Source organism: Dama dama, chromosome 22, assembly GCF_033118175.1.
Source record: "Dama dama isolate Ldn47 chromosome 22, ASM3311817v1, whole genome shotgun sequence".
NCBI classification, from domain to species: domain Eukaryota; kingdom Metazoa; phylum Chordata; class Mammalia; order Artiodactyla; family Cervidae; genus Dama; species Dama dama.
This window is the reverse complement of record NC_083702.1, coordinates 53,121,029-53,255,912: the sequence shown is the minus strand read 5'-3', so window position 1 is coordinate 53,255,912 and position 134,884 is coordinate 53,121,029. Positions and strand designations below refer to the sequence as shown.

General features: G+C 43.0%; 2 protein-coding genes across 7 annotated transcripts; both read left to right on the top strand.

Annotated features, from left to right (window-relative positions):
* Positions 1 to 23,161: 23,161 nt before the first annotated feature.
* DRAM1 (DNA damage regulated autophagy modulator 1) lies at positions 23,162 to 57,026 on the top strand. Of its 2 annotated transcripts, none has more exons than XM_061125531.1 (7): positions 23,162 to 23,264; positions 40,102 to 40,169; positions 42,662 to 42,804; positions 47,368 to 47,545; positions 51,429 to 51,487; positions 54,433 to 54,525; positions 55,119 to 57,026. In XM_061125531.1, the coding sequence occupies exons 2-7, from the start codon at positions 40,145 to 40,147 to the stop codon at positions 55,161 to 55,163; spliced, it is 543 nt and encodes a 180-aa protein (XP_060981514.1). In that variant the 5' UTR covers positions 23,162 to 23,264; positions 40,102 to 40,144; the 3' UTR covers positions 55,164 to 57,026. The 2 variants fall into 2 exon arrangements, with proteins under 2 accessions (XP_060981514.1, XP_060981513.1); XM_061125530.1 differs by lacking the exon at positions 23,162 to 23,264 and adding an exon at positions 23,883 to 24,082.
* Positions 57,027 to 58,705: 1,679 nt separating this feature from the next.
* Positions 58,706 to 86,286, top strand: LOC133043994 (endogenous retrovirus group K member 18 Env polyprotein-like). Of its 5 annotated transcripts, XM_061125523.1 has the most exons (5): positions 58,706 to 59,163; positions 61,824 to 62,119; positions 66,330 to 66,405; positions 68,532 to 68,683; positions 80,769 to 86,286. In XM_061125523.1, the coding sequence occupies exon 5, from the start codon at positions 81,269 to 81,271 to the stop codon at positions 82,196 to 82,198; it is 930 nt and encodes a 309-aa protein (XP_060981506.1). In that variant the 5' UTR covers positions 58,706 to 59,163; positions 61,824 to 62,119; positions 66,330 to 66,405; positions 68,532 to 68,683; positions 80,769 to 81,268; the 3' UTR covers positions 82,199 to 86,286. The 5 variants fall into 5 exon arrangements, with proteins under 5 accessions (XP_060981506.1, XP_060981508.1, XP_060981509.1 ...); XM_061125525.1 differs by lacking the exon at positions 68,532 to 68,683; XM_061125526.1 differs by lacking the exons at positions 66,330 to 66,405; positions 68,532 to 68,683 and having other exon boundaries at positions 61,834 to 62,119.
* Positions 86,287 to 134,884: the final 48,598 nt, after the last annotated feature.

Genomic DNA, 134,884 nt, shown 5'->3' with positions numbered 1-134,884 from the left:
CCCATTGCTGTTTTGTTCTTTTCAGTATAGAGTAAATGGCTAGGCAAGTTCTGGCAGCCCTAAAGTGGGGGCTGATATAATTGCCAACCTTAGTTCATCAAAAGCTTTTTGTTATTTTTCAGTCCAGTTTAGTGGATTTTCCTCAGGCTCTGTCAGGAGTTCATATAAAGGCTGGGACATTTGGGAATATCCTGGAATCCAAATTCTGCAAAACCCAGTAGCTCCTGAAAACTCCCGGACCTGCCGATGAGTCTTAGGTGTTGGGATTCTCAGGATCACCTCTTTTCTGGACTAGTCTAATAACGTTGTGCCCTTCTTCAAAACAAACCCCAGACACCTTACCTCCTCTTTGTAGATCTGTGCCTTCTACTTTGACACCCAGTAACCTGCTTCCATCAGCAGTTGCAGGACTGCTTTCATCCTTTCCCAGCAATTTTCCTTGGTCTCAGCAGCCAGTAGCAGGTCATCCACGTATTGTAGGAGCCAACATCCATACTCTTCTGAATGGAATGAGTCCAGATCAGAAGCCAAGGCTTCCCCAAAGATGGTTGGGGAGTTCTTAAACCCTTGTGGGGGGGTCCAGGTGAGCTGTTGTTTGGTGCCCTGACTGGATCTTCCCATTCAAAGGCAAAGATGGGCTGTGACGCTGGGGCAAAGAAGGCATGCAGAAGAAGGCATCCTTGAGATCTAGGCAAGTATAAACTTTAGTTCTTGGTGGGAGGAGACTAAGTAAGGTGTAGGGGTTTGGAACAGTGGGGTGTAAAGTCACAGTTGCCTGCTGACTAGCCTGAGATCTTGTACAGGCCTATAGTCCTGTCCGCCTTCCTTTTTGACTGGCAGGATCGGCGTATTCCAAGCTGACTGGCACTCTACTAGAATGCCCGCTTGTTTCAACCTATTGATGTGGGGCAGTATGCCAACCCGGGCCTCTGTTGGTTGCGGGTACTGGCGTTCTCTTATCGGAATGGCGCCTGGCTTGGGTTCTATTATCACTGGGGCTTGATGTTTAGCCAGCCTGGGGGGGTTGTCTTCCGCCCAGATCTCGGGGAATAATTGAGTTAGCTCTCTTTCAAGTTCTTCTGGCCCACCTGGTTTTCCCTCCGGAGCCTCATGAAACCTCCACTCATTTTGGGGGGATATTGAGAGAGAGAGCACATAAGTCATAGTGCACACCCAGAAGGTGGGCCTCTCCTCAGTACTGAAGAGAGATGTCAATAATTGCATGACATCATCCCATGCTGGTTGATGGTGCGAAAGATGGCTTCCATCAATCTAGTCACAACTCGTGGCTCTTCTGAGTAAGGGGGCTATGCTTTTGCCAGTTTAGTATGTCAGTTGATGAGAAAGGCTGGTAGTAATAAGCTCCAGGAGCTTGATGGTAATTACCGTCCTCCGCTTGCCCCGGAGGTTGTCGGACTTCTCTAAGAGGCATCCGTAATGGTGCCTTTCCCTCCAGCTCTCTGGCAGAGTGCAGTCTCTGCTTAATTCCAAAGTCTCCCTCCCCTCCTACCGTAGTACTTACAGGAGCGGAGGCTAGAGCTTGGGGCGTATGACGTCAGCAGTGGTTGCATCCAGCGGGTTGTAGCCTGTTGCCCATTCAGCTAATGTTGGAGGTTGCCGGAATGGCGGCTCTGCAACCTGTGGGGCTGTCTGGAGGACCAGTGGAAGTGGAGGCTCTGGGAGGCTTACTAGCCTCTGGTCAATTCCCTGTGGGGAAGCTTTCCGAACCGCAGGAATGTTGGTTGGTGGGATCATCAGCCAGTATGGTGGCCGGGAAGTTCTTCCCCCTCTGGATCCTGTGAGATTTCCTTCTCGCTGATGTTGTTTTTTTTTTTTTTTTTTTTTCCGCTGATGTTTTAAATGTCTTTCTTGTCCTGGTGGGCTTAATTGGATGAGGATAAAAACACAGATGAATTAGATATCCCACGTCCCAGGCTTCTCCTGGAAAGGCCAATTTGTACTCACTGATATACTTTTTATCTTTCTTTCTACCCCACCTAATTTGAGGGATTGGGGGTTTGGAAGCAGATAGGGCACCTCCTGGGGAAAGGTAGAATACGGGCACACAAAGACCAAGTTTCTGCTCCTAAAAATCCCCTGGCGATCACTTGGTAATAATTTTCCCCAAGACAGCGTGGACACACCTCCTAAATGACCTTCACAAATTTCTTTCCTAAACCCTAACACGCTCGTCAACCTGTGTACCAAGCAATCCCTGCCGCCTGCCTATTCCAGGCTCCTGTGGGTCTGTGCTCCTTCTAATCCCTCCCAGGGGGGTGATCAGGCCCCCTCTTCCACCCTGCCGAGTGGGTTCCTCCTCACCTGAGCGCTCAGTTCCCCTGCTGCCATCTACTACCTGCTAATGTGAAAGGTCCAGGCGTTGAGAAGCAGAATCCTTCCAGAAGGGCGAGGCGCCTTCCCCCCTCTAGAAGATTCAAGCTGCAAGGCCTTGGAGTGGTCCCAAATGGGACTTGTCTTCTCAAAGTGAGGCGTTTCCCAGCCAACCCACCAAATATTGTAGCCACGCGTTCTGGGAAACAAACTCACTCAGAAGGACAATGCAGATAGTGGAGTGCAGTTTATTACAACGTCGAGCCCAAGGCAGAGTCTCCTCTTAGCCAAGGACCATGAGCAGTTTTTGTGAAAGCCTTATATACCCTAAGTGTACTTGCTCAAATCCACCTCCCCAAATTCCTTGAAACTAGTCTGGACAAGGTAAAAGAGAGATACGATCAAAGTTAACCCATGATTCATGTGTCACAAGACTAGATAAACACTGGACATTTATCAATAGGCCTGTGGTCATATCCCGATAAACATAATGGAATTTCCGACTTTGTTCTGTTACAGAGATAATTAGCATATTCTTTTAGGCAACGGAGAGTCCAAGCACAAATCCTGAGGCTCTTTTATTGGGGGTGGGGGTGGGGGTCTGGTTTTCCATTGGTATGCCATTTCTATAGACACTGGGCACAAAGTTCAGAGTCCATTGGGAGGGTGACCATGTGTGTAGCCTAATGTTTGCAGCCTGGCCTAAGAGGGAGTCCAGCTCTGTCTGTTTCCTCCTTCAAGGACACACGAAAACTGGTTAGAACCACTACAGCCCAAGATGGTGGCAGATTCGAATTCCAGTAGACTTTGAGCCTCCTTATATGCCTGTGCATGCTAAGTCACTTCAGTCATGTCCAACTCTTTGCAACCCGATGGACTGTAGCCCACCAGGCTCCTCTGTCCATGAGATTCTCCAGGCAACAATACCGGAGTGAGCTGCCGTGCTCTCTCTGACCTTCCTGACCCAGGGATCGAACCCGCGTATCTTTTCCATCTCTTGAATTGGCAGGCAGATTCTTTACCACCAGTGCCACCTAGGAAGCCCATTATATGCTCATTGTAATGCATTGGTGTATACTAAATGCCACACCCGCAGATCCCAAGAGAGTCCAACCATCAGTTCAGTTTAGTTCAATTGCTCAGTCGTGTCTAACTCTTAACCATAAACGTCCAAAAAATGAGCAGTGAATTTCTAATTTCCTGGAAATCCCCACCTATTCCCCCAAATAGTTGGAATAATCCTCCCATTCGCTAGCCTATTAAATTACTCAGCCCATAAAACCTAACCACCCACACTTCAGGGTCTCTCAGCTTCTGAAATGACCCACACTGTCTATGGAATGTGTATCTCTCTCAATAAATCTACTTCCTACTTATCACTCTGCCTTTTGAGACACGAAGAACCTAAGCTTCATTAACTCCTGAGACTTATGTGAGATTTTAATTAAAAGACGATGGGTTCATGGGAATTCCCTGGCAGTCCAGTGGTGAGGACCAAGTCTTGGATTCAAGTCCCAATCTGAGTTTTGGCTGAGATCCAGTCCCATCTGAGATGAGGTGTGTGGTTTCAGTAGGTCCAATCTAAGCACAGGCTCAGAAATTACATGACTGAAACTGAGAAACTCAAAGAATTTCTGGAAATGAGATACACTTTTGCTCCTATTCATTTTCTCCTCCTCCACCAAGACCTTGTTTCATCACTTACTTCCTCTCCTAATTAGTCTTCAAATTCTCCCTCAGACTGAATTCTGTCCTAACCTATCAATGTGAACATCTTCCCATTTTGTATTCATGTACTTCTCGCTCTCTATCATCTGGGAATCTGAAACTTAAACCTACTACTTTCAGTTCAATGCAGTCAAACTTCTGCTTGTAGCACACTTCTGAAATTTCTCTCATAGAGACAGATGTTCATTGACAGTTTATCTGCCCAAATCCATCTTTTCTCTTCCTGTGCCTGGTGTCACAGGGTCACTTACTCCCTTGGTGGTCTCACCTATTTTAATAGTGTACTGCTCCCGCCCCCCCACCCTCAGTCCACTGATGTCACCTAAGCCAGTTTCCAACTACCTACCTAGAAGTCCTAGGTTTCCTAGAAGCATCTTTGAAAAAAAAATTATTTACTTAATTTCAGCTGCACAGGATCTTCATTGCTGCATGTAGGCTTTCTCTGGTTACGGCTGCTCTTCATTGCAGCGCATGGGCTTCTGATTGCGGCGGCTTCTCCTGATGTGGGGGACAGTCTCTAGGGCAGGAGGGCTTCAGTAGTTGTAGCACATGGGCTTAGTTGCCCCAAGGCATGTGGGATCTTAGTTTCTGAACCAGGGATGGAACCCATGTTCCCTGCATTGGCAGGTGGATTCTTAAGCATGGAACCACTAGGGAAATCCTCCTAGAGCATCTTAAACTAATCATTAAACTGTTGTTGTATCTAAAACCAAACTCAAAATTATACTGCTGTTTCCTGGCTCAATTCATGATTCATAGGCACTGAGCCACTTAAGCAGGAAATCAACTCCTTTTCACCTTCAGTTCTTTTCTCTTATTCCATTCATTCAATTGGCCACCAAATCCTCTTGTCCATCTACAATCCTCTACTTTAGGTTGTCGTTCAGTCACTAGGTCGTGTTCAATTCTGTCACCCCATGGACATACCAGCCCCTCTGTCCTGCACTATCTCCTGGAGTTTGTTCAAATTCATGTCCTTTGAGTCAGCGATGCTATCTAACCATCTTATCTTCTACTGCCCTCTTCTTTTGCCTTCAATCTTTCCCAGCATCAGAGTATTTTCCAATGAGTCAGCTCTTCACATCAGCTGGCCAAAGTATTGGAGCTTCAGCTTCAGCAACAGTCCTTCCAATGAATTTTAAGGGTTGATTTCTTTTAGGATTGACTGGTTTGATCTCCTTGTAGTCCAAAAGACTCTCAAGAGTTTACTTGAGCAACACAATTCAAAAGCATCAGTTCTTCAGTGCTCAGCCTTCATTATGTCCAACTCTTACATCCATAAATGACTACTAGAAAAACTATAGCTTTGACTATATGGACCTTTGTTGGCAAAGTTATGTTTCTGCTTTTCAATATGCTGTCTAGGTTTGTCATAGTTTTCCTTTCAATGAGCAAGCTTCTTTTAATTTCATGGCTGCAGTCACCATCTGCAGTGATTTTGGAGCCCAAGAAAATGACATCTATCACTGCTTCTGCTTTTTCCCCATCTACTTGCCATGAAGTGATGGGACTGGATGCCATGATCTTGGTTTTTAAAATTTTGAGTCTCAAGCCAGCTTTTTCACTCTCCTCTTTCACCCTCATCAAGAGGCTCTTTGGGAAAAAAAAAAAAAGAGGCTCTTTGGTTCCTCTTCACTTTTTGCCATAAAAGTGGTATCAGCAAATCTGAAGCTATTGATATTTCTCCTAGCAACCTTGATTTCAGCTTGTGCTTCATTCAGCCTGGCATTTCACATGCTGAACTCTGCACCAGTTCAGTTTAGTTCAGTTCAGTTCAGTCGCTCAGTCATGTCCGACTCTTTGCGACCCCATGGACTGCAGCATGCCAGGCCTCCTTGTCCGTCACCAACTCCTAGAGTTTACTCAGACTCATGTCCATTGAGTCACTGATGCCATCCAACCATCTCATCCTCTATCATACCCTTCTCCTTCTGCCTTCAATCATTCCCAGGATCAGGGTCTTTTCAAATGAGTCAGTTCTTCACATCAGGTGGCCAGAATACTGGAGTTTCAGCTTCAGCATCAGTTCTTCCAATGAATATTCAAGACTGATTTCCTTTAGGATGGACTGGTTGGATCTCCTTGCAGTCCAAGTGATTCTCAAGAGTCTTCTCCAACACCACAGTTCAAAAGCATCAATTCTTCAGCGCTCAGCTTTCTTTACAGTCCAACACTCACATTCATACATGGCTACTGGAAAAACCATAGCTTTGACTAGATAGATGTTTGTTGGCAATGTAATGTCTCTGCTTTTTAATATGCTGTCTAGGTTTGTCATAACTTTTCTTCCAAGGAGCAAGCATCTTTGAATTTCATGGCTGCAGTCACCATCTGCAGTGATTTTGGAGCCCAAGAAAATAAAGTCTGTCACTGTTTCCATTGATTCCCCATCTATTTGCCATGAAGTCATGGCAGATATCATGATCTTCCTTTTTTGAAGGTTGAGTTTTAAGCCACCCTTTTCACTCTCCTCTTTCACTTTCATCAAGAGGCTCTTTAGTTCTTCTTTGCTTTCTGCCGTAAGAGTGGTGTCATCTGCATATCTGAGGTTAGTGATATTTCTCCTGGCTATCTTGATTCCAGAATGTGCTTCATCCAGCATAGCCTTTCACATGATGTACTCTGCATATAAGTTAAATAAGCAGGGTGACAATATACAGCCTTGACATACTCCTTTCCCAATTTGGAACCAGTCTGTTGTTTCATGTCCAGTTCTAACTGTTGCTTTCTGACCTGCATACAGATTTTACAAGAGGCAGGTCAGGTGCTCTGGTATTCCCATCTCTTGAAGAATTTTCCACAGTTTGTTGTGATCCACACAGTCAAAGGCTTTGGCATAATCAATAAAACAGAAGTAGATATTTTTCTGGAACTCTCTCACTTTTTCAATGATCCAATAAGTGTTGGCAATTTGATCTCTGGCTCCTCTGTCTTTTCTAAAACCAGCCTGAACATCTGGAAGTTCATGGCTCACGTACTGTTGAAACCTGGCTTGGAGAATTTTGAGCATTACTTAATAACATGTGAGCTGAGTGCAATTGTGTGCAGTTTGAGCATTCTTTGGCATTGCCTTTCTTAGGGATTGGAATGAAAACTGACCTTTTCCAGTCTTGTGGCCACTACTGAGTTTTCCAAATTTGCTGGCATTATAAGTGCAGCATTCTCCATAGAGGTTAAATAAACAGGATTTATAATATAGTAAAAGTTGCTCAGTCGTGTCTGACTATTTGCGACCCCATTGACTACAGAGTCCATGGAATTTCTAGGCCAGAATACTGCAGTGGTAGCCTTTCCCTTCTTAGGGGATCTTCCCAACCCAGGGATCAAACCCAGGTCTCCCGCATCGTGGGCAGATTCTTTACCAGCTGAGCCACAAGGGAAGCCCAAGAATACTGGTTTGGGTAACCTATCCCTTCTCCAGTGGATCTTCCTGACCCAGGAATCGAACCGGGGTCTCCTGCATTGCAGGCAGATTCTTTACCAACTGAGCTATCAGAGAAGCCTTGACATACCCCTTTCACAATTTGGAACCAGTCCGTTATTTCATGTCTGGTTCTAACAGTTGCTTCTTGACCTGTATACGGGTTTCTTAGAAGATAGGTAAGGTGGTCTGGTACTCCCATCTCTTTAAGAATTTTCCACAAATTTGTTGTGATCCACACAGTCAAAGGCTTTAGTGTAGTCAGTGAGGCAGAAGTAAATGTTTTTCTGGAGCTTTATTCCTTTCTCCCCGATCCAATGAACGTTGGCAATTTGATCTCTAGTTCCTCTGTCATTTTGAAACCTAGCTTATATATCTGGAAGTTCTCAGTTCACATACTGCTGAAGCCTAGCTTGAAGGATTTTGAGCATAACCTTCCTAGTATGTGAAATGAGTGCAATGGTGTGGTAGTTTGAACATTTTTTGGCATTGCCTTTTTTAGGGATTGGAATGAAAACTGACCTTTTCCAGTCCTGTGGCCACTACTGAGTGTTCCAAATTTGCTGACATATTGAATGCAGCACTTTAACAGCACCAGTTATTAGGATTTTAAATAGCTCAGGTAGAATTTTGTCACCTCTTCTAGCTTTGTTTGAAGCAATGCTTCCTAAGGCCCACTTGACATCACACTCCAGGATTTCTGGCTCTAGGTGAGAGACCACACCAGCGTGGTTATCTGGGTCATTAAGACCTTTCTAGTATAGTTCTTCTGGTTAGCATTTCTTAAAAGAACCGACCTGTCCTTAATCCCCACTACTATCCGGAGTCCATTCACCCAAGGCCTGCAGGAGTTTCACCACAAAGAATAAACCATGCTACTGATGAACTTTCTCCTTTTTCTTAAAATTTTCTTCCATGTTGCATTCAATCACTTTACCATGTTGATGCAAATCCCTTCACAGTGTCATTCCAGGATCTCCCAGCCTTATCTTCTTGTGTTCCAGTCACACAGACCACTTTTCTTCCCCCTCAGCAAAGCAAGTTTATTTGAACACCAAATCATTAATTTCAGGCACTGAGTGTTCACTATATGTACCCTTAATCTCAAAACATGTCTGAAAACTTGTACACCTTCAGTCAATGTTTGTTGAATGAGTGAACCACAAATCTTGAGTGACTGGTTCTTTAATAAGACATTGAGTGAGTGAGTGAAAGTCGCTCAGTCGTGTCTGACTGTTTGCGACCCCATGGACTATACAGTCCATGGAATTCTCCAGGCCAGAATACTGGAGTGGGTAGCCTTTCCCTTCTCCAGGGGATCTTCCCAACCCAGGGATCGAACTCAGGTCTCCCACATTGCAGGTGGACTCTTTACCAGCTTAGTAAGTAAAATAATTGTTAAAGGACTGTCTTCTTCAAAAACTCACTTTTTGAGAATTTCCTGACAGTCCAGTCGTTTGGACTTGGTAATTTTCACTGCTGTGGGCCAAGATTCAATCCCAGGTCCGGGAGCTAAGATCCTAAAAGCCACATAGTATAGCCAAAAAAAGAGAAATTACTTTTTTTTTTTTTTTCAGATGAGTGGGAGGCACACAACTATCTGCTGTCCTAGTATTTCTTCTATTATCCTAGCCATTTTCAAATCCTGTCCAATTCATGTCATAGTATCAAAAGCAGAACAACTTTGACAAAATCTTTCCCCCCCCTTTCCGATAATATCTTTACTATGTACAAGAATAAATTCATGAGATCATGATAAACATGAACATATACCTTAGTTTTTCATAGATTAAGACAACTAAAGCATAAACTACACCTCCTAAGAAAAATCTGTGTAGGATTATTGAAGTAAATATTTAAGATTAGTTAACTTGAGAAAGTCAGATCATGTGAGTTCCTATATTTGTAAGTTAATCTAGAAACTATTCATAAGGGGAAGGAGAAAAAAAAAAAGAAACAGAGACTCTTAAAATTTTTAAGAAATTCTCACTCTCTTTGTTGCAATGGAAATCCCCAAATTTCTCAAATACTTTCTTTCTTCTGTATCTCTGGGAGCCTAAAAATATCTGTTAGGAAATATGTTGAAACTGAAGAAGTTTCTTTTTCCACTGCCCAAACCTGTAGTAACCTGTAATGAGCAGATATCACTCCCACAGAGGGCTCTGGCTTCTCTCTCTTTGAGTAACCAGAATTTCTAAACCTTTGCTGAGATTTTCCCATCTCTGCACTTAGTGATATGGGGTTAGTAATACCTCTTCATTTCACTTCAGTCAGTCAGACATGTCTGATTCTGCGACCCCATGAACTGCAGCACGCCAGGCCTCCCTGTCCATCACCAACTCCCAGAGTTTACTCAAACTCATGTCCATCGAGTCGGTGATGCCATTCAACCATCTCATCCTCTGTCATCCCCTTCTCCTCCTGCCTTTAATCTTTCCCAGCATCAGGGTCTTTTCCAAGGAGTCAGTTCTTCACATCAGGTGGCCAGAGTATTGGAGTTTTAGCTTCAGCATCAGTCCTTCCAATGAATATTCAGGACTGATTTCCTTTAGGATGGACTGGTTGGATCTCCTTGTAGTTCAAGGGACTCTCAAGAGTTTTCTCCAACATCACAGCTCAAAAGCATCAATCTTTCGGCACTCAGCTTTCTTTACAGTCCAACACTCACATTCATACATGGCTACTGGAAAAACCATAGCTTTGACTAGATGGACCTTTGTTGACAGAGTGATGTCTCTGCTCTTTAATATGCTGTTTAGGTTGGTCATAGCTTTTCTTCCAAGGAGCAAGCATCTTTGAATTTCATGGCTGCAATCACCATCTGCAGTGATTTTGGAGCCCAAGAAAATAAAGTCTGTCACTCTTTCCATTGATTCCCCATCTATTTGCCATGAAGTCATGGGACCAGATACCATGATCTTCGTTTTTTGAATGTTGAGTTTTAAGCCAACTTTTTTACTCTCTTCTTTCACTTTCATCAAGAGGCTTTTAAGTTCTTCTTCGCTTTCTGCCATAAGAGTGGTGTCATCTGCATGTCTGAGGTTAGTGATATTTCTCCTGGCTATCTTGATTCCAGAATGTGTTTCATCTAGCATGGCCTTTCACATGATGTACTCTGCATATAAGTTAAATAAGCAGGGTGACAATATACAGCCTTGACGTACTCCTTTCCCAATTTGGAACCAGTCTGTTGTTCCATGTCCAGTTCTAACTGTTGCTTCCTGACCTGCATACAGATTTTACAAGAGGCAGGTCAGGTGCTCTGGTATTCCCATCTCTTGAAGAATTTTCCACAGTTTGTTGTGATCCACACAGTCAATGGTTTTAGCATAATCAATAAGGCAGAAGTAGATGTTTTTCTGGTATTCTCTTCTTTTTCCGTGATCTCACAGATGTTGGCAATTTGATCTCTGGCTCCTCTGCCTTTTCTAAAACCAGCTTAAACATCTGGAAGTTCATGGCTCATGTATTGTTGAAGCCTGGCTTGGAGAATTTTGAGCATTACTTTGCTAGTGTGTGAGCTGAGTGCAATTGTGTGTGTATTTGAGCATTCTTTGGCATTGCCTTTCTTAGGGATTGGAATGGAAACTGACCTTTTCCAGTCCTGTGGCCACTGCTGAGTTTTCCAGATATGCTGACATATTGAGTGCAGCACTTTCACAGCATCATCTTTTAGGATTTGAAAGAGCTCAACTGGAATTCCATCACCTCCACTAGCTTTGTTCATAGTGAAGCTTCCCACGGCCCTTTGACTTCACATTCCAGGATGTCTGGCTCTAGGTGAGTGGTCACACCATTGTGAGTATCTGGGTCAAGAATATCTTTTTTGTACAGTTCTTCTGTGCATTCTTTGCACCTCTTCTTAATATCTTCTGCTTCTCTTAGGTCCATACCATTTCTGTCCTTTATTGTGCCCGTGTTTGCATGAAATGTTCCCTTGGTATCTCTAATTTTCTTGAAGAGATCTCTAGTCTTTCCTATTCAATTGTTTTCCTCTACTTCTTTGCACTGATCACTGAGGAAAGCTTTCTTATTTTTCCCTGCTATTCTTTGGAACTCTACATTCAAATGGGTATATCTTCCTTTTTCTCCTTTGCCTTTTGCCTCTCTTCTTTTTTCAGCTATTTGTAAGGCTCCTCAGACAACCATTCTGCCTTTTTGCATTTCTTTTTCTTAGAAATGGCCTTGAGCACTGCCTCCTGTATAGCCTCATGAACCTCTGTCCATAGTTCTTCAGGCACTCTGTATATCAGACCTAATCCCTTGAATCTATTTGTCACTTCCACTGCATAATCTAAGGGATTTGATTTAGGTCATACCTGAATAGTCTTGTGGTTTTCCCTCCTTTCTTCAATTTAGGTCTGAATTTGGCAATAAGGAGTTCACAATCTGAGCCACAGTCAACTCCCAGTCTTTTTTTTTTTTTTTTTTTGCTGACTGTATAGAGCTTCTCCATCTTTGGCTTCAAAGAATATAATCAATCTGATTTTGGAACTGATCATCTGGTGATGTCCATGTGTGAGTCTGGTGAGTCTGTCTTCTCTTGTGTTGCTGGAAAAGGGTGTTTGCTATGACCAGCGTGTTCTCTTGCCAAGACTCTGTTAGTTTTCCCTGCTTCATTTTGTACTCCAAGGCCAAATTTGCCTGTTACTCCAGGTATCTCTTGACTTCCTACTTTTCTGTTCCAGTCCCCTATGATGAAAAGGACATCTATTTTTGGGCGTTAGTTCTAGGAGGTCTTGTATGTCTTCATAGAACCATTCAACTTCAGCTTCTTCAGCATTACTGGTTGGGGCATAGATTTGGATTACTTGCCTTGGAAACAAACAGAGGTCATTCTGTTGTTTTTGAGATTGCATCCAAGTACTGCATTTCAGACTCTTTTGTTGACTATGAGAACTACTCCATTTCTTCTAAGGGATTCTTGGCCACCGTAGTAGATAAAATGGTCATCTGAATTAAATTCACCCAGTCCAGTCTATTTTAATTCACTGATTCCTAAAATGTTAATGTTCACTCTTACCATATCCTGTTTGATCACTTTTAATTTACCTTGGTTCATGGACCTAACATTCCAGGTTCCTATGCAATAGTGTTCTTTACAGCATCAAACTTTTCTTCCATCACCAGTCACATCCACAACTGGGCATTGTTTTCACTTTGGCTCCATCTCTTCATTCTTTCTGGAGTTATTTCTCCACTCTTCTCCTGTAGCATATTGGACACCTACCAACCTTGGGAGTTCATCTTTCAATGTCATATCTTTTTGCCTTTTCATACTGTTCATGGGGTTCTCAAGGCAAGAATACAGAAGTGGTTTACCATTCCCTTCTCCAGTGGACCACGTTTTGTCAGAACTCTCCACCACGGCCCGACCATCTTGGGTGGCCCTACACGGCATGGCTTATAGTTTCATTGAGTTCGACAAGGCTGTGGTCCATGTGATCAGTTTGAATAGTTTCTGTGTTAGTGGTTTTCATTCTGTCTGCCCTCTGATGGATAAGGATAAGAGGCTTATGGAAGTAGTATCTCTTAGGAGTTGTTAAAGTCCTGATGGTACGTACGACTGTATAAAGGTTTTCTCGGTAACAGTATTAAATTAGTATCAAGCATTTATCGGTATACATTTTTTCAAAAACATTTATTAACCATTTATTTTATGCTGGTGTGTATTGTAAGCCCTGACCATTTTTTTTTTTTTTCTTTTTTGTGATACAAGAGCTTGATTCTTTTTTTTTTTTTTTTTTTTGCCCATCGCCACTCAGCATGCAGGATCTTAATTCTCCAACCAGGAGTTGAACCCACGCCCCTGCAGTGCAAGTGCAGAGTCTTAACCCCTGGACTGCCAGGGAAATCCCCTGACTTAAGATTTGGTCACCAAGGCATCCAAGGATCACCATCTCAGATAAACATATTACCAGCCACACACTAGATAAAGAGCCACGTTTCTTTGTTTTAGAGATCTTGATTGACTTCAATAACTGACCATGTGGACTATTTGTTTGTTTTTTTTTTTCCTTCCCTTGATTTAAATTCCTGCTCTGTGCTATCTTTGCAACTTTTCCATAATCTAAAATCATTCCAAAATATTTGTTAAAATTGCAGGAGTCTGTCCCACCCCAACAAAAGCAGAACCCAGGCTCATCTGGCCCGCCCCCCATCTCTGTCACAGGTGTGCCGACTCCACAGGTGTGCTGACTTCTCTCTCTGACTTCACAGGTGTGCTGGATGGTTTCCACGTCTTACAGGTAATAACCCCTTATCTTTTCAAAGTTTCCTGATGGTTATTGCTAAAGGGCCTCTTGCACTCACAATAACCACACAGGCTGGTCCAGCCACATGGGTTACTGATACAGCCTGAGACCAGCCCAAAACCTAGTGCTGGAGATACAAATATAGGGAGGTTTAGTTTCTGCCCACAGAATTTTGAGTCTAGTGGGTAGGCTGAGATGTTACCTTGCGAAGTATATAATAGAAGTAGCCCAGATGCTCCCAGACGCAGAAGAGCAGCACAGAGGGAAGACTTCCTGAAGAAGATCATTGTGAGGTGAATGGATTCAGCGAGTATTTATTAAGCACCTATGTCAAAGCACTGCTCCAAACCTGGGGGCAGAGCAGTGAACACAGCAGAAAGAACACTCTTTCTAGCTATTCTAGGGGAACGTATCGAAGAATATTTTCCAGAAGAACAATGTAAATAAAACAAACAATATATCTTCAAAGGTTAATTATGTATTGATAAAAGTGAGTAAGCTTAGGCACCAGAAAAATCTGGCTCACTGTAACATTTCCTGCCTTTGTGTACAGAGGTGACTTCTCTCCATACCTGGGAACAGGGCTCAGAATCTATTCACAGTTCAGGGATCTCTGCCAAATAAACACAGACACATACACATGCACGCACACACACAGTGTGGATCACTCAAACGGTGATCAACACCCCAGTGGTAACATCCCATTGGGAAAATGTCCCTTTGCTAGAGCAGGAATATAGGAAAGAGATTCTACTTAGCCCCTCCCTCTAAGAGCATATTTTAAGTTCTTCTGTATCATAAAAGGGACATTGGAAGTTATATACAGTGCTTCTTAAAGAGATGATAGACATTAGTATGAATATGAGTTGAACCATAAAGAGGGCTGAGCACTGAAGAATTGATGCTTTTGAATTGTGATGCTGGAGAAGACTTTTGAGAGTCCCTTGAACAGCAAGAAGATCAAAGCAGCCAATCCTAAAGGAAATCAACCCTGAATATTCACTGGAAGAACTGTTGCTGAAGCTGAAGCTCCAGTAATTTGGCCACGTGATGTGAAGAACTGACTCATTGGCAAAGACCTTGATGCTGGGAAAGACTAAGGACAGGACGATAAAGGGGTGGCAGAGGGTGAGATGGTTGGGTGACACCACCGACTCGATGGACATGAGTTTGAGCAAACTCCGGGAGATAGTGAAGGACAGGGAAGCCCGGCGTGCTGCAGTCCATGGGGTCACAATGAGTCAGACACCACGTAGCGACTGAACAACAACCACCTTTTGTTCAGATAAATTTCCTTGACTGTTTCAGAGACTCTTGGAAGAAGGATGGTGACATTCTCTTGGGTGGGATGATCCCTGAGGCCCTCCCATTCATTGAAAAATACACTATTTTGATTTGATTTTGAATGTATTGAATTATAATCATCTTTTATTCACTTTAGCTCTCCTATGTTTGTTGTTCATAGCAATGTTTGTTAACCTCTGCCTGACTTTCTCTGGGAATCTAGACATATCATGTGAATAGTTCAGATGAGTTAAAGAAGGTGGGAGAGTCAACTTAAGCGTATGTATATATTGAGAATATACGTTCTCAATGTATTATTATATACTTCAAACTATTATATACTTCGCAAGGTAACACAGGTGGCACAAGTGGTAAAGATCCTGCCTGTCAATGCAAGAGATGCGGGTTCAATCCTGGGTTGGGAACATCTGCTGGAGAAAGAAATGGCAACCCACTCCAGCATTCTTGCTGGGAGAATCCCATGGACAGAGGAGCCTGGTGGGCTACAGTCCATGGAGTGACAGAATCAAACACGACTGAGCATGCACACACACATACATTGAGAGATGTGAGCTGCTGTAGCAGATAAACCCAGAAGTCTCAAAGGCTTTAGTTTCTCATTTATGTAAAGACCCAAACCAGTGTTTCTGAATGGTTGGGCACTGGGGTTTGGACAGAGTTCTCTGCCTCACAGGGCTGTTCAGGGATCCAGGTTGGCAGTCTCTATTCATACAAGTGACTTCCAAGGTCACCCAGGGCACGGGTATCCACCAGCCAACGGGCAAAGAAAGAGAAAGAGGCATACCCACTGTTTCACCAGGAAGTGACTCACCACCTCCACCGGTAAGAACTAGAAAATAAAGTTCCTGCCTAAGGAACCTCTTCCCGGCAAATGCCAGGCAATGGAAAGGAAGCAGGAATCTTTCATTCTATTTTTTTTAACTTTTAATTTTATATTGGAGTATAACCGATTAACAGTGTTGTGATAGTTTCAGGAGACTCAGCCGTACACAGGTATGTATCCATTCTTCCCCAAACTCTCCTCCCATCCAGGCTGCCCCATGACATTGCACAGAATCCCCTGAGCTGTAGAGTAGGACCTTGTTGGTTATCCATTTTAAATGTAGTGATGTGTACATGTCCATCCCAAACTCCCTAACTATCCCTCCCCACCACCCTTCCCCCCGGCAACCATAAATTCATTCTCTAAGTCTGTGAGTTTCTTTCATTTGTATCAATTCTCTTTAGAGGAATCCTTCATTCTAGGTGAACATCTAGGCATACTGTATGTTCTCTACTTCTACAATACAAGTGAGAAAAGGAACATGATTGTCAAAAGGTGACTAATGAAGTATGAGATTTTAAGTACAAGATCTTATTGAATTTTGGTGAATACTTTACTGCAGCTTTTAAAAAATTTTATTTTCAGTTGCTCTGGGTCTTTGTTCTGGTGCACATGTTGTTGCGTGCAGGCCTTCTCTAGTTGCAGCAAGGATGGGCTACTCTAACCGACAGGGCTTCTCACTGTTGTGGCTTCTCTTGTTGCGGAGCACAGGCTCAAGGTGTACGGACTCAGTAGTTGTGGGTCACAGGCTCTAGAGTGTGGGTTCAATAGTTGAGGCACATGGAGTTAGTTGCTCTGAGACATGTGGAATCTTCCAAGACCAGGGATAGAACCCACGTCCCCTGCCTTGGCAGACGGATTCTTATCCACTGTACCACCAGGGAAGTCTGCAACTTTAAAAAATATTTGGGACTAATTGCAGATCTATAGACAAGTTGCAAAGATAGGACAGAGAATTCCCACATACCCTTGACCCAGTTTCCCCTAATATTAACGTGTACCATGGTACATTTATCAAAACTAAGAAATTAACATTGGCCCATTACCATTAACTAAGCTATAGGCTTGATTCTGATTTCACTAGTTTTTTTCACTAAGGTCATTTTTCTGTTCCAGGATCCATTGTGGGATACCATATTATGACTTTTTAGTTGTATTTATTTATTTTCTTTACAATATTGCATTGGTTTTGCCATACATTGATGTGAATCAGCCATTGGTGTACATGTGTTCCCCATCCTGAACGCCCCCATCACCTCCCTCCCCACGTATCACGTTTAGATGTCATGTTTCCTTTGTTCCTCTAGTCTGTGACAGTTTTTCAGTCTTTCCTTGTTTTTCATGACTTTGACACTTTTCAAAGTAGCAATCAGGTATTTTATAGAGTGGCCTTCAATTAGGGTTTGTCTTTTTTTCTCATGATTAGATGAAACGGGGAGGAGGTAATAGGCTTTGGGGAAAATACCACAGAGGTGAAATACTTTCTCATCACATCAGGATATCTTATTATATCAATATTAGAATATATTATTATTATTATATCAGTGGGGCTTCCCCAATGGCTCAGCAGATAAAGAATCCACCTGAAATGCAGGAGAAGCAGGAGACCTGGGTTCAGATCCCTGGGTCAGGAAGATCCACTGGAGGAGGAAATGGATTCTTGCCAAAACAAATCCCATGGACAAAGGAGCCTGGCAGGAGTCCAGAGGGTTGCAAAGAGTCAGACAAAACTAAGTGACTGAGCATGAACACACGCACATATTAATCTGTAGAATATAGAACATTAATTTACTACTGGTGATGTTAGCTTTGATCATCTAGTTAAGGTGATGTTAAGATTTCTCTCTGTAAAGATACCTTATTTCTCCTTCCATATCTTCATCTTCAGAAGTCAGTAAGTTCAGTCCATATTCATGGAGAGGGGACACTGCAGCTTTTAGAAGAGAGAAATACTTGAGGCTTTTCAGTTCAGCTCAGTTCAGTCACTCAGTCGTGTCCACCTCTTTGCGACCCTATGGACTGCATCATGCCAGGCCTCCCTGTCCATCATCAACTCCCAGAGTTTACTCAAACTCATGTCCATTGAGTCAGTGATGCCATCCAGCCATCTCATCCTCTGTCATCCCCTTCTCCTCCTGCCTTTAATCTTTCCCAGCATCAGGGTCTTTTCAAATGAGTCAGTTCTTCGCATCAGGTGGCCAAAGTATTGGAGTTTCAGCTTCAGTAGTCCTTCCAGTGAATATTCAGGACTGATTTCCCTTAGTATGGACTGGTTGGATCTCCTTACTGTCCAAGGGACTCTCAAGAGTCTTCTCCAACACCACAGTTCAAAAGCATCAATTTTTCAGTGCTCAGCTTTCTTCACAGTCCAACTCTCACATCCATACATGACTACTGGAAAAACCATAGCTTTGATTAGATGGACCTTTGTTGGCAAAGTAATGTCTCTGCTTTTTAATTTGCTGTTTAGGTTGGTCATAGCTTTTCTTCCAAGGAGCAAGTATCTTTGAATTTCAAGGCTTCAGTCACCATCTGCAGTGATTTTGGAGCCCCCCCAAATAACGTCTGTCACTGTTTCCACTGATTCCCCATCTATTTGCCATGATGTCATGGGACCAAATGCCATGATCTTCGTTTTCTGAATGTTGAGTTTTAAGCCAACTTTTTCACATTCTTCTTTCACTTTCATCAAGAGGCTCTTTATTTCTTCTTCACTTTCTGCCATAAGGGTGGTGCCATCTGCATATCTGAGGTTATTGATGTTTCTCCCAGCAATCTTGATTCCAGCTTGCCTGTGAATAAACACAGAGATTAGGTAAAGGATGGTGAGGGAAATGGAATGAGCAGTGCTAATTTTCGTACTCTCTTTTCTGATAATTTCAGAGCTGCGTAATGATAAATGACCAAGATATTGAACTGTGAATTCTAAAAAGCTGCTTTTGCAAAAAAAAAGAAAGAAAGAAAGACAAGGACCTAATGACCTAATGCAGTGCCTCAACTGCTGCTTACAAAAATGCTGGGCTAGGAAATTCAGACAACTGAAAAATCTGGGGAAATATAAAACCATCTTAAAAGCATCAGATTTAACTAAAGGCTAAGGAGTTACTGGGACAAGACGTCCAAAAAGAATAGAAATCCAGAGGTGTGGGCCCAGCTCTGGGACTGTATTTGGTCAGGGGCATCTACTCTGAGTAAGTGCAACTGAAATTTTAGGCTTTCAGCCACCTTCTAAGTAAGGAATTTAAGCCTTAGAGACCAGGGTTGTGGGGCCAAAGTAAGGGTGAGCAAGAAATAACCAGCCCCCAGGACTTCCCAGGTGGTCCAGTGGCTAAAACTCTATGTTCCCAATGCAGGGGGCCTGGGTTTGATCCCTGGTCAGGAAACTGGATCCCTCATGCCACAGCTATGACCTGCTGCAGCCAAATAAATAAATGTTAAAAAATATATATAAATAGAGGTGGTATATGATGAAACTGCAATAGGTTATTAAAGCAATGAAATTGGTACTACAGTTTCAAATAATTTAGAATGTTAACATGGATTTTTAAAAAGTTTATATTGTCCTTTGACAGAGCAATCCCATGCATGGAAATTTACCTAAAGTGAAAAGAAAAGCAGAAATCTGAAATGTTTGTAGAATGTCATTTAAACGTCATTTAAATGCTATCTGGATGTGCATAATTTATTTCACTGCCTCCAGTGTTTAACAATTTGGGGCATGAAATAAACTATAGCTCATTAATTCAGTGGATAAATACCTAGTAAAAGTGGTAACTCGAAGAGTGTGACAACATGGAACAGATGTTTCATACATAAAAATAATCAAACTACACACTTGTAACTACAATTTGATTTTAACTATTCCTATGTAAAAGAACAGAATAAAAGCTAGGAAATTGAGAAAGTTGACATATTACCAGGCAATTATGAATGCTTCTCAATTGTTTATGTTGTTATTATACATTGTGTAAATTTTTCAAAATGCATAAGTATATCCATACAAAAGTTTAAAAATAAGATAACTGTATATATTTTAAGGATTTCCTTCAGTAATTCTGGAGTTTGGGGAATTAGAATGGTGAGGCAGTTCCTCACAATTGTTAGGGTTACAGTTTTTTGAGTCAGATAAACCTGAATTCAAATTCTGCACTTCAATTCAATAACTTAATGGCCTTGAACTTCAGTTTCCTCACCCATAAAAAGAGGATGACACTTGAGCTTTGGTGTGAGGTTTGTTTGGATCAGAACAACACTACCTGTCAGTAAATGATGGTCATCAAGGAAGAATGACTTCATCCTCAAAAGGACAGCCCACTGAGATCCTTACTTTGAGACAGAATAACTTCCTTTGACAGAAAGTCAGAATCAAATCCAGGGGAGAAGCAAAACATTTATTACGCATCTTAAAGGTAAATAATAAGAAGTTTATTAATATATACAGCTCATAAATGCATGGGAGAAACTCAAGTATGAGTAACAAAGGGCGAGCTAGAACTTGGGTGTACACAGCATCTTAACAAAGAAACAATAAGTTTGTACAGAAATGACAGGACAAAGGAAAATGTTTGTAGGCTTCCAAGGGCAGGAAACTGTGGGAATGTAATATATTGGGGGAAGTGAGTGGAGTGAGACTTGTTTGCAGATTCCTGTGGTGTCATCTCTGGGCTAAGAATCTAGAACTCTCTTCAACAAAGGAAATTTATATTCTGCCTTTAGACAGAAAGGGGCTTCCCAGGTGGCACAGTGATAAAGAATCTGCCTGCCAATGCAGGAGATGCAACAGATGCAGGTTTGATCCCTGGGTCAGGAAGATCCCCTAGAGTAGGAAATGGCAGCCCACTCCAGTATTCTTGCCTGAAAAATCCCATGGACAGAGGAGCCTGGCGGGCTACAGTCCATGGGATCACAAAGAGTCGGACACAACTGACAGCAGAAGAGCTTTAGACAGAAAGGAAGAGGGTAGAGAGAACTTTTTCTGCTTTTGCTCCTTCTTAACTGGATTCAGCTCAAGCCAATATGTTAAAGAGACATATTTGGGGGTGACCTATTCTGGTTTCCTTCACCAGTAAGGATGGTTTTCAGTATTTTTGCATTTCATACCATATAAACTTTATTATTCTAAGGAGTGGGTGTCATAAGGCATCATAAGGATGTCATATGGCATCAAAAACTTTTGGAAGGGAAAGCAGCCCTGGGCTCCTTAGGACTGGTAGACACCATATATATGCGTGTACAGTTAGTTACACTTATGAATCCATTTTAAATATATACGTGTGTACATACTTATGTTAAACAACAAAATTCGTACTACCTTTATAGTCAGACAACTCTTGTATGTTTGGGTTAAAAGTGGTTAGCCGGGGGAAAGGGATGGTGAGGAAGTCTGGGATGGACATGTACACACTGCTATATTTAAAATGAATAACCAACAAGGACCTACTGTGTAGCACAGGGAACTCTGCTCAATGTTACGTGGCAGCCTGGATAGGAGGGGAGCTTGTGGGAGAGTGGATACATGCATATATACGGCTGAGTCCCTTTGCTGTCCGCCTGAAACCATCACAACACTGTTATTCAGCTCTACTCCAAAGTAAAAAGTTTAATAAAAACAGACAAACAAACAAAGTGATTAACCAATTGGATTGTTTAAGGGACTTAAGGAACAGAGAGAGAAAATGATCAAGTGAATTCCATTTGATATCCTAATTCCCCTGCCTCGGGGAGGGTTTTTTAAATCAGATCAGTTGTAGAGTGGGCTTCCCTGGTGGCTGAGATGGTAAAGGATCCATCTGCAATGTGGGGGACCTGGGTTCGGCCCCTGGGTTGGAAAGATCCCTTGGAGGAGGGCATGACGACCCACTCTAGTATTCTTGCCTGGAGAAGCCCCACGGACAGAGAAGCATGGTGGGCTATGGTCCGTGGGGTTGAGAAGAGTCGGACGTAACTGAGCGACTAGGCACAGCACAGCACAGCGTGTTTGCAGAGGAGGAGAGAAACAGGAGGTGACAGGGAAGGGAAGGAAGGCCAGGGAAGGGAGTGGGTTTTCAGAGCAGAGAAACCTAAGGAGAGACCTACAACGGATCACTAAGGCTGGCGGCTTTTGTAGCGTTTTCTTAAAAAGCGTAATTAAAAGCTTCTGCTTGATTGAGTTTGTGGTCACTGCTCCCACAGCCTCAACGATCTCCTGAAACACAAGTCTGTCCCTGTTCCTACTCCCCTCGCTACCAAACCAAAACCACACAAGTAAGCTTCTTAGCAGAGCTCAGGTGCTGCAGCCTCTTTGCTCACCCCTCCATTGTCCACCTTACAGGAGCATGTTTTCTTGTCTGTCTGTATTTTAATGGTTCGTTTATTCATTTGGTAGTTCTGCTTCCCAGGTGGCACAGTGGTAAAGAATCACCTGCCAATGCAGGAGAGGTAGGTTCGATCCCTGGGGAAGATCCCAGGAAGAGGAAATGACAACCTCCTCCAGTAATTTTTGCCTGGAAAATTCCATGGACAGAGGAGCCTGGCGGGCTACAGTCCAAAGGGCTGAAAAGACTGGGAGATGACTGAACGCTAAACACACACACTGCATGTGAAATCTCAGTCCCTCCACCAGGGATTGAACCCAGTGACTTCTGCAGCGGAAGAGTGTAGTCCTAACCACTGGATTACCACGGAGTTCCTCTTGCATGCCTTTCCAGTTCCAGAAAACCAGGTAGTTCGCAATCTATGCATTTTCTCCTGCTGTCTCCTTGAATTACACATGCTAGTCTCCCCTTGCTTTGCCTGAAGAGCAATCGTTTACTTTAAAAAACTGTAATATCGGTCGGGAAAAGGTCCTTGGTTCTCCATCTGAGCAGCAGCACCTGCCTCTCAACTCTATGCATTTCTCTTATTTATTTTTTAAAAAAGATTATCATGTTTGTTTGATATTCCATACAATGTATTTTATTTTGATGTGTCAGTTGCCTAAACCCCATGAAACGATTTAAATCTTCGTATCCTGTCCCCTAGCAAGGTGTGACACCCAAGAAATGTTCATGTGGCTTAAAGGAACTCACGTTTGGTTACCAGTGACCCCGTGACGTCACATTCCTTGAGCTCAGAACTCCTAAACTGTATTTCAAAATCTCCGTGCTTGCAAGCGCCTCCAGAGCACGAATCCCTTTCGCAGGGTTTGAAATGTACCAAGTCACTATTACCAGTCTTACCAGAGCTCCAAGCCTGGGCTAACCCTGATCCGTGAGAGAAACAGAAACTTAATTTCTAGGAAAGAGAAGTCCGCCCGGGGGTGGGAGGGACGAGGGAGGAACCGTGGGCCGCACAGGCTCGGCCAGGGCTCAGCCGGGCCCCGCACCCTCACCCCCGCAGCCCCGGGCCTCCACACGCCCCGGGCTTCCAGGTGGACACCGCCCAGGTGGGTGCCGCATCCACGTGCCATGGCCGGGAGCACGTCCCCCAACAGTTCTGCCCGGAGCCGTGCAGCCGGGCGGGGCGCGGAAGATGTCGCCACGCGGCGGTCACGCTCTCCCTGGCGACGCGCGGGCGGCGGGACCACGCAGAGGAAGCCGTCGGGGTTCGGGGCCCGGTACCCCGGAAACCCCGAGGGGAGGAGGAGGGGCGGGGACGAGTCGATCCGTTTCTCCGGAGTTGCGCAAGGGGCACGACGGCGCGGGTAGACTGGGACCGTCCGGGCGGGCATCCCCGCCGCGTCCCGCGCCGGGAGGCCGAACCAAAAGCGAAAGGAGCCGGGTCCCCCGCAGCCCCGGCGTCGCGTCCGCGGGGAGGTCGCCGCGCCGCGGGCAAGTCAGCGAGGGCCGCCGCTTTGTGACTTCACCGGTTTCGCAACAAGCCCGGGCCGCCCGCGCCCCACCCACCCCGGGCCGCTGCCTCGCCGCCAGCCGCCTCGCTCCGCTCTCCGCGCGTCCCCTCCCTCCGGAGCCGGGCCTGCCCGGCCGTCGCGGAGCCTCGGGTCCGCCCGGCCGCCCGCGGCTGTTGGCCGCACGTGCGCCGCGCCCGCCTCCCGGCAGCGCGGAGCAGCCCAGCGACCTGCCCCGCGGCCCGGCCCCGCAGGGCGCAGCGCCCTCCCGGCGGTGGCGGCGCGATGCTGTGCTTTCTCCGGGGGATGGCCTTCGTCCCCTTCCTGCTGGTGACCTGGTCGTCCGCCGCCTTCATCATCTCCTACGTGGTCGCCGTGCTCTCCGGGCACGTCAACCCCTTTCTGCCCTACATCAGGTGAGGAGCCGGCAGACGGAGGCGGGACGCGGGGCACCGCGCAGGGAGCGCTGCTGCTGCGGAAGGGAGGTGTCCAGACCCTACTGGGCGTCCTGCCGAAAGATCGGGTACCCACGTATAGAAGAGGGTGCCCCAGGTGGTCCTGGGATGGACTGGGAGACAGGGCGTGGGAGCTGAGCAGTTCCGATTTTACCCCGACACTGAACAGAGTGGCATCCGGAGAGGCTCAGGATAGACAGGGGAACTCACGGACTGGGTACCGGGCAGACGCCTCTTGGGCGGTATTGAGACCAGAGTGGGTCCTGACGGATGGCACTTGCTGAGTGTGTAAGAGGTAAATCTAGTCGCCCAGTCGCGTCTGACTCTTTGCGACCCCACGGACTGTAGCCCTCCTGGCTTCTCTGTCCACGAGATTCTCCAGGCAAGAATACTGGAGTGGGTTGCCAGTTTTCAGTATTCCTGACCCAGGGATGGAACCCGCATCTCCCATATTGCAGGCAGATTCATTTGCCATCTGGGAAGCCCTATGTTAAAGCAGCTCCTGGATTTCACTTCCACTTTCCAACATCCTTGAAAAGCGGCTGTCTGGCTCCTCTTTCTTGCAAGGAAACTAAGTTTAAGCAGATGTTGAAATATCATCATTGTGACACTGATGTCACAGCGGGGAAATTGGAAGCAGAACTCACACCCAGATTAATCCCTATGCCAGAAGCACCACCGCGCTACCCTCAGGTCTTTGAGAGTCGCTCTAAGTTCTTTTGTATGGAGCTGCCCAAGATCCCTCTGGGTACTGAGTCTTCAGATTGTCAGTGATTGGTGACATCTCAGATGTTGTCGCCATACGGTTTCATTTTTCAGACATTTTTGCCTCTACCTTTTTTTGGGGGTGGGGGCACACTGCTAGGATCTTAATTGCCTCACCAGGGATTGACTTATGCCCCATACATTAGAAGTCACAGTCTGAACCACTGGGCCACAGGGAAAGTTTGGCCTCTACCTTTATTGAGAGTCACTTTGTCAGTGCCCAGAACACATGTCTGGATTTCCTGTGGCTCCCAGCTCTGTGCCTTTCTCGTGGTAATGGCATTCCTTAAACGTCAGAAAGATCCATCCTTATCCTAGTGGTGTATCCATCCTGTCTTACCCCTCTGGATCTATATTGATTGGTGAGGGGATTAGAAAGTTGGTGAGGCCTAAGGTTATTGCTTTGGGCTTTCCTGGTGGCTCAGAGGTTAAAGCGTCTGCCTGCAATGCGGGATACCTGGGTTCGTTCCCTGGGTCGGGAAGATCCCCTGGAGAAGAAAATGGCAACCCACTCCAGTATTCTTGCCTGGAGAATCCCATGGATGGAGGAGCCTGGTGGGCCACAGTCCATGGGGCTGCAAAGAGTTGGACACGACTGAGCGACTTAACTAACTAAGGTTACTTCTTAATTTGTAGGGATTGTAGAGATTACAGAAATTGCAGGGCCTCTTGCAGCCGTTCTGCCTGGAGAGCAATCCTCTACATAGTCTTTTTAGTAGGCGACGAAGGGGAAATGAAGGTGGAGCAAGTTGGGACTAGAGTTTAAAGGTGCAAGGATGCAAGCACAGAAGGATGCACAGAAGCCAGTCTGGAGTAGCGATGGTTTTGCCCATGCAAGATGACTTTCCCATCAGGCCAGCTGCCCCTGCAGAAACCTCGGCTTGGTTTCTCCTCGCTAGTCTCTGTCCTCGTCGTCTCGCTTCTCTTGATTCTGAAGTGGGATAGATCCTCTTAGACTGGTGTAAAAAGAAAGAGTTCTCACCCTGTAAAGCTTTTTATTGAGAAAGTAGTAGCTTGCTTTGTCACCAGATTGAAGGTCAGGGGCAGATAGTGAAAGTGAAGATCGCTCAGTTATATCTGACTCTTTGTGACCCCCCGGACTATATAGTCCATGGAATTCTCCAGGCCAGAATACTGGAGTGGGTAGTCTTTCCCTTTTCCAGGGCATCTTCCCAACCCAGGGATTGAACCCAGGTCTTCTACACTGCAGGCAGATTCTTTACCAGCTGAGCCACAAGGGAAGCCCTAGAATACCAGAGTGGGTAGCCTATCCCTTCTCCAGTGGATCTTCCTGACCCAGGAATCGAACTGGTGTCTCCTGCATTGCAGGTGGATTCTTTACCAACTGAGCTATCAGGGGAGCCGGGGCAGATAGTATTTGGTATGAATCGGGTAGGTGATCAGAGGCAGCGTTTGAGTCTTTGCAGGGGTTTCTGAGGGCTCCCCAGGTGGATCAGTGGTAAAGAATCCACCTGCCAACGCAGGAGACTTAGGAGACATGGGTTCAATCCCTGGGTTGGGCAGATCCCATGGAGAAGGAAATGGCAGCCCACTCCAGTATTCTTGCCTGGGAAATCCCATGGACAGAAAAGCCTGGCAGGCTGCAGTCTGTGGGGTCGCACAGAATCGGTCACGACTGAGCCTGCACAGCAACTTCACTGTCTAACTCATCTCTGCCCTCAAAGAAGCCTCCAATTCTTCCTTCCCCTCATTCCCTCCACTTTCCTCCAGCCTCCTTGGCCTCCTGCCTGGGTCTTGATCATGTTAGGCATATATCTTCCTTCTGGCCTTTGCACAGGCCGTTGTCTACCAGAATGCTCTACCTCCAGATTGTCACCGGCTTTCTTCCTTATCTCCTTCTTTGTTCGAATATTATCTCTGTGAGGCCTGCTCTGATGGCCCACAGGGCTCCTGATCCTCTGGCCTCAATCCAGTCTTGTTTAACATAGCACCTATTACCTTCTAACAAACGATATGATTTGCTTATTTATTATGTTGATCATGTAAGATCCATGAAGTAAATTTTGAATTTACTATTTCTTGGGCGTTCATCGGTGAGTCTTGTTTTTCTTCCCTCCAGGGTAGGGCAGAGCCCTCTAGGGCGCTTGATAGGCCCTTGGTGGTGGGTCAGTGATTTGGACATATTTAGGGTGAGCACCCAATACTTTGGCCACTTGAGGCAGAGCCAGCTTGTTGGAAAAGACCCTGATGCTGGGAAAGATTGAGGGCAGGAGAAGAAGGGGACGACAGAGGATGAGATGGTTGATAGCATCACAGACTCAATGAAGGTGAGTTTGAGCAAATTCCAGGAGATAATGAAGGACAGGGAAGCCTGGCGTACTGCAGTCCATGGGGTCGCAGAGTCGGACACAATTTAGGAACCAAACAACGACCCTTTGATGTGAGGTCGTTGTTCAGTCAATCTGATCTTCTGATGTTTTTAAGCAACACTGAACACTTTAAATAAAAGCCATTGCATTTTACAGTTTTATTTATCTTCCAGTTTTATTGAGATACAGTTAACATATAGTGGTGTATAAACTTAAGGTGTAGAGTATCATGATTTAACTTATGTACATCATGAAATGATCATCACAACAATTTTAGTGACTACCTGTCATCTCGTACAGATACAAAAGAAAAGAAAAAAATTTTTTTTGCATGTGATGAAAACCCTTAAGCTTTACTCTCTTAACATACAGCCGTGTTCATTATGTTACACGTGTTGTACTTTACTTCCCTAGCACGTCCTCCTCTTAAAGCTGAAGTGTGCGCCTTTTGCTTGTTCAGCCGCTCAGTCCTGTCTGACTCTTCGCGACCCCACAGACTGCAGCACGCCAGGCTTCCCTTTTGGCTACCTTCATGTTATCCTCCCCCCACCCCCGCCTCTGGGAACTTCAGATCTGATGCTTGTTTTGAAGCGTAATTGACCTACAGCAGTTCCTCAGTTCCTGGTGTGAAGCATAGCAATCTCTGTACACGATGAAATGATCCCCACTGGCCACTGCGTTTAATTTTATGTATTTCCTTTTGGCTGTGCTGGGTCTTTGTTGCTGCCCTGGCTTTTCTCTGGTTGACTTGAGCAGGGGCGACTTCTAATTGCAGTGTGCGGGCTTCTCCTTCAGCGGCTTCTTTTGTTGAGGAGCATAGGTTCTAGGGCGTGCTGACTTCAGTAATTTGCAGCACGTGGGCTCAGTGGCGCTCCCGGGCTCCAGAGCACGGGCTCCGTAGTTGTGGCCCCTGGGCTTAGTTGCTCTACGGCAGGTGGAATCCTCCCAGGTCAGGGATCAAACCCGAGTCTCCTTCATTGGCAGGCAGATTCTGTACCGCTGAGCCACCAAGGAAACCCTAGCCAATGCATTTTAAATAGGATTCAGAACTGTGGAAGGACCTCTTTCCAGTAAAAGGATCAAATTCAGCTTTCTTATCAGATATTTTCTGACAGCATTGTTATTCTTCATTATAATGGACAAATGGAAATATACTCAACCTCATGAATGGAATAAAAATTAAAATCTACTGGATTGGTAGTAACCCAGATGTTTGATAACACATTCTACTGTCGAGACTTTGGGACAACAGGTTCCCGTCCATCTCTGGTGGGAATGTAAAATGATTCAGTCTCTATGGAGGGACTTAGGCATTAGTTATCAAAATGACACAAATATAATATCTAAAGTATTAATAACGGCTTTTAATAACAAAAGGTTGGAAACAATACAAATGTCCATCAGTAGACGACTGGCTAAATAAGTATGATTTACCTAAGAATACCTCAAACTAAAGCTCTCTACACATAGAATACTCTCTTTAAAATTTCCATTACATTGTTACATGGAAAAAAGCAAGACTCAGAACCAAATAAGCTACCATGGTAAAGGGGGTAAGGGAGAAATAATATACGTTTGTATTAGCTTGCATAAAGAAACTAATAACAGTGGTTTATTTATGTATGATTGAAGAAGGTGGCCATGATCACATGGTCATTGAGACCTTAGCAGATGGAAATAAAAGGGTGGGAATAACACTTGCCTTGCCATCCTTAAAAACAAAAATTAATGTTTTAATTTTAAGATAACTGTCATTTTACATCCAGTTATAAAAAATATTAAAGATGCCATGTGTCTTTTTTTTTAATTGGAGGATAGTTGCTTACTATGTTGTGTTAGCTTCTGCGTACAATAATGTGATTCAGCCTTTAAGTATACATATATACCTTCCTTTGTGAGCCTGCCTCCCATTCACGCCCCCTACCCCCTGTAGGTCATCCTCATGTATCTTTTTACCCAGTTTCTCCCAAAGGTAACATCTTCTAAACTTGCCATACCTTTGTAGATGAATTTATTTTTTAGCCAAATGAATGTTTCCTATCAGAAAATTAAGTTAGAAGCATGGGGATTAAAACAGCCACCAAATTCAACAAGTAGTTTCTGTACTGTGTGCGTGCTAAGTCGCTTCGGTTGTGTCTGACTCTGTGACCCTATGGACTGTAGCCCGCCAGGCTCCTCTGTCCATGGGATTCTGGCAGGTGGAGAATTGGAGTGGGTTGCCATTTCCTCCTCCAGGGAATCTTCTCAACACAGGCATGCCTCTCCTGCATTGGCAGACAGGTTCTTTACCACTAGCGCCACCTGAGAAGCCCATTAATGCAGGGATGTGAAAACCAAAGACAAATAAAAACCAACCTCAAAGAATTCGTTTAGATTTTTACAAGGCCACACCCATATTCTTAAGTACAATCATGCTTAATTTGTTATAGTTTCTTATATTTCTTCTCCTACCAAATCCCTCAGGCTATTTTCAGTCACCTTTATCCTAGCTGATAAGCCTTTCTCTTTTTATACCGTCTGCTTTGGCCTGTGTCTCCTACTTCCAGAATATTCTGTGGCCCTTTAGTTTTAAATTTTTGCCAATTCTGCATCCTGATTGCATTTCATTAGCCTAGTCTCACTTTTTGTGCAAGTACGTTTTGCTGGGTGGCTTGTGCATATGTGTGTTAGTCACTCAGTTGTGTCCAACTCTTTGCAACCCCACAGACTATAGCCCACCAGGCTCCTCTGTCCATGGGATTCTCCAGGTAAGGATACTGGAGTGGGTTGCCATTCCTTTCTCCAGGGGATCTTCCCAACCCAGGGATGGAACCTGGGTCTCCCTCATTGCAGACAGATTCTTCACCACTACGCCACCTGGGTGGCTTGTGGTCTTTGGCTATTCCCATTGCTCCTCCTCATGACCACACACCCTGCCTAGTGAGAGATGGCAGAAAACTGGGATCACCAAGAATTAAGCCAAAAGGGAGGCCAAATCACATAGTGAACAAAGTAAAAGGTTGGGTCTTTTAACTCCAAAACTGGATCTAAAAATTATCCTTATTTATTTAGTTAATAATCACAAAATTTAGGTTATAATCATAACTATGTGCTAATGCTTATAAGGAACAAAATCCCTTTCTAATGGATCAACCAGAACGAAAAGATAAAGCTCCCGTAATGAACAAAAGAGAAAGTTCCTGTAATGAATAGATGGGGAAACAATGGAAACCGTGACAGACTTTATTATCTTGGGCTCCAAAATCATTGCAGATGGTGATTGCAGCCATAGAATTAAAAGGCGCTTGCTCCTTAGAAGAAAAGCTATGACAAACCTAGACAGCATATTAAAAAGCAGAGACATTACTTTGCCAACAAAGTCAACTGAAGCACGTAGTAGGTGATTAATATATTCTGTGTGATTGCTAAGATCATTTGCAGCACAAGGGTCCGTATTATTAGTTTTCTCAGCCTCTCTGAAACTGTTAGCTCATTCTGCCAGTGTTCATTGTTCATTAACTTTGACTGTGATTCCAGTTGTTCTCCAAAAGCGTTTCTGTTGACTTCCTGAAAGTTTCCATATTTTACACCCTCACTTTGTAGTGCTATTTGTGAATATTTACACTTGATAATCATACTGAGAGGGAACATAGTGTCGTAAGTAAGGGGACAACTTTGGAGTAGACACCTTTGATTTGAATACAACTCTGCCATGTACACCAGCTGTGGGGCTTTGGACAATTCATTTAACTTTCTTTGCATCTCTGTGGGTTAATAATAGCACCTGCCTGATGCATGAACATGTGAACTCACTTAGAACTCATCAACGCCCTGGTCAAGAACATAAGTTCTCTGTTAGTGTTTGCTATTAGTAATATCAAGGGACCAGTCCACTTCGGTCTGGATAGATGCCAGTGTCAAGTGGGAAAAGACATTTGGTTGAGGTGAGGGCTAATTTTATAACCACTCAGTTTGTGAATATAGTTGCAGCTTTCTTAACCAACCTCGACTTAATCAACTTGCTCTCTTAACTGATAGACTCATTCTCTGAAAAACACAGTGACGGAAGCGGGGGTGCCTGGAAACCCCTCCCAGCAGTGGCCTCTCAGGGCTGCTCGCTCTCTTCTTTCATCTGTTTCTTTGTCCACCTGTCAGATGCCAGCTCTGTTTGTTCCCAAGTGAGTTTATGCCAGTTGTGTTTTCTTCACTGTGACTGTGTGATTTAAACTCAGTGTAAAACAAAACAAAAAAATAAATAAAAATAAAATAAAATAAAATCAGTGTACAGGAACTGTTGGTCTGTGAATGCAAGAAGATGGTTGTCATTTCTAAGGGAACTCAGCTGAGTGCTTCGGAAAGATTCCAAAGAGACAAGTTGTCAAAAATTGCAGTCCATTTAGTAGTGTTTATGACAAGTGTAAAGATGTACAGAACCTGATGAAAAACTTAGAAGGATTTGATACTGAAACTGCTTCAAAAGTGTTTTTAAGATTTCCCTTCACTGTAAAGACACAAACTGGGAATGAGATGACCCACAGTACATGTGGTGTGTCTAGGAGGACACATGGTGGACTCATGGAGCACAAGTGACAGCCTGGGCCGGCGTCAGTACGCGGGCAAGTGAATGTGTGGAGAGTTGTATATTTGTGGTGTGTGCATATTCATGTAATTTTTACTTATTGTTTTTAGTTGAAATATAGTTGATTTACAATGTTTTGTTAGTTTCAGTTACATAGCAAAGTGATTCAGTTATGTATCTACCTATTCTTTTTCAATTTCTTTTCCATTATAGGTTATTATTACAAGATATTGAATATAGTTCCCTGGGCTGTACAATAGATCCTTGTTATTTATCTATTTTATATATATTAGTGTGTGTCTGTTCATTCCAAACTCCTGATTTACTCCCCACCCTACTCCTGCCATATCCACATAGTTTTTGATGGCTTCCTGCCTAAACCAGGTTTTTTGATTATTGCGGTTTAGTCGCTAAGTCGTGTCCGACTCTTGTGATCTCATGGACTGTGTGTAGCCTGCCAGGCTCCTCTATCCATGGGATTCTCCAGGCAAGAATACTGGAGTGGGTTGCCATTTCCTTCTCCAGGGGATCTTCCCGACCCAGGAATCGAACTCAGGTATCCTGCATTGCCGGTAGATTCTTTGCTGACTGAGCTACAAGGGAAATCCCGAGTTTTTTATTATTAACTACAGTGAATTTCAGGCACTCGTGACTTGTGCTTCCTCGTTCAGCTGCAACAATGGGACTTGAGATAAATACTAGGGTAATGAGGTCTCTGTCTATACAGTCACATATTCTGACATGACTTAATGACATTTCAGTCTTAACAGTGCCCTAAGGAAATCGAAGATCCTAAACTTCCGTAGCTCATAGTGTTGTTTGGCTTCTGAGTCAACTATAAATGTATATAATTTCTCTTAAGGTTTTCAACATCTTTTGATTACATAAAATTCTTTTTTTCCCCACTGACTTAAACCTGTGCATGTTTTTCTTCTGGTAGCCCTACTTTGTAAAAGGCAAGTAGAGGGTTGCTCAGAAGTCTTGACTGATGTAGGGTTGACAACTTTTCAACATTAATGCTCAATTTCAACTTAAAAAAGAGTGCTCCACTGAACAGTCCTCTTTCCGACAGTCATTGCATTTCAGTCCATCAGGAACATGAAGCGTAGAGTCACAGCATACTAAGGACAACCTACTAATGACTTCAGAAGGGAGCTGGTATGAACCCAGTTGTGAGATAGACAGTTCTTTAAATTCATGTGGAGATGACATGTTATAATGAAAAGAAATGTAACAGCACAGCATAGTAGAGCTCTAAACTGTATCCATCGAAGTCAGACAGCTCCAGATGCATGACTTGGCTTCCCCATTTACAGTTTCTTTGGCCTCGGGCAAGTTTCTTTTCTGTGACTCCGTTTTTCATCTTGAAGGTGACAGTAAGTACTTTCCTTAAAACATTCTAAACACCAAATAAGATGAACCTGGCCAAGTATAAGTGTTGAGGCAATGTTAACTTTTTTCCTTTTGTAATCTTAGCAGCTATAGTCCAAGCAGAGATGGTCTTTTAGAGACTCTTCTCAGAAAAATTTTCAGAGTCTGACCTCTTATGCCTCCCTGTTCATTACCATTCTGGTCCAAGCCACTGTCCTCTCTTGATAAACTACTGAAATTACTTCCTAAGTCTCCCTGGTCCATGCCTGCCTCTTCACAGTCTTTTTGCAACATCCTTTAACAACATCAGTCAACTTGATATCACTTCCCTGCTCTCAGCCCTCAGTGGCTTCCCTTCATGCTTAGAGTAACAGTCCTTGCCTTGCCTCACATGACCCATGGGCTCTCCATGATCCCCTTGCCCGCGTGCACTCAGGTCTTGGCTCTCTCCCCTCCAGCCATGCCTCTTTCCCTCCAGTTCCCCTGATATATTGCCACTTTCTGGCCTTTGACCTGGCTTTGCCCTCTGCTTGTAATTTTCCTGGCCCAAACATTCCGCTTCATTCAGATCTCTGTTTCAAGTACCCTTCCCGCATTACGCTGTCTCGGGTGGGTAGCTCATCTATCTCTCTCTGTCCTCTTATCCGGCTTGCCTCTTCTTCACAGCATGCATTACTCCTAGATGATTTTTATTGCCGCCCACAAGAATGTAATTCCACAAAAGAGGGACTTTTTCTGTTTTGCTTGCCACTGCATTCGTGTGTGCATGCTCAATTGCTTAGTCACGTCCGACTCTTTGTGGTCCCATGGACTGTAGCCCACCAGGCTCCTCTGTCCATGGAATTTTCCAGGCAAGAATACTGGAGTGGGGTGCCGTTTCCTTCTCCAGGGGATCTTCCTGACTCAGAGATGGAACCCGCAGCTCCTCCGTCTCCTGTATTGGCAGACAGATCCTTTACCACATGGGAAGCCCTTCTACAGAATTGCCTGCTGCATAAAAGGCTACCAGTAACTATAAGTTGAATCAATGAATCTGATTTTTTTTGTTGTTGTCAGATACTAAGCTTTTCCATGGGGTTGCAAAGAGTTGGACACGACTGAGCGACTGAACTGAACTGCCTGAAGCTTCTCAGAGTGAATTATCTGTTCACCTTTGTATCCTCATCACCAGGCACAATTCCCACCAAGTAGGAGATGCTTAGCAGTATTTTTAAAATGTTGTTGTATTTCATGTGGATAAAGTGAGAAGAGAGCAAGTCGTTTGAATTTATGACTAGGATATTCTTCTCAAGTTTAAAAGTAGTTGAAGATAGTATTTTATATCAACTACACCTCAAAAAAAAGTTTACATAGCTATAGGGTACCTCTTGCCCTAGAATAATCACTGAATGAAGCTGCCAAAAAATTAGCCCTAATAATTTAAAGTAATAAAATGGTATCTTCTTCTTCTTTTTTTTTTTTCACCAAGAGTCTTGTGGGATCTTAGTTCTCCGACCAGGGATTGAACCTGGGTCATGGCTGTGAAAGCATTGAGTCCTAACTACTGGATCACCAAAAGCATTCCCTGGAATGACTATTTATTATAATATTTACTTTGAATAATATATTTAAATGTGAAGAAAAAGGAAATGATAATCTCCTTTTACTGGTACATTAAGTGTTTTTCGGTTCTAAGTCCTGGCTAATCATCCAAACAATGGGCCTAGGATTTTAGGGGAATCTAATAAACCTCAGTCTGGGCACACAGATAATTTTGCATACTGTCAGCGTCTCAGTTCCCCCAATAAACCATGAGGCTAGGCTTTAAGGTAATAGAATGGAATCACATGTATCCAATGATTTAAAGAGCAGTATTCGACCAAACATGTTATCATGTGTGTCTTATTTGTATTGTTTTTCTTCCTCTGAGCATCAGGTAGATTATGAACCGGCTTAATGTTTACATTATTTTGGAGAATGATGTTAGATAAACCACTTGGAATTTTCCGTGATGAACTAAACTTGTAGAATGTAAATACAGTGAAGAAAGAAAGAAAGTGAAGTCACTTAGTCATGTCTGACTCTTTGCGACCCCATGGATTGTAGCCTACCAGGCTTCTCCGTCCATGGGATTTTCCAGGCAACAGTACTGGAGTGGGTTGCCATTTCCTTCTCCAAATACAGTAAATATAGGCATAAATTGATTTCCTAGGCAAAATTGGGTACACATAACAGCCTCCACAGCTTCTAAGCCCCAAGCGAGTGAACAGTAAGTTCCTATCCCCATATCATTTCCAGGAAGTGCCTCCTTTACCAGGAGGCAAGTGAGGGTGGATGGGACCCAGGCAGGGCTTAAGTCAGTGACAGAGAGTTCTGTGGTGGGAGTTGGGTAAGAGGACTCCTTCTGCCAAGCTGGGAGGCCGCTGGTTGGGCTTGGCATTCGTTCTCCACGTCCCTGAATCAGGTGCCCAGGCACAACTGCGCCAGCCAGGTCCCACTGCCTCTCCTCTTGCACAATGTGACCATTCACTGTGGGCGTAAAAAGCGTAAAATGCGGGACTTGCCTAAGACTCCACGCTCCCGATGCAGGGGGTGTGGGGTCGACCCCTGGCCAGGGAACTACACCCCACATGTGGCAACTAACACCCGGCACAGACAAACAAATAAATAAAAATTTTTTTTAAGTAAATAAGAAGAGTACCATAGGTTCCCTTGGTACTCCCTTGGGTGTTATGCTCTGGATTCTAGTGCAGGGCAGAAAATGTGACACAATATTTACTTATGTAAAATATTAGCGTGGAGACCAAAAGACTTCAAGAACATTTTAAGGTCAGAAAGTCTTTCATATAGATATAATATACATAAAATATATATGTGTATATGCACATAGCCTTACAGCTTCCGCCTGACACAGATATGTATATGAAAAATATATATGCATATAGTTTTAAAGAAAAGCACTTGTGAACATTTAATAGCCCTCCCACCTTGTGGCTTCAAGCAGCCAGGACACAACCACTCCCCCACCACCTCCGACACACACACCCCCTTGATATTCTCCTCAGCTCTTCTGCCGAAGAACTTAACCTTCCTGATGATGTTACCCCCAAAACTGACTTTATCTCTTGGTGGGTATCAAGTCAGGAGACACAGCCAAGCCAGAGAACAGAATAAAGAAGGGTTTATTGGCTGCAGCAAGCAAGGAAAACACTTGGGGATCTTTCCCAAAGCAGTATCTACCCCCAAAGTAAAATTAGGGAAGTTTTAGCTAAGGGCACAAGCCTACTCATGAAGGGGCTTGAGCGGAGGGGAATTCAGCACAGAATTGAGGCAGAGGCCAACAGTATCCAAGTTTGAGAACTACAAGGTCAGAAAAGGTCAACATTCTCATCCCTTAGGGTCCCGTTGATCTGGTGGGTGAGCCCTCGAGAGGGGTTTTGCTCGGTTGCTCAGTCCTGTCTGACTCCTTGCAGCTGCTGCTCTGTCCGTGGGATTTTCCAGGCAGGAATACTGGAAAGGTTGGCATTTCCTTCTCCAGGGGGTTTCCTCATCCAGGGATCCACCCAGGTCTCCTGCACTGCAGGGGGATTCTTTACCATCTGCACCCCAGGGAAACCGAATTCCACAAAACAGTTCCAGAAAGTGCTTCAGGCTAACTTTCCTATTGAAACAGAACTGAGAGTCTTTACAATTATTTGTTACCTTTGCTATTTTTATTCCTCTTGCCTGAAGGCAGTTGTTTGTTCTTTTGTTCCCTCAAGATCGTTATTGCTGAGACCTGTTCAAGGGCAAGCATTGTGGCCAGGCTTAGATCACAAAGCGGCTTAGGCCTAAAGTGGTTTCTCTTCTGTCAAATAGCTACATCTGGTTCACTTCCTCTAGGGTCCCCCACCCTATCTGATTACAAGGACAGGATGCTTTGGGAGCTCTTCCTCAGAGCTTGATAGTAGCCGGATCACACCACATTGGTGTTCAGAGCAGCTCCAGTCTTGTTTTTGACTGTATTTACCCCGAATTGGTCCACACTTTATCAAGGTTGACAGTCGGGCAGAAGTTCTGATTCCTCTCTTAGGTGGTGATGTCTCATTCCAATTTTCCCAAAGTGAGCTGGGTGATATTTGTCAAGGCTGATTGTGTGGTGATGAATGCCCTCCGTATTACCCAGAACTCCCAGTCCTTCTGGTGTTTGATGATGTACCATGGCCATGACTCACATGGACCCTGAGTTTCCGGGTCTTCTTCGTCAGGATCACATGTCAGTGGCTGAGATGAAAGAGGGAGCCTTCTGTTTGTATTAACAAGAGTAGGCAACCACTACTATCCTTAAAGGGTTTCCCAGGTGATACAGTGATAAAGAATCTGCCTGCCAATGCAGAAGACACCGGAGACTGGGCTCAATCTCTGGGTCGGGAAGATCTCCTGGAGGAGGAAATGGCAACCCACCCACTCCAGTATTCTTGCCTGGAAAATTCCATGGACAGAGGAGCCTGGCAGGCTACAGTCCATGGGGTTGCAGAGTTGGACATGACTGAGCACACTATCCTTAAAAGTTCTTAGAAGTGGCCACGTTTTTTTTTTTTTTTGGCCCCCCACCCCCGGGTGGCTTGCAGGATCTTAGTTCCCTGGCTATGGATTAAACACAGGCCCATAGCAGTGAAAGCTTGGAATCCTAACCACTGGACCACCAGGGAATTCCCAGATTCTGCCTGTATGGTTTAAAATGTACAGATAAGCAGGAATAAAATACCATTCTGAAATCCCGAGCTTTCGAATGGCATGTTTAATATCACCTGGACTGCACATCTGGGCCCTTGAAATATGTCCCCGTTTGCTCTCCCTGGATGGATGGTCCCCGAGTCTGGGCATCTTCTCATCTCCTGTTGGAGCACCCTTGTTCCCCCTTCTGCCTACTCCCTTACGTGGCAGATTCCTCTCAGACCTGTGACAACAAGTGCTCTTGCCTGAGTCACTGGGAAGCTGCTTTTTTATACCCTGAGGGCGAGAAAAGAAGGCTTCTTTCCCCGGTGTGAATTACTCTTCTGGCAAAGTGCTGCCCCGGGGCACACATGTGCTGTCTCCAGCTCTCCCCATCACTGGTTCCGTCCCCTCCTCACCCACTCAGAGGCTGGTCGTGCTCAGAAGGGCATCCTGCACATCGGCAGCCTTCTCCGTGTCAACATCGCTTTAGTGAGAAAGAGGATTATTGTAGGAAAAATGGTGATGTTAACTGTTACAGTTACAAGGGACACTGAGGGTTTTTTGTTTTTTTTTTTTAATATTTATTAGCTGTGCTGGGTTTTAGTTTGGCACGCAGGATCTTCTATCCATTGTGGCAGGCAGGATCTAGTTCCCTGACCGGAGCCGGAACCCAGGCCCCTGCATTGGGAGCACAGAGTCTTAGCCACTGGACCAGCAGGGAAGTCCGAGTGTCACTGAGGTTGAAGTAACTGGGACCAGGGGCGTTCGTGGGAAGGGAGAACATTAACCTCTTCATACTCGCCAAGTATTAAATGTCCACAAAGCTCAAAGGCTCCTGCTTCCTGCACATACAGGACACTTCACTTTGAAGTGCATCTTTTCAACTCGATCCATTTTTCAGTACTTAAATTTCAGAGCTGTTTTAAAATGTGGAAACATTCAAGACGGGTCTGAGCTGTTTTATGTTGGGAACGCTTTTGCTGTCACTTTGAAACGCTGCTTTATGTGAGCAGCTTGAGAGCATAAAAATGTAAACCTTGGCGTGAAAGAATAGAAACCAGGACATGCCAAATGCTGCTTTCCAGCTTTAATTCCTTGATAGACTATATTTGAAAACTGTCTCTTAGAAGCTATTTTTTTGTTAAAATAGTTTATCATCATGCGTATCCCCTTGATATCTTGTTATTTCCATAAAGCGCTGATAAGCATCAATAATATTTATTGTTCAGCCTTCCATCATCTTTTCAGCAATGTAAATTTTTATGCATAAATTGTCATGTTAAAAATTAAAATGATGTGTTTATATATATTTAATATTTAAATAGTAGATTTTTCAAATGTGACTTTTGGTCTTTTTTTTTTCTCCTCCCTGGAAGAGTCAGGACCTCACCAGGTATGAACACACACACACATATATACACACACACAAAATGAACACATACTCCTGAGTTTTCAGGTGGAATCACCTGCGAAACACCACCACCATTCACTTTAACCACCATTCACTTTAAGTATTTCCTCACATAGCATTGTCACTTATACTTCAAAACAAACAAATGTACAAACAAACTCATAGAAAAAGGGACCAGACTTGTGATTCTCAGATAAATGAGTACCAGAGATGTAATGTACAACATGGGTAATATAATTAACACTGTTTTATGTTACATGGGCTTCCCTTGTGGCTCAGCTGGTAAGGAATCTGCCTGCAGTGTGGGAGACCTGGGTTCAATCCCTGGGTTGGGAGGACCCTCTGGAGAAGGGAAAGGCTACCAGCTCCAGTATTCTGGCTTGGAGAATTCCATGGACCATATAGCCCATGGGGTCCAAAGAGTTGGACACGACTGAGTGACTTTCACTTTCACTTTCACTATGTTACATATGAAAGTTAGGAAAGTAGATCCTAAGAGTTCTCATCATAAGGAAAAAATTTTCTTTTCAAAAAAAATTGTATCTCTATGAGATGATAGATGTTCACAAAACTTACTGTGGTGATCGTTTCATGGTGTCTAAGTCAGATCATTATGCTATACACCTTAAATGTATACAGTGCTGTTTTAAAATTGTATCTCAATAAAACTGGGGAAGAAAAGTGGATTTTTTTAATTTTTCAGAGCCCACATGAAAATACTTTGGAACAAAATCAGATCAAATCTTTGGAATTCTAAGTGGCTGAACACGTGGAAGGAACACAATATAATACCTGCCAATTACGTGCCTGCCCAGGGGGCTGAACTGAATTCCTTTTTACTAATTTGGACATGTTTTCTCTTTCTCAGTGACACAGGAACAACACCTCCAGAGAGTGGCATTTTTGGATTTATGATAAACTTCTCTGCATTTCTTGGTAAGTACACAGTGAAGTGAAATGAAGTGAAGTCGCTCAGTCGTGTCCAACTTTTTGCAACCCCATGGACTGTAGCCTACCAGGCTGCTCCATCCATGGGATTTTCCAGGCAAGAACACTGGGTGGAGTCGTTTGCCATTTTCTTCCCCAGGAGATCTTCCTGACTCAGGGTGTGAACCCAGGTCTCCCGCAGTGTAGGCAGACACTTTACCCTCTGAGTCATTAAGTACACAATAATTATTATAAGTAAATTAAAAGCTCCCAATCTCATGTTAAGTAAAATGTTTTAGTTAATGTATCTATTTTTATTGTTATTTTTTAACAGGCATTATTTTTTTAAAAAATGTTTTATTTTGTATTAGGGTATAGCCAGTTAACAAACAGTGTTGTGATAGTTTCAAGTGAGCAGCAGACAGGCTCAGCCACACACATACATGTGTCCACTCTCCCCCAAACTCCCCTCGCATCCAGGCTGCCACCTAACATTGAGTGGAGTTCCCCATGCTAAGGAGGTCCTTGCTGGTTACCCATTTTAAATGTAGCAGTGTGTACATGCCCATTCCAAATCCCCTGTTATTCCTTCCCCATTCCTTCTCCCTGGCAACTATAACCTCTTCTGAAAGTCTGTGAGTCTGTTTCTAACAGACATTACTTTTTAGAACACTTGTAGATACATGGAAAAATTGAGCAAAATGTAGAGATTTCCCCTACGTGCCTTACTCCCTCACACTCTCCCTCGTTGCTTTCTCCATTATCAACATCTCCCCACCAGTGTGACTTTTTGCTTCGAGGCAAGGCAGAATCTGACATGAATATCTTTGTTTAAAATGCTCTCTGATAAATGATTAGCTTTAGTCTGCTTTTAAAAATTCAGTAAAAAATATGGCTATCATACACTATTGAATACATAGAAATCTACTTTATCCTGACACATGCATAGTATCCATCTCATGGACATATGATAATTTATAATTCAATCCCCTTTTGTTATATTTTAGGCTGTTTCTTATTTTGTAATTTACATTGCTAAAGAATGTATTTTAAATGTATCTGTGCATATCATGTGCAGCTTTTCTGTAAGCAAAATTTGCTGAGTTAAAAGGAATAGTACCCTCTCACACCATTCACAAAAGCCAGTGGCAATTAAAGAACTAAACATGAAGAACAAAACCATAAGAATATTTGGATGTAATTATAGGAAAATATTTTTAAAACCTTAAGATGGAAAAGCTTATCTAAGCTTACGCAAAACCCAGAAGCTAAATAAGAAAGAACTGACAGATTTGGGTAGATAAAAAATTAAAACTTATAAGTGATGAAAGATACACAAAGTTAAAGACAAACAACCAGAAGAAAATTTGTAATATTTATAGAAGACAATAGACTAATGTATTTAATGTATATAAAAACAACTCCAAATTAAAAATGAACATACTCAAGAGAAAAATAAAAAAAAGATAAGCATGCGATTTTCAGAAGAAATGCAAAGGACTAGTGAACATACTGGAGGTTTCTCAGTCTCATGGACAATCAAAGAAATGCAAATTAAACCAACAGGTTGCCATTTTTCATTTGTTGGACTGGCAGTAATTAAAAGGACAAGGGCATGCAATAATTGTGTACTCTGTGGGAGTATAAATTGCCTCAGTCTTGGAGCAATTTGGAGGTACTTCTTGGCATTTTAATTGAGCATAGTGTTTTTTGACCCAGGAATATTACTTCGAGGAATTCGTCTTTCAGAAACACTGAAAGTGTGCCAAAGAACAAGGATGTTCATTGAGCATTGCTTGTAATGGGAAAAGCACATAATGTAGAAATCTATCATTAGGAGAATGATGAGATAAGGGTGGCATTTCAGTGTACATCATGATGAGGTGTGTAGACCTATTTGTGCTGACATTGGCAGGATCCCCACGGTACTTTTTTTTTTTTAATTTGTTTATCTTTGACTACACTGGGACTTCATTACTTCACGCAGGATTTCTCTAGTTCCCAAGATTGGGGAGCTACACTCCAGTTGCAGTCCTCGGGTTCTTAATGTGGTGGCTTCTCTTATTGTGGAGCACGGGCTCCAGGGCTCATCATGGGCTTCAGCAGTTGCAGCGTGTGGGCTCAGAAGTTGTTGCTCATGGGCTTAGCTGCCCTGTGGCATATGGGATCTTCCCAGAGCAAGGATCAAACCCTCGTCCCCTGCATCAGCAGGTGGGTTCTTAATCACTGGGCCACCAGGGAAGTCAGGTGTGTGTGTGTGTGTGTGTGTGTGTGTGTGTGTGTGTTTGTGAAAGAAAGAGAGTCCAAGTCTGTGTCTGATGGCAGAAAGAAATAAGGTGAGCAAGGGCAGGGATGTGGGCATGGGAAGACTATTGCAATCAGGAGACCGATTACAATCTTGATTACAACCAATACAATCTTGGTAAAAGCCATACAAAACTGTTCATGTATTTTTCCTTCTAAAAGGTCACTAAAAATTCATCACAGTCTTTCTTTTTCAGGGGCAGCCACAATGTACACAAGATATAAAATAGTCGAGAAGCAAAATCAAACCACCTACTTCAGCACTCCTGTTTTTAACTTGGTGTCCTTGGTTCTTGGATTGGTGGGTTGCATCGGAATGGGTATTGTAGCCAATTTCCAGGTACGACCTGAAGTCTTTTCAGTTACTGGGGGTGATGGAGTATATGTATCAGGAAAGAAAAGTGAAAGTGTTAGTCACTCAGTCCTGTCCGACTCTTTGTAACCCCATGGACTGTAGCCCCCCAGGTTCCTCTGTCCATGGCAAGAATACTCCAGGCGAGAATACTGGAGTAGGTTGCCATTCCCTTCTCCAGGGATATGTAAGCGTGGGGGGAATACGTAGAGGGAAGAAGCAAGAACAGCAGAGGCACGCTTGTGCCAACAGATCTCTCAAACAGTTGATGAGTATATGAAAATTGGGATAGTTTGCTTTTTAGAAACAAATCTTGTTTTTTAGCTTTATGTATTTATTTTTTTTGGCTGTGCTGTCTTCGTTGCTTCATGGGCCTTTCTCTAGTTGAGGCAAGCGGGGGCTACTCTTCATTGCAGTGGCTTCTCTCTCTGTAGTTAGGGCACACAGGCTTAGTTGTTCCGTGGCATGTGGGATCTTCCTGAATCAGGGATCGAACCTGTGTCTCCTGTATTGGCAGGCAGATTCTTTTACCACTGAGCCAACGGGAGAACCCAGAAACAAATCTTTATCATTTGAAAGTCAGTCTTGGGAGAGATGGGGTGCATGTATGTATGGCTGTGAAAAGAAGCATGCTTCAGCCCCTGCTGTGGGCTCTGGATGGCTCTCTGCTCTTACTGAGGTGGTTTAATGTGCTGGGAGAGCTTCTGCAGTCACTGTAATGATTTCATTAACAGTGTGAACATATTTCTGCATGTGAGCATGTGTATATTTACTGATGCTACTGTTTGAACCTCTGTGTTCAAAGAGAAACATATGATCTCTTCCTTTCACAGATGAGGATCTAGGTACAGGGAGGTGAAAGAATCTGCTCAGGATTACTCAGCTAATCAGTTGCAGGGTCGACATACGGCCTTATTGGAGCATGTTAACTTATATGATGACTACTGAAGAGTCTGCTTGATCTATTCTTACTGTGTCAAGGGTTGGAAAAGTACTTTGTTTATTTGGCCACGCTGTGTGGCTTGAGGGATCTTAGTTCCCTCAGCAGGGATCGAACCCGTGCCCCCTGTAGTGGAAGCGCAGAGTTCTTACCACGAAACTGCCAGGAGATTCTGCCTACTTATTTTATTCTAACCTGTGGATTCCTCTGATTCCAAGGTCTCTTTCAGGGAAAGCGTGGGACCTCTTTGTCAATGGAGACAATATTTTATATCTTTAAAAAGTATTGAATTTCAAAGGAGTACTCAGTTACGAGTACTGGCCTCACAGGGTTATTGCTGGGATGCAATGAGACAATGCGCAGTACCTCGCTGTCTGTACTTGGCGGTCATCACTTGGTGATGGTCATTGGTCCATCACCAGAGGCCAGCGCCCTAGAGGGTCTGCTCTGCCATTACCATTGTCCCTTTGTGGCCACAGCGTGGAGGTTACTCCTAGAGGGCTTATAGTTCTGCCCAGGAAAACTCCTTCAACCATTGCCCCACCAGAAGTGAGTTGATCTTGTGTGATGCCTACTTTCTTAAGAAGGGGTCAGCCTTCAGTGCTGGCTGGCTGACCAAGTCCACTAAAGCCGCAGCAGGAGGGCGCCTCCCCCCAGCGTGGACCTGGGAGGCCCCCGCCTGCACCGTTTGCTGTCCCCCTGTTCTCTCATGTCTGCAGGCATTAGACCATCATCAGAGAGCCCGCTGCCTCACCTGCCCCTCGCGGGCCTCAGGGAATCACCTTGTCTGCCCTGCTCCTGGAGGAAGCCATCTGTCGCCCTCGTTGCTTAGTCGCTAAGTTGTGTCCGATTCTTTGTGACCCCGTGGACTGAAATCCTCCAGGCTCGTCTTTCCTCCACCGTCTCCCGGAGTTTGCTCACATTCACGCTGTCTGTGAGGGTAAACTATACTAACGTGCCCTGGGAAGCCCAGCGCTGGGTTGTGGGGGGTGAGGCACCCTCCCCGTATGACACAGAATCTTCCGGACAGCCCAGGGCAGGGATGTTCCTCCCAGGTCGACAGCCAGCGTGTTTTTGCTTGGGGTGTTACAAGTCCACAGCTTCCAGTGTTTCCCTCTTAACACTGGCCAAAGGGGACAGCCAGAACTGCAGCTCTCTGGAGCAAAGCCTATAAGGCTTTCGGGGGGGCATCTGCAAACTTGGTTTGCTTCTGGCTCTGTTGAATTTTCCTACTCTCGTTGTCTCATATGAGGAAATAAGGGCTTTCCAGGTGGCTCAATGGTAAAGAACTTGCCTGCCAATGGAAGAGACATAAGAGACATGGGTTTGATCCCTACGTCAGGAAGATCCCCTGGAGGAAGGCATGGCAACCCACTCCAGTATTCTTGCCTGGAGTATCCCATGGACAGGATCACAAGAACTTCAGGCTTCCTTAGTGGCTCAGAGAGTAAAAAATCTGCCCGCAATGTAGAAGACCTGGGTTCAATCCTTGGGTTGGGAAGATTCCCTGGAGAAGGGAGGTGGCAACCCACTGCAAAATTCTTGCCTGGAGAATCCCATGAACAGAGGAGGCTGGTAGACTCCAGTCCTTAGGGTTGCAAAGAGTTGGACACGATTGAGCCACTTAGCACACACGCATGAGGAAATAAACACCAATGTTGCCACATTGTCTTGTGGTAAAGCCCCTTGATGACATTTCCTTTTAATGATTGTGTGCATTTTACATTCCGTAACAAACAGCATTTAGTGAAGTTTTCTAGGTGATGGACATTTATGAAAACATTTCATGCTTTACTTGTATAATTCTAATAACGACCTCAGAAGACAGTTAGTAGTTTGTCAATGGAGACATGGAGACACAGAGAGGTTAACAGTCTCCCAAAATCTCATGGATCATGAAAGGCAGAGGTCACCTTTGAATTGAAGCAGTCTGCCCAGAACCTCTAGGGAAGAGTTAATGTCAAGGCCAGAATGAGGCAAAGTCTGTGAGAAAAAAAGCATGTATACAATTCACAGCTCTAGTGTCAGAAAGCACGATGGAAAAGACATTTTTTTAATGGAAAGGTGATGAACTGGAGAGTTATAATTTGTCTGGTGGAGTGTGGTGTGAATCGTTCAGTGGGGGACAGTTTGTCCTGTGTGATATCCCGCCAGGCCATTCTCACAGTAACGCAACATCACAAGTGATGCGGGTGTCTGTGTTTAAACCATAAAGGGCAGACTTTAGGAAGAAGACTTAGGTGGTTAGATAATTACACTTTTGGTTCCCTCTAAGGCTTCTGTGAAGTTATTATATCTTCATAAAGGCCAGAAATAGAATCTCTAACTTTTCCTGAGAGCAAAGTGTTTACTTAGTCATTGGGCCCATAAATATATCTTTACAACTTCCTTGTTTGATATCCTGTAATTCATTTTCGGCCTGCTGTGAGCAAACCAACATGAGCAGTTATCTCAAGATTTAGAGATGTGAGGGCAAGTGAGCGAGTTGAGTGGTGGTTTTTCCTGAGTGGGAGGAAACCTCATTTATCAGAATCTCACAGCCAGCTTTCTCTCCTGCGGATGGCTGTATTTTGGTGTGTTCTCACCAAGCAACCTCTGTCGATGCTTTTGTGTCCCTCACAAAGTCTCCTTTTTGGAAAAGTCGTTTCCCGAGGTTGAATCCTGTCCATAGTCCAGTTTTCTCTAGTGTTACTATTAGGTTGTCCAAAATGTTCATTTGGGTTTTTCCATACGGTCTTACGGAAGAAACTATGAATTTTTTGGTCAACTCAATATCTTTTAAATTAATAAGAGAGTTTCAAAAAAAAAAAAAAAAAAAGGTTTTCATCTTAACCTCTATGCAAAATTCATGTCTGATCTGAGTCATTTCCCTTCTGAAAGGCATCTTGGATGAGAGAATATGTATTCCACCATGAAAAAGGCGCACTGGAAATACAGCTCCTGCTAAATCGAGGGCCTTTGGACCTGACTTCATCAGGGTTAATGTGGGTCTCTTGGAGTTTGCAGAAGAAGATGCAAAAGGATGTGTTGAATTGGCCAGGGTTGAGGAAGCAAATTTCCTGATAGTGCTAGTTAGAGGGGTGGGGTGGCCGTGGAAAACAAAGTATGTAAATTCCGGATTTGATTTGCTTACCAGCATGAAAAGAAAATGGACAGTGGAAAGTACCAGGATTCTCAGAAGATGCTTCCTAAAATAACCTCAGGGCCTTCGCAGTAGATGCTTCATCTTTTATTTATCTTTCCTTTATCAGTTGTGCCTAAGATTCAAGGGGTGAAAAGAATATGTTTTTCTTATTTCTTTTATTTATGTTTTTTGTTTAATATGGGCTTTCACACCCCCCTGCCCAGTTTTATTAAGATACTGTTGCTGAACCAGGCCCATTTTGCCCAACTCGCAGCAAGCCAAGGGTATGCTGTGGAATAACCAAGTTGCTGGCATTTTACTTCAATGCTGGAAAGGCCTTGGTCATCTTCTGTAAGCCGCTGCCTTTTCCCAAGACGGGGCGGGTGCCTTTGTGATGCCTGGTGGGACGAGAAGCCCAGAGCCAGTGAGTGTGCGACTCTGGGTGTGCGTGGAGTTAGTAACAGCACGTGTGTGACGCTCTCTCTAGGAGCTGGCCGTCCCCGTGGTCCACGACGGCGGTGCCCTTCTGGCGTTTGTCTGCGGCGTCGTGTACACACTCCTGCAATCCGTCATCTCCTACAAGTCCTGTCCCCAGTGGAACAGCCTTTCCACGTGCCACGTGCGAATGGCCATCTCTGCTGTGTCCTGCGCGGCGGTCATCCCCAGTATCCTTTGAGCGTTTGTCACAGTCTGCGCGGCCCGACACCCCCTTCACCTCACTCCTGTTCCCCCAAAATGGAGACAGCGAAGGCTGACGGCCAGGTGTCAGCAGGCTTCAGAAGAACGACTGGGCAAATCACAAGGAAAATAGCTCAGCCTTGTCTGGTTAAATCAAAAGAATCTTTGGGGAAAAGAATGGTGTGAAACGAAAATGGAAAAAAAGTGTCAGAGCACTTCAGTCTCTGTTTACTTTCCTTCACCAGGGTCTGTTTCATGAGCCGTGTGAAAATATGTATTTTTCTTTGTAGTGGTTGGCTAAAGACATCAAATATTGATATTGTACTTAAAGTAATAGCCCAGTGGATTCCCAAGAAGCCAGACTGTGATTAGAGGGTTTGATTTACTTGTCTGCAATAAGAGGTTTTAAAAAGCTCTATACTATTTATTTCTAAGTCATTTAAAACACATTTAGCCTTTTCTTTTCACCACTGATTTCATTTTCAAAATGAACTTTTTTCTATGTCAACAATGTGAAAGGAAAATATAAATTTATCATACTTATGTATTCTGACTTAGAAGAAAAGAAAAACCAACCCTTCTTTTTTGTTGTTCTCTTTCTCATTCTTTCTTTTCCTTTTTTCTTTCCCCCAAGAGGTATTTGACAAAATAAAACTGGTCTTTCAGGGAAAAGAAGCAGGAAATTGAAAATTTCCCATTTCTCAAAATATCATCTGCAGTCATATTGAATACTGAAGAGTCATTAAAAACTGATGATTGCTGTCAGATTATTGGAAAGCAGCAGCTATTTTATTAGCACTGGTTTTGTTCATCTGGGTTGGGTTGTGGTATGTGGTGGACAAGCTTGAGTAAAAAAAGCATGGCGTCCTCATGTGCTTTTAAGTATTAAGCCTTGCATTTCTCTTTCAAAATGGAAGCTATACAAAATGTGAAGTCTAAGGATTGTTTGGGATTTTGTTTTTGTCATTTAGGGAAGGAAATATTTAATTATAAAAATTTCTAAGCACAGAGGAACGAAATCCTAGTATTGAGAAATTTAACAAATTATAACTTTGGTTCCTAAGTTAGTTCCTTCTCTGTTTCCTTATCCTATTTATGTATCGAAGACATTCATGCTTTCTCTTGACACCTATCTCCTCAAAACTTCTAAGTTGTATTAGTTGTCGGATTTATAAAACCATTTGTAAAGTTAAAAACAAAATTTCTCTATGCAGGAAAGCTTTCCTTGCTTCCAACTTTGGAGACAGATCTCTAGGTATTAAAATGAAAGAGTTTTAATAGAATTAGCATTTCAGGCCAGAGTTTTACATACTAATAGTTCCCATTTCTAGAAGTTCTTAGGAGCCATGCTGAGGGGTGGAATCCCCGAACAGAAGCAGGTTGATCCAATTAATTTGAACAAATGCACCCATATGAAAAAAGTCTGTCATCTTAAACATTAGCATCATGGATTTATATTTCCTTACAAAGCTTTTCAAGCATCTTTTAAATGTCCTGTATTAGTTCCATGAAACAGCCTCATTTGACCCCTGAAGAAACCGAGGCCTGGGGTCATGCTTCTAAGCCTGTCCCGGTAAATTGTCCATCTTGCATCCAGCTTCTGCAGCTTTCAGAAGGCTTCACAAAATCACTAATGATGCAAAGGCCAGGTTCCTTTTCTTGAGACATGCAATCTGAGGCTGCCTGTTTCTCCAACCTCAGTTTTACACTTTCTCCCCTGTGTGTGTGGCTCTTCGCTGTTGTCTGCGTTTGCTGATGCTCTTCTCTTACCTAGATAACCTTCTCCACCTTGTCTTTCTAGAACTGAGCTGTCCGGCCAGCACAGTCGCCGCTGGCCACACGGGGCTGGGGAGCACATGAAGCGTGGGTAGTCTGTCCAGTGGTGGGCCGTAAGTGGGAAACACCAGATGTCAGAGACTTAATGAGAAAAAATGTAAACCATCTCATTAATAATTCTTTGTAGTATCACATGTTGAAATGAGAACATGTTTGGTATATTGGGTTAAGTAAGCTATGTTAAGATTAATTTCATTAGGTCCTTGTTTGTTTTTGCCAGTGTGGTTGCTGTAATGGAAAACTTGCAGTTATAGGCCTGAGTTTCTGTGGGATAATGCTGTTTATTCTAGCTCACGTGCTGTGTGCTCAGTCCTGTCGGACTCTTGCGACCCTGTGGACTGTGGCCTGCCAGGCTCCTCTGTCCATAGGATTTCCCAGGCAAGAATACTGGAGTGAGTAGCCATTTCCTCCTCCAGGGTGTCTTCCCAACCCAGGGATCGAACCTGCGTCTCCTGTATTGGCAGGTGGGTTCTTTACCACTTGAGCCACCTGGGAAGCTGTCCTAGAGAGCTCCTCAAACCTCACAACTTATTATTGTTGCTTTTTTTTTAGCTGCGCTGCCTTCACCAACCAGATATCTAATCTTCCCTCTGAGTCATCACTGCACCCTATTCTTTTCTCTCTAAAGAGGCACATTCCTGGGATCCATCAAGGCTGGGAACTGAGACCAGCTCTGTTTTGCCAGAGTTTTCTCCACCTCTCCACCTTCTCCCCAGCATGGTACTTGATGGGACTAAAGGTGAGGTAAAGAATTAAGAGAAAGAATTAAGAGAATTAAGCTATTAGTAACAGAAGGATGGTCATGACATGATCAGGGGGCCTTCGACGCTCTCTACTTTTACTTTGAGAAACTGAGACGTGTTAAGAATGGCAAAACATGGGAGGTGGGGAAGGGCAGGGAGAGAGAGTGCTGACTCTAAATTCAGACGAGGGGCTCAACTTGGCGTTAATTGACGCAGCACTTGGAATTCTTAACTCTTTGCAAAAGCTTTTTCATTAAAGAGCATCCCCATTACTTCTCTAGCTTTCTTTTGTCTTCCAAGTTCAATCAAAATGGTTGCAACCATCTTTGTGCAGACAGTTTTGTCCACCTTGCTCTGTAGCCTCAGTTTCTGGGTTTATTAGACTGACCTCTCAGGGTTTGTCTTTCATCCCTAGGTCAGATGTAGGATGTCAGGTGTAGGACGTATCTCTTTGATTTGTAAACCCTTTGGGCCAAGGACTAGGGGCTTCCCAGGTGGCGCTTGTGGTAAAAAATCCACCTGCAAAGGAGGAGACTAGGGTTTGATCCCTGGGTCAGGAAGAACCCCTGGAGCGGGGGTTATGGCAACCCACTCCAGTATTCTTGCCTGGAGAATTCCATGAACAGAGAAGCCTGGCGAGCTCCAGTCTATAGGGTCACGCAGAGTCGGACACGACTGAATCGACTTAGCACACGTGCGTGCACGGGCAAAGGGTTAAGGGCTCTACTCATAGCCAGTTACTCAATGGATGAAGTCTGTTTTGTTTTGTTTTTTTTAAACAATAATACCTTAACTTGCTGAAGCTTGTTTTTGTATATGAGCCTTGGTACTTTGTAATGCTTTGGTACTTTGAAATGTTAATTTTTCCTTGAAGCTATTGCCTTGAACATAATATTTTAAGGAAGAATTTTAGTTGACATTTTAATTTAGGGAAAATAGTATTTTAGGGAAAGAGTACTCCAAAATCCCCCATATTAGACTGCCGTGTCAGTCATTTTGAGCAAATTTAAACAACAGGGTCAAGCAAAATGTAGCCACAGATTAAAAATCTCCTATACATAACTGCCAAAGTGTTGCTAAGGAAGGACTGTTTCCATGTTGTATTTAAACTTCTGTCCTAATCAGACTTAAGGTTTGAGATGGTAAGAAGCTGATATAACTGGTTTGATTGTAAATATGTTGGTACTAGCATTTGAACACTGTGTAATGGTTGTATTATTAGAAGAATAATCTAGTCTTTAACACTAAAGGACCTAGTCTGCAGTTGCCTTAACCAATTCCCCCTTTTTAGTGATTGCCTGCGCTTCACTAATTTCTATAACCAAGCTGGAGTGGAACCCGAAAGAAAAGGTAAAATTTAAGTTGTTTTAAATGTGACTGTCAAACCTGGTTCCTGCATTTTCAAAATTATTTTAAAAAATTTGAATTTCTAATTCTGTGTTAGACCTTTCAACCATTGAGGCTTAGTGAAAGAAGTGAGATGGAAGGGCAGGGAAATGATGTCAGTGAAGGTGTGTGGGGGTCAGAGGAAGCAGACATGCAAAGCAGACGGGGCATCTGCTTAGTAGTTTGTGCACGTCTTTAAGGGGTGGGCAGAGAAGGCTCACGCTTGATGTAGGTGATCAGAATAAGCCTTTGAAGGCTTTTGAACAGGAAAGTAAATGAAAAGAATATTATTGGATGAGTATCATTAGTCAGAAGCAACCCCTGGGATGGATTGAAGAGGAGAGAGCCCAGAGGTAGGATGGCAGGAAGAAGGTAGTTCCACTAGATTAGATTTCAAATCAAGATTCACCTACATTGGAATTAGTAGCAGGAGAATGGAAGGAAATGAAGTGAAATGACTTTGAAGCTTTTGTCTTGGGTGAACTGAAGAACGTGTTCTCATGAACAGATTCGGTTCCTAACAGGAATTAATGATTCCATGGGGGGAAATGGATGGGTTTGGTTTTAGAATAGCTGAATCTGAAGCTGCAGTGAAACAGCGAGGAGAAATGTCCAGTTAGTGGGGACAGAGCCGTCAGAGCATAGGGTGGAGTGACAGGTAATTTCCAGACCAAACGTGGGAACAGGAGAAATCAGATGTTTTGAACTGAGATCAGCTCATGCCCTTAGTTAACCTACAGAGAGATGGGAGTTACTGAGGAGAAGAAGTTTTTTCCCAAGACAGAGGTGGAGTTACTGCTGCTTCTCGAAAAGCAGTTTCAAGGACTTCTCCGGTGGTCTATTGGTTAGGACTCTATGCTTCCACTCCCAGGGGGCACGGGTTTGATCCCTGGTTGGGGTCTAAGGAAGGATTTTCCACCATTACAAAGGATTCTGGCAGGTGATGGATCCCGGCAGGAGGCAAGAGAGAGTGAAGATGGTGAGGACCAGCCAGGCAGAAATTAGGAGGAAGACGTCCTTCCTGAAAAGGAGAGGTCACAGCAGAGCAGCCTCGGGTGTATTTTACTTTTTAACCACTGGGGGGAGTCCTTCCACCACAAATCAAATGAAACAAGTCTGCTGCTGGGAAAGATTAAATAATCCCCCGACAGTTAAAAACCCCCTTTTTTCCCCCATTCATTTTCTGTCTTAAAAATGTGGAAAGTATCTGATTTTTCTGTTCACTCCAAAAATTGCTATCCCACTCATATTGCCTTCTGTTCCCAATATCCACAAATGCAAAGAAAATCCTTTACATCAATTCACGGAATAGAATGTAGTGCCCGAGTCTGGACCCCCGCTTCAGTGCCCTGTCATTAACGTCATGCAACAGATATCCTCCCCTCCCCCCAGATTCTGCTTCTGTTTGGATAAGCCATCTTCATTGTCCAGGGATGACGTGAGATGGGGTTGATGTTGTAGTGCCTATCACCTTCGAAAAGGACGTGGCCCTGGTTCTTGACCGCGGAATATAGCTGGTCACGTGCTCCCCGGGGTGGCCTGGGTGAGAACAGCGGGTGGATGCAACCCTCTGTGGGGAGGGGGGAGCAGTGGTATCAAGTTTGATGCACCTTGGTGAGATCTTTGTGGTGGAGCGAAGAAAAGAACCCACCTGTGATCTAGCACATTCGTTTGTTCACCTTTGTAACGGACAGCAGAGCAGACTGAAGCAGGAAGAAAATATGGGTTATGATCTGAAATCAGAGGGCTGCAACTGATGACAGTCCACAGGCTAGTTTGGCATGTGGGCTGAAATCAGAATGTGGACAAGCATTTTTGACTTGGACTCTAGAAGTATTTAAAAAGGTTTCTGTTTATCATTTTTTAAAAGATTTTTTTATGTGAACCATTTTTTATAGAGTCTCATTGAATTTGTTACACTATCACTTCTGGATTTTTTTTTTTTTTTTAATGTTTTGAGTGTTTTGGCCCTGAGACCTGTGGGATCTTAACACCCCCTGCATTGGGATTTTAACCACAGAACTACCAGGGAGGTCCCTAAAAATGCTTCTAAAGTGGTTTCCAGCACTTAACAAATCAGGGAAGATATCTTTCTCTCTGTCTCTGACACACGCCATGGACTTTTTTTTTTTTTATCTCAAAGTAACACTGGGGTCGTATTTTCACATCTGGCAAGAATGGAACAGAACGGATGAGGCATGGGCTCCCCATTGTCCCTGTCTTTTTGCAACCATCAGTTTCATTTCTTTTTCCTGGCCTCCAGAGGTAGCCAACTTTGGAACCCCGGTTGAAGCCCTTCTGATTCATGCCTTCCACCCTCTCATTCCTGTCCCCAAGAAGAGAAGTCTCAATGTTAGCCTTCGCTCTGTAGCTATGCTAACCTTATAACGCCAAGCAGACCTGTTGTCTGAACTGACGTTTTCTGTAGCAACAGAGAAACACAGAAGCCAGTCTCCTTTAGATGCACACTTCAGATCTTAGGAGTAACCACACAGATGCTAGATAGGTGTTTTTCAAGCCTGCCTTTCAACTTTGGGGTTCCCAGCGGTGGGAGAACCAGTCATGCTTTGTATGGAGAGTTCTTTCTTCTACTGAGTCCACATTTGCTCCCCACTCTGGGCCATTTTGTGGTCCTTCTGCCTGTTGAAATTCCACAGACAAGTTGTAAAGCCAGAGTGTGTAAGAACCAGGGAAAACGTTGGGGTTATGGTGTTCACGTTCCCGCTGGGCAGCTGCACCGATGCACAGCCATGCGGCCTTGCTCACCGTGTGTCCTCCGGGGGTTGGTTTATGCTCACTGGGCAGCTTCTTCCTCTGTCCCGCCCTGCCCATTGTTATGTCAGCATGTCCACCGAGGTGAATGCATGTGGGCTCAATTCTGTTTCTTTTGTTGTTGTTGTTGCTCTTAGGATTATGTATATCACGTAGTGAGTGCGATCTGTGAATGGACAGTGGCCTTTGGTTTTATTTTCTACTTTCTAACGTTCATCCACGATTTCCAGGTTGGTATTTATCCATTCACATGTTATAAGTTACTGGTGACGAGGGTTAGTAGGAAGTCACAGAACATTTCTTGCATTAAAGAAACATAAGAGTATTAGCTTTCTTTTTTACCCTTATGTGTTTGGGAAAAAAAAAATTTGCAAGTATTGTGCAACTTAGTGTATTCCCAAAGGAAAGCATCTTGAATAGTTCTCCCAAACAAGGAAATATTCATCTGTCCCCTGCCATTTGATGCTTATGGTCATAGATCCTGGCTATTTACTTTGTGAGGAGGTCTCACTTACAAGTTCCAAATAACAGGAAATATGTCTTTTCTTAAAAATAAAAGTGTGTTGTTGAAAAATGTTCTGAAGGCGGAGAGAAGGTGGGACCTTGTCAGATTTGGCAACAGGGAAAGTCCTGCATCTTGAAACAAGTGAATTATTAACTAAAAGGTTACAGAAAGCCAAGAAAATTCTTGAGGACCCAACTCAAGCTCACTACAAACCATAGTGAGATCATCTCTGAGGGGGTGCAAAGCCCTTAGGAGTTTCAGAGCTGGCAGTGGTGTTGTTTACCTTCTTTTAAACCTTTTTTTTTTTTTTTTTAATAGAGTGTCACCTTAAGAATATCCACAGAAATCAATGGTGATGTTTGAAGAAGGAAGAACTCTATTTCACTTGGTGGAAGTGGCAGACAATTCCTGGAAGTGGTACAGAGGACAGACAGGATTTTAACGCTGCCCTGTGTGGGATTCGTCTGCAGTACATCCAGGACTTGAATTTCTTTAAGAATTCCCAATAGTTGTACTATTTCCAAAGGTATGTTTTCCTAGAGAATGTAGACCATTTATGACATTGTAGCAATGTTTTTATAACTTTCCAAGTAGACACTATTTTGTATTAACAAATTTCTGACAGGCAAAATAAGGTGTTCCAGCAAATGGAGACCTCTTATTTTTATACAAATTCTGTTTTTGTTAATTTGTCTCTGTGTGACTGATTTGTGGAGATGCACTAACTGAGGAATTCATTCAAAAGTAAAATCAGGGGATGTTCTTTTTGAGATTTTATTTTTAGAGAATGCACTGTATAATTTTATATCTTATGAGCATTTCTAAATTTCAGTTTAAAATGATCATTAAGATTTAGTTAATAAACTAACACTAACTAAGAGACTGATTTTTAGATGAACCAAGCAAAAAGCTTCTATCGAAAGGCCTTAAGACCACTATGCACATTAACTCAGTGACCATGGAAGACCTCGGTTTTGAAATTCCGTCCCCCGCCCGCTGGGCCTCCCTGCTCACGGAGACCCAGCTTTTACCCTTGCTGCTAACCGATGGCAGTCTGTAGTGATGTGTTCCAGGTGGGATGGATTCAGCCAGGCAAGTTAGAAATCAAATCCTTCTAACAACCAGCGTGAAATGGAGGTGAGCAATGAACAAGAAGAACTCACTGGATTCCAGAGTGATGAGGGGAGGGTGGGGAGTGTGTCTCAGGGAACATCCGAGGAATGCGGGATTATGGGAAGGAGACTTGCTCAATCCTAAACCTCCGCAGAAACCAACCTGCGAAAAGCATTACACATTCCACTTACAGAGCTGCCCTTTATTGTTACTGGCATAACTCGACAGGCTGTCTGACTCAGAAGCCGCACCACACATCTCGCATTCCTTTCTCGCCAGTCCACGGCAGCCGGGAGTGCAGGTCTGAGAGGGGAGGGAGGGGAGCACGGTGCGGGATGGAGTTTCTTTGCTTCTCTTCTTCATCCTCACGGCTGGATGTCTGCACTTTATGAAATGTGAAGCCGCTCCTTTGCTCAGTAACAGCACATCATGAATGACGAGTGAAAAGCAAGTCTTTCCAGAGGAAGAAGTGGGTCTTGAGATGCGAAGGTTTAAAAGTGGAAGAGAAGGAACTCACCTTTAGGGACCCTCCAAACCAGAAACCCACATCTGGCCAAGAGGGTCCAGACGTTGAGGGCTCATGCCAAGGGCAGAGCAGCTCACTTGGCCAGCCATGGAAGAAGGAGGCTCAGTAGTGGTCAGCCCCCTCTGCAAGGACAGACTCTATCCCCGCTGAGGGTTCGGTGAGACTGAGACCCACCTCTGGGTCGGTGGTGACTTGGAACTGAAATGCTGGTTACATCTGTGTTCTGCAGAGGAGGAAAGCCACTTACCTTTGCTGTGGAACCGAATCCAGGGTTGGGTCTCCCTTGGAACAGACTGTTGCTATCAGCCCTTCTTGACACATTCATTGTCATCCTTCATTTCTGTGTCTCTCTGCATGATTTAGATTGGGCGCTCCTTGAGGGCAGAAGTCTGTGCCTTAATCTTTGTTACTCCAGCATTTACCAGGCTGGCTCCTGGTACACAGTAGGTACTTAATAAATAAAAACTCAATGAATGCATGAATGAGGGCGTGAGCAAGTGGAGATATGGCTGGGGTTTTTTTGTAGTACTGCATAATGAGATTTTCTCTGGTTTAATGAGGTAATAAATAGTCTGTGTCACCTTAAAGTATTGACTGGTTTGCTTTGTGTGCTGTAAATGTTTCAGTTGTTTGGGCGTCTCCATTCTATGACGACTCTCTTCATCCTGGACAGTTATCACAGAAATTGTTCCATGGGCTAGACCAAACGCTACACCTGGCTTAGCAAACTGAGAACGCCCAAACTCACTCCAGACAATCACGTTCTGCTGATTTCATGAAATCTCCAAAGCTGGCCTCCTCCATATTTTGGTATTATTTCTGATTTCCATGAACTTGCATTTCCTTGGACCTCATGGCTGAAAGAGTAAAAAAAAATGAAATATTTCTTTATTTTAGTAATCTATGTCTCTGTTAAATGATAATATGTCAACTTGGTACTATTATGAAGTATATTTATTCAGGAAAGTACTCTAGCTCCACTTGGATTCTATAGAGGTAGAGTTTAAATCTTATTATTTAAAAAAAATTTGGGCCATACCATGCGGCACGTGGGATCTTAGTTCCCTGACCTGGGATTGAATACTTACCCACTGCATTGGAAAGTTGAATCTTAAACACTGGACCTCTGAGGAAGTCCCAAACCTTATGTTTTCCTAATTCATGGAGTTTTGCATGTGGGCAGGATGGCTCATCTTTGTAGAGATTTTTGAATAGTAGTATCAGAAGTTTGCACATAAATCCAACTCAGTGTTGTTGAAAGAAAGAGAGGCATCTATTGATTGAAGTTAGGAGAGGTCCTGGGGTGGAGCTGACTATAGGGATGGCTGGGTCAGAAGGTCACCAGGACTCCATCTGTTCTCTCCTTCTCTCTGTTGACATCATTCTCAGGCAGGCTTTCCCCTTGATGGCCATGAGATGGCTTCTGGAAGCCCCAGGCTACAAACTGTCCAGTGGAATGAAGGCTTCCTAAAAGTGGTAACCAAAGCCCTCCAGTTGAAACTCACTTTCTCTGATTGGCTGCCTTGGGTCACATGCCCATCCTGTCGGGGAGTGCAGTGCTCTGATTGGTCAGAGCAGTGTCACGTGTCCACCCCTGGAGCACTGAGGGGTCCACACCACCCAAACGCTGATGGTGCTGGAAAGTCGTTTCTCGGAAGAAAGGGCTGGGAAACGGGTCTTGCACCGACGTAAAGCTCCAGATTCCACTACAGAATTCAGTCCTCCCTGACCCCAAAGGCCAGAAAAACCGGCCCAGCCCGATTCAGAGTAAACCAAATTCTACCGGCTGCCAATCTTTTCAGGTTAAAAAATAATAATAAATGTAAGGCATATAGGCAATCAGTTTGCCTTCAGTTGACTTCAAAAGTCATGTTTATATGTTTTCAAAGTTCTTGTGTTCTTATTTAATCTCTGTGAGGTTAGTCAGACAGTTAATTGTCACATGTTTCAAATGAAGAAGCTAAGGCAAAAAAAAAAAAAAAAGAGAAGTTCAGTGACCTGTAAGGGGTTCTACTGCCACAGATTCCAGTCTGGGTCTCTTGTTTTCCTGATTAATAATCAAGTGCATCTCCTCTGCCCCCTAAACACTAACAGAGGATTCCACAGAAATTGCATTTCATAAACCAAATTAAGTGCATCAGTGTTGTGCTGTGTCTGGATTTCCTAACATCCCTTACATGTGGCCTGGTCCCATGTTCCCATTTTTCACTCAGCTGGAGACGCCCTGGTCTGGTATTTGGGGCCTGGAATGAGGAAGGGGCAGTGGGAGGAAGATAAGTGGTCTTCACTCTCTCCCACTGCTTGATTCTGGCAAGCCTGTAAGCCCAGCCGTCTCCCCACACACATACTCTTGGTCTGGCTCTGAATGCCCCGCATTCTCCAGGCCAGAATGTCATACATCTGCATCCTGTCTGTTGCACAAGAGAGCAAGCAACCGCAGCCTCAAGCCCTGGAGGAGAAGTTTCTGATGCTCCTGGGTCACCCCCAGCAGATCCATCTTCTAAAATGAAGGGCAGCAGGATGCCAAAGTCGCGTTGGGGGTGGTGGCAACCTACAGAATCGATGCTTGGAAAATGCTGACGGGGCTACCAGCCATCTGCCTTGTGGTTTGGGCCAGGGTGCGGTGAGATGATGCCTGGGAAACCTGCAGCCTAGGCAGTCCCTCAGTGATGCGCAAAGCCCTCCATCCCCGGAGCCGGCTCCACCTCTGGACTCTCCAGTTACGTGAGTCTTTCTTTAACTTTGGTAGACGCGGGCTGGATTTCTCATGCTTATTCCTAGAAGAGCCCCGATTTATACAAACACTCAAGAGTTCTAATATGCAGATATAGCAAACTATTGTTTCCTGGACTTACTGTGCTGGGGTGGAAAGATAATTTCTAGATAAGCGGCCATTCAGCCGTTCCTCACTCGCAGTCCTTCAACTCTGAATCATGTTTTCTTATTTTTAAAATTTTGAATCAGTCATATATTGATGCGATTCAAACATCAAAACAGTATAAAAAGGTCCTCTGTGAAGAGCCTTTGTACTTGCCTCTTCCCACACTTAATTCACCCCTCTTCTGGCAGATAGCCCCTTTCAATGAAAATACAAGCAGAAACATACCTTTAAAATGATTTCCCTTTTAATTTCTTTCCCGAATGTAGCATACCTTGCAAACAGTTTTGAGCCTGCCTTTTTTGACTAGGCAGTGTGTCTCGGAGATACGTCCTTACTAATACATAGAGAGCTTCTTCGTGTTTCTTTGTTCTGTTTTTTACCCCTGTATAGTATTCCATGTGCCATCCTTTATCTGACAAGTCCCCTGTTTGATGATCAGTCATGTGGTTTCCACACTTTGCAATTACAAGTGAATGACCTAGTACATACAGCATTTCACACGGTTGCAAGGACATCTGCAGGAGAAATCCTGTACGTGGGAATGGTGGCACCCATGGGAACTGCATCTGTGATTTGACGAATGCTGTCATCTTGCCTTTGGAACCTCTTTACTTCAGCATTTTTGGTTGGAAAATCTTCCCAGCTATTTCGCCCTTTCATCCAAACTGGGGGTACTGATGGTAAATTCACCTTTTCTGGGCAACTCATTCATTCATCATGTGGATTCTGCAGTACAGGGTATGGGGCAGAGACCAGCTGACTGTGTCACTGCTCTTCTACAAACCCCTCTTCCTTCCCCTTTTTATCTAAGCTCCCAAGGCGGGGAGGGCGAGGCTGTTTGCTCCCCTCTCTGCAAACAGAACCCCATCCCTGTCTTCTACCACCTCCTCTCTGGTGCCCGCTCTCCTCCTGTCCATGGTCAAGAGCATCTCCATCTCAGTTCAGTTCAGTCACTCAGTCATGCCTGACTCTGTGACCCCATGGACTACAGCACGCCAGGCCTCCCTGTCCATTACCAACTCCTGCAGCTTTCTCAAACTCATGTCCATCGAGTCGGTGATGTCATCCAATCATCTCATCCTCTGTCATCCCCTTTTCCTCCTGCCTTCAATATTTCCCAGTATCAGGGTCTTTTCAAATGAGTCACTTCTTCACATCAGGTAGCCGAAGTATTGAAATTTCAGCTTCAGCATCAGTCCTTTCAATGAATATGCAGGACTGATTTCCTTTAGGATTGACTGGTTTGATCTCCTTGCTGTCCAAGGGACTCTCAAGAGTTTTCTCCAACACTACAGTTGAAAAGCATCAATTCTTCAGCACTCAGCTTTCTTTATGTTCCAACTCTCACATCCATACATGACTGCTGGAAAAACCATAGCTTTGACTAGATGGACCTTTGTTGGTAATGTCTCTGCTTTCTAATATGCTGTCTAGGTTGGTCATAGCTTTTCTCATTCTCTCTTGGGTTTTTCTTTGTGATCTTGCACTTCTGTCTCTGCCTCTTCTAATCTTGTCCGTTTTCTATCCACTTTCTCTTTTGGGATCTCTTTGAAGGCCTGCCACTTCACTTACACTTCCTTACGATCTGAGAACATTTTGCTTTTATAGACATCAGTCATCAATCACCATATTCCCTTTCCTCTTTCTGGCAAGCTGACTCATTACAGAACCCAGGGGAATTCACAGGCTTTTGGTCCTCCGTGACCTTACAGCTTGGTGGTCAGTGTGGAATGACCAGTGAGTGGGGAACAGGGGGCACAGAGAGAGAGAGATTCCAGCTTTGAGAAACATAACTTAGAAATAATGGGCTTAACCTATTATACAGAGTGAAGTAAGCCAGAAGGAAAAACACCGATACAGTATACTAACGCATATATATGGAATTTAGAAAGCTGGTAATGATAACCCCACATGCGAGACAGCAAGAGACACAGATGTATAGAACAGTCTTTTGGACTCTGTGGGAGAAGGCGAGGGTGGGATGATATGGGAGAATTGCACTGAAACATGTATATTACCATATGTGAAACAGATCGCCAGTCCAGGTTGGATGCATGAGACAGGGCCCTCAGGGCTGGTGCACTGGGACGACCCAGAGGGATGGGATGGGGAGGGAGGTGGGAGTGGGTTCAGGATGGGGAATACATGTACACCCGTGGCTGATTCATGTCAATGTATGGCAAAACCACTACAATATTGTAAAGTAACTAGTCTCCAATTAAAATAAATAAATTTATATTAAAAAAAGAGAAATAATAGGCTTTAAAGATGGCCTACCTTGATACAGGCCCTTGATCCATCATTACACCATAACCCACAGCATCCATGAGGGTTCACTCTGGGTGTGATGCATATTCCATGAGTTTTGACAAATGTGTACTGAAACGTATCCACTATTGTAGCATCGTATCAAATACTTTCACTGTCCACAAAATCCTTTTTTCATTTTGAAAAGGACAAAATTGGATTTACCTATGGGGAGACAGTGTTCACTTTTTTTCAGTATTTTTCAGGTATCCAGGGACTTTTGCTTAACCACCAAGAACATGTTTTTACTTGCTTGCATTATTACTCATGTCCTGTTAATACTGACTGAGCATCCAACCACGGCAAAGACGATGTGAGAAGGCGATCATCTCATAATTAGCCCCATTTTACCACCAAGGAAATGAAGGTGCATACTGTGAGGTTGTCACCCGGCAGGTACCACCCAAGTGATGACGCTTGGACCAAACCCAGGGATGTGACCCCGACAGTCAGCCTGCCCACCAGGACCATGTAGTTATCATCTGTTCCCACGTGAGTATGAGTTAACTTATCAGCGTCTGTAGGATCACACCACACAAGGCCTTGAGGGGGTGAAATCCCTAACCTAGCGAGTTTAGAAAATGCAGTGCCTGTTTTGCTGCTTCAAAAGAGTGAATCCTGGTAGTGCTCTGTGCTGCCGAGACTGGCGGCTGGGCGGGGTGGCAGGGAGGGGCAGTGGGGGCACTCGGAGGCAGGGCTGCGGTGCCCGCCGGTCTTCAGGGGGAGTTTGGGAGGAGCTATCCCATGCCATGCACGGCCGCCGGGTAGTGACGAAAATGGCTAAGGAGTCCATGGGGCAGCGGGGCTGCAGGCTAGGGGTAACTCTCCATATGCCCAAGGCTCCAGTGGCTCTGAGGGTGGTTTCCTAGGTCTCTGAGCTCTTGGTATCTCTTGCTTCTGGTTGGTGCAATAAGACAGGCTTGGGGCTCGAAACATCTGCTCTCTACTAGCCAAGGATGCAGTTATAGGAGGGAGAAGAGGAGAGACCACTTAGGCTGCCCCCAACTGGGTAACAGAAGTCCTCACACCTGGCAGACCAGTGGGCTTGGCATTCGACCTCCGGCAGGCGACGTGGATGTAGGATGTAGAGTTCTCAGAGCCTCTAGCAGCAGCAGAAGGGTCTCAGGGCTCGGAGTCGTGGGTTCCAGCTCTCTTACTCATCAGGCTAATATTAGCTCAAGGGATAGGAATGCCTGGAAGACAAAATTCACCTTCCAGAACAACCCTATTGCTCAGGGTCAGACCAGAGAAGCAAGTTTCGGGTACCACTCAAGATATCTGATTTAGGGCGAAGAGTGATGTAGTTAGGGTTGGCCAGCGATTTGACAGCTGCTAACATAACCTTTAACACGTGTATTAAAATGAATACTGAGCTTAGTTCAGTCTGTCATTTCCTCTTAATACTTGAAAAGCCACAGTTTTGTTTGAAAGTTCCCCCCAAAGGCTCTAGCTAGTGAATTTATTCTTCTGCTTGACTGCACTTGGAACTCTGAAGTCAGAGCCACCTTGAAACTGAAACCGGGAAAATCCCTGGTCTCTCTGGCCAGGAGAAGAAGCAAAGGTATATTCTGAAGTTTATTAAATAATTACCCAGTTGTTGACATGTTGTAGGAGGAAGAAAGAGCTGAGGTGCTGGCAAGTAGGAATAGAGATTAGTTAGGATTTTGGGTCACGGGGCTTATAAAGGTGGTAGAACATTCCGGTGTTCCCTGACCTTTGGCTCAAACCAGGGCACGTGTTCTTGTGAGTAGACTCGGTTCACCAGGCCGTGGCGTGCAATGCCGTTATTTTGACTGTCTGAACGACCATGGTCAGCTTGGATCCAGTTAATGCTGAAGATACTCAAAAGTCTTTAGCTGTTGGGAGCAGATGTGGCAGTGACTTGAAAGGAATAAAATAACTGAGAAACAAAAGTTGGAATTGGCCATTTCGAATTCCATCTGCAGTCAGTGTGAATGGCAGATGAGGGCAGGTTTCCTAATGAACGGTCCTGAGACTAATTAGCTTCCGAGGTTCAGAGTAGAAGGATAACCCTTTCCCTCAGAATTCCCCAGACTTCAGCCATTTCTGTGTCTCCTTTGTGATTTTTGTGATGCTCTTAGTGCAATTTACTGAATACTTGTCATTGACTTAACTATGTTTTATTTTTATTTTTTTGATTGAAGCACAGTTGTTTACAACTTGGTGCCAATCTCTGCTGTACAGAAAGTGACTTATTTTTACACATACATATATATTCTTTTTTAAAAATACTCTTTTCCATTATGGTTTAATCCCAGGAGACTCAATATTGCTATGCAGTGGTACCTTGTTGTTTATCCATTCAAAAATGTAATATTTTGCATCTACCACCCCCAAATTCCCAGTCTATCCCTTTCCCTTTATCCCTCTGCAACCATAAGTCTAATCTCTATGTTTGCGAGTCTGTTTTGTAACAGACCCTATGTTTTGTGAGTCATTTGTGTCATATAAGTGATTTCATATGGTGTTTGTCTTTCTCTTTCTGACTTACTTCACTTAATATGGTAATCTCTAGTTGCATACATGTTGCTGCAAATGGCGTTGTGTTAGTCACTCAGTCGTGTCCGACTCTTTGTGACCCCATGGACTGTAGCCCATCATGCTCCTCCATCCATGGGGATTCTCCAGGCAAGAATACTGGAGTGGGTTGCCATTTCCTTCTTCAGCAAATGGTATTATGTTGTTCTTTTTAATGGCTGAGTAGTATTCTATTGCATATATGTATCATATCTTTATCCATTCATCTGCTGATGAACATTTAGATTGCTTACATATCTTGGCTATTGTAAACAATGCTGCTACGAACATAGGGGTGCATATATCTTTTTTAATTATAACTTTGTGTGGGTATTTCCCAGGAGTGGGATTGCTAGATCTTCTGGTAATTCTATTTTTAGTTTTCTAAGGAACCTCCATACTGTTCCATAGAGACTTGAACTAATTTACATTCCCACCAACAGTGTAGGAGGGTTCCCTTTCCCCACACCCAGTTTAGCACTTGTTAACTTAACTATTTTTATTTTAAAGAGAAACTTCTTCTCCCACTGCTTTTTCTGGACTGCCTGCTTGGTAAATGGTATTACCATTCACTGGGTCGCTCAAGGTAGAAACACTCTGCTCCTCACCCCCACCTCATGTTCTGTTAACTTCATCTCCTATGTACAGGGTTAAAAGATAATTATCATCCAAACCAGGGCATTCTGTAAATAAAAGTGACATTATTAATAAGTGTGCCAGGAATAAACTGGGTCTGTGGGAAGCAAATGGGGACTGTGTCGTTAATCATCTCTATGGCCATGAATCCTCTTCCTCCTTCCCATTCCCACCATCACTATCTTAGTGCAGGCCTTCATAATTATTTGCTTGGACTAGTGCAATAGCTCACTGTGGCTTCCTTGATTTCATTCTTGGTTCTTTCCAACACATGTTACACACCGCACATACATACACATGTGTTATATCAGCCTCTTAAAATCCTTCAGTAACTCCCCATAGCTTCAGGATAAATTTCAAATTCCTTAGTATGGTTTACCAGGCTCTTCACAGATCTGGTTCTTTTTTATCATTCCAACCTGTGAGCTCATTTATTTATTCATCCATTCAACATTTATTGAGAGTTATTCTGGGTTGGCACCATGCTAAGTTCTGGAATATAACAATAAAGGAGATGGCTTTCTGCCCTCAAGGTATTTATAGTGGAGAGGAGAAACAGCCAAAGAAACACTAAAGAAAGAAAAATGTGCAGTGGTGAAGTACTACCCTTTCTGACCCCACTGCTCAAGGGACTGGGAAGCTTGATAGAAATGCAGAGTCTTAGGGCCCCAACTCAGACTCATTAAATCCAAATCTATGTTTTAATAAGACATGTAGGTGATTGGAGTTAACACTAGTTTGCAAAGCTGGGTCTGTGGGACCATGCTAGTTGAAGAGCTTGGTTTGGGTCCTCAGGGAGGGTCATGCTCAGAAGGAGACTTGAAGGAGGAGAGTTTGCTCAGTAGAGGCGAGGTGGGAAAAGGGATTCACCTGTGCTGTGGCACCGAGGCAAGAGAACATCGGCTGTTTGGTGGGAATTGGGCTTTCCTGGTGGTTCAGATGGTAAAGAATTCACCTGCAATGTAGGAGACCTGGGTTTGATCCCTGGGTCAAGAAGATCCCCTGGAGAAGGAAGGAAATGGCTACCCACTCCAGCATTCTTGCCTGGAGAATTCCATGGACAGAGGAGCCTGGAGGGCTACAATCCATGGGACTCCAAAGAGTTGGACATGACTGAGTGACTAAGACTTTCACTTCACACATTGTTCAGTATTTAGATTTGAGGTGGGAGCCTCATCTAACACAGAAATACCCTTATTCAAGGGAGAAATTTGATCAATTTCAGCATCTCCATTTTTTCTTTGGGCCTATCTGGAAACCGTGATTTAGAATGTATACGTTCGTTCATAGAGACAAAAAATAGAAATGACTAGGAGCTCGGAGCGGGGCAGGGTGGGGGTGCGGGGAGAGGAGAATGGGGAATTATTGTTTAATGGGTACAGAGTTTCTGTTTGGGATGAAGAAAAAGTTCTGGAAATGAATTGTAGTGATGGTTACATAACATTGTGAATATACTTAATGCCACTAAAACTGTACGTTTCAAAATGGTGAAAGTGGCAATTTTTACATTGTGTATATTTTATTGCAGTTAAAAAAAAAGAATCAGTACTTTGGAGTCAAAGATTTGATTTTCAAGGTCCTGCTTTGACACCCCAGAAAGTCAGGTAACTTCTTGGAGTCTCAGTCTCTTCACCTGTAAAATGGGAATAACGATATTACATGCCTCATAGACTTGTCATAAAGATTCACTGAAGCAAAGCCCATAAGGTATTGGGGAGCATGTTGGGTTTTCCTTATGCCCATTAATGACATTTGCAAAGTATGTTCTTCTTTTGTTTATCAAAAAAATTTTTTAAAATTTTGACTGTGTTGGGTTTTTGTTGCCACTCTCAGCCTCTAAGAGCAGGGGGGCTCAGTAGTTGCTCAGTAGTTTGAGGACTTAGTTGCCTCATGGCATATGGGATCCTAGTTCCCTGACCAGGGATTGAACTGTGTCCTCTGCACTGGAAGGCGGATTCTTAACCACAGGACTGCCAGGGAAGTCCCTTCAAAAGCATGTTCTTGTATCTTCAGCACAATGCCTGGCACAGCTAATCCTCTGCATCACTGCTATTTTCACTGCTTCCCCATCCTCTTTGAGATAGCAGTAGTTTCAACTGTAGCTACACATTAGAGTCACCTGGAGAGCTTTGTACATCCCTAATGCCTGGAACAGCTAAATCAATTTCAGGAATAGAGCAGAAGCATCATTATTCCAAGTGATTCCGGTGTGGAACCAAGGCTGAGGAACTCTGCCCTAGCAGTGGTTCACAAACTTTAGTGTGTATGTGAATCACCTGAAGGACTTGTCAAAACAATTTCTCGGTACTCTCCCCTTCTCCAAGTTTCAAGTTTAATAGATATATAACAGTCTCTCACTTTATTCATCTGTCTGGTGGCCCTTTCCTTTTGTTTGGAGTCTACCCACTACTTAACCTCTTCCAGACCCATCACTCAACTGAAGCTTCTCCTAACCATACTTGCCAGTCACCTTCTTCATGCCAGGGGTCTCAATATTTGCCAACTGTGGCCTTAGACACACTTCACCATGTCTCAAGGTTCTCCTCCTTTGAACTCAGAGTCACTGCTCTGGGTAGCATTGTCCTTATTTCTCTTTCCTCCTCCCTGCCCCTCTTGGAAGTAGGGATTCCATGTGGGACTCCTGTGACCATGTTCTGGGTTTCCCATGTTTATCCCTTAAAATGAGCACAGTCTTAGAAGTGAGATGGACATGGGTTTCTGTCTTGTAACCTGGGCAGTTCACACAGTTTCCTTTTCCTCATTGGTGAGTCTCGCATGATGAGAGTAGTCCTCCTGTAGATGATAAACATGTAACACCCAACAGCCGCAGTGTTTTACCTTTAAGAGCATGGTGAAATCTTGACCTTGAAGAGAACTCCGGGAGTGACGGGACTGACCTATAGGATGCAGAGGGAAGAGCCAGAGATATCAAAACCACAGTGTGGCGGAATAAAGCCAAGATTTACCCAAGAGCAAGGAAAGGGGCCCAGCCAAGGGTTTTCCAGGATACCTGGGCAGACAGGGAGGTGAGAATGGGCTCTGAGAAAAGGAAGTGACTGAGAGATTCCCTGTGACACATTAACACGTGCGCCTACATGCCGGTGCATGCATAGGATGGGGTGGTTAAGAGTGCTACCACGGGCTATGGGATGACCCCAGAAGACACTCAGAGGGGATTTCCACCCCATCAGTGTGGAATTCAGTCCCTTTGGCAAGAGACAAAGTGATAAACCTGTTACCGTTTGCACCGTTTATTATGGTCATGTGCAAAACATGACCACGGGGCATTACGCAGAGCTCTTGTTACGACGAGACGAGGTCTCTGAGTGCCGTTTCCTGTCGATGATGTTATTCAGCAGGATGGCTCACATGTTGAAATCTGAGACTCCTTGGGTGAAGCACCCCTCTGCAGGCTGTACCAGATGTTGCTTGTGTAGCTCCCCAAGCCCAGAAAGATGAGTTAATCCTTGAAGGAAATTATTCTGAACTTGCCTCAGACTCAGAGGCTTTGATCCAACAGGCCATGGCAATAAAACACTAGGCTATCAGAGAGCTGTGGGTGGTAGTCCCGTCTCTGAGAGGGGAACAGGGCCACTGGCCGCCAGCTGCATTCCGGAAGGCCTCCAGATGCAGAGAGCCAGGAGCAGAGGCCTCACTTACTGTGATGCCGTGAAAATCCTGCACTTTAAACACATGTAGTCATAAACAAAAACTTCCTCACCCTTTACAGACCCTGTTGGAATATCACCCTCTCCAAGATGCTTCTCAGGAATGTTCCAGGCCTCACTGACCCCACTCACTTTCATGTACCCTCATCGTCCATAGCACACAGCTTACCCCTTCGTGATTCTCCAAATGCAGTCTTCTGCCTTCAGTTAAGTGGTAAGCTCCTAGAGGTCCTAAACCAAGTCTACTTTGTATCTGCATCTCTGAATGTCTGGCATTCTGAGAGCATCGTGGTTGTCGTTTCATCCTTAGGACCCAGCGTAGTACCTGGCACACAGCATACAGTCAGTAATTGTTTATTAAATGCTTATGAAATGAATGGAATTGTTGGTTGATTGCAAAGCTGAGCTGGCATGACAAAACAAATAAGAGAAGGTGTTACAGGTACCTCTAGTTTTGTGTGCCCAGCACCTCACCCGCTTTCTTCCAGAAGTTTCCTCATTCTTCACCCGTCTTTGTGGTTCCATAGGAGCTGCCATGTTGTTTGAGGGCTCTCTGGAGTCTGTCTGACTTAACACTGCTTCACTGAGTCCTCCTAGGGGGGTTTTCACCTTGGAACCAGAGAGACTGTGAAGATGATCTCTTAGGTGCCCAAAGCTACGTAGCTGTACTGGTACATTTAAGAGCTATCGACCCCCGTGTTTTTCACCACCTGGAGAAAGGTGGTGGCCAGCTAAAAGGAAGAATGTAGGTAAGAAAGTGAAGGAGTGGAGGTACAGAGACAAGAAGAGTAAACGGGAACCCTGATGGTCTTGGAGTTCTGTGCCCAAGTGTCTGCCCAGGCGTATGCCTGTCTTTGGGTTTCACAGGCGTCACATTATCCCTCGTAACGGCCCCTTCTTCTGCTTCAGCGAGTTTGTCAGTGCTCTGTCGTTTGTAACCGTACAAGTCCCAACCAATACAGAAGTTTCTGTTCTGTGGTAGAGGCAGAGACTCCATCAAAAAATGAATAAGATCCCATTATGCCACATTATGAAGTTTTGAAAACAGGAGTATTTCAGAATTTCCCATCCTCATTTGTGGTTCTTAATAAATCCCTCTGATATCCCACCCAGAGCTTGCCCAGTTCTGAACAGAGGGAAGGCATAGGGAACTACAGTTTCTAGTAGGTTGATTCTTTATTTTTCATCTTTGATGACTTTTTAAAAAATGTATTTTTGGCTGTGCTGGGTCTTCATTACTGTGAGGGTTTTTCCTTAGTTGCAGCAAGTGAGGGCTCTTCCCTAGTTGTGGTGTGCAGGCTTCTCATCTAAGACGCTTCCCTCATGGAGAGGCATGGGCCTTAGGGTGGGCATCGGGCTTCAGTCATCGCAGTTCCTGGCCTCGAGAGCACCCGCTCAATTGTTGCGGCTCATGGGCTTAGTTGCTTTGAAGTGCGTGGGATCTTCCTAGATCAGGAATCGAACCCATGTCTCCTACACTGGCAGGTGGATTCTTTTTTTTTTCTTTCTTTCTTAAATTATAAAAGTGTGATAACACATTTACAGGAGACTTGGAAAATACAGGACAAAGTTGCATACAGTTTCACTGTATGTTACAATTATTTTTTAAATAGATAAATTAAGATCTTTAGTTAGAGTTTCAATATCAAACTCTCAAAAATTAAACTGTACAGAAAAGTAGAAGGATGTAGTAGACCTGAAAAGCACCAAGAATCAGTTCAACATGAATAAGATTTACATGGTTTTCACACAAGAGATGACTTTTTATCTATGTGTGCAGTTGCGTTTGCTGAGAGTCAGATGTTTGGGGCTGCAGGGCCAAGTGCGTGTTGAATAGTGGGCTCTGAACAGCAGTCAAGGACTAAACATGAAAGGATGGTCTTCATGAGCAGGGATGATGGGAAAGAGCCTTTGAACAGCTCCATACGAGACGAGATGCTGCTAGAGACTTGCTATTACCCACATTGTCTGAGCTTCAAATCCAGGCAAATGGCCCAGTGCATAAGCAGGAACTTATGGGAACAATGGGAGAAGCTTATTTGATGTTGGGTCCCTAGCTCTATGGCTCTGGCGACCATATTTGTAGAGCTAATCTTTAGCATCAGACCCTTCTTTGGGCAGACTGGTCTACTTATTGCCACCCAAATAGGCCATGTGGATCTTATCCTTGGCACATCTGCTAACAAAATCCCTGGCGCCAGATACCTTTCCTTCCCTTACTTCATCTCCTTCTGTGCACATTAAACTCATCCTCCAAGGTCCAGCTATCTTATTTTCTACAGAAATGACTTTATTCTGGCATTTCATCATTTATTCTAAGAATGGTAAATATGTGCAGTATAACCTCCTTCATACGCCTCATTCCCAGGAAAATATCACCAAATGGTATGGGTGCGCTCTTTCTCCAAGACTGTCAAGAACATTGGAATTCTTCTCCACATAGCACTTGAGGCAGCCACTGCAGGCTCATGGCAAGTGACCCCAGACCTAGTTGCTATCTCTGTTCCAGTCCCTCACACTGTTATTTGAAAGTTTCTGACTGTGCTTGTCTTCTATCACCAACTGGGCTATTAAGTCCTTCAGGACAGGAACAGTGATAGTAATAGTAACAAGAATCTTAATAACAATAATAATATCCACAATCATGATAACAAAAACAATAATAATAGTAGCCACAAATACTTTTTGAACACTTACAGGCGCTGACACCCTACTAACAATTTTACACGCGCAGTCAGCCCTCTGTATCCAGGCTCTGCATCTGCAGATTCAAACAACCTTGGATTTCAAACTGGTTGGCTGAATCTGCACGGATGTAGAACCTTGGGTGCGGAGTGCTAACTGTACTAGGCATTTATATAAGGGACTCGAACATCTGCAGATTTGGGTATCTGTTGAAGGTGAGTGGGTGGTGGAACCAATTCCACATGAATACCAAGGGACAATTGTATTCTCTAATTTAACACTCAACACAGTTCTGTAGACGAGGGATTAGTGTTATCTCTGTTTTATAGACAGGGATTCTGAATTTCTTATTTATTTTATAAATTGATTTTTTAAATAAAACTTGTAAATGTTTTAGGTGTATGGCATGGTGATTTGATAAACATATGTAGTGAAATGATTACTGCATTTAAGCTAATTAACATATCTTTTCTAATAGTTACCTTTTTTGGGTATTGTTAGCAAGAGCACCGGAAATCTACTGTCTCAGCAGATTTCCAGTAATCATTATGGTATTCTTAACTATAACCCGAACATTAGGTCTCTAGACTACATAACTGCAACTTTGTAACTTTGACCAATATCTCCCCACTCTCCCCACCTTCCCACCCCTGTTAACCACCATTCTATTCTTAACTCCCATGTATTCAACTACTTCAGATTCCATATATAAGTGAGATTATGCAGTTTTTTTCTGTCTGGCTTATTTCGGTTAGAATAATGTCTTGCAGTCTCATTCACATTGTTGCAAATGGCAAGATTTCCTTTTTTTTTTTTTTAAAGCTGAATAATATTTCATTGTATACATTGGGTTGACCAATATATGGAAAACCCAAATAAACTTTTTGGTCAACCCAATATATATACCATAATTTCTTAAGCCTCTCATCTGTCAATCGACAGATTGTTTCCACATCTTGAGCGGAAAGATGATAAGTAACTTGTCCAAATGTTCATAACTGGAATTTGACCTCCAAGCCTTTACTCTTACCCAACATGGTATATCATCTTGAATCTTCCAAGAACCAGAAAGTCATGTGCATCATAAGTGTTTGCTAAATATATATATATATATATTTTTTTTTTCAAATAAAACAATCAGTTCAGTTCAGTCACTCAGTCGTGTCCAACTCTTTGGGACCCCATGGACTGCAGCTCGCCAGGCTTCCCTGTCCATCACCAACTCCCGGAGCCTACTCAAACTCATGTCCATCGTGTCGGTGATGCCATCCAACCATGTCATCCTCTGTCATAATAAAACAATGAGGTTCTTCAAAAGAGAGAGTGAAATTGAATTGAAAATAAAAGAAGCAATTTCTCCTCCCAAAGAGTTGGAGCATTCTTGAAAGGGGTTTCTTGCCCAGTGTTCTTGGCTGAGGGCGATGCCATTTCGCATTCCACAAACAAACACACTTTATGGAAGCAGGAATATTGAGGATCAGCTCTGGGAAGAGGATGGACACTCGGGTGAAGAAGCAACTCTCAGAGCCTGGGAGACTCCTGGTGGGTCTTCATGGTGGCTCTGCCGCCTCCCAGCCTCTGGCACCTCTCTGAGACTGTACCCTCATTTGTAGAAAGATTCATTTGAACTCAATGAGCACTTTTCTGAAGTCTTCTCTGAAATATTAGCCTTACAAGAAATTCGTACATAAAGTGGTTTGTGTTGTCAGATGATATTGAGAAACTGCATTTCCCCTTGGGAGACACACAATCCATGTTCAATGATCTGAGAAGACCAGCCGGAAAGAACCTGCTTATCTAGTATTTAATTAATGTTAATTTTTTTAAATTTTAACTTTTTTTTGGCCATGCCATGTGGCATGTGGGATCTTAATTCCCCAACCGAGGATCGAACCCATACCTCCTGCCTTGAAAGCACAGAGTCATAACCACTGGCCCACCAGGGAAGTTCCTAACTACTGTTTACTTAACCCAGTGTTTCCTAACCCATTTTGGTTTCACATAGTAACTGCTAATATCTCTCAGAACTAATACCTACATTTAGGTGAAAACAACTGGCTAAATATTTTCTAAAGAGCCTTCCTAAAACGCTCTATGTCTAGAAATAACAATATAACTTGACTATAAGCCGCCCTTCAGTGAATCAAATTGGAAGCATAGTTTCAAAATTTTGAGATTTCTTTTGAAAAGTTTTCAGGGTGTTGAGATAACTTGCTCAGGTTTAGCCATTCACCCTGCCCTGTGAGTTTCTGGAAGTGGACGACAGGGGGCACTAGCAGACTGCATAATGGTCACCCCTCCACAAACGGCAAGAAACGCCACCATAGTTGTTGCAGCCAGAGCTGTTTCCAGGGCAGTGGACTCCTCTCCTTTCTGGGTCTTTCTCCCTCTTCTTTGGAGAAAATATTGGGATTGAATCAGGATAGATAACATTGTACAATTGCCCTTTACCTTTCTATGTAGAAAATCATATAAAGCGACTCTTTCCAACTCCTTGTGGTTGGCTGTGTTCACTTTGGGGCTTTGTGTGGGTTGCGTTCACGTTGGGGTTGTGTTCACATTCGTCCGTGGAAGTTCTTAGAGGACTAAATGTAGAGCCGATGAGTTGAAAAAGGAATTCTTTCTTTAATCAATTCTCTCATTAAAAAAAATTGTACAGGTGAAGAAAAGAACAAATTTCACAAAGATATAAAAAGTTCTTTTCAATTAATATTTTTCTCTCATCTTTGGGTGTAAGGTTTATACAGTATGCCTTTTTAATGACGTGGCTATAGAGACTTGGAGGCAAATGGGATATACATAATTCACCTTTCTCTCACTTATCCTCTCTTTGTCCTCATTTTCCTGTGAAGTAGGACAAAGTAGGCAGGCTTCCCTGTCCAAGTCAAACACAAGAGATTGGAGTGACTGGTTCTAAGTCGATATTTTCATTTTCCCAACATCTTCCATCACTGTTAACTCCCACCTCGGCCCCTGGCTGCCCCTACACAGAACCCATCCCTTAGGAAAGAAACTTTCCGTAGGCTTACACAACTTTTTCTTCAAGAGAAAGCATAAATAAGATTCAGGAGTGTAGCCCACAGTAACAAACAAAGGACAGAGAAATCAGTTTCCGCAGATAGAAATTCTCTACAGCCGGGCTCAGAGGAACTTTGAGCTTGGAGAGTCTTCAGCCTTCATCGGATTTCATCTGGTTGTGTGCACAAGGGACCTGAGTGCCCAGGCCATACAGGGAGGTGTGCCAGCCTGGCCGCTGGAGCTTCCTGCCTCCTCAAGCTGGACCCCAGGCCCAAGCCCTTAGGTCCCAGGCACTCATCTCTGCAGGCAGTATGGTGCACAATCAAGAAACAGCTACATTCCTCCCTGATTCTCCACACGTGTATGCATGCCAAGTCACTTCGGTCGTGTCCCACTCTTTGGGACCCCAAGGACTGTAGCCTACCAAGCTCCTCTGTCCATGGGATTCTCCAGGCAAGATCACTGGAGCAGGGCTTCCCTGGTGTCTCAGAGGTAAAGAATCCACCTGCCAATGCAGGAGACTCCTGTTCAATCCCTGATCCAGGAAGATCCCACATGCCTCGGAGCAATTAAGCCTGTGTGCCTACTACTGAGCCTGTGAGCTGCAACTACTGAAGCCTCTGCTGCCTAGAGCCTGTGCGCCACAATAAGAGAAGCCACTGCAATGAGAAGCCCATGTACTGCAACTAGAGAGTAGACCCCACTTGCCACAACTAAAGAAAGCTTGCATATAGCAACCAAGAGCAGCACAGCTAAAAATAAATACATAAATAAATAATTAAAAAAAATACTGGAGCGGGTTGTCATTTCCTCTTCCAGGAGATCTTTCTGGCCCAGGGATCAAATCTAAGTCTCTTATGTCTCCTGCATTGGCAGGCAGACTCTTTACCATGCTTACCACCTGAGAAGCCCTGATTCTCCACACCACATGCAGCACCTTGCTTTTGACCATCCCATTCTTGTCCCAGTGAGGACAGTGGAGACAGTGGAACATGGAGGGTGACGCTGGGCCATGGGGCAAAGGTCAAGTCATGTGCCTGATGTTTTGATCCATCTTTACCGCTGGGCTCTCTCAGACAGGAAGACTGGGAAGAGCTAGGAAACTTGAAATTAGGCAGTTGAAGCTCCTCAAAGTTTTCAGAGCCTTAGAATTCTATGAAGTCCAAATCACAGTCACAAAAGAGGGAAAGATTCATGAGTAAAGGATGAAATGACCAACACAACATTGTAAAGCAGCCATACTCCAATAATAATTGATTTTTAAAAAGGACGAAATGAGTGTTTATTGAACACCTCCCCTTTTATTGGACATATTTTTTTCTTTAGAATTTTATTTTTTTTATTTTTTGGCTGTCTTGGGTCTTCGTTGCTGCGCAGGTTTTTCTCTAGTTGTGGAGGGGTTGTTGCTACTTTCTAGTTACGCTGCACAGGTTTCTCACTGCTGTGGTTTCTCTTGTGGAGCAGGGGCTCTAGGGCACGTGGGCTTCAGAAGTTTTGTGGCATGTGGGCTCTGGAGCATAGGCTCAATAGTTGTGGCACACAGACTTAGCTGCTCCGTGGCATGTGGGATCATCCTGGATCAGGACTGAACCCACGTCTCCTACATTGGCAGGTGGATTCTTTACCTCTGAATCACCAGGGGAACTCTATTTTTCTTCAATCTCACAGTCACTCTCAGAGGTAGGCATATTATAATCTCCTTTTATAAAGGGAGGGAGGGGATCTGAGTGGTTAAGGAAATGGGCCCACATCACTGAACTAATGAACTCAGTTTTGAACTCAGGTCTGTGTTCACAGCTCAGAACCATTATACCATTTCTTTCTGTTCTCAACTCCTGTTTTCTGCTACAATAACATTCAATTCATATCCTCTAAATGTGAAAGATTTTTTCCTGTACTTTCTTCAAGTTTGCACAGATAACTATATTCGACAATGGCATTTTTGTCCACCTTTCATAGTCATTGGAGCAAGCAAGTTCCCTAACTTAACCCCACACCCCAGATGCAATGCGAGCCCCTGCCCTGCCCTCAGGGAACTTGGATAATGGCTACAACATTCCAGTGAGCAGCAGCTCCTCCAGTCCTGCTTTCAAACTGCTTCTGTTAAAAGAATTGTCAATTGGAAACAAATGTGCTGTCAGGAAGTCTCACTCCTACCGGATGCTCAGCTCTGGGCCCCTTTTAAGGTGAGTCTGAAATATCAAATTGGCAACATTCATTGGATCATGGAGAAAGGGAGGAAGTTCCAGAAAGCATCTACTTTTGCTTCATTGACTATGCTAAAGACTTTGACTCTGTGAATCACAACAAATTGTGGAAAATTCTTAAAGAGATGGGAATACTAGATCATCTTACCTGTCTCCTGAAAAACCTGTATGCAGGTCAAGAAGCACCAGTTAGAATTGGACACGGAATTGGTTCAAAGTTGGGAAAGAGGTAAGTCAAGGCAGTATACTGTCACCCTGCTTATTTAACTTATATGCAGAGTACATCATGCGAAATGCCAGGCTGGATGAAGCACAAACTGGATCCAAGATTGCCGGGTGAAATATCAATAACCTCAGGTATGTAGATGATACCACTCTAGTGGCAGAAAGTGAAGAGGGACTAAGACAGCCTCTTGATGAAGGTGAAAGAGGAGAATGAAAAAGATGGCTTGAAACTCAATGTTAAAAAGAATAAGATCAAAAAATAAAAATAAAAAAAAAATAAAAAGAATAAGATCATGTCATTTGGTCCTATCACTTCATGGCAAATAGAGAAAAAGTGAAAGTAGTGACAGATTTTATTTTCTTGTGCTCCCAAATCACTGCAAATGGTGACTGCAACCATGAAATTAAAAGATGCTTGCTCCTTGGAAGGAAAGCTATGACAAATCTAGACAGTGTATTAGAAAGCAGAAACATCACTTTGCTGACATTCATATAGTCAAAGCTATATTTCTTCCAGTAGTCATATACAGATGTGAGAGTTGGACCATAAAGAAGGCTGAGCACTGAAGAATTGATGCTTTCAAATTGTGGTGCTGGAGAAGACGCTTGAGAGTCCCTTGGACTGCAAGGAGGTCAATCCTAAAGGAAATCAACCCTGAACATTCATTGGAAGGACTGATGCTGAAGATGAAGCTCCAATACTTTGGCCACCTGAGGCGAAGAGCTGACTCGCTGGAAAAGACCCTGAGGCTGGGAGAGATTGAAGCAAAAGGAGAAGTGTGTGGCAGAGGATGAGATGGTTAGATAGCCTCACTTACTCAATGGACACGAATCTGAGCAAACTCTGGGAGACAGTGGAGGATGGAGGAGCCTGGCCTGCTACGTAGAGACAGTGCAGGGCAGAGGAGCCTGGCGTGCTAAGGTCTGTGAGGTTGCAAAGAGTTAGACACGACTCAGTGACTGAACGATGGCAACAGCGACAACCGAAATATCACTCAGAATCAGGCCCTGTTATCCAGACTGCAGCCAGGATGGATTGAGGCTTTTCTTCCGCCACCATTCCTGGGCTCAGCCCTGATCAAATCCTTTCTTTAAAGTACAGTGCCGGGCTAACATTTTATGGGATCAAATACTTGGCCTATTCACATCTGAGCTGTCAGTGACCAGAAAACAAAATTTCTGACCTGGGGAATTTGGGCACCCTTTTTGATTTTTTACAAAAAATTTAAAAAAATTTTTTAAAATTTTGTTTTATAGAAAAATCAGCCTGGGAATTCCTTTGCAAAAGATGTATGTGTCCACTATATTTAACAGGGATAACCAGCAAGGTCCTACCGTAGAGCACATGGAACTCTGTTCAATGTTATGTGCCAGCCTGGATGGGAGTGAGGGTTTGGGGGAGAATGGACACGTGTATATGTTTGGCTTTATCCCTCTGCTGTTCACCCAAAACTATTAGAGCATCATTAATCAGCTATACACCAATACAAAACAATAAGTTCAAAAGAAAAAAAATGTATATGTGTCAGGCATCCAGAAAAAGAGAACATGTAGCAATATAACAACTTGCATTTAAGAGCCACTGAAGGCTGTCAGAAAATGTATGGAATTTGGAAGCAAAAAACCTGAGTGTGAATCCTATCACAGTCTCTTATAGCTTAATCTCTCTGGGCTTGCATTTTTTTCTCTGTGGAATGCAAGTAATAATGCCTACATACACAATACATAGTTCATATGTAACTGTTGAAAAGATTCCTGTAAAGTACTCCATAAAATTTAAAAAGATACTATTTCTGGTATTGCTGCAGCACTAAAAAGCCTGCCTCTGATTTGAGAGAATAACCTTCAGTCTCGCTTCCTTGGGGCACCCTTTTATTCTGGGTGTTTACTGGGTGCCAGGCCTTACATGTGGAGAAGGAAATGGCAACCCACTCCAGTGTTCTTGCCTGGAGAATCCTGTGGATGCAGGAGCCTGGTGGACTGCTGTCTATGGGGTCGCAGAGAGTCGGACATGACTGAAGCGACTTAGCAGCAGCAGCAACAGGCTTTACATGTTTTCAGGCTCACAGATTCTAGCTCATTCCTACAACAATCCTAGATGGTTGATGCTGTCTTCATCATCTACATTTTATTTATTTTTATTTATTTATTTGGCTGCACTAGGCCTTTGTTGCGGCATGTGGGATCTAATTCCTCAACCAGGGATTGAACCCAGGCCCCCTGCACTGGCAGTTTGGAGTCTTAGGCACTGGACCACCAGGGAAGTCCCTAGCATCTACATTTTGTTGCTGAGGCCAAGAAGTGAAGCAAAATCCCTGTGGCTATGAGCTAATAAGTGATTGAGCCTAGGGAGTCTATTCCAGAATCTGTTCTTTTAAGCACTGTATCAGTAAAGTCTCACTTTGGAGGTGAGTAATAGAAACTCAAAATAACACTGGCTTGGGACTTCCCTGGTAATCCAGTGGCTAAGATTCTGTGCTCCCAATATAGGGGGCCCAGTTTCGATCCCTGGTCAGGGAACAAGATCCTACATGCCGCAAGACCCAATGCAGCCAAATAAATAAATTAAAATATTTTTAAAAAATAACACTGGCTTAAACTAGATAGAAGCATATTTCTCTTTTACGCGAAAGTCCAGAGGTTGACAGTTCAAGACTAAAGCAGAGATTCAGCTCCATACAGTGCTGAGGGCGCCAGGACTCCTAACATGTCTCATTCTCAGCATCTGAAACAGAGGCTAGAGCTTCAGTTGTTATAATACATCTGCTTTCCAAGCAGCAGGATGGAGGAAGGCACAGGATAGAAAAGGGATAAAACACATGCCAATTGTTTATTGTGGACTGTTCCACAATGTCGTATTGTAGCCATATGACATTTCTGTTAATATCTCATTGAACATAATAGCAAGAGGGCTGGGAAATACAGTCATTATTCTAGATGGCTTTGTGACCGATGGAAACCAGAGGGTTTGATTACTGAAAGAAGGGGAGAAGCAATCAAGGGCTAGTGGACTTATGGAGGAACAGGGGCAGATAAAGTTGGAGAGGTGGGAAGGGGCTGGGTGATGAGAACTTATACGGCCCTACAGCTCACCACTCTAGTCTTTGGGTTCATCTCTCATTTGGGCAGGTACCAAGTGAAGGCAGGCATGTCCCTTGAAAACCACCACTTATAGCCATCAACTGGCCCTCAGAAGCTTTGTAATAGGCACTCCCAGAATACAGTGCAATTGTTTCTCTTGGTGGTGGACTTGGGCCTGGTTCCACTTTCAGTCTCATTAGCTCATTAGGTTAGAATGGGGATGGGTGGCTTCTGACTCATGTTTCCAGAGAGTCCAGAAAGAGGAGGTGAGGTAGGAGGCCCGCAGGACGGACTACAGGCCTTTGGCTGGTGTCTCTGAGTCTCTAGAGAGAGCCTGGGTACCACATGCTGGAAAGTGACTTCACTGTTTCTATAGATCTTTCCCATATCCTATTTCTCTTGGAAGACATAATATGATGGTGGTAGGGGTTGCTCTGCTCCCTGTTTTGCCAAGGAGGACTAGAAAGTCAGAATCCTATGTGATGTTCAGTAGGATGAGGGGAGGTCTTAGAATCTGCATTTTTTTTTTTTTTCATAAGAGTGCCAGGGGTTTCTTGCATGTGTGATCAGTCATGTCTAACTCTTTGTGACCCCATGGACTGTAGCCCACCAGGCTCTTCTGTCCATGAGATTTTTCCAGGCAAGAATACTGGAATAGATTGCCATTTCCTATTTCAGGGGATCTTCCTGACCCGGGGATCAAACCCGTGTCTCCTGTGTCTCCTGCATTGGCAGGCAGATTCTTTACCACTGTGCCACCCAGGAAGGTGATTCTTAGGTTGAAATAACTCTGAGAAACTGGTCACATCTTTGGAGGGTGGCAGATGAATCAAGAGACCATAAGCTCCATGATGAGTTTCAGTTGTGTCTTTTGTCGTTACTGCTGCATCTCCACCTGTCACATTGCAGGTCCTCAATAAAAACTTGATGAAAGGATGAATGAAGACAAATTTAGGTATCCAGCCTCTTGGATACTACTGTTGGGACCAGCCCAACAATGAACCAACCTGAGGGAGTGGTGCAACAATTGGTGTAAGGGCCTTAGACTTAAGAGAGGACAAGGTTATGCTATTGTCATTTCAGATGATGGACAACACCATTGGATACCAGGAAGACATGTCAAAGAAAGGAAAGAAGAGGACATGGTTTGACATCGATCCTCCTGGAGAGCCGCCAGTGATGGGGATAACAAGACTGACGATCAGCAACTGCCCCGAACCGGCTCCAAGGAGCAGCAAAGCCAAACTGCCCACTTGGGGTCAACAGGAGAAACTGACCATTGAAGGGGAAAAATTGGTCAAAGAACAGGGACAGCCTTTGACCTCAGCTACGTTGTTCTAGCCTCTGTTGTCTGTGGTAACTACCGCGGTTGGTGCCAATCATATTTATTGGGCATATGTGCCAATCCTCCCCTATTAAGGCCAATTACATGGGAGGATTCTTCTGTTCCAGTTTTCATAAATGACTCTTCTTGGTTACCTGGACCTCCTGACCCAAGCCTTCCTGTAAAACCAGAAGAGGGCTGACAACTTTCAAATGTTAGTGTTAATTATACTGTGGAAACAGATCTTACCCCTATATGTATGGGAGCAGAAACTCATTGTCTTAAAAGAGGATTACAAAGTTGGCTATCTATAGTTAAAGAACCTCAAGTGAACAAAATTCATTTTTTCTTATTAGAATCATTTTCCTTTAATATCATAGGAGAAAATACTACTGTGTTTCCGCCCCATCTACCTAACTGTATTATTTCTATAAAATCTGGAATAGAACATTGGCTACAATGGAAATTATGTAAAGCTAATACTGGACATATTATGGCCAATACTTCTGATGGAGAAATTATTGATTGGAGTCCCAAAAGAGATACTCTGGATAATAATAACTTGGATTTGCCTACATTGTTAAACAATACTTTAGACTCCATTAATAACATTGTTAATAGCTCTATATATTGGCATGGAGGGAGTTTCTCCCCTCCCTTACCTCAATTACCTAATATGCCTTTACATTCAGAATTGTGGAGAATATCAGCTGCCTTCCAACTCATAACAGCATGGAAGGGGCAGTTTAATTCAGTATCCGGTCATTCCTTACGTTTTGATAAAAATTCAACCCATTGGATTAAAGCATGTGCTCCTTTACCTTTCATATTTTTGATAAGACCTACTTTTTATAATGCCTCTTGTGGGTTACTTACTTGTCAAAATTGTTCCTTTTACGCTTGTATCAATTCTTCTCTCCGATTTCACAATGATTATTCTGTTTATATTCTAAAAACCAGATCTGGAGTATGGGTTCCTGTGAAAATGAATAGACCGTGGCAGGATAGCCCCACAGTCTATATTGTAGAAGAAATCCTTAAGAAAGTGTTAAAACACACTGACCGGTTTATTGGGTGGTTAATTGCTGCCATGTTAGGAGTTATTGCTGTAGCTGCTACAGCAGCTGTAAGCAGGAGCGGCGTTACGTCAGAGTGGACAGACCGTGCCCTTTGTGCAAGAATGGCATAAAGACGCTGATGTTCTCGGGTCTACCCTAAGACAAATAGATGGAAAATTAGCTGCACAAATGGCTGACTTACAACAGGCTGTTATACTTCTAGGTGATCAAGTAAGTATCTGCAGAAGCAGATTCATCTTAAGTGTGATTGGAACACTGCTTCTTTTTGTGTTACTCCTCACAAATATAGTGAATCTTCATTTCATTGGGACAAAGTTAAACAACACCTCTTAAATCAAAGTAATCTATCTCTGGATATTAATAACTTAGAGCAAGAGATTATGGAAACTTTCTCTCAGAAACTACACCTTTTGCATGGATCTAATCTACTGGAAGCAGTAGCAGATGGAATTTCTCAATTAAATCCCATTCCTCACTTGAAAACTATTAGAGGATCAATGGCTGCTTTTATGCTAATTTTTATATGTCTTTTTTTCTGTTTCTACATAGTCTGGTGGCGAATCACCAAGAAAGTCGATGGACAACAACAGCAATTAGCGACTGTTGCTTTGGCTTCTATGATTAACAATAATCACCAAAAAGAAGCTTAAAAAAATAAAAAAGGGGGATATGTAGGGGATATGCTATGCACAGGCCTGTACTATAATTAACAGGGCTTCTTTGAAAAACAAGAATGACTTTCTCATCACCCCCAGGCAAAGGGCTGGGAGCAGTAAAAAGTATATCATGGAAAAACATCTTGAAAACAAGTGTTGAAGTACTGATGTGACTGATGGAAAAGCATTAGTGACTGTTGTTGTAACCAGAGCCTTGAGGAAATTGCTGAGAAAGGTTGTCACTAGCGGAAGAGCTAAACAGAGTCATGAAAGTCCTGAAAGTTTGACATTGAGGACTGTGCATTGTATATCTTTATCTGAGATTGTAAAAAACAGATATCTCTAGAGCATGTACAAGGTAGTAGATGTTAGCAATGAAAAGCACGCAAGGATTAGGATCTGAGCTTTTGCCTGCGAGCGGCATCAGCTCCTTGATCCCCACCTTATTTCTGAGTCTTATTTTTCCTTATTCTTCTGTGGCACGGTTCCCTCAGGTTGGTTCATTGTTGGGCTGGTCCCAACATACTACTTCCCCTAGTGCCCTGGAATAAACCTAGAATGAACTCATATTTTTCTATGCTTAGTGCTGACAAGGTAGGAAATAACTACTGTTAAAATCTCCATTTAGGACTTCCCTGGTGGTCCAGTGGATAGGAATCCTTCGGCCAATGAAGAGGACATAGGTTCAATCCCTGGTCCGGGAAGATCCCGCATGGCGTGGGGCAACTATGCTTGTGTGCTGTAGCTACTGAGCCTGTGTCTCTAAAGCTTGTGCTCTGCAACAAGAGAGTAACTCCTGCTAGCCGCAACTAGAGAAAGCCCATGCACAGCAATGAAGACTCGGTGCAGCCAAACAAACAAAAACAAACAAACAAACAAAACCCCTCAGACCCTCCATTTAGAAACATTAACTGAAGTTAAATGACTTGCCTAAGATTATAAAGATAGGAAGGAAGCACTAGAACTAGCACTTAAACTCAGGCTCTTAAATATCATACTCTCTTGTTTCGCTCACAGAGAATAACTATTCCATGTCAGGAGATTTCCCATAGCTCAAATCATTCCCCATGAAACAGAAAGTCTATTCCATAGATATTTAACGTAACAGTTAACCTGATACACAGATATGAGTCCTGTCATTTGACACCAGTGTTATAGAAAAGTTCCACTCCGCTTCATAGCCTATTTGCTCGTATTGAAGTGCCAAACTAGATTGCCGGAGAGCAATGTATATTGACCTTGAATGTTGACTTTACTCATGAGCACACATCTGTTTTTGTTAATGGGGATGAGGGCCATCAGAGTGAGCTGTCAGAAGCAGACATTCCTGACGTGGAATTCTCTCCCAGTCTGTGAAGTGTTATCTATCATCCCTCGGGCTGGAGAGCAGGTTGTCAGTTTAGACAGTGGCCTGTTGAACCCAGAAGCTTCTGGACTCTTCTGTTCTTTCAAAAGAGGCCTTGTTTCTTCAGGGCCTTCAGATGAAGTTGAATCTTAAAGGAGATGTGAGATTTCTGTGGAGTGACTACTTCAAAAGGACCCCAAGCAGGCTTGGAACAGTAAAAACAGCTCTGTGGGAGTCCTATCTAAACACTCCTTTCTTTTCCAGCAACAGATTCCAAGTACAGGAGCTGACCTCTTTTCTGATCTGCCTTCTCAGGGTCACGTTCCCCCCACAGCTCTCCTTTGCCCACTTTTGTATCCACTGCCCCAGCTCTAGCTTGTGTGGGGGAGGGGAGGTTGTCCATGTTGGGAATGGTTTCCATTTCCTTCCTTGACTGACATTCTTTTATAGCCCACGTGACACACACATTGCACGGGCAGCGTTGCCTTGTAACGTGTTGGGCATTAGCAGCCTTCATGTGTTTCCTTGCAAGTTCCCCATTTGTCTTCCATGAGGGCAGTTGGCCCTTATCCTGACTGACCTCTGTTAGACAGGCACATAGGTCAGTTAGCAGGTTTTGTGGGGACTTGGCTTTGTCACTCAGCTACCTTACCTGAAGTGTTAGGCACAAGTCCAGCTCTTTGTGATCCCATGGACTGTAGCCGGCCAGGCTCCTCTGTCCATGGAATTCTCCAGGCAAGAATACTTGAGCGGGTAGCCATTCCCTTCTTCAGGGGGTCTTCCCAACCCAGGTCTCCTGCATTGCAGGCAGACACTTTACCGTCTGAGTTACCAGGGAAGCCCTTACCTGAAAGAAGAGTTGATGACAGGACTACATGCTCCTTGGAGGCAAGCAATTGTGACTGGGTTTGGGATCCACTCCACCACCCCAAGCGATTAGAACAGTTGTTGATTCGTCGACTGACTAAAACTGTATCCCCTGACATTTTGGTAGAAAGTGAAGCTTTTTCAAAGAGCAGTGTATGAAAAAACTATGGAGCTGTGAGGTGTGAATCCAGACAGTCATGACACTAAGTCTGCTAATGAGGTGGTATTCATAGTCTGATTTTATATTTCTTTTCTGACTCAATAAAAATGTGATTTTTTTTCTTGGTTACAAAAGGAATATGATGACTTATGGTTCAATAATTCCATATGTAATTTCTTAGGATTTTAACATTTATATCCTGCTCTGAATAGTTATGCTGTTTATCATCTGAGATATCTGCTCATTTCACTGGGAGAAGCTTTTTTTTTTATTATTTTTATTTTTAAAAGCCAGAACATTTATTGCCCAACTAATTGTTGAAATCCTTAAGAGGAACTGGATGTTTCAACAGCCGCTTGCTTGGGTTTAGGTGTTGTTCTTGCATGGAATCTGTGCCTGAATCTGAGGTATAAAATTTTTAGGTGCCTCATTCGACCAGTCCCTGTAGTATTTTGTCTTTTAGCTTTAGCATTCCAATTATACTTTCTCTTTCACTTGGTCGGATAACCAAACTTTAACCGCAGGTCAATTTCTTAAGGTGGTAGGCCTTCGAGCTGCAGCAGCCGAGACCAAAGAGTGGGAGAAGCATTTTGAAATGCATGTTACCTCTGGTCATCCCAGCCATGTCCCTTCACCTCTCTATCCTCTACACACCACATAAAAGCTTTCCCAAATTATAACTTGGTCAAATCAAAGGAACTAGAGGTTTGCATCTTGGGCAAATAACAGGTAGTTAAAGATATGAGCCAGAGGGGACCTGCACCCACTCTGATGCCCTTGAGGTAGCTGGACCTGAATAAGCTATGTCTAAGTGTGAGAATTGGGCATGACCTTCAAGGTTGTGGGAATCCAGATGGACTTAACTCTTCCTGGAGCTTCCCCTGCCCAAGCTTGCAGGGCAATGAGCCATCAGCACTGAATCTCATGCCTTTACAATGCAGAGGTCCAGATTCTCCACCACCCTGGAAGCTAGGACAGATACCTGGTATTGAGCTTCCTGCCTATTTTTGTCCTTTGGGGCACTCAGATTAGATTTAATTTAATGCAGAAAAATAAGGAAATACTCATATGTACTCTGAGTGTGGTGTAAGAATTTTTAACTGTGAATAATATATGAAAGAAAAAGTCAACCTCAATTTCAAACAAATTAAAATTTAAATGAATTTTTTTCCTCCCCTGTTAGATTGATGCTGTGCTTAGCTGCTCAGTCGTGTCTGACCCTTTGTGACTCATGGACTGTAGCCCACCAGCCTCCTCTGTCCATGGGATTCTCTAGGCGAGAATACTGGAGTGGGTTGCCATGCTCTCCTCCAGGGGATCTTCCCAACCCAGGGATCAAACCCAGGTCTCCCACATCGTAGGCAGATCCTTTACTATTTGAGCCACCAGGGAAGGCCTGGTGGAAGTTAGATTAGTAAAGAGATTTTTAAAAGCTCATGCTTGATAGTGAGTGAAGGTACAGTGAAATGGGTACACTTGTCTACTTTCATTAGCTATCTAAATTGATGCAATCCTTGGTATCATAATTTCGTAATTATTAAGAGGCTTAGGGACTTCCTGGTTGTTAGGGAGTCCAGTTGTTAGGACTCTGTTCTCTCACTGCAAAGGGCACAGGTTTGATCCCTGGTCGAGGAACTAAGATCCTGCATGCTGCATAGCTAAAAAAAAAAGTACTTATTAAGAGTCTTAAATTTTGACCCAGTAATTTTCTTTCACCAATTGATTATAATTAAATAATCGGAAATGTGGATAAGTATTTATGCACAAAGATATTCATGGTAGTGTTTATAGCTGTAATAAATGTGATGTAATGCATTAGGTAACAGTGTGGTTCTAAGAGCAAGAAAATGGTTAGATAAATGATGGCACATCAAGATTTAATATTGAAGTAATCATTTAGATTCTTAAAAAGTTGCCATGGTTCCCTCCCAGATGAAATTAGATGTAAACATGTGTACAAGCCAGCTCTGGCTGCATAACAAACCACCCCAAGATTAAATGGCTTAAAACATGCTCGAAATCTGTGGACTGGCTAAACAGTTCTTCTGGTCTGGGCTGACTGGAGCTGAATGGTTGAAAATGGCCTCACTTACGTATTCAGGATGGCCAGAACAGTTGTGGTCTGTCATCCTCTAGGTCAAGGTTGGGCTTTTCTAAATGCTCTAGAGATCAATTCCTAATGCACAAGCACCTTTTAAGTCTCTGCTTAAGTTATATTTGCTAATGTCCTATGAGCTAAAGTCAGTCATATGGCCAAGCCCAGAGTCAAGATGTAAAAAACAGACTCAATCTTTTTTTAAAAAATTAATTTATTTTTCCTTGGAGGATGATTGCTTTGCAATATTGTGTAGGTTTCTGCCATATATCAACATGAATCAACCATGGATATACATACTGTCCCCTCCCTCTTGAACCTCTCTTCCCACCTCCCAACCCATCCCATCCCTCTAGGTTATCACAGAGCACCAGGTTTGGGCTCCCTGCATCATGCAGTACATTTTCACTGGCTGTCTAATTTTACCTATGATAATGTACATGCTTCAGTGCTACTCTCTCAGTGCCTCCCACCCTCTCCTTCCCCATCCCGTGTCCACAAGTCTGCTCTCTATGTCTGTGTCGCTTCTGCTGCCCTGCACGTAGGTTCCTCAGTACCGTCTTTCTAGATTCCATATTTATGTGTTAATATACAATATTTATCTTTCTCTTTCTGACTTACTTCACTGTGTATAACAGGCTCTAGGGTCATCCACCTTATTAGAACTGAGTCAAATGCATTCCTTCTTATGGCTGAGTAATACTCCATTGTGTATATGTACCACAATTTCTTTATCCATTCATCTGTCGATGGACATCTAAGTTGCTTCCATGAACTAGCTATTGTAAATAGTGCTGCAAGGAACATTGGGGTGCATGTCAGACTCAACCTTTTGATTGGAAGATCTGTAAGATATTGTGGTCATTAAAAAAGAAATCACCAAGTGTGATTTACTTTAGCTAATAAAATGTGAAAGCTTTGAGGGCAGAAACTTTAAGACCCAATGAATGCTTCACTATATTCTCCTTTCCTTCCTACAGTGTAACCAGATGCATTTAGAAGGTAGCTGCTCTGTATGCCTCTGTTCCAGAGCAATCAAGGTGAGCACAGTTTTCATGCCAACCTGCACTGGGCTTGTGGTTTGAATGAGAAATAAAGCTTTGTGATCTGAAGCCAGGTAACGAAGCTAAGATTGTTGTTATTGCCACAAAACCTGTCTATACAAACTAACATGAAAATTGTACAGGCATTAAGGTGATAATTTAAAAGAATGATTATTTATATGGGTTCATTATAAAATTCTATATAAACTAGAAGGCTATAAAGCTGGTATACATTTATATATGTTCAGTTCAGTTCAGTTCAGTTGCTCAGTTGTGTCCAACTCTTTGTGACCCCATGGACTGCAGTACGCCAGGCTTCCCTGTCCATCACCAACTCCCAGAGCATACTCAAACTCATTTCCATTGAGTCGGTGATGCCATTCAACCATCTCATCCTCTGTCGTCCCCTTCCCCTCCCGCCTTCAATCTTTCCCAGCATCAGGGTCTTTTCAAATGAGTCAGTTCTTCACATCAGGTTGCCAAAACATTGGAGTTTCAGCTTTAGCATCAGTCCTTTCGATGAATATTCAGGACTGATTTCCTTTACAATGGACTAGTTGGATCTCCTTGCAGTCCAAGGGACTCTCAAGAGTCTTCTCCAACACCACAGTTCAAAAGCATCAATTCTTCGGCACTAGCTTTCTTTATAGTCCAACTTTCACATCCATATATGACTACTGGAAAAACCATAGCTTTGACTAGACAGACCTTTGTTGGGAAAGTAATGTCTGCTTTTCAATATGCTGTCTAGGTTGGTCATAACTTTTCTTCCAAGGAACAAGCATCTTTTAATTCATGGCTGCAGTCATCATCTTCAGTGATTTTGGAGCTCCAAAGAATAAAGTCTGTCACTGTTTCCTTTGCTTCCCCATCTATTTGCCATGAAGTGATGGTACTGGATGCCATGATCTTAGTTTTCTGAATGTTGAGTTATAAGCCAACTTTTTCACTCTCCTCTTTCATGTTCTTCAAGAGTCTCTTTGTAATCCTAAAATTTTCAAAACAAGCAAACACATAAGCACACATCCTGGAAGGAGATATATCAGAATGTTAACGGTGGGACTGCAGGTAATTTTCTCTTCTTTCTGCTGTATATTTTCCAGATTATCTATAATTAGCTTGTATTACCATGGTAGAATATATTCCACCCACCCCCTGTCCATTGTCAGGTGATTTACTGTGCCTCCTATGGGGAGATTTTATATCTTCATCTCACTGGATTTGGTTCAGTCATGTGATATGCTTTGCCCAATGAAACGTGGGTAAACATGGCATTTAGCATGTTGGAGCAGAAGGTTTATGACTCATCGAGTTCTGGCCAATGCTCTTGCTCTTTCCCAGACATGACCTATGCAGAAGCTGTTCTTTCAGCCTGGGTCCTGAAATCAGAAGACAGAACAGAGCCCAGGGTGTAAGATAACAGAAGTATATATTTGATCCCAGTTCCTAGCCCATAACTCCTAAAATGCTTGGAATTCTCTTAGTGATAAAAGCACTGGTGTGAGTATCTTTTGTTCTTACATTTGGTCTCTGACCCAGGTTCCTGACACAGAGCTTCTAAATCCCTTGGAATTTCCTGGGTGATAGCAATGTCTTTTGTTCTAATGCGGTGACTCCTGGTGGGTTGAAGGCTGATCACCAGAAAAATCAAGAAATGATTAGAAGCTTGGAATTTTCAACTCTCTCCCCCATTCTCCAGAGAAGGAAGGGGCCTGGAAATGGAGTTAATGATTGGTTATGCCTACGTGATGAAACCTCCACAAAAATCCTAGAAGTACAGGGTTTGGAGAGCTTCTGGGTTGGTAAACACATGGAGGTGCTGGGAGAGAGGCACCTAAAGAAGGTACTGAAGCTCCTCACCCCTTCCCAGACCTTTGCCCTATTTATCTCTTCCCCCAGGATGTTCACCTGTATCATTTATCATATCCTTTTATAATAAACAGATAAATAGTAAGGGAACTCCTTTCCTGAGTTCTGTAAGTTGTTCTGACAAATTAATCAAGCATGTGGAGGGAAGGGTAGAAACACTTGATCTGTGGATAATTGGTCAGCAGCACAGATGACAACCTAGACTTCTAACTAGCATCTGAAAGGGTGAGGGGAGGCGTTGTCCTGTGGGACTGAGCCCTTAGGTTATAGGATCTGACACTATTTCCAGGGAGATAGTGTCAGAACTGAGTTGAATTGTGGGACATCCAGCTGGTGTCATAGACCTGTTTGGTGCGGGAACACCCTCATCCCTACATCTGGTGTCAAAAGTGTTGTGAGTGTGGTTGTGGTGTGACAGTAAATAGGAGACACACAGGAGGAGGACTGAGTCTTTCTTACCCACAGGGCCTGGTGAAAGTCATAGCCTAGTTCAGCCTCCAGATAGCATGAGGAAGAAATAAACCATTGTTGTAATAAGTCCCTGAGATTTACTTACTAAGAAAATTCCTTTTTTTACTCTCAAAGACATACATAAAGATAAGGCCAGCTGTGAGTCTTAAGTCACCAAATTCTAAGTCTTGCCCATAAAAGGTACTGCTTTCTTCTTGTTCCCACACCATCTTTCTTCCTCCTTTGCTTTCAGTGACAAGGTGTACCAGGGTTGTCATGCCTTTGGACCTGAGAGGAAGTAAAAAGGAGCTTATCTCTTCCTCAGTGAGAAACATGTTAGGACTTCCCTGGTGGTTCTGCGGCTGCTAAGTCACTTCAGTTGTGTTCGACTCTGTGCGACCCCACAGACGGCAGCCCACCAGGCTTCCCCGTCCCTGGGATTCTCCAGGCAAGAACACTGGAGTGCGTTGTCATTTCCTTCTCCAACGTATGAAAGTGGAAAGTGAAAGTGAAGTTGTTCAGTCGTGTCCGACTCTTCCCAACCCCATGGACTGTAGCCTACCAGGCTCCTCTGTCCATGGGATTTTCCAGGCAAGAGTACTAGAGTGGGTTGCCATTTCCTTCTCCCCCTGGTGGCTCAGTAGTAAAGAATCTGCCTGCCAAGGCAGGTTCAACCCCTGATCTGAGAAGATCCCACATGCCAAGGAACAGCTAAACCCATGTGCCACAACTATTGAGCTTGCGCTGTAGAGCCTGAGAGCTGCAAATACTGAAGCCAAGGTGCCCTAGAGGCCATGCTCTGCAAGAGAAGCCCCACCGTGAGAAGCCCGAGCACCACAACTAGAGAGTAGTCCCAGCTCACCGCAACTCCAAGACCCAAAACAGCCAAAAATAAATAAATAAAATTATTTTTTAAAAAGAAGACGTATTTTAGCCTTGGTAGAGAGTATGGCATGATTTAGAAGTCACCAACCAGCAATGAATTCTCATCATTCCAAATTAAAATAAAATTATTTCACCCAAAACCCAGCCAGGGATGTTCATAAATCACACATACAGGGGTTGATCATTTGTACACAGTATACTCAGTTATTCAAAGAAAATGTGGCTTTCTCAGTTTCCTACAAATGATTCAACCTTCCTTATGAGCCCAGTCTGCTGAGTCACAAGGAATTTATGTTTAAGTATCTCAACATCCCCTCCCTGTCTTCTCCCAGATTACCTGGAAGTAACAAGGGTTTGCTTGTTGTCCTGTGGAGGTGGGCACGTGGAGATTCCGATCCCAAGCTGCTCCTTGGCTCTTCATTGACTTTGAAGAGTGATTTCCCCTTGTACCTTTACTCCTCACTCTGCTAGCAACCTTCTGCAGACACCTGGGGCTAGAATACACCAGGTCTGCTCTTTCTCAGTTCATCAGGCGCTGGGATCTTAGTTAATTTGCCTCTTCTCAGCTTTCTGAGGTTGTGTATTTCTTTGAATGGGATTTCCATTTGATTCCAGCTCAGGTGGTCTGCCCTATAGTTCCACTTTGGTCACCCTCTGCTGAGCTTGCCAGCAGCACCACTGACTACTTTCTGTGTCTTTCACTGGCCCTGGAGGAGGGGCGGGCACACTTCTGGATGACCTCCGTGCCAGATGGGAGCTGGGGACAGCTGGGCTTAGCCATGTCCCTGTGACAGCCCAGATTGGTAGAGGGGGGACTCGGTTTCATTCCAGCTGCTGTCCTTGTGCAGAAGAGAAGGATGTGAGCTAGACTTCCTGCCTTTGGCCTTGGGTGAAGGTCATGGAAGAAAGTGGGTCATTGACCAAGGATCAGAAGGGAGGGCTCCCTGGACTTCTCAAACCGAAGCAGGATTCTCTTCTGTTTCTCTAAGAACCATGCTCGGGCCATGTTTGGGAACATATTTCCCATCTGTTTTTCATTCCTCCAGCACAGAATGTGGGAGGCCAGCATCACACAACATTCCCTTCTCACTCCCCAGATGCCTCTGAACTCCCTTGAATTTTTTGTTCCTATCCATGCCGAATTACTTGAATGGCTCCCAGCACACACCATGCTATTTTATACTTCTAAGCCTTTGCCCATGCTGTTTTCTCTTCACAGATTGCCCCTTCTAACCCCCACTTCTACTCAGACCCCAAGACTGCATAGGATTCTTCCCCCAAGCTGCTCACTTGCCTCTTGGCAATTTGTATGATGAACTTCTTCAGAGAGATCTGCTCTGTGTGTCTTCATCACGAGACTCTGGGGTGCTGAAGGGAAGGTATATTTTTAATAACTGAGGCCTCTTTTTAAATATTTATTTTATTTATTATTGACTGCACCTGGTATTAGTTGTGGCAGGCTAGATCCAGTTCCTTGACCAGGGATCAAACTCAAACTCCCTGCACTGGGAGTGCAGAGTCTTAGCCACTCAACCACCAGGGAAGTCCCTCATCTGAAACATTTTTATTTTCCTGAGGCATAGAAAAAATGCTCAGTAGATGTTGGCTTAAAAAATTTAAGCCTCTGGTTTAAAAAATTTAACCTCTCTCTCTACAGAGAGACATGGTATCTCTCTGTATTTCTTTCTTTTTTTCTCTCTGTATTTCTTACAACTGCATGTGAATCTACTATTATTGCAAAATAAAAAGATTTAGTTAAAAAAACACTCAACTTTAATGTAGAGCATCAGTTATTCTCAAAAGCTCCCTAGTTAGCCCCTGGGAGAAAATCAGAGTCTGGAAGAAGTCCAGGGGCTTTATGAAGTCGCTATTTCCAAGTGTGGGGGTGGGGGGGATTCTATGAACTACTAGTAGTTGAGTGCCCTGTATCCCACTTGCCCTCAGAACTGTCAAGTCCTGAAGGGCTTTGAGTTGAGGGACTAGCATCTGCTAGCACACACAAATGATAATACCTATTATAAAAGGCATCTTTTCAGGCAGATTAATTAGGAAAAGTGGTTTCCTCTAGGCTTTGTAGGCAGATAGTGTCTGTGTGAGGAAGAAAAGTACGGGGTCTTCTCTTCTGGGTGCTTGCACCTATACAAACAGACCGAAAGAGGAATAAAGATTAGTTTCAGTACCACCTTCCCCCTGTCTTGCACATGTGTGTAAGGCCTGACCTGAATACTGCCCTGGTCTGAGTATTCACCATCTCACTTCAAAGGCCTGACAGCTATAGTTCCATCCACTTGGGGTGTTTGCTTATGTTGAAACATTACTTGTGTGTGTAGCAAAAACTTATTTATTGTTAATTTTTAAAAATGAGTCAAGGTAAGTGAAGAGTTACTGTGCAGTTCACTCATTACAAAAGTTAGCTCATTTTCCATAAAAATCTCCTGCCTGGAGTTTGTTCCTAGTGAAAATCATCTATGCGGGGATTCTTTTTTCCCTGCAGGATGAAATGAAGATACCCCTTTATATGTGGCCCTCCAGGACTTTGTTAATCAGGCAGGAGATGAGTTTTCAGTAAGATTAAAATCTGCTGCCTGAAGTGGGGGGTGCAATCATGGACTGTCAAAACCCCTTCTTATATGTCTGTACATGTTTGTTGTTCAGTCTTTAGTCATGTCTGACTCTGTGACCTCATGGGCTGCAGAACGTCAGGCTTCCGTGCCCTTCACTATCTTCTGGAGATGGCTCAAACTCATGTCCATTGTGTCGGTGATGCCATCCAACCATCTCATCTTCTGCTGCCCTCTTCTCTTCCTGCCCTCAGTCTTTCCCAGCATCAGGGTCTTTTCTAATGAGTCAGCTCTTTGCATCAGGTGGCCAAAGTATTGGAGCTTCAGCTTCAGTCCTTCCAATGAATATTCAGGATTCATTTCCTTTCAGATTGACTTGCTGTCCAAGGGACTCTCAAGAGTCTTCTCCAGCACCGCAGTGTATTCATGTCTATTTTGTCTTGGATTTCTTTTTCACGAGGCTGTGAGCTCCTTGTGTGTTCTTCACACCTGTGTGCTGTCACGCCAAGGTGGCATAGACACCCACTTGACTGGTGATATGCAGCAGAAAGTAAAGCATGGTTTCCTGGGGAAGCCTCCACACAGAGAGTCTAGAGACTGTGTCAGTACCTGGGCTTCCACAGTGGCTCAGTGGTAAAGAACGTGCCTGCAATGCAGGAGATGTGGGTTAAGTGAGGAAGTCCTTGGACAGCTTTTACCATAATGCCTGGCTAATAGCCATGAGTAGTGGTGTAATAGCGAGGCTTCCTAGGTGGCGCTAGTGGTACAGAATTCATCTGCCAGTGCAGGAGACACAAGACACTTGGGGTTCGATCCCTGGGTGGGGAAGATCCCCTGGAGGAGGGCATGGCAACCCACTCCAGTATTCTTGCCTGGAGAAACCCATGGACAGAGGAGCTTGGCAAGCTATGCATAGTCCATGGGGTTGCAAAGAGTCAGACATGACTGAAGTGAGTGAATACGCACACACACATGAGGATGTACCCTAAGCCCACACCATTTAACAGAGAGAATGTGTTCTTGACCAACCAAAGTTGAGTGCACCCTGGAGACCGTTCCGGGAGAAGGACCCCACTCTGTACTGCTCAAAAGATTTATAGGAAAAGCATAGCACAGAAGATCTGGCATAGCAGGTAATATGGGGGCACTCCTGGTTAAAGAAGCAGTCTGGTTGGAAGACAGTGCTCTAGAGCTCAGCCACTGCACAAGGCTTTCTTTCTCCGGTGGACACAGACCCCCTCAGCCAGCTTTTTGCCAAACTACCGAGGGTGTGGCTGGGGTTTGTCTCGCCTCTGGCACCAAGTGGGTGATTGGGCGCTCAGTATGCGTTGAGTGAATAGAACTATTAATGTCAGGAGGAGAAGGGGACGACAGAGGGTGAGATGGTTGGATGGCATCACTGACTCAACGGACATGAGTTTGAGCAAGCTCTGGGAGTTGGTGATGGACAGGGAGGCCTGGCGTGCTGCAGTCCATGGGGTCGCAAGGAGTCGGACATGACTGAGTGACTGAACCGAACTGATTATCGTTAAGAGGAAACTCATGTTGATTTCATTTAAATTTGTTCTCCTCCCACATGGCTAGCTGTGGTAAGGCCCCTTAGGGGTAGATGAGCTGGGCGGGGTAGGGAGGTTGACTGTGCCTGTCCACTTCACAGGGAAAGGAGTGGGCCAGTTAGCTATGATGGGTTATTTTTGTACCTAGATCCCTACAATGGAAACCAAGTGAACTTCTTTTTCCTGCCGGGTAGAAGACATAGCTTCTGGAGAGGCATGGGTGCAGAGGGACCAGGCGGTGTGCTTTCTGCTCTGCATCACAGCTTGGGCAGAGCAGCCCTGCTGTGTCCAGGAGAACCTCATGACCATTCTGGATGAGTTCTAGTTAGGTATGGCAGTCATGAGGGCACGTGGCAGCCATAGGGAAACCGTTTGGTGCTCTTTTGGAGATAGGTGAAGGGGGAGAAACAACCCAGGGTCCATCAGGAAGATGGGTTTCTATAAACTCTGAAGCCCCAGCAACCCTAGAAGTTCCAGATCTGCTATTCTGGGCTCAACATGAAGCAGGATGAGGCTCTGAAGGGGGAGAGTGGGTGAGAAGAGTCAACATCCCCGAATGGCAGGCTTCCACAGTTGCAGTGATCAGGAGGGGTCACATTTTCTGGGGTCAGGGAAGGCAGGGCTCAGTGTGAGGGATCCTGGCCACAGCCAGCTGGCAAACACAGGGTGGAAGGAACTGCATTTTCTTCCATGAGCAGTAAGAGGCACTGCAGCCTTAGAAGGCAAAAGTTGTGCTTCTAGCATGGGGCAAGCCTATTTTTTTCTCCCTCAAATTTAAGAGACTCCCAGGGTGGGATGATTCTGTGACCTCCCGGTGATGGCTGGGTCCATGGACTTGCCATGGCCTTCTCTGCTGAGGGACAACATGGCCCACCTATGACTACTGTGGTTACTACTACTAATATCTGCTGCTACGGTGGTGCTCAGTCGTGTCTGACTCTCTGCGGCCCCATGGCCTGTAGCCCTTCAGGCTCCTCTGGAACTTTCCAGGGAAGCGTACTGGAGTGGGTTGCCCTTTCCTACTCCAGAGGATCTTCCGGACCCAGGGATCGAACCCAAGTCCCCTGTGTCTCCTGCACTGGCAGATGAATTCCTCACCACTAGTGCCACCTACTAATACACCACTACTCGTGGCTATTAACCAGGCTTATGGTAAAGGCTGCACAAGGGCTTTTTCCCTTAACCCTCAAAATAACTCTATGAGGTAAGTACCACTGCTTTAGGAATCTGAAGCTTAGTGAGGCCATGTCAACTGTTGAAGATAAAACAGCTTAGGGTGGTATAGCCTGGATCTGAACTCAGCCCACAAGCTTCACTATTAATTACTCTGTTTTGCATGTGCCTCAAATGTCTCAACAGTCAGAAATCTTTGCAGCCAAGATATCTTCCTTCAGAAAGTGCCGTGTGGCAGGAGTTGCATTATCCTCTTCACCTCTGTGGTCCCAATGCCTAGGCCCACAGCTGATACTAGATATGTATTTGGGGAATGAATACAGAGGTGTGGATGTAGCAGAAAACCACAGTCTGTCCTGAGCCTCTTTTGTGAAGTGAGCTAGGAATTGTATTCCTGTATCAGGTCAGGGGAAGGAAGCCGAGGTCTATCAGGTTATTCATGCTTTTTTGTATTTCAAATTCAAAACAAGCATTGTTTTATGATCAGAATGAATTATCCTGACATTCTATCACATCTTATCAGACTCTTCTTTATTCAAAACATTGTTGGTACTATTACTTAATAAACTGGAGCAAGCAATAAATTCCACTGGTCTACAGAGACTAAGATTGGGTTCCCAGTACCAAAATGATTTTGATTATTGAGTTGGCATATACCCCTAAACATTCCTAAATCAGTGGTTGGCAGCAGCAAGATTCTGAGAGAAAAAGAAAAAAGCAGTGCACGCGTGCACACACACACAGACACACACACACACACACACACGCCCATCCAGCAGCTTCAATGCATCTTGCACGTTAATGGATTCCTTATGGATTGCATGGCTGTGATTGTGAAAGAGGACAAAGAACTAGAAGCAACCTTATTTCTATAAACAAAAAAAAAATTCTTTTTAATATTCCTTTGAAAATTCATTTTTTTCTGAAAAGAGTAGGAAAAAAACCCTAATATAATGGAACTCTTAAAAATGTGTGTCGGCAACACAATAGGAAACCAGAATAAGTGGCCAGGCAACCACATGAAGCCAATCACAGAGTAAATTCATTTGTGCTCTACCAGAGGGTTGAGAAAACAACCAGGCAGAGGGAGAATGCCAACTCATAGTAAGATGGCCTGGAATCGGGGCAGGGGTGCAGAAGGGGAGTAACGTTCTAGAATTCAAAACAACAGACTATTCCTATCATAGTCCTAAAATCTGTACAATGAAACCTGTTTATATTATCCTCAAATTAATTGTTCGCTGTTGAGATTTCAGAGTCCTGGCCAGTGACCCACCAACAATTTCCTTATTTATAACATTTTCTTTTCTCAGCCCCTTGAAAAAAATAACGAATGAGTCTCTCCGTTTGTGAAGCTGCTCTGCAATGTTCCTTACGTCATGGGGGCCGGGAGGTCATCTTGGGACACTGGATGCAACGGGGGGCGCTTGGGCCAGGAACCAGGGGGTTTTGTGACTGTGAGGCAACTTCTGATCCCATTAGCTGATGGTTGACTGACATTTTGGAACAAGATTTTGCGAGAGGCTGGGGAAAGAAGGAAAAGGAGCATGGGAAGGAGGCACTTAAAGGATTGAAAAAGCAGGAATGAACTGAGTGCTCCCAGATTCAAGGAGAATTTTATTATTGGACACAGATCTGTGGTGAGCTTTCAGCTGGGATCTCAGAGGCCCAGCTTGAGGGGCATCATACAGGTTTTCTTAGCGTTTTCCTGACCTTACCAAGCAAACTGTGTCCATGAGAAAAGACAAGTTAACTTCTCATATAAAAATTGAGCAGCAATGTATACAGACATAATGGGGCAGCCCTTCCTAGAGCGTTAAAAGTGGTATTTTTAGAAAAAATGAAAGGAAGTACAGCTTCACATGCATGGAACTTGTTTATCAGAGATGTGACATAAGCTAAAAATAACCAGTATCATGAAAGATTAATCTAGATTCCTTGGTGCTAGGTTTGTAATAATTTATCACTGGAAGTGAAGGACTTCAGGGGATGTTCTTAAATTTTCATCAGTATTCCTACCAGAGGCAGAATATTGGTTGGGTTGAATAGAGTCTGACCGAATGTTTAATTTCTCATTGAAAACAGTAATTACATTTTGAAAGATCTCAGGAAGCTCCTCTATCCAAAATGTGTTGGAGGATTAAAAAAAGAAAAGGCTTTGCAGACAGTGCACTCTGAAGCCCACTTGCACCCTGTTCTGGTCACTCTGGGCTGTGGGACCTCGGTTAAATTACTTAACCTCTCTGAACTTCCACTCAATGGTATAAAGACAAAAAAACATGTGCCTAACAAGGTTTATGTGATGAGCATGTGCAATCATATGTGTAAAAACCTAGTGTAGGGCCTGGCACATAGTAGGTTACCAATAAATATTAGTACCATTTCTTTTCTTTTCTTTTTTTTTTAGTACCATTTATTTTCTATATCTTTGTTTTCACTCCTGCCCCACCACCTCCTGCTCTCTGGTTCTTGAAATCTTTTCACCAATGACAGAGCCTTTTCTCGCATGTTTAAAAATAGGGAATTCCATGGTGGTCCAGTGGTTAAGACTCTTTGCTTTCACTGCCATGGCCTGGGTTTGATCCCTGGCCAGGGAACTAAGATCCTGCAAGCTGTAAAAATAAAACATAAAATATTGTAATCAGCACAACATAGCATAAATATATAGCGTCACATCACTAAGTACTGCACCATATATTTCATCTTGTTTAATCCTCAAAACAATCCTATGACATAGGTACCATTATTGACCCATTTTACAGGGAAAGAAACCAAATCTAAATAGGGTTAAACACTATTTCAAAGATCTATTGCTATATAATAAAGACCCCAAAACTTGGTGGCTTGAAGTAACAACTATTTTATTATATCTCATGATTCTGAGTTGACTGGGCTCAGCTGGGCAGTTCTTCTGCTCCATGTGATGTCATCTGCCCATGATGATGTGCATTTATCTGAAGACTCCATTTTCCTAGAACATCCAAGATAGCTTGCTCATATGGCTGGCAACTGGTGCTGAATGTCAGCTAGGAGCACAGCCAGGACTGCCCATCAGAGTACATCCCGTTCCGCCATTGCCTTTCTTGGGATGGCTGCTGGACTCCAAGAAGGAGCAGTGCAAGAGGAAAAAAAATGGAACCTTCCAGTTTGCTTAAGGCCTAGCCTCAGAAGTCTCATAATATTATTTCTGCTGTGATTCAGTGGTCAAAGCAGTTACAGGCCCAGCAAGGTTTAAGAGAAGAGGAGATACATTTCACCTTTCAGTGGTGGGCTTCCCTTGTGGCTCAGTTGGTAAAGAATCTGCCTGCAATGTGGAAGACTTGGGTTCAATCCCTGGATTGGGAAGATCCCCTGGATAAGGGAAAGGCTACCCACCCCAGTATTCTGGCCCGGAGAATTCCATGGACTGTATAGTCCATAGGGTCACAAAGAGTCAGACACGATGGAGCAACTTTCACTTCACTTTGGAAGGAGTGGCAGGGAGGGAGGGAGTTGATCACAGCCATGGTTGGAGACTATTTGCCAAAAATACTTTGCCCAAAGTCACAGAGCTCGTAGGTGTCAGAGTTAATATTCCATGTGCTCAGCCACTAGGTCACACACATACATGTGACAATATACAATTAAATGCCAAAGTCTGTGGAAAACATGGTAAGCACAATCATTTCAGAGGAGAGATCATTACAAAGTCAAGAACTCTAAAAGACCCTAAACTGAAAAAATTACCCCTTTTGTGCCCCTTCTCCCCATGTGATATAGAATGAATGTTATTTCTTGAAATGTCACAGAGGTTACACATGCTAAAATAAATTCTTTATAGATTTTTACATTTCAAAATTCTGGATACATTAATTGCATCTGAGGTTTCCCTCTGTGTGTGTGTGTGTGTGTGTGTGGGTGGGTGTGCGTGTCCATGCATGGTCAGGCAGGGGCGGGGGGTTAGAACCCTGACTTACAAGCACTCTGAACACTGCTCAGCCTGCTAAATAGACTCCTCATCTTCAGAGGTGTCCCAAAGTAGCACTGAGAACCAGATTACAGAGAAGGAAGATCTACATGAAACCCAGGTGCAGCTGTGTAAACTCTGTTCTGCCTTGGCCTTGCTGAAGGTAGATGCCTAGGGAGCCCTGTTGGGCGCTGGGTAGGAAAGATACTGCTTGAGGATCTTCCCAGTGACTGATCTGGGAACATCTAGGTTTGCACCACTCTTACTAGTTTCATTTGGAAAGGGATTGATAAGCATAAAGCACACCCAGTCATCATAACCCTTCTTACAAAATTTTCCAGAGAGTTTATCAACCTAAATCTGTCTTATATTACCTATCTACCAGGACTTCCTAGGAAAGACAAAGACTTGGGGACTTTTTTGAGTCATTCTGAGCAAGCATCATCTTTAGATTATTCTCTTGCTAAGGTGGCTTCTATCATTTTCATTTGCAAAACCTTTTCTCTTTCTTCATATTTGAAAGAAACCCAGTATGACTGTTGTAATTTTTTTCATGCAAATTACAAATATTTAGAATCCCTGTCAAAGGAATGAAATAAAAGCAGATGTTTTTCCCTTATGCTGGCCCCAAGTAATACCACATTAGAAAACAGAGAGTATTTTCAAGTCTCCTTAAAAAGTATTTCAAGAAAATAAACATTTGTTGGATGCAAACAAGAACAGAATATGGCATTTTTAAATATGAATGTAGAATTTAGAGCTAAGGAGCCTAAGGCCCAGAGAGACTTGAGTGACTTGTGTAAGGTCACAGAGTGAGTTTACAGCCAATTCAGGATGTGAGTTCTCTCCAACTCAGCCTGATGTTCTTTCTACACTCTATGCAGTAGATGGGATTGCAAAGACGGCCCTGATATTTCATGCCTTCCCATGTTGACATCTTTGAAATATAACTTAGCAGGTCCTCTCATCACCTCTGGAATCTGGGTCAGTATCACATGTAGTAGAATGGTGGGATGATGTGGTAGAAGTGATGGTATACCACTTTGGAGCCTTAATCTTAAGAGTTCCTAAGTGTTTCCATTTGTTCTATTGGAATCTTACTAACACCATAAGGACAAGCCTACACCATCCTGGTAGAGAATGAAAAGTCTCAGAGAGAAGATCCCAGTTACTCCAGCGAAAGTCAGACTAGACAACAACCAGTCAACCAGGATATACGACAGAACCTAACCTGAGAATCGGAGCCCACCGCTGATCATGAACGAGCATAGCTGAGACCAGAAAAACTACCCAGCTGACTCATGAGCAATAAAATATACTTATTTTTTAAGCAGAATCTAGCAAACCTTTTTTTTTTAAAGGGCTAGATAGTGAATATTATAGGTTCATGAGGCCTATGCTCTATAGTAACTTTCTTCTGTTTGTTGTTGTTGTTTGACTGACTCGTGTCTGACTCTTTTGTGATCCCATGGACTGTAGCCCACCAGGCTCCTCTGTCCATGGGATCTCCCGGGCAAGAATACTGCAGTGGGTAGCCATTTCCTTCTCCAGGAGATCTTCCCAACCCATGCCTCCTGCATTGGCAGACAGATTCTTTACCACTGAGTAAAGTACCAGAAAAGCCCTCGGTTTATTGTGGTGTAAAAAACGGACAAACATATAAGGCAGATAATATGTAAATTAACAGGCACAGCTATGTCCAAATAAAGCTATATTTACAAAGACAAGTGTCTGGCTCACAGACTGTAGCGTGCAGACCCTTCATTATAAGTCATTGACTTTGGGACGATTTGTTATACAGCAAGAGTCAGCTGATACACTGATTGTGACTTCATATTCCAAACAAAGAAAATTGCCAAAGTAACTGTGAAAGAACTTAGTTGTAAAGATAAAAGGGAGGAGTAGAAGGGAAACATCTCCATTTTTTTGAAGTTCACAATTTACCTGTAAAGTCTGTCACCAACCTTTCTCGTTTCAGTTTACATATTGCTGTCAGACAGCTGTTATTCCAGCCCTAACAAATAGGGTTTCTTGGGGATAGCCAAACTACTGGGGGACAAAATGGAACCTATTATGGTTGAAAACTCAGTTTTTAAGCTTGATTCTGGATTCCAACCCAAACTGAAACAGAGATGTGGAGAGACCTTTTTTTCTTGAAAGTATTTTACTTATTTATTTATACTGGCTGCACTGGGTCTTCGTTTTTGCACATGAGCTTTCTCTAGTTGTGGCAAACGCAGGCTACTCTTCATGGCAGTGTGTGGGATTCTCATTTCAGCGACTTCTCTTGTTGTGGAGCACGGCTCTCGGTACAAGGGCTCAGTAGTTGTGGCATGGGGGCTTAGTTGCTATGTAGATTGTGGAAACTTCCTGAACGAGGAATCAAACTCATGTAGCCTTAACCGCTCGACCACCAGGGAAGTCCCTGGAGAGCTTTTAAAGCCATATTTGGACCCCTCTGCCTAGTTCTCCTCATTTTCATGGTCTCTATAGCATTGGCTCTTCTGAACACATCTTCCTTGAAACCATCTCTTCCCTTGGCTCCCATCATGCTCTGTGCTCATTTCTTTCATCTCTGGTCTATCAGCAGAAACTCCCTACTCAAGAGTTGTTTTTCCTTTTTACATTTTGGCCCTGAGCAACTTTTTCTTTCTGTTCTATATCAGTGGGTCTGAGGTCAAAATATGTATCAGAATTCCTCATAGAACCTATTTAAAGTTTGGAAGCATAATAGTCATGATTTGAAAAAGCTCCTCATGTGACTTTGGTGGACACTCCGGTAGCATTTAGTATTTTCCAAAGATAACCCCTAGTATTTCCCATCTCACATGCCCTTCCACAATGTGACTGTGTCATCTTACCCATCAAGAAGTAGACTCTGTTTCTCAGCCTCTTGGATGTGGTGAGGTCCTGCCAAGTTTAGCAGAAGTGACACTGCCAGTCCTGGACACGGCCCTTGACTGACCTGGTAGCTTTACTCCTGCCACTTGTAAGAAGTGTGACCGGAGATCCTGAGACCACTGTGATATGAGAAACCCATGTCACATGGAGCAGCTCAAAGGGTAAGACCTCATGTGTAGAACACTGAGGCACTATGTGTAAATGAAGAACCATCTTGAAAGTGGCTCCTCCAGGCCCAACCATTAAAGTTAATACCATGTGGAACAAAACTATATAGCTTAGTCCTTACCAAAATCTTGGCCCACAAGATCATGAGCAAAATAAATGATTGTGTTAAACATTAAGTTTGGGGTAGCTGTTACACAAAAATAAGTAAACCAGACCAACCTCTCTCCCCATGCGTACATACAACCGTGTGAAGAACTATTGCCCTATATTGTCTACCTGGCTTATATGGTTCTAGCCACTGATGATGGGTTGAATCAGAAATCATCTCACCTCTTTCCTGAGTTCTGGACCTGGTATTTATATAGATTTACATAGGTGTCCTACTGGCAATACACTTCAAATGCTACTGAACTGAACACATCATCTCCTTTTTTAAAACTCCTGTTCTCTTTTGCAATTAATTGCTCCCGCTGTCTACCAAGTCACCTTGGAGTAATTTTTCACTCTTCTCTCTGAGCTGGGGCAGCCAGTAAGTCACAAAATCCTTTTTTCTCTCCATTGTCATGGTTCTGGTTAGTTCTGTGTCACCCCTCAGCTGCATTATGATGGTGGCCTCACATGTGGTCTTCTTACTTATCCTTTCTTTCCTCCACCTTCCGCATGATGGCCAGAGTGGCCTTCCTAAAATGAGTCGCTTCATACTTCTCACTGGGGCAATCAACACCACTCACTGTTGAAGAACAAAGTAACTCCTCCTTTACAACTCCAAGCTACCTGGTCTATGAGCTCCCTTTCGAGGACTCTCATTTCTGAATGAGCTCTTTTCTCAGCATAAAATAGCTTTGTTTTTCTTTTTCACATGTAGAAATCCTTTGTATTAGTACATGCCAAAACTCAGCTCAATGTTCATGCTCTCCTGGATGCATTTTCTGGTTGCTCTTTTGCCCAGGGCTGCTTCTTCCAGCTGTCCAGGATGTGTACTACACAACTGTAAGGAGGGCTGTTCACAATGACTACAGTGTGAATTGCATCTCCTAAAGTTATATAAATATATATAGAGTTATATCGTCGTAAGTAATTTTTCCTTCTCTGCACAACTTCAACATGGTTCTTTATTTTGTTTCTTTAAAAATCACTTCTGTAATACCCACTATATGCCAGGCACTGAATAAAGACGACAGACACAAAGGTATGTTATCAGGTCTCAGTCTTGAGTGACTTAAAGTTAGGGTAAACAGACATATAATGAAATGTATGTTATTTACAAAAGACTTGCACCTCCACTTTATCTTTACCTTATTTTTCTCCATTTTGGAGTTGGCTGAGAAAAGAAAAGAAAAAATGGGAATTCCCTGTCAGTCCAGTGGTTAGGTCTCAGTGGTCTCATAGTAGGGGCCCTGGGTTCAATCCCTGGTCAAAGAATTAACATCCCACAAAGCACATGGCATGGAACAAAGAAAAAAAAAAAAAAAAAAGAGTTGGTTAATGGTTTCTATTTTATTTTATTTTTTAAAGAGTTCTATTTTAGAGCAAAATTCTTAGGGAGTGAGGTCCTGTCTTATTTGTCATGGCCCACAATTAACACTTGGCTTTGCTCCACATAGTCTCAGATAATGGTTATTAGATTGTATCAGATGTACTAATTTTTAACAACAAGAGTAACCATTTAGTGGCCTTTACATGGAACCCTCTAGCACCATGATGCCGGAAGGGAAGTACACATGTAGAGCTATGGCAGACTGCTGTGAGTTCACTCCCCCAGTTCCTTTTCTTATTGGGCACTCTGCCGGACTGCTTTGCCCAGTCTTCCCTGAAGTTAGGTAGGACCCTATGACTTAATTCTGGCCAATAAAACGTGGGTGGGAAATGATATATATCTAAGTCTGGTCTACAAAACTTTTTGCTTAATTGTCCAGTCTTCCAATCTCTCTCTTTCCCTCTTGCAGCTTAGTAGAGAAGACTCTGAAGATCTCAAAGAGGTAACACTTCAAAGACAAAAGAACTGGGGTCCCTGAGATACTGTTCAGGGCATCATTGACTAACCAGGACTACTTGCATTACACTATTGCATGTGTCAACCATAAACTTTTTTTTTTCTCTATCAAATGTGGTTTTTATTCAACTGACAAAATCTTTTCTACAGCTACACTTGTGGAACATCACATGGCAAAAAGAGGAGTTTTTTTCTCTAGACTTTTTTCCTTTTTTTACCTTATTAAAAATGAGATTGGTCCTAAAAATATAGAAAGAAGTTGAAGATGGTTTTTTATCACTGTCAGTTTAAACCTGCCTAATTCAAGTGCTAAGTTTAATGCAACCTTCCTAGATTGATCATGACCACCTACTTTTCAAGAGTACCCAGTAGATTCCAAAGTTGAATCTACTACTGTGTTTAAGTACGAGCTCTCCCATCTCCATGATCAAAAATAATGGCTTGCTCAGTCTCTCACTTTTATAGTCCTTGAAATACACATGAGTGGTAACAAAACCAAAGAGCTGATCAACTTCTCCCAAAATATACTTTAGTAAACCCAGAGAAAACTCTTTGGTGTAGAATGTGAAAAGGTCCAGGGATCCCCATGCCTGGTTAGGACCAGGCTAACCAGTCTATTACCTACAGAGGCTGGCTAGGATGGGGTGACTGATGTTTAGGCCTGTGAATGCTGGGAAAGAAATAGAACTAAGTTTTGACTTCCTTAATGCCTTAGAGCCAGATTGGCACTTGTCACCACTCAATGACTTGTACTCATGTGACAACCTTACCACTTCCTGTTTTGATCCAAAAAAAAAGAACGCTAAGAGAGAAATGAGGCAACAAAACTGAAGAAGGCCCAGTATGTCTTTTTTTTCTCTTCCATTTATTCAACATACATTTCATGTTACATTGTTATGTTGCACCTATTATGTTCACAGCTCTCTGTGTGTGTTTGGAAGGGTGGGATTCAAATAAATGTAATAAACAGATCTACTGCCAGGGAGATGTTTAGACTGATGGGATTAGACGTGGCAAGCAGCTGTTTAAAAGATAGTATAGAGAAGAAAGGGCACTGGGTCTTATGAGACAGAGCCAGGTTCAGATGCAGGCTTCATCAATGACTGTGGTTTGAACTTGAGCACCTACTTAAACACCTAAATTCAGTTTCCTCATCTGTAATTTTTGAGGACTGCTGAAAGAATTAAGAGAATTTCCTAGCACAGTGTCTGGAAAACAGTAGGTGTTTAATAAGTGATAGCTCTTCTTACATGGGGGGACAGGGCACACGCACACATCTGAGCAGTTGGCTGTTTAAGAAATGGCAAACAATTGGCACAGACAAAAATTGTTTAGTATGGAGGAGGGAAATTACATTGGGCTGGAGCCGACAAAATAAGTCATTAATTTTTCTTAAGTCTTCCTTTTGAAACATCTCTCAGTTCTAATCTAATATGGATGCCAAATCTAAATGTATAATTCACATGCAGGCATCACCCTGAAAGTATAAATGGAGAGAGGAATTCATTGCTTTAGAAGAAAAGTTCCTCTATTGGATGAACAATTCACAGCAGGTTTTGCTGACTCATATATACACATTTATGTGTGTGTGTGCATGAGTGTGCATTCACATGTGTGTGACAGATATGCTACATACATGAGAGATAAGTCATAGAAATTGTTCATATGCTCAGGAACAAAGAATTATGATACAGTTTCTAAAATTATAGAGATCCAGAATTCAAAGAGGATCTCTCAATCCAAGCCATTCATCTTACAGCAGAGGAAACAGACCCAAAGAGGGTCAATGACTTGTCTAAGGCCATGTAACCAGGTAACCGCAAAGCCAGGGCTTGAATCAAATATTCTGCATTTCTGGTCCAATGCCCTTACCACTAACTCCTTTCTAGTCAAGACTTAAGGAGCTATTCTATAATGCAACTGGACAGAGCTCCCTGGAGGTCTTAGTTCCAGGGAATGAAGACTTCCCCTGAAGACTTACAGTATTACGGACAGAGGTCAGACTTGAACTAAAACTCTATTAATAAAGTTCACAAAATAGTTAAACATACTTAAAACAGCCTTCATCTATTGAACCCTTGCTATGTGCAAGGGTTCTGTGTGCACTGTGTCAATTGCTATATATATATAAATATATATATATAATTTCATGTATTATTTTACTTAACTTTTTATTTGTGAGACAGGCATCTAAGCCCTGTGCTAGGATCCAATAGTGAAAAGACATACATGGTTCTTGGCCTCACAGAACCCCTAGCCTTCCATATGTGCTGTGTTCTTAGTCGCTCAGTCATGTCCGACTCTTTGTGACCCCATGGACTGTAGCCTGCCAGGCTCCTCTGTCCACGGGGATTCTCCGGGCAAGAATACTGAAGTGGGTTGCTATGCCTTCCTTCATGGGATCTTCCCAACCCAGGGATTGAACCTAGGTCTCCCGCATTGCAGGTGGATTCTTTACTGTCTGAGCCTTCCATAGGTTTGTTTATTACATCCACTTACAGGTGATTTACTGGGCCCAGAGAATAACAATGATGGCTACCAAACATTGACCACCTACCCCACACCAAACACTTTTCCAAGCAGTCTCTGAGTAAATCTGTACAACAACTCTGAGATAGGAAACAGGGAATAGAAAGCTGAAATGTCTGGTTCAGGGTCACACAGGTAGTAAGCAGTAGAACACAGACTGGAATAATGGTTTTCTGGTACCAATGTCCATGATTTTAGCCACTACCTTACACGGACCAGTTGGATTCCAGTTATGCATGCTAAAAGATGGTACAGATGACATCAAAACTCTGCCAGTGAGACCTAGGATCCAAGAAGCATAAATTACTTTGTTTACAGGCAAATTCTGTGTTTTTGGAAGTTGTATATAGATAATAATATTTGCTTGAGTGCTTATCATATGTCAAAGTACTGCGCCTGTATACTTGATATCCAGGTAAAACACAAACGTAATACTGGCCTTCAGTAGATCCTCAATACAGTAGACAAATGGTAAGCAGTAGGAATAAATAAGTAAGGCTGGACTAAACCTAGAAATTATTAAGAAATAGAGGCTGTTGGTAGTTATGTGTTGGATATGCATTTGGACTAAGATATATTTTTTCAAGGCTGTATTTTCTTAATGTAAATATAGAGATAACAAATCTCTATATAAACCTTCACTCACCTGTTAGAAAGAGGGCAATTTCTGCAGAATTACATATTTGTCATAAAATTTATTATGTGCTATATTTTATCCATCTGTTTAAGGAATCCTGTTGCAAGGCATGGACACACTCCTTGAAAATAAAAACACAAACTTGAATGATTTTTGGTTTCACATAAATTCTATTAAAGAAAAATAAAACAGTGAAATCACAAAATTTCTCCATTCCCTTCCACCATATGGGTTTCTTTGAGGTTTAATAATATTATAAATAAAGCAGCTTCAAGAGTAAATGCAAAACAGTGAACAATTTAGAAACATTTTGAAGAAGCAAGTATTATATCCCAGTGTTGCCAGACTTTCAACAAAAGTAAGACAGAAAACAGAGCAAGGACTCTCATTTGTTCTATCAAGAAAGCATAAATATTGGCTCTGTATTAAGCCAACCTCTTGCAGCTGTACACCAGCTCTCCACTATTAAAAAGATTCTTAAATTCCCAGGGAAACAAAAATCAATTTCAACCCTATAAGTCTGTATATAAATCTATTGTGCTTTATTCCAAATATTTTCTCATCAAGGAGCTTGGAACACACTTTTTTTTTTCCCCCTGAAAGTCTCCAGTTCACCCATTACACCATTATAAATATTTGAATGACTTCCAGTAACTTTGCTTAGAAAAATCTCAGTGTCTGTATAACATGTTAATGACAGCTCAGCAGCAAGGTCAATACATTTGATTTCCCGGCAAGACAATCATTCACAGCAGTAGACTGGAATTCTGGTTGCCCTTTTCATGTATTGTATTCCACTTTCGTCACAGCACATTGGATGCTTACTCTTGCCCTCTTGGCAAGATACTCATTTCTGAGCTTATATTAAAAATCTATTTTATCTGTTAAAGCTTAGAATGAGCTAAGTGATTACTGTTCTAATCCTAAATCAATATGTGTAGTCAGGTCTTGAAAGAATTCCAATCACTGTAGCCCTCGTTTATATCCTAGATGGATAGTAATGCCATTGTGCTGTTTTCCTTGGGGCTCATTTTATACATTCTATTTGTCAGAATTAAGGTTGCTGGTCAAGTGATTATGGTTCAAACAAAGAAATGGATGTGATATTAATTTTCTGAGTTTTGTAAGAAACTACATTGGCAAAGTGAAATATATATATTTGCTAAAGTTTGGAGAAATAGAGTAGGATAGAGTTGTACTTCTCAGACTTTAGTGTGCATTAGAATTTCCTGCAGAGCTAGTTAAAACAGATTCCTGGGTCCCCTAGCCAGTGATTCTCACTCAGTAAGTCTGTGTAGAGTTCAGGACTTTGATTTCCAACAAGTTCCCAGGCGATGCTGATGTTGCCCTTTCAAGGACCACCTCTTGAGGAGCAGTGAAACAAAATGGAGTGGTCAATAACAAAGGCTAAAATTTTGCCTTTGCCATTTACAGGCTTGTTGATTTGGGGTAATTTGCTTAACCTATTTTTGAGCCTTAGTTTCCTTATCTGCTCAATGGGCTTTTTGTAAGGATTAGAGAGATAATTCTATGTGTCACTTGACAGGGCTGGACAGATACCTGATGTGTGCCAAATAAACTACAATCTTGGCTATTAGAAATGATGAATTCTCCTTTTCTGGGATCTGTCTGGTTGAATATGTAGTTCTTCTGTTCCCTATTCTAGTGTGTTTGACAAATTCTTTGTTAAGTATGTCTAGATTAGGAGTTCTCAGATAGATGCATGAGCAATGATTCAGGATTTGAATTGCTCAGGTGGGACTTAAAACACTTAAATATTTTGGTCCCTGGGCCTTCCAACCAAATACCGTGCTGAAACTTTGATTCTCTGTCCTTTGAAATATTTTTCATTTAAATTGCTTTCTAGTCCACATCTCTACAGTTATATTTCCTTATGAATGATCTTTTAAAGAACAACATCAGTTTATTTTCAAAATCAAACTCAAATCTTTGGAGACTAATATCCATTCTCTCCATATTTCGCTACTAAGAAGCCTGGTGTTCTGCCAAGGCAACATATTAATAAATTTAAGCTTGAGATTTTCATTGTCATGTGAACGTTGAAATTGGCTCTCAATTACACAAAGCAGCCAATTCAACAGGATACGTGTACTGGATTTACAACAAACGTGTCTGTGAAAAAATTAGTTTAAAATCCCTGATTTTGTGGTTTGTGTTTAATTTGTTAAATAGGCATAATCCATCAGTCATAAGCATCTCAGCCAATTCAGGGTAAGTTAATTTTTAGAAACATAGAATTTTACTTTAATCAAATGTTAACAAGTCAATTTGTCTTGCATTCAATCGTTTATTGTTTTTCGCTTGACACTAAGTCCCATTTCTGTGGTAGGTGATGGTTTAGACTCTTGGGGAAAACACTTACCCCATGGTCCCAGAGTCTACAGTTTAGGTAAAAGCACAGTTATTAGAACCTCATTTTAACAGGCTGATAAATCTCCAGTCTTTACCAGTTAACAAACTGTAGAAAGTTTCAGTCCATTATTTGTGTTTATACTTTGGCCACCTGATGTGAAGAACTGACTCATTGGAAAAGACCCTGATGCTGGGGAAGATTGAAGGCAGGAGGAGAAGGGGATGACAGAGGATGAGATGGTTGGATGGCATCTCTGACTCAATGGGCATGAGTTGGAACATGCTCTGGGAGTTGGTGATGGACAGGGAGGCCTGTGTGCTGCAGTCTATGGGATCACAAAGAGTCGGACACGACTGAGTGATTGAACTGAACTAATGAATCTGTTAGCCATCATCCAAAGCTTCAGATACACTGGATGATGTATTCTAGGAGAACATTTCCAGAGCTCCTAACCAAAGGAGAACTTTACTTCCTATGATTTTTTTCTTTTTGTAAAATGAATGTAGAGAAAGCAAATCAAGTCATCTTTGTAGCTTGTAACTAGCTGTTACACAGATTCTCTTGTAAAATGACATGACTGAAGACAAATGTGTGTGTGTGCTAAGCCGCTTCAGTAGTGTCTGACACTTTTCGACCCTAAGGATTGTAGCCTGCCAGTTTCCTTTGTATGGGATTCTCCAGACAAGAATACTGGGGTGGGTTGCCATGCCCCCCTCCAGGGGATGTTCCCAACCCAGGGATCAAACCCACATCTCTTATGTCTCCTGCACTGGCACACAGCTTCTTTACCACCACGGGCACCTGGGAAACCCTGAAGATAAATACTAGTCTGTATATCAAACTTGATTTTTTGAGTTTTTCAAAAGATGCAGAGATTTACATTCAAATGACCTGTTATGGACCAGATGTGACTCCACCCACAACACCCAATCTTACCAAATTCATCTGTTTAAGGCCTACCCTCCAGTGTGATGATATCTGGAGACGGAGCTTAGGGGAGGTAATCAGAGTTAGATGAGGTCATGAGGGTGGGGCCTTCATGATGTTATTAGTGTCCTTATAAGAAGAGGCACCAGAGAGCTTGCTCTCTTTCTCCCCAGTGTGAGGACACAGCAAGAAGGTGTCTGTCTGTGAATCAGGAAGCAGCTCTCACCAGAAACATGGCTCCTTAGATCCTGGACTTCCCAGCCTCTAGAACTGTGAGAATAAATATGGTTTTGTTTAAGTCACTCAGTGTATCTAATTTTGTTATGGCAGCCTGAATAGACTAAGACATGATTTAAGAAAGATGACTTATTTTAATACAAAGGGATTTGTATCAATACAAGAAGGCGGAACACTTCAAACTTATCTCTTATCATCCCCAAGCAGGTGTCTCAGTCTCAGTCTGTCAGTCTAGCTCTTGGCCACTGCTGCCAGCACACAATTTGCTCTTTCTTGCCTTGGGTAGGCACTCTTTGTGCTGTCTTCTTTACCCCCAAAGCTTCCACTTCTGGCTCAGAGGCTCATATCAAAGTAATCTTAATAAGTCCTAGTCATTTCCCAAATAATCCTTCATTGCAAAGTTTGTTTCACAGTATACACTTATTTGCATTTCTCTACTGTGTCTTCACAAGGTTCAAGGATATACATCTTAGCTCCTTAACAAGACCTTGGGCATCTCCAAGACAAGCCTAGGGTCTAGACTTTTCCAATCGGTTGTGTTTTCCACTGGCCCTTGTAGAGTGTTGTGCAAATAAAATGGGAATAAAACTTACCTAATGAAGATTAAACTAAATGCTGAGAGCCAATGAATGTTCTGAGGCAAATGAATCAAGTAATGCAAGGAAGTACAATAAAACCCTGGCTCCAGAGCCTACGGGTGGGGGTGCAAGAGAGTTATTCCGGATAAATGAGTTTAATAGATGGCTGAGGATTTATCCTTTTAAATAAGAAGAGTTTTAATTATCTTATATGGAAACATTTCCAGTATATTAATCTTCCCTGCCTTCTAAAATAATGCATTGTAAACATCATCCAACTTGATGACTCGAGGTTGTCATTAGAAGTAGTATTGTGCTATAATGCTGAGAAGCCCTCAGGCTCTTTGGAGGTATGTAGAACTGTTTGTCTCTATTTTAAAGGGCTGCAGATTGCTTTTTTTTTTTTTTTTTAATTGTTGTTTTGTTTTTTAGCTTTGTTTGCGTCCTCCTTTGTTGCTAGACTGTCAGTCTCACTGATGCCAATGTGACTGATTATGCCATGTCTATTCCCTGCTCCTAATTTCCTGCTTCTCATCTGAAATGAGCTTGTAAATCAAATACTGGAGCTTGCTGTGGTTGTTGTCATGATTATTATTGTTAAGGATGTGTGTAAACTGGGAGCAAAGGGCTCTGTGTGAGGGCTTGCTAGGGTCTCCAGGGCTAAACTGTGCAAGAGACAAAAACATATATATTATGAACTCTTAGTTGAGCTTCTCTGAAGCCTTTTAAACTTTCCATTTTCGCTTTTCTGGTCTGAAAGTAAAACTTTCTGGAAATTCATTTTTCAGATCAATTAGGAATTGATCTTGCCATGAGTTTGGCAAGGAATCACTGAGTGCTTACAAAGTGCAACATACAGGCTAGGTGCTGTAAGCTGGGCATTTAAAATGGGTACTCTATTGCCCAGCTTACTCTCTGTTTTCTGAATTGTACTAGCACATAGTAAGTACTTAAGAAATATCTGTTCATCAATGAAATGAACTTTATTATCTGAGCAGATACAAGATATTGACACACATACATACACAAAGAAGCTTGCAATATAAGCTGTAGTAAGGATTAGAACAAAAACACAAAAATGTATATACAAGGACTAAAAGATTATTTCCTGCTGGAAAATGCAGAAAGTCTTCATGGAAGAGGCAGTGGTTGTGACTGGGACTTGAAGGATGGGGTCATATTTCAATTAGCAAGAAGTTAAAGAGACAAAAACACCACAGACAAAGGCCAGATGCTAAGATGGGCAGGGCGTGTTTGGGGGACAACTAGTACATTTTGACTGTAGTACATGGAGGGGAGTAGGGCGATAACGTTATAACATTATATTGGGGTCACATCATGGGTGGGCTATGGCTGTCAGGCTAGAGTCTGGATTTTGTTTATTAGGTGATGGGGAGGAACTGAGGGTTTTTGAGCTGGGAGGTGACATGCTTTGAGCTGGGCTTTAGAAATCTTGGTGAATGTTGGAATTTAAGAGTTAAAGGGAAATAGGGCTGAGGTAATTCCAGGGGCACAAGTGGGAGACAATATGGGCCTGAACTAGGATGTAGGCAGTAGACAGCAGAGAAGGGGTGATTGTCAGAGATACTGCAGAAGTAGAATAAGAGGACATGGCAACTTATTTCTGTCAGGAGCGATGGAGAAGGATGTGTTGGGTATAACTCCAAGAGATGAACTTTCCAGAACAAACTAGAAAAGTCCAAAAGAACAGGCTTAAAAAGATGGTGATGAGTTTGTCTTGGGACATGCTGAGGTGTGAGAGTCAATTGTTGATAGCTCTGCTGTGAAAAGCATGAAATGGGAAACTGCCCTGAAAAACACTAAAAGGATAACAAATATAAAATGAGGGTTTACATGAGCTCAGCTCACAAAAAAGAGTTAAAAGGTCAACGTCCTATTTTTAGTCCTTTCTTGACATGACTGTACTAAAAAAACAGTAAAAAATGTAATAGTCATTCTTACTTTCAGGTGCACTTTGAAAAAAGTTCTACTTGTTTTTCCTTGTCTCATCAAGAATTATTCTTGATAAGACTGGTGCTATACTACTACCTGAGCATTATTGGAATTGCTCATGGATTAGTAGAAGCTCTCATCTGAAATAAGACAGTGAACAAGAAACATACTGAGAAAACCTCCCCCAAAGAGCAGGTGGATTTGACTTCTACCATCAGAAACAAAGGTGTTTTCAGATTAGCAGGCAGCTCCCCTCCATGGAACAAGAACAAGGACAGAAGCTAGAATATTAACTTGGATTTTGTAGATTGGAAATGTAGGATTCTGACCTGTAAACAAGAGGGAAAGTACATTCTAGGCAAAGAAAGCCGTGTATATAAACCTAGCATGAGAGAATGATATGGCACCATCAGCGGATGGCAAGAAGCCATCTGGCTGGAGCACGTGTGTAGAGAATATGAGGGAGAGGCCACACAATCAGGGAACTAGACAGAGCTGCAGCTTGAGAGCTGGGCTGGGGCCAGGGAGGGGGGTGGGCCTCATATACAACACCAAATAAAGTTTGCACTTTCTTAACAGTGGGAGCCATCCCAGGGGTCCACTGGGGAGGCACAACAATCAGATGTGTCCAGGGAAACTCTGCTGGCTCTAGTGGATGACTTAAGAATGGAGGAACAGAGGCAGAGATGAGGATGCTATGAAGTACTACTGAAAGCAATTGAGGATCTGAGTAAATGAGGTTATGAATTTAGCTTAGCCTATAATGGACTTCCCTGATGGCTCAGATCGTAAAGAATCTGCCTGCAATGCAGGAGATACAAGAGATACAGTTTCAGTCCCTTGGTTGGGAAGATCCACTGGAGAAGGGCATGGCTACACACTCCAGTGTTCTTGCCTGGAGAATTCCATGGACAGAGGAGCCTGGTGGGCCCTAGTCCATGGGGTCTCAAAGAGTCGGTAAGATTGAATGACTAACACTTTCACTTCTTTCACTTTAGCCTATAGTAGATACTCAATGTGTGCTAGCTCATAGACTGCTCAGGTTGACAGCAGCGTTTGACCCATGCATCAGAATTAGATGAGCCTCCTCTTGGATTCAAAGCAGCTCTAGCAGTAGGTTGCTGGGTCAGATACCCTGAAGTGTGAAAGGTGTGTGTGTGTGTGTGTGTGTGTTAGTTGCTCAGTCACGTTTGGTTCTTTACAATCCCATGGACTATAGCTCACCAGGCTCCCCTGTTCATGGAATTCCTCAGGCAAGAATACTGGTAGCCATTCTCTTCTCCAGGGAATCTTCACAACCCAGGGATATCACCCGAGTGTCCCTCATTGCAGGCAGATTCTTTACCATCTGAGCCACCAAGGAAGCCCGAAGTGTGAAAAGTACTAAAAGATTAATACTGTAGCCAGAAGCCAAGTTTTATCTTTGGCTCGGGGCACATTTTAGTGCAGAAGATACAGGAAAGCGAAATGCCACCAGCTTCTGGTGGATCTGCTTCCTTACAGCATACAGAGCGCCCTGAGGCATAGTCATCCTGGACAGGAACACGGCAAGTCCTTTGTAGGGGGCACAATGGAGTTTCTAAAAAGTTCAAGGGAAGACTGCAAGAGATCTCCGTTAAAGAGACTCTATTTGTTGTTTAAACATAGTGAATATGTACAGCACTACAGGTTCACTCTGCCCAACACAGTAATCACTAGACATTAAGCATCTGAAATGTGACCAGAGTTCAAATTCAGATTGTCTGTGAGTATAAAATATACACCAGATTTCAAAGATTTAGTGTGAGAAAAATAATCTAAAATATCTCATGAATACTTTTTGTATTGGTTGTATGTTGATAATACTGTTAGATTTATGGGATTAAGCAAAATGTATTATTAAAGTATACTTTTTGAAATGAAGCTCTTTAGAAAACTTTAAATAATTTTATGTAGCTTATATTCTATTCTGCAGGACAGGACTACTATAGAAATTTCAGTGTTATTTTTTATTGCAAAAATAAAACAGTTCTATCTCCTGATTTTTCTGAACTTCTTCCTTGTAGTGAAGCTGTCAACATGTGTACTAGGAAGAAATTAAAAGTGTAATAAACAGGTTAATGTATTCATGTCTATTATCCAGAATTGTTTATCTGCTTTTCAATATTACTATCGAGATTAGCTCACCTGTAAGCTTGTTTTAACGTTAATGGCCATGGTGTTCTGCACAGCTTGCAGAATATAAAAATTATATATGTATATAAAATTTGAAACAGTTCATTTTGGGGGGTTATTAAAAGGCAAGAAAAGACAAGGAAGGGAAAAGTTCCCATGTTAATAACGTTCATATCAGGGCAAGTTGTATTCTGACATGTTTGAATGGACTCAACATTTCTAAAGAAGTTGTTTGTAGTTCAGTTGATAAGTCGTGTCTGACTCTTTGCCACCCCATGGATTGCAGCATGTTAGGCTTCCCTGTCCTTCACTATTTCCTGGAGTTTGCTCAAATTTATGTCCATTGAGTCAGTGAGGCCATCCAACCATCTCATCCTCTGCTACCCCCTTCTCTTGTCCTCAATATTTCCCAGCATCAGGGTCTTTTCCAATGAGTTGGGCTCCTCACCTCAGGTGGCCAAAGTGTTAGAGCTTCAGCTTCAGCATCAGTCCTTCCAATGAGTATTCAGGACTGACTTCCTTTTGAATTGACTGGCTTGATCTTTCTGCAGTCCAAGGAACTCTCAAGAGTCTTCTCTAGCATCGCAATTCTAAAGCATCAATTCTTCAGTGCACAGCCTTCTTTTTTGTCCAGCTCTCACATCTGTACATGACTACTGGGAAAACCATAGGTTTGACTATACAGACTTCTGTTGGCAAAGTGATGTCTCCTGCTTTTTAATACATTGTCTAGGTTTGTCATAGCTTTCCTTCCAAGGAGCAAACACCTTTTCATTTCAAGGCTGAAGTCCCCATTAGCAGTGATTTTGGAGCCCAAGAAATAAAATCTGCCACTATTTCCACTTTCCCCCTTCTCTAAAGAAGAGATTATTGCAAAATACCCCTCTCTCACAAAGCTTGGAGTCAATATCTCTTCTATTAGAATATCAAGTAACAATTGGAAATTCTCAAACCAGAGTACTCAAAGGATCATCTTGCTTTCACATTGGTAAACACCAAGTAACTGTTCAGAAAAAGCATATGTGGATTCAACTGCAAGGCTTCCAATTCTTTTCTTTTTTCCTTGTGGGTTAGTGGAAAATGTAACATTTGATTATCATACTGATCTTTAGCTTAATTTCCCCTAATTTTGCAGAACCATCCTGCTTCACACCAACAGCCCCCTATGATTCTATGTATTTGGTGTGTGTTAGCATTTAACATGGAGAAGGCAATGGCACCCCACTCCAGGACTCTTGCCTGGAAAATCCCATGGATGGAGGAGCCTGGTAGGCTGCAGTCCAAGGGGTCACTAAGAGTCAGACATGACTGAGTGACTTCACTTTCACTTTTCACTTTCATGTATTGGAGAAGAAAATGGCAACCCACTCCAGTGTTCTTGCCTGGAGAATCCCAGGAACGGGGGAGCCTGGTGGGCTGCCGTCTATGGGGTCACACAGAGTTGGACACGACTGACGTGACTTAGCAGCAGCAGCAGCAGCATTTATTTAACAGAATGTGAAATAATCTCAAGAATTCTCCACCAAATGGAACTGATTATGCAATGAAAGCAAACTTGAGGAAGGTTCTGAGACAGCATGTAAAGTATTTTACTATGTTTCTGTAAGGCTCTTTGCATGTAGAAAGCAATTAAGTTTGTTTTTTAAATAAAAATGGTCTCAAAAAAAAGTAAAATCTTATTCACTATCTTTCAAGTGTGAGAAAAACTTTTTTTTTTCATATGTTAAATGATGACTATGAAATTCAAAGGGGAGAATTACAACCTGAGTGGTGCCTGCCACATGGATGGTCTGTTGTGCTTCAAAGCAGTTGGGAGCAGTAACTATGTACATAGACACTCTGATAGTGCTCAGTAGCTACTGAACCTTTTAGACAGAACAGGCAGTTCTTAAATACCTGTCGCCAACATTACATGGCATAGCAAGATGGAACTGAAAGATTCTTATGTCAAGTCTTTAATATTGGTACAACAAAGATGACTTCATCTGTGCAGTTAGTGTACAAGCTGTTCCCACTCATCTCATAGCTCCATGAGGAGAAACTTATTTTGACTTTGACTTGCCCTGTTTTTCCTGAATAGTGAATGTTGCAACCTTATGTCAACTAAAATTTCTTGGCCTAATAATTATAGCCAGCATTGAAAAGCTCTTCCCTCAAATTACTCGTGCAAACAAAATGAGGGGAAAATAAATTAAACACAGCCTTCTCATCCTCTTGTTACAGCCCCTTCTTCACCTTACAAGCTGTGGTCAAAATGTTTCAGCACCTTTTTCATCTGTAAAACCAAACTCTTTTTCTGCTTAATAATTAAATTTTTACAGAGCTTTGTTTTACTACTATTATATTTTCATTGCTTTATTGCCCTGTTTGGGCAGTGTATTCCCTAAATTTTGAAATAATTTTTTTGTTTTTATTTTTGGCTGCCCATGTGGCTTGTGGGATCTCAGCCCCTGAACAGGGATTGAACCTCGACCCATGGCAGTGAAAGCACTGGACAGCCAGGGGACTCCCTAAATTCTTTGAATTAAAGGAAAGAAACTCTATGAAATTATTTTTTTTCCCCCATTCAGATTCTAATGTCTAAAGGGAGAAGTTTGAAGAGAGGCATGGACTTCTAGAAATGTGTGGCTATTATGAGGCTTGTGTATATGAGAAACAAATTTTGACTTGATAGCTCATATACAAGAAAATTGTCAAATACTAACATATTACTAAATACTAAATACTAACATATTTCTCCCCAGAGAAATCAGGAAAGAGATTTGTGGCTTAATTTTGACTCAGCGGTGAGCCTAAATAAACAGACTCATTGCTCTCTCCATCAAAATCTGAGAAGAAATATCCAAAACCCTTTCAGACTTACCATTCTTCCATATCTTGCTAGTTGATAAGCCCCAGGAGTCTGGGGACTGTCAGCAAAGTTACTTAGAGTGGTGCCAATTTCTCCCAAGACTTAAAGGATCCATATTCATTATTCCATAGTGAAAAATGGATGTAGAATAAGGACAATAAGTTGGGAAATGCTCCCTTTGAAAGTAGCAGTAAAATGTCACATATGCTATGGCTTGTAGGTGGCACTCTGACCCAATGCCATGTTCCATTTTAATCTGAGGAGAATATGTTACCAAAAATTTTATTCTCACTTAAAAAGGTATTTCCATTTAATCCCACATCTGATTTATAAAAAATGAGGGGAAAAAAGATTTTTTTTCCTCTTAGTGTTGGAATGATATATGTCGTTTTATTCTTATATCATTCTACTTTTCAAAAGAGCAAACGTGCTAATAGAGACGAAAGACCAGCTGTAGAGATGATGGAAGAAGCCCAAGTGCTCACTATGTACTAATACAGTTAATAGCTTTGAACCAAATTTACTTTATCCTTCTAAAAGAGGATCTGATTTAGGGGATGATTTAACTCAAGACTTTTTTTTTTTTTTTAGCACATTCTAGTCTTCAGGCCGTAAATTACAGAGTTAGACCAGGGCCAGGCTAACTTATTTTGGCAGATGAGGCATAGGAAGCATTTTCTTTGAGGAAAATTTAGGCCACTGGATTAGATCACCATGTGATGGGTACACAATTGATTAGAAATTCTGCTCAAGGAGGTATCAGTAGATACCTCTGTTAGTTAACCAGAGACACCTACAGTTTATGCAGGTTCTCTCTTAGGATCTTTTATTTTGTTCCTAAACATTTAATTTTTTTAAATTAATTATTTACTTATTTTTATTTAATTTTTGGTTGCTGCGCACAGGCTTTCTCTAGTTGTGGCGAGTAGGGGTTACTCTCTGGTTGTGGGACGCAGGCTTCTCGTTGCAGTGGCTTCTCTTGTTGCGGAGCACAGGCTCCAGGGGCAGGGGCTTGAGTAGTTGCAGCTCTGGGCTCAAGAGCACAGGCTCAATATTTGTGATGCATGGGCTTTGTTGCTCTGTGGCTTGTGGGTACTTCCTGGACCAGGGATCCAATCTGTGTCCCCTGCATTGGCAAGAAGATTCTTATCCACTGCCCGACCAGGGAAGTCCTTTCCTAAACATTTTAGAACTGATATGAATGAATGTTAACTACACCAAGATGAATATAGGAAAAAACAGGGTATATTTTGGAGAAGAGAATCAATAATGTTCTTGGCATATTAGGAAAATGGTTAGAATTAAAAGGGGAAAAGTTCATTGAGGAAAATGTTGGGAGGAAAGAGGATCCCATTCATTCTAAAAAAAATTATTGAATGCCTATGATGTGCTAAGCACTGTTCTAGGTGGCAGCTGAATTTCCAGGAGCTCACAGTATAATTAAACATAAGGGTCTAAAGTTGACACATGGGGCTTCCCAGGGCCGCTGGTGGTAAAGAACCTACCTGCCAATGCAGGAGACATAAGAGACACGGGTTTGATCCCAGGTTTGAGACCTGGGAAGATCCCCTCGGGGAAGAAATGACAATCCACTCCAGTATTGTTGCCTGGAGAATCCCAAGGACAGAGAAACCTGGTGGGTTATAGTCCATAGGGTTGCAAAGAGTCGGAAAGGACTGAAGTGACTTAGCATGCACACAAAGTTGACACACTGAATTGCCACTTGCATTTGTGGAGGATTAACAGGGACCACATGTACCCTACGTCCTTAAACAACTGAAAAACTGGTCAAAATCTATGAAGCTGGTTTTCAGACACTGGAAAATAGGCAATTTAGGGCAGAGAAATCTCTGCAAAAAAGGAGGAAGAAAGACTAAGATGAGCCTGATGAATGCTTCAGTTTACTGCCTGGGGAGTTCCCAGGTCCTGCAGAGAAGGGTGGGTGATCTTCCTGAGCTGCAGGACAGAGTCTAGGGATGCTCAGGCAGATAGACTTCACAGGGCAGAGAACTTGAGAGAAGGAAGCTGCAATGAGGAAGAGTTCCAGATATCTGCAGAGGTTCTCCCTGAGTCTTCAGTTAAATAATAATTCACAAATTTCACAATTTTCAGGAAACTACCAACACTAGAGAAGAAACCATAGGAAAGGAGATGGTCCCAGAGGACACACAGATCTGGGAATAGTTTGTTCCTGCCAGCTAGAATAGAAAGACTTCCAAACATACAAGGAACTGACGGAGACTTCAGAAGCATAGTGCCTCAACGGAAGGGCCTTATTAACCCTAGAGGCTGTTGGGCGCCCACCAAACAAAGCTGAAGAGCAAGTCTTGAAAATATCAAACTCTTTCCAAGTAATTTAATTGCATCCTATTGGAAAGTACAAAAATATTTAAAGGATTACAAACATATCCAATACCCTCCAAAAATTAAGCTTGCAAAGCCTGACATTAAAAATTACCAGACGTGCAATGAAGCAGGAATATAAGATCCAGTATGAGGAGAAAATCAGTAGAAACAGACTTAGAAATGATATAGATGGTGGAAATAGTAGAAGACATAAAACAGCTATTATAAATATATCCCATGTGTTCAAGGAGTTGGGAGGAAAGCATGAGCATAAGAAGAGTAAAAGACCCAAGTCAAACATCTACAGTTGAAAAGCAAACTGGATGGGACACAGATTAATAGCAGATTTGACATGGCAAGAAAAGATCAGTGAATTTGAAGACTGCAATAGAAACTGCCCAAAATGAAACACAGAGATTTAAAGACTGGAGAACTTGAACAGACCATCAGTGAGCTATGGGACAATATCCAGCAGCCCTGCATATGTGTACTTGGAGTTCCAGAAGGTAAGGATAGGCAAGTGGAGACAGACCAAATATTTAAAAGAAACAATGGCTGAAATTTTCCATGTTTGATAAAATTTGAAGCATGGCTTGGAAAAAGATTCTGGGGATCTTCCTTTTTTTAAAACCATAGCTAATTTTTAAAATTTACTTTTTGGCTGTGCTGGGTCTTCGTTGCTGTGAGGGCTTTCTCTAGTTGCAGCAGGTGGGGGCTGCCCTTTGTGGGGGAGCACGGGCCCCAGGGCACACAGGCTCAGTGGCTGTGGCCCCCCGACTCTAAGGTACAGGCTCAATAGCTGTGGTCCTGGGCTCAGCTGTTCCGCAGCAGGTGGGATCCTCCAGGACCAGGGATGGAACCCACGTTTCCTCCACTGGCAGGCAGATTCTTTTCCACTGAGCCACTAGGGAAGCCATAAGGAGCTCTTTTAAAATTATGTTTATTATACAAAGCACTATCTCAGAAGCCTCTTCAGGCAGAATGCTCTCCCTCTGCCTCTCTATCTTCTCCCCTTAGCACAGACTTTTAAGATACAGCTCCAATCCCACAGTCTCCCCAAAAGTTCCCAGTCCCATGCAACTGATTTCATCCTTTCCTGACATGGATCCCTTTTAACCACCAGTTGTTTGACAATTAAGCATGCTGACAGGAGTTCTTGCATAGTTGTTTCTATTTGTAGCCTTTTGTGTGTGTGTGTGTGTGTGTGTGTTCAGTCATGTCTGACTCTTTGCAATCCGCCAGGCTCCTCTGTCCGTGGGATTCTCCAGGCAAGAATAACTGGAGTGGGTTGCCATATTTATGTCTTTCTTCCACCCAAGCTCTGGATTCTATCCCTTCTACCTTCAAAATAATCTCCTCTTTTCCTATTCAGGTATCTACTATGGCTAAAAAAATCTAAAGGTTTAACGACTAAAACCCTCCCATGTTCCTTCTGCCCTACTTGACTCCTAGATGTTGTTTCATCTCTTCCTCTTCTCAACTAAATCTCTGAAAAGATTCTCCTTTTTTTCTCAGTGCCACTTATACCTCCACCCTCTGCTTTATGGTTTTACCTTCATCACTTTCCTAAAATTGTTCTCATAAAGGTCTCCGGTTACCTGTTGTTGTTGTTCAGTTGCCCAGTTGCCTATTTGCTACCAAATCCAACAGATTCTTTAAGCTTTAATCTCTGTTTATTCAACAAAAGTTATTAAATATCTGTTGTGCACATGGAGCTAGAAATATGATGGTAAGAAGCACAGATGTCCTCCTAGAGTTCAAGTCTGGCACGGAAGTCAATTAAGTAACAAGATATGGCCTTGGTTGATGGTGGCTGCTCCCTCCCATCTGAACAACTCTTTGATATTGGCTTCTGAGATGCCATCTTTTCTGGACCCTCTTTACCTAATTCTGATTATGCCTTAATGGCCTTTGTGCTGGCCTGCTCTTTCTCTACCTGTCCCATGAGTACAGGGGTTCCTTCCCCTCTGGTTCCTTCTTGGCAGCCTTCTGAATCTATATCTCAAGTTTCCACATGATCTCATCCAGGTCCATGGTTCCATCTTTGTACTACAGGATGATACAACCAAACCTATATCTTTAGTCCAGAGTTTTCTCCTAAGCTCCAGACTTTCTGTACTCAACAGTTTCATGTGGATGTCCACACGTGGTCCAAAATAAACAAGTCTCAAATCGAATTATTATTTACCCTAAATTTGTTCTCCTTTGTAGTCCTTAAGTTAGTATATGGTACCTTATCATCATAGCCTTAAACCTTGACATCATCCTCAATGTCTCTGTCCTTCAAATCTCACAACCAGTTGGTCACCAAATTGTACTGATTTGCTTTGATGGGTCTCAAATGAGTCTTTATTCCTATAGCCAGTGCCTTAATTCAATCTTATAATTTCTCTTTTGGATCCATTAGTCATACCTCTCTGCTTCTGGCCTTGGTTTCTTTCAGTCAGGTCCATGCATCAAGTAGATGCATCTAAAGTGGAACCGAATTATGTCACTTCCATATCTTGAATTGAATATCTTTTGATAGCTCTCCACAGATGTCCAGATAAAACTCAAAACTCACATCATGACCCATAATGCCCCAACTGCCCACCTCCTCTCTCTCTTCATCCAGAATTACTCAGTTCCTTGGATGCCTCATTGTGTCTCATATATCCTGGTATTTGTCCTTGAAGCTCCTTCTGCTGATCTTGCCCCCTCTTCACGGCATTCTTTAACACTCATATCACACACTGCTCCACCTAAAAAATTTCTCTGATACTTCCCTTCTCCAAGGTGAGATTAGATGTCCTTCTTCAGTACATCCATAAAATATTCCACATGTATTCTTTGTGGAACATTCATCTTGATTTTAAAAACTTTTTAATTAATTTATTTATTTGGCTGATCCAGGTCTTAGTTGCAGCACGTGGGATCTTTAGTAGTGGCATGCGAACCCTTAGTTACATCATGTGGGATCTAGTTCCCTGGCCAAGGATTGGACCCAGGTCCCGTGCACTGGGAGTAGCCACGGGACCACCAGGGAAGCCCCCTCAGTATTTTGGATTTTAATCATTCTAATAGGTATGTGGTATAATCACATTGTAGTTTTAATTTGCAATTCTCTAATGATATATGATGATGAGCAATTTTCATATTTTTATTAGACATCTGTATATCTTCTATAATATTAGATTCAATTTGCTAAAACATTTTAAAGAATATTTACCTCTGTTTTCAAGAAGGATATTAGTCTATAGTCTTATTACAGTGTCTGTCTGCTTTGGGTGTCCTATTAATTTTGGCCTCACAGAATGAACTGGGAAGTGGTTTTTCCTTTCCAATGTTCTAGAAGAGTTTGTATAGAACTGGTATTATTTCTTCCTTAAAGGTTTGGTAGGATTCACCAAAGAATCCATGTGGGTGTCCAGTTTTCTTTATGGGAATCTTTTAAACTATACATTCAATTTCTTTTATAAATATAAGGCTATTCAAACTATTTATTTCTTTTGGAGTGATTTTTTGATAGTTTGTGTCTTTCATGGAATTTTGTCATAGATTTTATCCTTGGGGTTTTTAAACTTTTGCTCTCTAGGTACTCTGGGTTTACATAGGCCATTTAATTTAAAAACTATGCTGACAGTTTCTTAGAATTTTCTAAGGTTTGATTTGGAAAACTAGACTGATAGCATAACAGTGTATAAACCAGTATGGTTAAGATGTGAAGGGCTGTTGCTTAATCATGCAAAGACTCCTGCAGGGATTCTTGGCCTCTGGAGGAGAAGAATTCAATCCAGGGCCAGAGATGAGGCTTGATTGCTCAGAGCTTTTGCATAATAAAGTTTTACTAAAGTATAAAGGAGATAGAGAAAGCTTCTGACATAGACATCAGAAGGGAGTAGAAAGAATATCTGCTTGCTAGTGTTAGCAATGGAGTTATATACTCTCCAATGAATCCAAAGAATATCTGGAGGTTGTAAAGATCTCAGACCTACTCCCATAATTTACATTTTAAGATAACAGAATTAGCCAGAAGGTTTAATCCAGAGACTGTCCTCAGGCAGGATATATAATTGTTATAGAATCCTTGTAAAGACCAGACCTACTCCCATAATTTACATTTTAAGATAACAGGATTAGCCAGAAGGTTTAATCCAGAGACTGTCCTCTGGCAGGATTCATTATTGTTATAGAATCCTAAGGAATGTAGAGGGGAGAAAAGTTTGTCCTTTCTTCCTCCTTGAGAATTCCAGACCCCTCTTTCCTTGGGGACGCCTAGACTTCTTATCAACCTGCCTAGGATATGACTCTCTCAGATGTCCCTAAGAAAATGTAGAAGTGGCATTACTTGATTGTCACAGGGTCACATATTTTAATATAAGTAAAAAAATTGAGATGTTGATGTTAGAATATCTTTAATTATAAAATATTTTTCACAACTCTATTTTGCAGATTACAATGTGAAATTTTAATAAGATTACTGAAATTTTAAGTATTTTGCTTTTGTATGAATAACTAATAGTATTAATATTTAAGATAAGGATATTACTGATAGATTAAGCACTTCTGTTTATATAAATTAACCTCTTTTCTTTTTTACGTTTCTTGGGGTAGTCATTCAACTCCTCTGGGTTAGTTTATTCACTGGTAAAAATGAGGCAATTAGACTAGATATTTTGCTAACATTTCTTCTAGAATGTTATTATTCCAATACTTGGAACTTACCATGAAAAAAACTTGTGATGTTAACTGTGAATCAAAGTGTTTATTTTTAAAGTGCTTTAATCTAATTATATTAGTTTAAACATAAGTATACACAGATACCTAGTAAATACTTTGTAGAGAGTGTGAAATGAATTTTTTCCAAATTTATTTATTTGTAAGCTGCCAATTGAAAGTAATATTGTTTGGGGAAGAGAAGAAATGGGGTCACAAATAAAATTATTACACTCCATGTTCCAAAGGAAGATAAATGCTTAATTTAAAGCTATCTATCTGAAATCAAAGTCAGAGGGACACTTGCTTTAGTGTCAGTTCTTTTGTTTAGTAATCTTACTAACAAGAAAGGTAAAATGGAATGTTTTTGAAAGGACACCTTGGCACCATTGCAGCATTTGTTTAAAGTACAGGGTTAAATTGTGGGAATTTAAGTTCTTCAGGAATTCTAGAAATCAAGTTTGTTTTGGGGAAGAACTTGATCAGAAACAAAACAGTTTTCACTGAACGTTACATTGTCTGGGCACTCTTCACCAGCACATGGACACAATTTATTCTTTGATGAGAGCCATGCTCTAGTTCAGATAAAAAAAGTTTCACAGAGGATCTTGGTAGGATATGTTTAAAAGGAAACCTTTATAAATCATGTTATGATTACAACATACTGTATAAAGATATAGATTAAGTCATTGTTTCTCCTTTGCTCATTCTTGGAAGATTTTTAAAACTAAAAATTTTAATGAAAAGGTTCTGGAAATCTTGAGGGTGGCTTACCATTCAGTTTGTCCTTCTATCCCAGAAAAAAAATTATACATTTTAAATAAAGGTAAGTTCAGGTTGGGCTTCCCAGGTAGCGCCAGTGGCAAAGAACCTGCTTGTCAATGCAGGAGATGTAAGAGACACGGGTTCAGGCCCTGGGTCAGGAAGACCCCTGGAGGCAGGCATGGCAACCCACTCCAGTACTCTTGCCTGGAGAATCCCATGCATGGACAGAGGAGCCTGGTGGGCTACAGTCCATAGCGTCGCCCACAGTCAGATACGACTGAAGCGACTTAGCACACACACAGGTTCAGGTCAGTTTGGTGTTCTGGAAGCTGTAGATGCTTTGGATGCCTCTGGTAGTGCCTTGAAACACCTCGCCCAGGCCCGTGGTAGACTTCAGCCATAGGTGGTGGACAGCTCACCTCAACCTCAGACTCACCTCTCACTGACAACCACCCCCCTCAAATGAATACCTCATCTCTCCACTTCCCGACAGTGTCCTTTTCCAGATCATGGGAGCCCTTGAGGCCTGAATGCAAATGTATCCCCAAAGTGGAGAGGAGAAATGTCCTCAGCTAATGGGTCCAGACTAGTAGATATATGATCCAACCTTTAGTTCTTCTGGTGGACAGTCCTGAGAAGCACCTGCTCATTTCTAAAGGGGTGCTGGGTGTGTCCCTGGTGTCTCGGCGGTGAAGAATCCACCTACCAATGCAGAGGTGGGTTTGATCCCTGACCTGGGGAGATCCCACATGCTGCGGAGCAACTAAGCCCCATGTGTCACAACTACTGAGCCTGTGCTCTAGAGCCTGGGGGCCACAGCTACTGAAGCCCAAGTGCCCGAGAGCCCGTTCTCCTCAACAAGAGAGGCCACAGCAAGGAGAAGCCCGCGCGTCACAACTAGAGAGGAGCCCCCTCTCACTGCAACTAGATGAAAGCCCAGGTAGCAATGAAGAGCCAGCACAGTCAATACATAAATATACAAATAGGTGCTTGTCCTGGAATCAAGTCCCAAACACTCCCACAGAAATCTTGGTAATGCACCCTTGTGTTACATTTTCTTCCCTCATTCTTCCCGCTCTCCCACTCCCTAGGATTAATTCCCAGATCAACTACTTGTATCCAAATGTTTGTCTCAAGGTCTGTTTCAGAGAACTATAACACACGACTTTGGTATGAGAGGGATCCTCACAAACAGACCATGAGGAGGGGATTCTGGAATGGGATCACTTACCTCGTTGATAGGATAAGCAGGGTGGTGGTAATCCCTGGCCTGCATCTCAATCCCTGGGAATCTCACCTGGGATGGAATGAAACAAGAAGAAATGGGTTATCCAGTATCTCTGTCCCTAGAATGGTTTGGGGGTAAAGGATTGTGGAATTTGTTAGCATTTGTTAACTGCCTTGGAAGCCTTGATAAAAGAAAGTAGCAAATTCTGATCAGCCAACTGTCAAATCAGGGTACACGGAAAGCCAGGTCACCTTGGCAGTGTTTAGAGTGACCAGTATCTCCTTAGCCATAGGACTTCCACCGTGATAATCAGGCTCAGAGTGTAATAGTAAGGGTGGCAGAGCTGCAAAGGAGATGAAATTTGCAGCTTGCACAAGTCTCCCTTGCTAGCATCATAGCTCTGATAGCAAAGGACAGGGACTGACACTTGGGTTAAGACAATTTTGGTAGATGCGCTTGAACAGCTTGAATTCCTGGTTTTCTCTGAATCTTCCATACCAGACAAAGCAGCTCTTTCTCCCTCTCTAGTGGAGAGGCACCCCCAATGGCACCCCACTCCAGTACTCTTGCCTGGAAAATCCCATGGACGGAGGAGCGTGGTAGGCTGCAGTCCATGGGGTCACTAGGAGTCAGACAAGACTTCACTTTCACTTTTCACTTTCATGCACTGGAGAAGGAAATGGCAACCCACTCCAGCGTTCTTGCCTGGAGGGCCTGGTGGGCTGCCGTCTATGGGGTCGCACAGAGTCGGACACGACTGAAGTGACGCAGCAGCAGCAGAGAAGAGCAGCCTCCCCTTAGCTGGAGACTATGCAGTGGCCACCTGAAGTAGATCTTGTAAGATGACTCTGATGACCTCAAAATTGAACTCTTTTCCTCCCATTGCCACGAGAAGAATAACTAATGCCAAGTCTGAGCTGAGAGAGAAAACATAGTTCTTGATCTGGGAACAGATAGCTTTTACTGAAAGAACTGTAGGAACTGGCTAATAATTACTGGCAGGAGTTTGGAGAACATGTGTGGGAATAGATCTTGAATGTGCTGGACCAGAGTGGCAGAATATAAGACTGGATAGAGGAGAGTTTATTGACATGGGAACACTCTCTTATGGTTTAAGATTTAACATCCTGGCAAGGACAGTAGGTGCTAACAGGCTCTTGGAATGACTTCTTGAAATTTGGTGGCCTACACCAAATGAGATGGAGATGCTGGAATTGCCTTGTCAAAGTACTAAAGAAGAGGTTAATGGCTCAAAGAAGCAGGAATGTTAGAATGGATTTATGTCATGTGTTGAGAAAACTAGCCGACTGTTTTCCCAGGAAGAGCCCAGAGACTACTCTGTTTACTAAGGCATTAAAGACTGTATTAACAAGAATGGCAACAATATCTTTGCGAAAATTAGAATTATCTAGACCAGAATTCACAGTAGGAAATGATGTCACAAGATTGGCCTATCTTGCATTGAGATGATAGAGTAACAGCAGGGGGCAGGTAGTGGTATTCCAAATATCTCTGGCAAAGTAGCAGCAAAGCTGAAGGGGCAACTGAGGTTCCTTGATGTGTAGGAGCACAGTGTACCTCATGTTCGAGGTGGAAGAGAGTAGACTAGAGTGTAGTTTTACTTATAAAACTCAAAAAAGCAAGAGCTGGTTAGCAGAAAGTTGATGTCAACTGTTATATAATGGAAAAGTGTTGTAACTATTATTTTATGTCCATCGGTTGAAAAGATGGCCAGTGCTCTTCGAAGGATGCTATCTAAGCCACTATATATAGAATAAATATATAGAATAAATATTTGCCCACTTTCTCTAGAGTACCATAAGCAACTTATCAAAGTAACTTTACAATGCAATCCTTTCAAAGGTAGTTGGATAAGAGGGCTGAATTGACTTGATACCAAGTGATCTAAAATGTCATGTCCCACATTTAGGATGTGGGTAATAAATGAAGTCCTGGCTCCAGTCCATCTTACAGTAGTTTCAATTGATCCAGATGGGTCCCTGTAGCAGTCAGATGGGTCCCTGGAATTTTCTTAACAGTTTTACATTGGTTCCCTGCCATGTGGAATAAAATCCATATGGTGGGGAGGATCAGGCAGAAATCTCTAAAATTGTACCCCTTTCCCCAGGTAAGATAGTAATCCAAAACCAATAATGCACTCTGAGTAGAACTGCAGAGATGGGCATGACCTTCAAAGATGTAAAGAATGCAGGGGTGGCACCTTCTGCATTCACCTGTAAGGCCCCTGCTAAAACCACAAGCATCATGGTAGGAGACAGCAGACGACCATAAACTCAATGAAGCATCAGAACTGAGTGTGGCTGTTATGACAGTTAATATACTTTTTCTGGAACGTATCAATGCAAGCTCTGGCACGGCATGTGGCTGCTGACTTCACAAACTTTTTTTCCCAATCATTAAGCACATCAAAAGTGTTTATGTTAACATAGGAAGGATAGCACACAATGCATGTTAACCTACTGTCACTCTCCTCTTCTCTCCCACAGGGAAGTCTGCAGGTATCTTGTTCATCTTGGTATTCTACTGAACCTCGTTCTGTTCCCCTGTACTGATAAGTCAGGCTAATCAGATCTGGTGAAGAGGAAGTGGAAAAGACTCCTGGTACTCTATAAGACACACACAAGCCAGAGAATGGAAGATTCAGACCCCTGCAGATTTTAGGGGTCCAATGGTCTGGAGGATACTGGGACATACCCTCCAAGTTAAGGACAAGTTATTGAACTTGCACCCTCTACCATTAAGATGGTAACTTTGACTCCTGAAGTTAAATGCTGCTCTCACTCTTATTTGGGGAAGAGTTGAAAGCTTCTCATTTCAAGTGGGACTCAGAGCAAGAGAGAGTACTCTGCTGCCGGCTCAGGCTGTGATGCAAGCGGCTCTCCTGCTCAGGCTGTACGACAGATTATCAATGCTACACAGATACAGATATCTGTGGTGGGATATTGTATGGCATCTCGGACAAGCTCCAACAGAAGACTAACAGTACAGCCATTAGGTTCTGGGTCAAAGGCTTGCCCTCTCATTGTTTGAAAAGCAACCCTTGGCATGCCTCTGTGCCTAACAGACTCTCAGAATCTGTTCCCATATGACATCAAGTTATGAACCAGAGCTACTCATCATGAGCTAGATGTCAGGTTCATCAAATCATAAGGTCAGATAGTAACAGTAACAATCCATTATTTGATGCAAATGATATATCTGGGATCAAGCCTGAGTAAGTCCAGAGGGCACATGTAAGTTACATAGACAAGTAGCCTAGGTTCCCATATCATTTACTTCTCATGCAGTGATGAATCTCCTTAACCTACTCCTGTGATCCACGGAGAATCCCCTATGGTCAGTTGTATCAGTATTTATTGCTGCAATAATGTTTTGTAACAACCAAAAAAATCTTTGATACTCAACCATGAGCATTCATTATTGAGAGGTGTCAAGGGCCAGCTGGGAATTGGCTAGGGAGGTTTTCTGATCTTTGCTGGGCTTTCTCACATCTTGGGATTAGCTGCTAAGTCACTAGAACAACTTAGTTCTGCTCCATGCATCTCTTTCTCCATCAGACTATCCCAGTAATGTTACCATTATCAGTGGCAGAAGCATGCGAGAAGGCAGACCAATCACTCAAGTATTTTTCAAGTTTTTGCTTGGATCAGATTTATTAACATTCTATTGACCCAAAGAAAATCACATGTCTAAGTTCAAAGTCTCAAGCAAGGCAGAATGTTCCACCCAGAAATCAAAGGCAATGGAATTTTATGAGAAAGGGCATGGAGACAGGGAGAAGTGAAGAAGTAAGGCTACTGCTGAGGTATTAAATACCAGATGGCAGAGAAGGAAAATGTGGGCCTTGTTCCTGGGTGGATCAGTTTGATATCTTGGTGTGAGCCAAAAATGGCTGGTTTTCACATTTAGCCTCTCAGAGGTGGCTAGAAGGATTAGGGATTGGGAAAAAATCTTCCCGACAGACACAGCTTCAGATAGTGTACTTGGTCATCCATGGTGATGGAGAAAGATGTGGCCTGAGTTAAAGATAAACATAAATTTTTCTGTAACTTTTTTTTTTACAGGAAAGTGTGTAGATTTTTATATCATGGAATGTCAACAAAAGAGTACTCAGCTGAGGAGGCAAAGATTAGGTGGACAGGATGATTCTTTCAGTAGATTACAGCCAGCCTTGTCCTTGACCACTCAAGGCTTCCACAACAAACCCATAAGTGAAGTAAATGTGACGGCAGAGATAGAGGTTATGCATGAATCCAACAATTTGGGCTTTCTCTAAGGCTGATGTAGTTATGCCACTATTGAATACGCGATCTGTCAGCGGTAGAGACCAGTGATTTGGTAACACTCCAGAAGATAAATTAGTCACTTCGGAGCAAGTTATTTGCATTAATTTTCCTCCATCTTGGAGAGGGAAGCAATTCTCTCCCATTGAAATTAATTTGTATTCTTGTTTTCCCTTTCATTAGTCCCTCTGTCATCATTACTGATAGTCTACAGAATGCCTATTACCAACATGGTATCTTGCGTTACCTCACCTCAGATCAAGGAACTATTTTGCGGCAAATGAAGAGCAACATGAATTATTGGATCCATGATCCTAACATATGCAGCATTATCTAGAAGCAGTCAAAAAGGAATCATGAAATGAACTATTACGGTACCCGCTTAGACACCAGCTTGGAGATGACAGCCTGCAGGGTTGGGGTGCTGTTTTTCAGGATGGGATACGTGCACTGTACCCTACGGTACCCGCTTAGACACCAGCTTGGAGATGACAGCCTGCAGGGCTGGGGTGCTGTTTTTCAGGATGGGATACGTGCACTGTACCGAAAGCCAGTATGTGACTCCATGTCCCCAGCTGCTAGGATTCATGCAGCTAAGAGCCAAGGGGACAGAAAGAGGACTGGCCCTCCAGCATTCTCAGTGACCTACGGGCATAATGGTGCTTCCCACCCTTACCACCTTAGGCTCTGCAGGATTGGAGGTTATTTCCAGGGCAACAGGAGAAAGCTAGCACATTTCTATCAAGAAGCACAGTAAGATTTAAACAGAACTGCTGCCAACTGATCCTGTTGGACTGCTCATGTCTCTGGGGCAACAAGCAAAAAAAAAAGGGGGAGTTAATGTGTTGGTTAAGGAGGAGCTAGGATTACAACTACAAAATGAAACAAGGAAGATGTATCTGGAACTCATGGAATTCAGTGATTTGCCTGATTCCTGATGCTTCCATGCCTGGTGTGAACAGCAAACAGACAAATGTGGTAACTGTAGCTGAAAAGGGGCAAAGTAACCAAGGCCCTAGATCTCTGAAGGCATGAAGGTCTGGGTCACTCTACGAGGCAGCTAAACTAGACCTGCTGAATTTCTGGAAGAGAGCAAGCAAAGTCTCAAATTGGTGGTGCAGTAAGGAGATGATGAATATGAGTTTTGGTCTTTGGTTCAGTTGTAGAAACAGGAACTATAGCTTGTCTCACTAATCCTCCTGGGTAGTCTTCAATAGAGTGTGACTGCTCATCACTTTGAAGATACGGTGATGGAGAGATGTAACATGGGACTCAATTCTGAATAGGCAAGGCGTAGATAGCAGAAAACACCTCTTTTGTCCCACATCACATCCTTTTGTCAGCTTCTGCCATCAGCTCACTCTGAACCACACTGAAACTACCTACAATTTAATTTCTGCTGACAAATATCTGACTTTGATGATATATCTAACTAATGAACAAGCTGTGAAAAGCTTTACATGCTAATAAATACTACCAGTAAGTTCCAGACCCACAATAAATGTGATATATAAGCTTCCAGTTGTCACCAAAAATTTCAACCCAGTATT

What these genes read in the sequence shown, in the direction of transcription:
- DRAM1 (XM_061125530.1), top strand. Translation starts at nt 23,952, where the DNA reads ATGCTGTGCTTTCTCCGGGGGATGGCCTTCGTCCCCTTCCTGCTGGTG. An exon ending in AAACTTCTCTGCATTTCTTG is followed by an intron (nt 40,170 to 42,661) that starts GTAAGTACACAG and finishes TTTCTTTTTCAG; the next exon opens with GGGCAGCCACAATGTACACA. An exon ending in GTATTGTAGCCAATTTCCAG is followed by an intron (nt 42,805 to 47,367) that starts GTACGACCTGAA and finishes CGCTCTCTCTAG; the next exon opens with GAGCTGGCCGTCCCCGTGGT.
- LOC133043994 (XM_061125527.1), top strand. Translation starts at nt 81,269, where the DNA reads ATGGGAGCAGAAACTCATTGTCTTAAAAGAGGATTACAAAGTTGGCTA.